This window comes from Gobius niger (assembly GCF_951799975.1).
Source record: "Gobius niger genome assembly, chromosome: 6".
Classification (NCBI taxonomy): domain Eukaryota; kingdom Metazoa; phylum Chordata; class Actinopteri; order Gobiiformes; family Gobiidae; genus Gobius; species Gobius niger.
In genome coordinates this window covers 11,272,451-11,408,282 of record NC_136857.1, presented here as the reverse complement: position 1 = coordinate 11,408,282, position 135,832 = coordinate 11,272,451, and the positions used below count along the sequence as shown (strand labels likewise).

At 43.0% G+C, this 135,832-nt stretch overlaps 5 protein-coding genes across 6 annotated transcripts in view; 3 read left to right on the top strand and 2 right to left on the bottom strand.

The window, feature by feature from the left end:
* Positions 1-18,827: 18,827 nt before the first annotated feature.
* On the top strand, positions 18,828-75,448 carry samd11 (sterile alpha motif domain containing 11). Its single transcript, XM_079558177.1, is given in 13 exon segments — positions 18,828-19,208; positions 19,210-19,670; positions 20,506-20,597; positions 32,200-32,375; positions 42,541-42,641; positions 48,863-48,955; positions 53,981-54,145; positions 62,230-62,377; positions 69,976-70,091; positions 70,534-70,612; positions 70,805-71,496; positions 72,580-72,713; positions 74,084-75,448. Coding segments are annotated over 13 exon segments (2,730 nt in total). The 5' UTR covers positions 18,828-19,008; the 3' UTR covers positions 74,357-75,448.
* A 523-nt stretch (positions 75,449-75,971) lies between these two features.
* Positions 75,972-98,237, bottom strand: noc2l (NOC2-like nucleolar associated transcriptional repressor). Its single transcript, XM_079558600.1, has 18 exons — positions 98,098-98,237; positions 97,633-97,773; positions 95,776-95,959; positions 95,457-95,694; positions 94,925-95,015; positions 94,766-94,844; positions 94,538-94,648; positions 94,196-94,309; positions 93,923-94,111; positions 93,678-93,817; positions 93,337-93,448; positions 91,704-91,817; positions 91,115-91,216; positions 88,753-88,896; positions 86,995-87,108; positions 86,747-86,882; positions 80,464-80,553; positions 75,972-76,705 (listed from the first exon to the last, which is right to left on the bottom strand). Exons 1-18 carry the CDS (start codon positions 98,115-98,117, stop codon positions 76,566-76,568), a joined length of 2,259 nt encoding a protein of 752 aa, XP_079414726.1. The 5' UTR covers positions 98,118-98,237; the 3' UTR covers positions 75,972-76,565.
* Positions 98,238-98,398: 161 nt separating this feature from the next.
* klhl17 (kelch-like family member 17) lies at positions 98,399-109,421 on the top strand. Of its 2 annotated transcripts, none has more exons than XM_079558603.1 (12): positions 98,399-98,602; positions 100,729-100,972; positions 102,729-102,850; positions 103,479-103,700; positions 105,020-105,136; positions 105,213-105,426; positions 105,746-105,890; positions 106,041-106,208; positions 106,389-106,477; positions 106,610-106,683; positions 106,778-106,959; positions 107,575-109,421. In XM_079558603.1, the coding sequence occupies exons 2-12, from the start codon at positions 100,759-100,761 to the stop codon at positions 107,801-107,803; spliced, it is 1,776 nt and encodes a 591-aa protein (XP_079414729.1). In that variant the 5' UTR covers positions 98,399-98,602; positions 100,729-100,758; the 3' UTR covers positions 107,804-109,421. The 2 variants fall into 2 exon arrangements, with proteins under 2 accessions (XP_079414729.1, XP_079414728.1); XM_079558602.1 differs by lacking the exon at positions 98,399-98,602 and adding an exon at positions 99,036-99,457 and having other exon boundaries at positions 107,575-109,420.
* Positions 109,422-118,761: 9,340 nt separating this feature from the next.
* plekhn1 (pleckstrin homology domain containing, family N member 1) lies at positions 118,762-131,535 on the top strand. Its single transcript, XM_079558738.1, has 16 exons — positions 118,762-118,936; positions 120,749-120,839; positions 120,969-121,130; positions 123,486-123,566; positions 124,070-124,160; positions 125,632-125,765; positions 126,233-126,373; positions 127,089-127,169; positions 127,279-127,354; positions 127,597-127,742; positions 127,837-127,983; positions 128,532-128,741; positions 128,916-129,071; positions 129,247-129,486; positions 129,690-129,750; positions 131,050-131,535. The coding sequence occupies exons 1-16, from the start codon at positions 118,863-118,865 to the stop codon at positions 131,232-131,234; spliced, it is 2,076 nt and encodes a 691-aa protein (XP_079414864.1). The 5' UTR covers positions 118,762-118,862; the 3' UTR covers positions 131,235-131,535.
* A 2,065-nt stretch (positions 131,536-133,600) lies between these two features.
* perm1a (PPARGC1 and ESRR induced regulator, muscle 1a) overlaps positions 133,601-135,832 on the bottom strand; it is a gene marked incomplete at its 5' end in the record, with an annotated part of 5,775 nt that continues 3,543 nt past the window's right edge. Inside the window, 3 exons of the mRNA XM_079558286.1 lie at positions 133,601-134,148; positions 134,242-134,358; positions 135,551-135,832. The exon at positions 135,551-135,832 is cut by the window's right edge and continues 254 nt beyond it. Coding sequence (XP_079414412.1) covers positions 134,033-134,148; positions 134,242-134,358; positions 135,551-135,832 — 515 coding nt within the window. The 3' untranslated portion in view covers positions 133,601-134,032. The remainder of the gene's footprint in view (positions 134,149-134,241; positions 134,359-135,550) is intronic.

Sequence of the window (135,832 nt, the reverse complement as noted above, 5' to 3'; positions counted from 1 at the left end):
CGTACATTTAGTATGTTTTGATCACACTTTACAGCACAGCCAGAACATGATAATAGTGTCGAAACTAGCGCTTGATAGGATAGTGTGTTTTCCAGGCATTTTGCCAAATATTTACCAAGGAATTACCAATTGGTCATTTAACCTCTTAACCCCCACCTTAAAGGAATAGTTCACCGTTTTTTCATACTGAGATATGCTCTTACCTGAGCTCAGATGAGTTGATGTGTACTTGTCATAGATGTTTTTAGCATTTGGCCTCTCCTAATGTATTCCCATAGCTCCAAACAGGGGTGACGTTGGAAGCGACCACGCTCCTCCACGGGCACGCACAAGACCAAACAGGTACGTATCAACTCGTCTAAGCTCAGGTAAGAACATATCTCAGTATGGAAGAACTGTGTGCCCTCAGTCACGCAAAAAGACCAAAAATGTTTTTAGCGTTGGCCTCTCCCTGTGTATTCCTATAGCTCCAAACGGGGCGAAGTTAGAAGCGACCACACTCTTCCACGGGGGGCCCGCACACAGACCACACAGGTACGCATCAACTCATCTAAGCTCAGGTAAGAACATATCTCAGTATGAAACTATTCCTCTAACTGGACATATTTTCTCCAGTGCGACTTCAGACCTGTAAAACTGATCTCGCGTTTTCATTGCTTTTTGTCATGTTTTTGTTTTGTGTTTTTATCTTTTTTTTGTCACTTTTTTGCTGCTCTTTTGTGGCTTTTTTTTCTCCACTTTTTCCGTCACTTTTTCATTGCGTTTTCGTCACATTTTTGTTGTGTTATTGGTGCTTTTCTGGCATGTTTTGTCGCTCTTTTGTTGTTGTTTTTTTGTGTCACTTTTGGGTTTTCATCATTGTTTTCGTCGCTGTGTTGATGCTTTTTTTTCAAGAAGCTTTTAGATTTGGACAAAGGCAAACTGGAGAAAATGTGCTCAGATCAGGTGGGGGTTAAGAGGTTAAAGCTGTGGTTCTCAGCTGGTATGGCATCAGGACCCACCATCATTCTATTATATGTTATTATTATTACTACATAATAGTATTTTCCAACAGGTTGTTGTTGATTCTGGCATGAACTGAACCTCTAGCCTCAGATACTTCCAGAAAAATACTAATACTAATGAAATGTCACCCACTCAAAATGGATCTAGACCCACGAGTGTTGGGTTAGATGTGGAGGTTTTAAAGTTTAAAGAGGGGGTATTCTGCTTTTTTCAATCACATAGCACCAGTCTATAGCACACTACAATGATGACGAAACCTTCTGTTGGTCTGTAACTGCAGTAAATTAGAATAACTGCCTTGTATAAAATTGCTCTCTCAAAATGGCTGTAGTGAATGTCTTGAAATAGGCCTCTGTCTCTTTAAGAACCTTTGACCCTTTCCGACACGCCCCCTCCACACTCTGTCTGTGGCATCAGTGGGGAGGGGGTTCTGCTGAGGAGCAGTGGTTGGTTACTCGGCTGGTGACAAAAGCTCGGAGGCGTCTCCAGGAGGTGGGGGCGTTCCTAGGAGGACTCAGGCAAACCTATCCCTAAAATGGCTGCCATCAGAGTTTTTACAGATTACAGATTACTCAAAAATACGTGAATGTGTCAAGTCAACACTTCAGGCATGTTTTTAATGAGGGAATGACATAATAATATGATGTAAAGCTTGAAAGAGTCCATTTTACATAATACCCCCCCTTTAACCTCTTAATACACTTTAATCAAGCACATTTTCCCCAGTTTGGCATTACCCAAATCTAAAAGCTTCTTGAAAGCTTCAAAATAGAAGAATACAAAACAACAACAACACTGACAAAAAGGCCACAAAAGAGCAACAAAAATGTGACGAAAATGCAACACAAAAGTGTCAAAAATGTATTCAAAAAAGCCACATAAGAGCAAGTGACAAAAGAGCAGCAAACAAGTGACAACAATCTGATGAAAAAGAAATCTTAGCTTTCAAATGAGGCATTACACTGGCCTACAGGCTGCAAGCTCCACTTAAGAAGCTTTAAGATTTGGGTAGAGCTGGGCAATTAATCAAAATTTAATCGAAATAGCAATCTCTACTTTGGTCAATGTCAATAATCGTCATGGGACTTTATAATTGAGGCATTTCTTTGGCACAAACAGTACCGTTTGGACGAGACAATGGAAGACTTTGAGATCAATCAATATGGGGAGAATAACCGTGATTTTTCTTTTTTTTTCATAATTGCCCACCCCTATATTTGGGTAAAGGCGAACTGGAGAAACTGCGATCGGTTAAGGCGGGTGCCAACAGGTTAAGATTAATCATATGAAAGAAATGAGGTGTGTCCATGTAATTATCATCATTACCATGTCATCACACTTTTAGGAACCATGCCATTTCCATCCTGTTACCGTGCTCTTTCTGTGCTGTACGTTTGTGTAGGCTCTCAGTCGTCCAGTAATGATTGTCACGAGCAGCCGGAGAATAATGCTATAGCTTGTGTGTTTACAAGTTATAAATTCTGACTTAGATAGAAGTGGAATGTCCTCAACTCGATCAACCTAGTCCAGTTGACGATATTTGAGAATCTTCGACTGTGTGCTCTTAAGTAAATAGCGTTATATTATACAGACTGTTGACCCTCTTCTCCTTAGTTCATCCGGTACTTTGTCATGAAGCAGTTTTGTCTATGCTTTAAAAATAGTGTATTCTCACTCTCCATTTTCCGCCCCGTGCAGGTCCCGGGCCGACGTGGTTTGGCCCGACCTCCGCGTGACCCGTGCAGCTGCCTGGCTCCACACCTGGACGCCTGGCCGGGACTGTGCTCCGCTCAGGAACCGCGGCCCTCTGTCTACAAACAGCACTCAGATCTGAGGCGTATACGCTGCACCAGAGACTCAGGGGCTCCCAAAAGCTGGAACAACACAGGAAGGAGCTGAGCAGCGATTGTAGCCCGTCCCGCGTTTGAAGTATTTATGGGGTTTTTGCTGGGAGTGTGAACCGTCCTCGTCTCTGGCACTGGGGTCAGCTCAGGTAGAAGTTATTGTACAGGCAAACCTCGGAGGAGGCATAGTATGGAGCGCTTCTATAAACCGCCTATTGTTAGCACAGAGAGGCCAAGGTTAGCAGGGACTCTCGAGGAAGTCAATTTTGTTTTTTTTATTAAGCAAGAACAGTAACCAGCGCTCCCGTAAACGCCGGTATAGTCCCTCATGCAACTTTACTTTCATTTCATTCAACTTTGAGGAACAGGGCCTTCAGTAGCTTCTAATTTGACTAAAAGCAGTGTGTTGCTTATGTGGGAGACCTTTACCATTTTACATGCTCTTCATTAATAATTAGCTTTATCTCCCTCCTTTGGGCCCAAGACTAAAAAGTCCTGAAAATCTGTGGGTTTTTATTCTAGTAATTATAGTGAAAATGAGAATTTTTTAATTGAAAAAAGACATATTAGTGCGTCCTGATTCCTTATCAAACCCTCCTTCACTGTGACTTTCCAACACTTGTATTGTTGATTTGATTTTTCTTTCTATCTTTACAGTTTTTGACCGAGCCATAACAGAAAATACAGTAAAATAGATGCAAGTCGAAGTGGACGAAGTTGTGTATCAAACCCAGGTAAGCCACTTCAATTTCAACAAGAAAAAAGGTGAAGATGATTCTCTCTGATTCCTTATTTGTCGTAAATTCTGTATTTTCTGTGCGAAAACACACAAACATGCAGACACAGTCACGCGCAGCGAGCCTCCCAGAGTCCCTGCGCTGTGCTGCGTTTTTGTCGGGAAGTGTGGCTCCTCCGAAACTCCGGTCAGATGAAAGGAGGAGAGCTATTGATCATCCCGGCGCTGGGAGCTGTGTGTGTGTGTGTGCACGGCGGGGCAGGGGGGGCTATATTGTCGTGGTCTCCTGATGCAGCGCAGGGGCCAGAGGGGCGTGCGAGGGTTAGAGAGGGGGTTGTGAGCCGTCCCAGCGCCCCGTGGCTCTGCCCTAACCTGCATGGCCCCTCTTTACAGAAATGTAGTATGTGCGTCATCAAATCCAAACACTGCAGCAGCCGTGACTCCATAAACATTCACGGCATAGTGTAGAATTTTCTCATAGGCAACTTCTAACTACGTGTTTAGCGATGAATATAAATTGTCGCGCTGCAGTATTTCCCCCATGAACTTCCTCCGTCCGTCGCTCTTTCTGAATAAGAGCCAAGTTTCTATGCATTCTTGGCAGCCAACATTTGACCGTTCGTGAGCCTTGGAGACAACAACCAATGGGAGGGAGCGTAATCCTATTATACCAAAACGTCTGGTGTGTGCAAAGTAATAACCATAACCAATTATTTATGCCGGTGGGGCCTCAAAAACCAAGAACAAATTAAAGGAGACATATGCAAAATTCACTTTTTTGAGCTTGTTCTAATGCTCCTTCAGCAATAGTATTTTGCTTCATTCACACAGCTTTGAGTCATCCTTTTTACTTTGGTTGTTTATTTTCTTACTGCGCGTGTGCTCTGATTTATATTTCCTGAATTTTGCTGTGTAATTGATGGAAACTGGACATCACCAGCCCCGTTCTGAGCAATTTGGTGCTCAAACTGTTTATTACTCCTTATTGATAAGCTAGCGTGACGTTAGCTGAAAATGAAAGCTTATGTTTTCTATTTAAAGGTCCTATATCATGTACAATCGACTTTTTGGAGCTTTTAGCCATGTTGTTATGCTATTTCCTTATCAAAAACACCCCAGAGTGGTTTGTGGCTTCATTCACGCAGCTCTCAGTAATCCTCCTGAATCCTGCTCTCTGAGCAGCTGCTCCGCCCTCTCCTGGAAAACCACTGAGTTGTGACACTCTGACGTTTTTTACGTCATAGTGTCAAACAGGAAGAGCTCGACGTCTGTAATGTAATGCCTTACGCCTGAATTTAATTTACAGCTTTAACAGCTTTTTCCATAACTTCTGTTGTAGCAAATAAATGAAATGAAAAAATAAATAATAAAGGGAAGTGCACTACGCGTCCGCGCTGTCCCTGCAGAGAAAACAAACACACCCTCTGAACGTCTGAACAGATGTCATGTTTGCACTGAAAGCTGTGAAGAAGGAGCTCTTTCTAACCTACTCTGGACACGCCTGTTCTTTTTTCTTACCTAACGATAAAGTCACGGAGAAAAGCGCCTTTGGCTATGAGAGGAGAGACTTTATTCAACCTTCCTAAAGAAGAGGCCACTCGCCAGAAGTGGGAATTTCTTTCCGGGATTCAGGGACTATCAGCCAAAATAGTGTTTTTCTGTGACTGTCTCTTATGGATGCTCGGTGAACCTTTGCAAGAATCAAAGTGGATTAACTTTTATAACCAATGCGAGTCCCCAATGTAGAAAAGGACAGAGCGGTGAGTCAATCAAAGCACATGCTAGCTTGTGTGTTAGCCATTTATGAAGCTGTGTTGCAGATGTCAACTCCTTATAACGGCATTGTGAAGCAAGTTCACTTATTGCTGTGATATTTATATTTCTTTTACTGCTAATAATGCATGGACAGATCAGCTCGGAGAGAGGGGGCGGAGTTAACTGAATCGAAGCGTCGCGTCTTCCGGGTTTGCAAAATACCCCCAGAAAATACTTTTCTCACAAAAAATATCCTCCATAGTGGTAGAGGTACAATATATCATATAAATGCCTATAGTTTACTTTGGGATGGCTTGATACAGATCCTTTAAGACAGACAATTCCCACTGCTGTGTGCAGAGGGATGCAGTTATACATTCATGCAATTCCACTTTGATTAAGACATTTTCCCTTAAAGAAGAACTAAGTAACTTGTTTACCTTAATAAATCCTTTTCGTAGTCCCTCTGGGGGTAAAACAAGTGTATTGGGGCATCTTTCACCTCACCCTGGTGTCTCTGTCCAGAAAACCACCTTTGCAACTTTCCCTGCTCTGACACGGAGACGCAATACACACTAATAGAATCACGATGAATAAGCTAACAGGCTAACGGACAAAGCTAACTGCGAGCTCGCGCCACTTTAGCAGTGTTTACAGCTGAGTTTGAGTGACAAAAATTATCAGCATTGTGTTATTGTACAATATCCCTCTCTCCCTTTGTCTGTTCTGTCAGCGTAGTATTTACTCTCACGGACAATTAATGAGTAAAAAAAACGCAACATGCTACGACACCTGCAGTGCTGCTTATGGCCTCTAGGGGCATGAGTTACTTAGTACTTAGAATTATTGACTCCTGGATACAGCAAGTGGAAATACGGGCTAGTGTGGACAATGGCAATGTCCAAATGTTTATAGTCTTTCTACTAAATCAAACCCTGTGCCCTCTCAGACCTCTGGTTACTTTCGTCCCAGGTTGGAGCGCTGGTGCTTGAGTTAAGCTCGGACATTAGCGCTGTTGAAAGGCGGGCGTTAACACAAATACCCACGAGTCAGATTGGGTTTCTGTGCCCACTGGGTCCACTTTCCCTTCTAAGTGTTTGAATAGAAGACAATCGCAGTCTCTTTTTTTTTTTATCCACGCAGTTTGGTGACTGCATATGATCTAACTGTTGGAGTTTTTAACCCAAATAGAACATGCCTGACATTTTAATCAATCATAGGGGTGGACAATATGACGCTAAATCGAATCACGATCTTTCAATTTGGAGAGATTGTTGCATTGAGATTGAATACTTTTTTGGCTTTTACACATGGCGTCTACTTTTCCCACTTCACTCCCATTATTGAGTGAGTGATGGGCGGATGTAACCAACCACAATGAAATGTGAACTTGTGATAAACCCTGCCTTATTGCCCCTAATCTGTCTTTGATTTTTGCAAACGATGGAGTTTTACTTAATTTTGAACGAGACTGGGTTAAAAAAAAAAGGGCTGTATTTCTTTTATTTCTGTGCTATACATGCTTTTAGGTTTGTATTTATTTGTAGAACCAAATTGCATGCTAATCTCTACCCAATGTAAGGGGGACTACATAAAGGGTGGATGAAATGCATTAACTTGATCATCCACATAAAGTTACCATTTCTTTAGCACAAAGTCTAACAATGATACAGTCCAAAAGTTGTGTTTAAAAGACTGTAGAAGCACAAAAAAACTCGCTGACACTGACATTTGGCGGAAAAGTCTAAACTGAGTTGATCTCCTCCTTTAGGCATTAGATAGTATTGCCATGGGCTCTCTGTAAATGAAATGCAGCTCCTCGACGGCCTGTTCGCATTTGTAAAAGTGAAAGCATTGACAGATCATTATTTTATATCTCAAAAACATGTGAACTCTCCCACCACCGCTGCACCTCCGCAAATGTACAAGTTTACGCCGCGCTCGACTAAAAATAGCCGAATGATTTGGTTGCGGCGTGCGTTATCGGAGCGCTGTGAGCTGACCCCGGATCAGTTGTGGAAGGGTGGGTGGGTGGGTGTGCCCGTGCCCCGGGGGAGAGATCGGCCCGGGCGGCTCGCTAATTGAAATGTGTTGGCGACTCATCGACGTCTCGGCTCCGGTTTCAGGGCTATTTCAAACCGCACTGCTGATTGCTGGTTTCACATCACACAGGGAAAAAAAAAAATCAATAGTAGCCGGGAGGAACCAGGGGCCTGTCTCTACCAGCAGACATTAATGCTCAGCAGCGAACGCTTGGATATTTAGTGTTTGTCGTTTGGTCTCTGAAGATTGGGCGCAGTGTTCGGAGATGTTGGAGTGCAAAAGTGTGAGAACCCAACACTAAAAATAATGTTTAAATCGTACGGCTGCACTAAGAATCAAAATCAAATCGAAATCGCAAAGACTGCAGTTGTTTAGGCAGTACAATGTTGTTTGAAAACACGTCGATATCCTGCCTCAGTGGAGTCTTATTAGGCATAACCCTGTAGTCAAATCTCCAAAATTTCATGAAACTGTTTTCTCTCAAAGGCTCTCAAATGGTTTAAAATATAAACAATGTCAGAAAAAAATGCAATTCAATATGTTTACAAAATCATGTATGCCTGTTTAATCATATGCGCTTTGAGTGCCTAATGTAGGTGGAAAAGCGCTATATAAGTTGAGACCATTTACCATTTACCATGGACAAAGAAAGTGATCATTCTTTTTCCTCAAAACACTGTTGTTGGTTTTGTGAACTACAGATGGACTGTGAGCCCTTTTGAAAGCGCTAGAGTTTCAGAAAAGCAACACAATACTCTGTGTTCAGTCTTGACCTTTTTTGGTTACCCTTTATGGTAAACACTTAATTTTACACTACCTTCATACATTGTACCCAACTAAATTTAGTACAATGTAATGGGATTTGTAACAATGTGTTATATCTTGTACCTACAGATTACATACACAATGGAATAATAGGTATTAGTACTGTGGAGGTACATAATGTAATAAGGGTTAGGGTTAGAGTTTGGGTCTTATGTCTTATTGCATTTTGTACCACCTAAATAATAATACACAGTACAAGTTATTACACAGTGTTACGTTACATTGTACTTAAAGCAGTACTAAGTAACTCATGCCCCTAGAGCCCATAAGCGCCACTGTAGGTGTCGTAGCATTTTGTTTTTTACTCATTAATTGTCCGTGAAAGTAAATACTATGCTCACAGAATAGACAAGGGGGCAGAGGGATCCAATTACACAATGGAGATAATTTTTTTCACTCAAACTTGGCTGTAAATACTGTTTAAGTGGTGCTAGCCCGCAGTTAGCCTTGCCCGTTAGCCTGTTAGCTTCTGCTTCGTGATTCCATTAGTGTGTAGTGGTGGCTCCAACCCGGAGGCAGGGAAGTTGCAATTGTGGTTTTCTGGCCAGAGACACCAGGGGAGATGAAAGACCCTCCAATCATCCCATTAACACTTGTATTACCCCCAGAGAAACTACGAAAAGGATTTATTAAAGAGGGGGTATTCTGCTTTTTTCAATCACATAGCACCAGTCTATATCACACTACAATGATGACGAAACCTTCTGTTGGTCTGTAACTGCAGTAAATTAGAATAACTGCCTTGTATAAAATTGCTCTCTCAAAATGGCTGTAGCGAATGTCTTGAAATAGGCCTCTGTCTCTTTAAGAACCTCTGAGCCTTTCCGACACGCCCCCTCCACACGCTGTCTGTGGCATCAGTGGGGAGGGGGTTCTGCTGAGGAGCAGTGGTTGGTTACTCGGCTGGTGGCGAAAGCTCGGAGGCGTCTCCAGGAGGTGGGGGCGTTCCTAGGAGGACTCAGGCAAACCTATCCCTAAAATGGCCGCCATCAGAGTTTTTACAGATTACTCAAAAATACGTGAATGTGCCAAGGCAACACTTCACTATTTTGCATAATACCCCCCCCTTTAAGGTAAACAAGTGTTTGAGTGTGTAAGTATTACCCACTTTATTTTACACTACCTTCTTACATTGTACCTAACTAAATTTAATACAGTGCAATCTGCTTTGTTACAATCTGTAATAACTTTCGGCATATTTGCGTAAGGTCTCAATCGTACAAGAGTTTCTTGAAAGTAAACAAAACTCTGGCTGTCATCTGCACAAGGTTGTTTTAGTGTTTTTCTATTTGGAAATATATATCACCATAGTACTTTATAGAACAAACAGTAGACAGTGTCTTTGAAGCAGTGCAGGCGGAGTATAAATGGTAGATCATAGGTAGTTGAGTGACTCGATTGGTTTGACTTGAGTAAAATGTCGCTGTAACCTCGCAGTGTTTTCTTCAAACTGCTTTAGAGCTGCTCGATGTAGATTTCCCAATTAAGGAATAAACCACTTCCATATAACAGCAGGTATATCTATGCTTGATATAGTAAAATTCAAGTTAAAAAAGTGTGTCATTCTCAACATTAGTGAAGTTTCTACTGTAACATTTTAACACTAATATGAGAAGTGTGCAAAACAGTTACCAAATATGCCTTTTTTTATATACTCTTTATCATGTGGCCCTAATAGTGTAAATGCATCTCTCTTCTTCCATTAATTTTCATCACAAACATGTCTAAATCTTTGAGCTCCTGTCTGTGTCCATTGTTCAAAATCAGTGGGATCTCCTGAAGCCTAATGTGGCTCGCTATCTGGGCTCAGGCTGTTGGCGCTGTAGCCTTCAGACACAGAGTGAGGCCTTTGAAAAATGGATAGCGGAAGAGATAAGAAATAATTTATGCTCCTATCACTGCCTCGCACAAATATGGAGGGGAATACCGTGCCAATAAACTCCCACAAACTTTGAGCGCTGCACTATCTTTTACGGCACGAATTATTAACACGGCAGAGAGAGAGGGAAGGTGGAGAGACAGGGCTGTAGAGTGTTCAAACTTTGCTTCTTTACTATCACATCGTATACAAATGTGGTAGTATAGATAAGTCAGTTTATCACAACCTGTTTAAGGTTTACTGACGAAGTAAAAGAGCCGGTTTAAAGGCAGCAGTATTGTGCACAATCACATATAGATCGTGTCTCCATGGGGTTAATATGGATAAAACATTTTAATCCTGTAGTTTAGACCTCTATAAACATCTTCAGCTGCTCATTTTCAGTCTTCTCTTTTGCAGATATTTGATAATATTGTCAATTAGAGTCACGTGATCAGTGGAGCTCCAGATCTCCACAGGAAATGACGTTACTTCCGCTTTTGAGACATTTTCTTAATTGAATCTCAATAAAACACCTTGTAATCCTCCACTATCCTTAAGGTTAGGATTACGGTTAGGTTTATTTTGGTGGATAGTGTTGTCCTGCGGAGGTGACGGAAGTGGAGCTCTACTAGAGCTGGGTACTGATTTTTTTCTATACCACTACTTTAACGATACCTACTTTTTGATACCGATGTCTTAGCATTTTGTTCGACACCTGTGTCATTTGAAGGGAATTAAAATAACAAGGGTATAGAAAAGTATTGTTCAGGAAACAGAAAGCAACACAGGCCACAGCGGCGTCACATGCAGCTTCGTGTTTTGATTTCCACTTCAGCAGCGATAAAAAGAGAGAAGGACATTATTACCTCCTGAGCTGCAGGGACAGGCCAGATCCACATCATCACACGGTTTTCTTTCACTTTTCTAAACACGAGCTGCACTGTCTGATGACATAGTGAAAGTTCTCAGACTTGCCACAGACCGGCTCTGCCATCTCTGATAATTACAAAAGTTTTAGTAAGTTATAGCCTTGCTTCGCTTGAAGAAAACAGCTGCATTTGCGCACGCGTTCCGGTTGCTCTTTTAGACCCGCTGTGGGTCATTTATTGGCGTCTGTAGAGAAAAATTACAGAAACAAGACACTGAAAGAACTTTTGTTTATCGATACCACCCCCTACTTTTCGGGCTTTTCAGTCAGTACCAAGTAGGCACCATTTAACAGTACCCAGCCCTAAGCTCCACCGATCACCCACCCCCCCCCCATCGGCTGCATTCAGACCTTTCTCACACGAGCTACCATTAGTCCCCCTAACCACCCACCCACCCTTCTCACTCCCCTTCACTGCGCAGCTGTTTTAGTAAAGAGCAAAAAGAAAAGAAAACAACCGCTCAGCCCGTGTGCCTGTTGTGTAGCGATGTTTTTACTTTGCAATGAGAGGATTAAGCTTAACAAGACTGAAAGAGGAAAGAATTTCCTGGATACGTAGAATCTCAGTGGAGCTTTATGGGAACAGAAGGAGCTTTTTGGGAGCTGTCGCCGCAATGCTAAGAACAGCCTCTGGGGAAGATTCAAAGATTACTCGAAGATGTGCGAGTGGCTCAAACATAGAGACTGTGTAAAACATGGATGTAGTATTGCTATTAGCTTTAGGAAGCCTAATAAGAACTGGAGGCAGGCTCTGGAAGTTCCCTGCTGTAATGGGCTCTCCATTAACTTTTTCCTCTTGAAGTCATTCACAGACTTATCATTCTCACCTCCATGTGTTTGTTTTAACATGTGCTACTTTGTCCTATTTTTTTTCCTTTTGCTATTATTAAAGGGGGGGTATTATGCAAAATCGACTTTTTCAAGCTTTACATCATGTTATTATGTCATTCCCTCATTAAAAACATGCCTGAAGTGTTGCCTTGGCACATTCACATATTTTTGAGTAATCTGTAAAAACTCTGATGGCAGCCATTTTAGGGATAGGTTTGCCTGAGTCCTCCTAGGAACGCCCCCACCTCTTGGAGACGCCTCCGAGCTTTCGTCACCAGCCGAGTAACCAACCACTGCTCCCCCTCCCCACTGATGCCACAGACAGCGTGTGGAGGGGGCGTGTCGGAAAGGGTCAGAGGTTCTTAAAGAGACAGAGGCCTATTTCAAGACATTCACTACAGCCATTTTGAGAGAGCAATTTTATACAAGGCAGTTATTCTAATTTACTTGTATGTTTGCGATGTGATTTGAATTATGAGATTATTTCAGAACATTTCTAAATGAAATGAAAAGAGTAGACAATGAAAGACATGAACCTCAGTTTTGTACGTACTAGGTCGTACTAAGAATATTTGTCTATACATGTACATGTACAACTGAGAGCCGACATAAACGCAGCGTTTAACATGTTTTTGGTCTGAAGGGAATAAGACGTTTGCCTAATGCGACTGTGATTCTGAATTACTGCTGTCTTTGAACCTTAAGCTGTATACTTGTACAGAAATTGCATCATTTTAAAAAAAAAGATTTATGAATTTTGCCTGTTTATCTGAAATAACCCCGAGTACTATTTAAATCTCCCTTTATCTTTTGGAGACGTGTTTTGACGAAATGAAAAGGACTCGATCAAATAGTTTAACCACTTTTTAGTGTTTTGTATTTCATGAGCTTTGCGGTTCAATGACTTTTTAGATCATAGCAGCAAAAACTGCACTTGTGTGTGTGCTGGCGGTCCGCTGGTGTGTTTGGGAGTTGCAAGAGGAGGGAGTGAGGGAGAGTGCGAGGGCGAGAGGGGCGGAGGTCCAAAGGGGAGCGTCCGGGGAGGATACCGGGGTCGGGTGTCCGCTGCCTCTGTCGGCCGGCGTTGACAGCTACAGACGCTGGTCTAAAATGAGAATCCTCCTGGGCCGCCTGCCTGCCCATCCAGCAAGAAAATAAATCCCATGTGGAAGAGGCGCTGTGTGCGATCACAGACAGCCGCCTGACCCCCCAGCTCCGTCGGGGGAGGCCAAGGGCGCCGGCACGACAGCAGCCCCCCCTCCCTCACCCCTCCCAGGGTCTAATGTTACCGCGCTGCTGCCAAGTCTCAGATTGTGGAGCAGCGGCGCTTTACTGGACCCGCTCGAACGCACTGAGAGGAGAGATTTCAGGGAATTTCTGGATGAAATTTTAGGGAACGTTTAGCTTAAGGCCCAGGTTAAACCACAGAAATAGCACCAAGGTCCTCCTGTGGTTTTAGAGCAATAAACTGTTTAAACAGCTTTGAAACGTTACACAAATAGGAAATGGCTATACCGAATTGTCGAAGGGGATTCTTGTGTCAAGAGTCAAAAGAGTGAGGCCAAAACACAGTGAGAGGCACATACAGCTGAGGAGGATGCTTGTTGCTGCTACCGGATAGACGGGAACACTCTGTCAACAAAATGTATTAGTCAGATTTTAATTAAATTATCAGAAAAGGTCGGGCCAAGAAAAAAGGTTAGCCTACGTGTGATGGATACACTCACTCAGTCCAATCAGACTATCATCAAAGCAATTAACAATTACTGATGACTCAAAGTGATTAAAAGGCTCCTGAAATAAACATCACCGCTGAGTTGTAAATACTTTCCTATTGTTGGTTTTAATTAATTTTCGAAAGTACTATGTCCTTTCATAATGATAAGATTTGACAAAGCAATTGCGCACCTTTTATTATACTTTAAGATTGGCTCAACCTCAGCCACTGCTTTAGGAGGGAGCGTTTGAGCATAAAAGTATTAGCTCAAGAGTTGTTCTGTTCTGACCTGATCTAGTTCAGGATTACACAAAGTTAATGTTTGAATTAAGGCACTCGCTGATCATTGTACCACTCCATACAATACTGTATAGAACTGTGTGGAAGGACTGTATTTGCTAAAACAAAATTACTTTTGACTTTGTAGAACTTTGGGCAGAAGTTGCTGTATTGAACCCTTCCTTCCTGATAGTGTTGTTTTTGTGCGGAAATTGAACAAGATACTGAAGACTGAAGAAATGCATCCCAGCTTTAAATAGTTAATTACTCTGTCCGTGTCTCGGCGGCGTCTGGCTGCGGCGGAGGACGCTGTCTGTCTTCTGCTCTTCTCCTCTTCCCGCAGCAGCCGCCTGCAGCCTGTGTGTGCGCTCCTGTCTGAGGCAGGCTCCAGGCGCTGGGGGTGGGCTCCGCTCTCTGATGGTTTTCCACTGAGTATTTGTCAGGTCAGACTGTGCACCGCCCGGCGGTCTCCGCTCCTCTCCCCGGGTTATTTATTACCTCTCCCCCGCCAGCAGCCGGCAGCGCTGCGGCTCCGGGGCCCCGGCCAACAGCGGCAGAGAGGGAGGCTCTGGGGGACTCCCGACAGACGGCTGCTTCTACCAACGACCTTGAATGACTGAAGTGGAGTGAACCAAAGTGACTTAATAAAATCTCTAAACATTGGCCATGATAAACTCTGGCTAATGTATGTGGCTCATTAGGCTTACAGTTGTGAGCACCATGTGTTTTTGTATAATCAACATTATCAGAGCTTGAAATGTGTGCTGTAAATGTGTCATTACAGAGAAGATTCTTTCAGCAGAAATAGGTTTTGCTGTGGGATTCTCTTTTTGATGTTGTAAACGTCAAATCGAGGCTTCATTGTCACTTAGTTCTGAGAAAGTCGTGTTGATGGAAAACTGTCTTTAGACTGACATCAAACTGCTCTTTGAACATGTGAAAGAGTGTGTGTTGTTTCGGGGAATCCCTCCACGGGACATGAGTCACTGGTGAGGGGCGTGCGGGGGGCTGGTGTCCCCTTTAGGAGTGGTTTCATCAGGGCTGTCCTGATGGGGCATCCTGCTCCTACACACTTCAAGTTTCCGTTGAGACGAGAATACAGAAAATGTTATATGAAGCATGGGGTTGCACTTCCTCAAAAGAACTTTATAAACACACACACCACAAATGATTCATGTCACTGGTGTTTCACCAGTGAGTGGGAGGGACATTAGATGCACCATTTTAGTTTCACTTTTCTGCACTATAGTAAATAGTGTTTTCTTTAGTCTTTGGCTTGTCCTTGTTTTGTCTTGATTGATACTATTGGTATGGAATATGGATGGGTTTTGGTAACTTTTTTTCATCACTTAGAGCCCACAGATGGACTTCTTCTACCTTGACATCAGTTAGTCCATTTCAAAGCCTTGTTTTTCTTGGTGTGAAAATCAATATCAGCAGTGCTTCATGTCTTTAACCAGGTAATCCTTGTGATGGTCTCTTGTATAAAGTCATGTGTTTTGGTCCTTTAAGTTTGGCGAGTTAGCCTTTGTGGTTTTGGCCCTCCTGCTCTCTCCATCCGCCCGTGCGGCGGCCTGCCTCCTTCCTGTGTGAGTGCACAGCAGTTTGGCCTGATTTATGGCTTTGACGGGCCGGACCCCTCCTTGACGCTGGATGGCTATTCCATGTGTCGGAGCTGCGAGGTCCACCTGGGTGTTCCACTGATCGGGGTCAGATGTGGTCCACGAGCCTCACTCTCCAGGCATGTAAACTCAGTAATGTATTATACAGTATGACCACCTTTTATCAGCGGAACATAACCCGTGAAGAGAAGATAAACACGTAACACATCAGAGAAATTTAGGTTTCTTAAGACTTAGTTAAAACCACACTGTGGAACATTCCAGGCCAGGCTATATCCTGCAATGTCACAATAAATAACCACTAAACTGCTCAAAACATAAACAAACATGCCAGCGACACCAAACCTGCTCCTAATACCCAGCTGACACCCAATGATACTGAAGGCTATAAAGCATTGGGAAGAGGATTTATTTAAAGGGACTATACAGAGTTTAAAAATGTTAAAATTATGCATTTTCCTCCCCCTACGTGTTCCAGCCATGTCCTAATGTAGAATAGAATGAAGCTCAGACCTGTTTATCACAACTGCCTCTAAAATCCTGCGCTGACACTCAAAAAGTTGTTACTGTTGTTGCACGAGCTTAATATAGAAGGTGCAGTTATACGTATGACTTGAGGTGGCAGCAGTGAGTATAAAATGGCCAACTTGCATCTAGTCCAGGGGTGTCAAACTCAAATACACAGTGGGCCAAAATGTAAAACTTGAACAAAGCCACCATTGAACAAATGAACCTTTTAATATGGACCCAAACAAGATTTGCTTTAACATTGAATATGGAAAGAGCAACACTTATTACTATACAATATATAACTTAATAGTCCAGATATGCAAAATCTGAAAAAAAAAAGTATAATACCAGTACTTATATTCAAAGCAATGGCACCTCACTCAGATGATCAGGAAGTGAAACTTCTAAATATTTTGTTTCTGTTGTTTTACATCAACACTGCATTTTCTAACCAACAAAGTGCAGATATGGATAAAGATGTGTTTGATATCATTGGCAAATACCTGCAAAAGGCATACATGCATACATGTACATACATATACATAAATTTAATTCTGAATAGTTGCGAGTGTCAAATCAGATAATAGTAATGCAGACTTGTCCCTCATTTGGCTTTTGTTGCCATGCAGTTGCTATGCAGTCATGTCACTCCCTCTTAATTGAGCAAACTCTATGAATTAACTTATAGTCGATGGAAGTCGGTCTGGATGTTTCTGTGTCCATTGATTAATGCCTGAAGGCTCATAGTTCTGGTCCAATAATGCAACTTCCTGTTTATCAGTCAATAATACTGTCTTGATTTCCTAGAAGTTTAGCTACGACCTCACTTTCGTACATGATGCATATTAAGAACAAGAAGGGCTGCTCAATGTATCGCCAAATCATCATCTCAATATTTGACACAATATCCACATCGCAAGAAGCCACAAAATATCACTGAGATCCTCCAGAAATGTTTCGCATACAAAGCTTGAAACAAAGACTTAAAATGTGCAAAATAATTTTTTTGTTCCAAGTTAATGGAAATAACACCTACATAAGTACATATAGGGCTGAACAATATTGTAAATCATTATGGTATACATTATTGGAAACTGTTTGCGGTATGATAAAAGTAACTTGTTACTGGACAATGATTTAGAAACTTAAGACTATTTTAACCACATAATCTCCAAAGCTCTCAGAACCAGCGTTAACTTTCAGTCTATGACCAACCAGAGCTCAGCCACTCACACACAACACCGCCAACACAGATGGCAAAAGCTACAAGAACGCACAGCAGTAAAACAACTGATCAGACGTCTTTCAGCAGCAGACAATGGCCAAACAACACATTTACTAAACTCAAAGATCTCAGAACATGTCCATGTCACTGCATGCAAACAATGATACATTAAATTCATATATCTCTGCACTGACTTACCCACATCGCTGCTTATGTGTTAAAAAAATCACTTGTGTGAACACTTGTTCCAGTTTTAGAGAAGACAAGGCGGTGTGAGGCTTAAACTTGGACGTATCAGGACACACTTAGCACCCGCCCAGCACCTCCTCTGATTGGTCCCTTGCACAGTCAATCTTTGCCACTTCAGGAGTGGCCAATTTTATTGTTATTATAGGTGATTTAGTCATAGTTTCTGTCCCAGCTTTAATTAGCTGCCGTTAGCATTAGCATGCTGTAGCTGCGGCATTTTGCGGAGGTCAAAACTAACGCAGCGATTGAATTCAGGTTCTGTGTTTCAAATGACATTCACTGAGGTTTAGTGAAACTTTAATCATATTTGTAGCTTACAATGTTTCTTTGTTCCGCTGAGGCCTATAGGGTGTTGTGGGATGACTCGTTTGAGTCTCTATCACTTTCGGTCCTGGAGATATAGGCTTTTATCGGCGCTAGATCGGCCAGTAGCCGATATTGTAAAATCCCAAAATATCGATATATCGGCCGACCTCTACCTGAAACAATGACACTGCACTGCCGCTCTGGAGATGAGATCTGATTGGACGCAGCTTTTCTGACAGTAACGGAAACAGCGTTCGTACGGAGGCAATTGTAAATAATTAGATCACACATTACTTAAAACCTAATACAGTTACTAACGCCGTTCTTTGTCAATGCCGTGATTCCCAACACTGGTAAGAAGGCGCAATATAGTTTAGCGTATTATAGAATAATTGATGTCTTTCATTTGAGATTCTATTTTAGTCTTTTGTTGTTTCTAATTGTCTTTTGACACAAACAAACTACTTACAGTTTTTGTTGAACTTAAAGAGAATGTATTGTGTCAAACTGCTTTAGTATCATAACATCATTCTCATTCTCAGTTAATGTATTATTTTCCTCACATCGTGCAGACCTCGCAATATCAATAACAATGTCAAGTAATGGCGCCCCCATTTGTCGCTGTAAACCATAAGGAGACAACCAACCCATGAGACAACCAGCCCCGATCTCCGCTACATATTTCGTTTATTCTATTGCCTTGTTTTCGTCCTACTTTGCCTCATTACGGTCGCTGCTCAGTTTAGGCGCCGCCCGTCGCTGTCCCCCCATGGCTCTCTCAGCCGCTCAGTCTCCGCTGTTAAAATGGGCCAAGTTGAGGAGCGGTGGAGAGTGCAAATCTTGTTTGGTCTGGGGCTGTGAACTTCTGCGTGACTTGAACGACGTGAACGGGGGTTAGAAAGAACTCCAAACAAACTTATGACCGTATATGCTGCGTGACCGTGGGCAGCCTGGGAGTAAATAAAATGATTAACCTAAATAGGCAATAGGTGATTTTCGAAATTCCGTTTGTTTGAGAAATTGCAACTTAATTCGCTATTATTCAGTAGGCTACATGTTATGTTTTGATTAGCTAAAAAGTGATATGAGCTATGTGGCGAGCATTTGTCTTTAGATCATTTAAAACTCGCGCATAACTGCTTCATAAAGGCATAAAATTCTCCAGCCAGTGACGTGTGTGAGCGAGTGTCAAGCCTTTGATGACTGGCCAACACGAGGTCCACGCTCAATCTTCCCCTCACGCGCGGGCATTAACAGCGCGACTGAGATTAGATGTGGGAGGTAGGAGCGGCGAGGAGGAAACTACTGAATGGGAATCTATCCGGCAACTTGAGCACAAAGCTGTCACACGGCGACACGCGGGCTCTGCGTAAAACCAAGCGGCGCGTCTCCAAGTCTGGCTCTGCCCCTGCGCTCACACACACAGAGGACGCTCAAGTTGGATCAGGGAAGCCGCGGCTCAGTCACTCCTCTCTCGATCATGCCTGCGATCAAGAAGGAGCGGCTGGATGGAGACGACATGGCTCTGACCGCGTTTAACCAGTCCGAATACCTGGCCCCTTTAAATGCCACCGCGATCCCCGTGGTGACCCCGCATCCGCCGCCGTACGACCACATTTTCGCCCATCACCGCGCGTATTTGGGGCTTCACGACTCGGCGCTGCATCACCAGCACCTCCACCACCACACGGACGACTTAATGCTGGAGCGGTTCTCCTCCATCCCGGACTTTCAACCCTTTTTTGACAACGGAGAGCCCTGTATCGAGGTGGAGTGTGGCGAAAACAAGGCTTTACTTTATATTAATAAGCTTTGTCAAGGAAGTAAGGGACCGTCTATTAAATACAGGGGCGAGTGGCTCACCCCGAATGAATTTCAGTTTGTCAGTGGACGGGAAACGGCCAAGGATTGGAAACGCAGTATTAGGCACAAAGGTAAGAGAAACCAGTTCTTTCCAAGCGTTTTATGGTGACAAAGAGCGCGCATATTGTTTAATGGCCACTTTTGTTGTTGGGACGAACTTGCCCTCGTGGTACAGCAGGCTGTGCGTGCGCGTCCTCCACGGACCTTTCAGGGCTGTGATAGAGTTTGGTTGTTGGTCATTTGCTTTGCACTCGGGCTATAAAGTTATCGACCAAGGAGTATATAGGTCTATATTTACTTCAGTGTGGCGGTCTATATCTGTAGGTTCATCCATGTTTTTGTTAAACCGCCTGATGCGTAAAGCGAAGGCGCACCTGTGCTCATCGCATCGCACGTTCAGCCCTGACGTCGTTATAGCAGCCCTTTATATAAATATTTGGCGAATGTTTTGTGGCCACTTCTGAACTCTCCTTTCCGAGAATTTCAAGCATTTCTGAGGGCGAAACGGTTTGTGTTTTCCTGTTGAAACTTTCAGTGCAACATTAACGCGTAATTGCGTATCTCGGGGCCCCTTTCGCCACACACATTAGTTAAGTGAGGCAGAACTGTCACGCGTTTGAATGTGAGGGGGAGGGAATCACCCCCGGGTCAAAATTAGAGCCTAATAGTTTGATAAAGCATGCCCACAGACAGATGACAGTTGGCTGCTGTCTCCATGCCTCCCCTCCCCACTCTTTAGGCACGCTTACAACTTAACGTCTTGCATTATCCACTCTTTTTTTTGACCAACTCGCCACAATATTCGTGTTTTAAAAAAAAGTGATGTTGTTAATTGCACATTTACACAAAGAACATGAGCTGCTCACAACAATGACTTATTCTTAAGATTGCTTCTGTTTGTTTTAGGGAAAAGTCTCAAGACACTCATGTCCAAAGGGATTTTACAAGTGCACCCTCCGATCTGTGACTGTCCAGGCTGCAGGATCTCCTCTCCAGTGGTAAGATCAACTTTTCAGATTCTTCATGATCATGTCTTAATGTGTGGCTGAACACAAGTTATTGTTGGTTGGCTGACTTGCTCTACGGTGTTAGTAGTATATTTTATACTGCTTCACATTTCTGATGTTTGTACGTGTTAACATTTGGCTGTAGATGAGCCCCATTCGAGAGAGTTGTGTTTACTTGGACATGCGGCATAAAGAAGAGTCAAAGTGGCGCATTATTTAACGCCTGCGCCAAAATAGCCACTCAGATGTGTTGACTATTTCCTTCTCAGCTTCCTCAGCATTAAGTTCAACGTTGTGCTGCATAGTTTCATGTTGTTTGGATGCAGTTGATGATGAAAGCCACTGCTGTTTCTGGGCATATCCATGGCGTGGCTTTTCTGTCCCATTGCCTCCATTTGTCACCTGGCTCTTGAACTTTTGTTTGCCCTGCGTTTCCCTCGGGGCAGGACCGGGGCGCCATGCCAGAGCTGTGGGCTGCGCAGGTGTGTCACGCTCACACGCTCACACATCACACGCCGCTGTCTGTGTGTGTGTGTTTGCGGGCTTTGAGCTCGCACGCCGCCGGCTCAGCGTCGCCAAATCTGTTCACACAGGTGCAGCGGGGCGTGTTTTTATCACCACGGAGCGCATCTGTCGACGCTCCCAAGCCCTAATCTTGAGGGAAGGGTGTAAGAGGCTTAGCGAGCTACTGAGCGTGGCTACTGCTGATTATTGTGGGCGAGACACGCAAAGGCAGAGGCGGTTTAGATAAGCCAGAGGTGTTTGAGCCGGCGCAGGTAAACTGGTGACATTTCTCAGGCTCCAGACACTCTGTAACCACGACGAATGCAGGAGCAAATCACCAAGAGGTGGGACAGTAGAGGTGGTAGGCTATGTGAGATGGGCTACACCTAACTCTCATGTGCCATTTTATTTGACAGTAGTTTGCATATATGCATGTGGGCCAGAGCAGCAACACTGTGGGCCTTGTGGAGCATTTTTGGAAGTTCTATCAGCTTGCGAGTATAACAAAGTGCGGTCCAACTTCCTTTATTTATGGGGCAGAGGTTCCTTCATATCTGTTCTGTATCTGTTCTATGATAGTGCTGCCGGTCACTACCCCTGCTTCCTTCAAAGATAGAGGTTAAGTGAAATAGAGAATCCTAATTAGCCTTAGCGATTACATGTGGCAGGTAATGGTCTGTGCCAGGCTCACAATTAAAATGCTGTTCAGGTTGTACCCACACAACGAGACGCAGTTGTTGACATAAACCCCAACCACTCCTTTTCCCAAGGTTTAATGAGTCAGCGAATACATTAATACTGATTGCACTTCGTGAAAAGTGCTTTTTTCTTTTGGAACTAACTTTTGTCAACTTTTTATAATGAAGTAATTGATAAATCTGAAAAAACAACAGCATAAACCTATGACCTCAGTTTGTCTGAACCCTGACTTCCAGTCCCCTATTCACTTGAATGTCCCCACTTAAGATATCAAAGTGATCAGCTCATGACTTGTTGGGGCTTGTGCGTCTCCTCCACGGTTATTGCTGTGACGAGGCGAACTTTGGATTGACGTAAGCAGGAATATGAAAGGCCTTAAGGTTGTTGTTTTAGCCTCCTACCCCCCCACCCCCACCCCCCTCTCTCTCTCCACGTCTCGTACTTCCCTTGTCTGATGAAGCTTGAAGTCTCAGAGCGAATACCGCTCTCTCTCTCCCCCTCTCACGCTCGCTTGTTGTGCTGGCAGCTCCGTGGCGAGGCGGGAGCTCAGGCGGAGGCGGGAGTGGGACTTGTATGGCCTGTGCTGACTTCCCTCGGGGCACGGCAGCCAGCACCGCTCCGCTGATGAGCACCTCGCGCGCACACACACACACACACACACACACGCTCACACACGCTCACACACGCTCACACACACGCTCACACACACACACACACGCACACACACACACACGCTCACACACGCTCACACACGCGCTCACACACTCACACACACACACACACACACACACACACACACACGCTCACACACGCTCACACACGCGCTCACACACTCACACACACACACACACACGCTCACACACTCACGCCTACTGACACAAATTACCTCATGCAGACATTTATTTTGAAAGTTTTGACGGCTGAACTTTGAGTGATCTTGTTTGGCTATAGGCGCGAGGCGAGCGTTCATGAAAAGTGCAGCAGCTGGTAGGGAGACGTCTCACCTGCTCGTCCGGGACGCACGGAAGTTAATTCGCTGTGTCTGCACAAGCACAAAGTGGTTGTAATGACATGAGGCAAAACTCCAATGTGCGCTAGGATTTTGTCAATGTAGCTTTGGCATTTGTAAGGATATGTTCATTTCCAGGCAGGTGTATTGAGTAAAGATTGTATAGGAATTTTCCCACTCACTGCTTTTACTCAAGAAAACTTTGTATTCAATCATTTGACAGTAATATAGAAGTTACAAATGAATAACATCATTTTTTCTTTGAAAATATTCACTTTACTGTACTTAACTGTACTTCGGCGCAGTATACATGTATTTGGGCAGTTTTACAGAGTTTTAACTTGTTGGTTGTGGAAAACTTTCGCACATATTGTCAGATCATTGCTAAATGTTTAAAATATGATACTGGACTGGTTTTACTGACTACTAGCATACGCTCTCTTTACATTAAACCTATTTTTATGTGATCATAAGGTCCTTAACTTTTCACACACTTTAAGCCTCGTCCCATGTTTTTGTATGGACATGACACGTGCATACATTTGATACACATTGTGGTCGGTCTAATAGTGGTTGTTCATGGCCTTTGCGTGTCAGTGGCTGTTTGCCTGACGCGTGTGTGCGACTGTGTGTAGACTTTGTGTGTGTATGTGTGGGGTGATGTTGGTGTGTCTCCTCTGGGGAGAGAGCGCCTTCCTCTGCTCTGTTATTTCAGCGGAACTCGTGGAGGCCGGGAGGAAATTACACTCCCCTCCTCCGGCTCGTAAAGACCTCCTCCAACCGAGGGCTCCTCTGCTCAGAAACTACACGGGCACTCACAAAGTCTATGAACAAAGTTTAAATCATTGTCCTAATTCCTACTGTACAAATGGACAGTCTGACACTGGCCTTCAACACATTCAGATAAGTCTATCTTCATGGGGGCTGAAAACTCTTAATAATGAATAATCAATCATATTTTGTAGAAGAACTCACTTAGACACACACACACCAAGGCCTTGATGCCTCCATGGATTCACAGAGATACAGCAAAATGTATTTTTACTTCCCCTGAATAAACTTGACCGTATTGATCATATCAACAGGAATTCTGAAACATTTTGAAACTTTTCTGACTTAATGGAGATTTTAGTGCATGTTTTTGACCAAGTCATATTGTCATGAGCTCAAGAAATGGCATCTGACATAGCACGTTGATCAAAAAGTGTTTAGAAAGTGTTAATGTTTGCCCTGCAGGATCTGGGGAATGTATTTTAAGCATGTGTCATTGATACACCCTTGTCTTGTGTAGGCACATTAATGATTTGTTCAGAAAACATTGGGAAACATGTTTTCATGAATCATTCATAAACACAAACACTTTGAAAGTGTTTAATACTTTAGTGTTTTGTGTTTGTACCTACATTGTTACAGAGGCTTGTTTAGAGACATCTATGGTCATAACTGTAAGTGCCCTGAGTTATCTTTGTTTGGCTGTTATTTAAAGCTAATCCTATGTAAAACACACATATCAAATATGTACAAACCAAAGCCCATAAAGTGGAATTAGTTGTGCCCAAACTCTTACGTGGTTGTTTAGCTGCCTCTCTTTTCTATTTGCTGAAGTGTTTAGTGAGGTGATGTCTGTACAGCACTGCCCTGTGACCTGTCCTTAAGCCCTCTCTCTTGGCGGCAGCAGCGGCGGCGGTCCTATACAAACACTCTGAGCGGGATGTGTGTGAGGGGTGAAAGGGGGGGGGGGTCTGTTCGCCTGACTGCACCGCCACTGACCTCCCTGCACCCCCGTCCCTTTCCCCGCCTCCCCCCCGCCCTGTGCCGCTCCACTGGGCTGCGACTGCCGGCTGGGCTCCGCGCGTGTGTGTATGGTGTGTTTGTGTGGAGTTGGTCGCCTGCCTGTCCTCCCCACGGTGGTTTCTCACTTTTTTTCCTCTTTTCCTCTCACACGGCCTCGAACACCCAAGTGTTGCCTGAAGTCTGCACACCACCTCACGCACATTCATCCTGACAAATGACGCCCGGATAGAAAGTTTGTCAATAGCTTTGAATAGCTATAACATCTCAATCGGAAAGATATAGTTTTGTCAGTAGTTAATCGTCAGTTCACAATTGTATATAGATAAAGTACATGGATATTTTGGAGAACTTCGAGAAGAGCAAAGTACCTTTCTGTCCTGTTTGTGCTCATACATAAACTGTAACCAAGTATTTCTATTCCACAATGTGTTGATATTGGTGTATTTAGACATGATTAGGTGACCGCTCCCTCTCTCCAGCAAACCATAAAGGCATGTTCTGAAGAGAAACCTGTTGAGGCTACATCCTCTGTGGTCTTTTTCATAGATGTTTGTTTATGCACGTAGTTCTGGATATTAATGACTGTGGACATATGCGCTGTTTTTTCCCTCAGTCCTATCTTCGCCTTTAAGAGCAGCGGGCTGTTGTTTTGATTGTGTTTACTACTATCTGAGGATCTAAAGAGCACAGAGAATGTAAGACCGTGTTTTCTGCAAATAGCATCCGGGTGGAAACTGAGGAAAAAAATCACGTAAAACTGCTTTTGGTGACACAACACAGATACTTAGTCGCATTATCAAGGGAAATCTGGAAAAATAATCAATGTTAAGGATGAACTCAGTGTGTGTTTCATTCAATTCTGACAGCGATCTCAATTGTGATTCAGGACTTGTGCGCGGAAGACATATTACTATTACTATGGACGGCGGTTTGGGGTGTTCTTCATGGTCACGCGCTCATCAGCTTTGAAAAACATAAAAAAGTCCAAGGAGGAGACGCATGTAAAACTGTTTTCTGATGCGAGTTTTGTATTCTGCATCTGATTCCGGCAAATAGTCAGCTCCGTCCCCGCTTCTGAGCTTGTATTTGAACGCTGTAATGACCGCATCCCTCGTAACGCGCCTAGTTTTTTCTTTTTTTTTCTTTCCTGCCTCTGCTAGGGCCCCCCCCAACCCCCCTCGCTCCTTCCTCCCCCTCCTCTCTCTCTTTCCCCAAGCACTCGCGCCAAGTCGGGCCGCCATCCCGCCTCCACACACACACACACACACACACACAGACACACAGGCGCGCACACACAAACAGGCTGCGAGGTAACGGCAGACAGGCGCGTGACTCATTAGGCATTCGTCCCGCGGGGAGATCGCTGGGGGGGCGCGTGCGAGGGAGAGAGAGCGCCGCAGCTGCAGGAATGTCACGGCCGGCTACCGCTGTGTGCCTCCGTGTGTGTGCGTGCGCGTGTGTTGGTGCGTAAGCGGTGCGTGTGCGTGTGTGCGTGTGGTAGTCGCCTATTCGTGTGTGCGCTCGCTAATGCTGTTGGAGCCAGCGGCAGGGCACTGCACCTTTCAGGAAATAACGCGGGGAGGAGGGGGAAAAAAACAGTCCTATTAGTCCTGTTTTCCACCCAGAGCTCATTTAAAAGTCTGAAATAAATTTAGCGAGAGAAATAGCTTTGTAATCTTTCCTTTATTTTAAACAACTTTCTTGGCCACGGAGAGCGGCGATATAAGGCTTTGTTTTCACTTAGGATTTGCGGATAATTTGGTGGTTTTCCATTGTATAGTTTGGGCTTGTACAAAGAAATACAAAAACAACTAAACAGCTCAATTATGTTTATAGTACTGTTGCATTTTCACGGTTACAGAACACCACAGGTTTATAAATTGTTCGTAGAGAAGTCGCAGAGAAGAGGTTACTGAAATGCCTTTGTAGTTCTACTTTTTTTTATATCAAATAGATGCCATACAGACCCAAATATTCATTTTTGTCCAACTACAGATTATTCTTGCTTCTTATTCTTAGCTGAGACTGTTTTGTGCAAGACCTGCTGTATCTCTTGATGGTGACGTGAGCTTCCACAACAAATTCTGACCCTGTTGTTGTTGTGACAGGGCATGTGTGGAGGGAAAGTCAGCTTTGGACTGAAACTGTAATTCTTAGATTTCTGATTTGCTTTTGCTTTTGCTTGCCGGGATTGGCCTCTGAATTTCTTTGCGTTCTTCGAATAAAAGTTATCAGCGCGACTGTGGATGATTTTGAAACTGGCGTCAATGGTGAATGTTTAGGTGATCTACATATGTTACATTTGGAAAGGGAGTTTAAAGGGACTATACGGAGTTTAAACATGTTAAAATGAAGTATTTTCCTCCCCCTACATGTTTCAACAATGTCCTGAGGTGTAGAATGAGCCCAGACATATTCACCACAACTGCCTCTAAAATCCTGCACTGTCACTCAAAAAGGTGTTAATTTGGGTCCGAAATGCCGTCATGCACAAGCTTAAAGAGGGGGTATTATGCTTTTTTCAATCACATAGCACCGGTCTATAGCACACTACAATGATGACGAAACCTTCTGTTGGTCTGTAACTGCAGTAAATTAGAATAACTGCCTTGTATAAAATTTCTTTCTCAAAATGGCTGTAGTGAATGTCTTGAAATAGGCCTCTGTCTCTTTAAGAACCTCTGAGCCTTTCGGACACGCCCCCTCCACACGCTGTCTGTGGCATCAGTGGGGAGGGGGTTCTGCTGAGGAGCAGTTGTTGGTTACTCGGCTGGTGACGAAAGCTCGGAGGCGTCTCCAGGAGGTGGGGGCGTTCCTAGGAGGACTCAGGCAAACCTATCCCTAAAATGGCCGCCATCAGAGTTTTTACAGATTACTCAAAAATACGTGAATGTGCCAAGGCAACACTTCAGGCATGTTTTTAATGAGGGAATGACATAATAACATGATGTAAAGCTTGAAAAAGTCGATTTTGCATAATACCCCCCCTTTAATATAGAAGGTGCAGTTACACATATGACCTGAGGTGGCAGTAGTGAGTATAAAATGGCCAACTTGCGTCTAGCCCCTTTAATTTGATTTTTATTCCTCATCGTGTCAGATACCTGTGTACTTAATCTGGACCAATTTGACTGTAGAAATGAGAAAAAGTAAGCTGAATATGCAATCAATGGTGCCTGTATAAGTTACCCAAGCTTCTTTTGCAAATGGATCCTTGTAATTCCTTTTGAGGCGACACTCTCACACTAAAACAGAATCTTTGCACGTTTTGAAGTTACTGCGCGTTTGTGTTTTAGGCAAGAAATGTGTAAATCTCAGTCAAATTAAAGACTTTCTGAGCACATACAACAACTGCTTGGCTTTGTTTTTGGTCATTCATAAAGTGGAGGTCCATTCATTGCTGTGAAACAAGTGTTTTTAAGAATAAAATAATGACAATTTTCCAATTTTCAGTATCGGATTTTGACGATGTAGGAATAAGTGGAGGGATATGAATGTAACTGCACTTTTTCACCTCTTTTTTTTTGGATCAATGTGGAGCTTTCTATTGATTCGTACTGACGCCTTGTCTATTAAATTGCAATGAATCTTTCTTCACGCTCGCTGCGCAGATGTAAAACACAGGTCTATTTTTTCACTTCCTGACTGTCAGAAAGCGTGGGCAGCGATATTCATAGAGGCGCTTTTAGTGGGACTTTTATGAGCGACTTTTTCCATTGCCGTGACCACACACAGTAACCCAGGTGACCTTCCGCTCAGCGCCCCTCCACGGGCTGCCAGGGGTGCGCTTGGTTTTGTGTTTTTGTTTGGTGCGGTCCTCCTTCGTGCTGCGGAAGTGTTGCCGGAAACAGTGGGAGCTCACCCCCCCTCCGGTTCTGCGTCAGTGCCACGAGAGAAAAGGACGGGGGCTTTCCGGGAGGAGAGACTTATTGGGGGGAGTGGAGGGGAGAGGGGGGGGTGTCAGAGCCATGTGGGTGGTTGTCCAAAAGCCTACACCGTCACAACCATCGCTGTTTCTGCTACAAGTGCTGTTATAATGTAGTATGGTTGGAGAGTGAGGTGCCAGCTCTGAAGGGAATTTCTAAAGAAGAGACTATTTTTATGAATGAAGCAGCAGTTGGATATGTAGAAATGTGCATTTTATTCAGTTCGTGCAAAGCTTCGCTGATATGTTCATATTTGTTATAGTATAGCAGATACATTTTCCTCTCAGGGGGTCATTTATCAAGTGTTTGCTCATGTGCAAAACGAGTAGCATGTGTGAAAGTGGACGTCAGCACAGAGATTTATTTTCTTAGTCATGCCCTCATTTACATATCAGATTTGGCCTAAAACTGTTACGGGTCATTTCAAAAGGTGCATTTGGTGCAGCATGCCCAAAATAGCTATATGTTATTTTCCAGCTTGCGCTCGCTATTTAGCACCCTCTTTGTGTTCGTCTCACGCATGGGTGAATTCAGCTGTATTAAGGGGAGACACTACAGGCAAAACAAAATTTTTTCAGTTTTCAGGTTTTGGGCCAAATTGGTCTCTGAACATATAAGCTTTCACCCGGAAACAGAAAATATGACTAATCTTCACAATAACTTGTTTATATATTGCGCTGATTCAGTGTTCCCCCATAGACTTACATGGGAGAATGCAATTTCAAGGGCCTTTTTCTCAAAACACATTTTTCTGTCATTGTGGCGACACTATGTCCACGTCAGTAGGACCTAAAGACTTCAAAGTTTCCAGCCTTGGACTGAACAATATTTGGAAGATTTTTTCTGAGGGATTTTTTATTATTTAATCCCCAGCCCCATTTATTGAGTTTTGAATGTCAAAAAATAAGGCGAAAATTAAATTTTTACAAATGTTTTCACTAAAAAACTGCTTATTTTAAAACTAAACAAGACATCCAAAATCCCCTCTGAAAAAGTCTAGGTAACTCATTTATCAATAAAATGAAACCATAAATTTGAATGTAGCTCTGTCCATTATTCAGATTTTGTTGCCGAAAAGATGGGAAATTTGGGGCATTTTTAGGCATAAAACACCTTGTTCTTATATGAAAAGATAAAATGACAGAAAACTTGCAATGTATTTTTTTCTCACATTTATGCCAGTGATCGACAGCGACAGTTTCAAATTGATATCTGTACATATACATTTTTTCCCTATTCACCTGCAGTGTCTCGCCTTATGTTCAACTAATGTCTTTATTTGAGCAGTTTACATTCATTTGCCATTTCAGCATTCATAACTATACAGTTAAGGAAGTTCAAAAGGAGTAGTGACGCAAGAACGCTTACGTGTGCCTATACATGTGCGTACCCCATATTCAGTGCAATATGCTTTTACATAATAATCATCCGGTATATATTATTACATTGATTTTAGACGTAAACATTCCTTCCTGAGATTATCAACAGTTACACATAAATTAGCAAGCCCATAATCATCCATCTCAACCTTAGCCTCATTGACAAAGGAGAGTGTAAAGCAAAGGGACTTACAGGACATTGTACGAGATACTATTTCCAAACCAGTAATCGGGTCAATGTCAATTATCGAAGTTACCATGCAGTTATTTTTTCATTAGAAAAAGAAATGCTGTCTTCTTGAGTCTCTGGGATGTTATTGTTGTTGTTGAGGCGGTGGAGTTATTGTCGTTGCTGAATGTAACTAACTAAAGTAACTTATAATCTAACTTAGTTACTTTTAAAATCAAGTCTTCAGTAAAGTAACTTATAAGTAACTACGTTTTAACCGTGGCAGAAATAGCATTAAACTGTAGCTAAGTGACTTTATAAAGGAGTAATAAGACAGCAGTAATCTGATTTTTTTTAAAGGTAACTGTGGCAACACTGGTTTTGCCTTACACAGGTCTGCATTCTGTTGTTGCAATGGGAAGGAATGAATTGTATAAAAACGATGCTGACGCAGCCATAGCACTTGAAGCCCGATCTGATCTGATCTTGGAAGCTTGCACCAGGATCGGAGATTGTGTGGGAATACCAAGAGCTGTTACATTTGGTTACACTTTCTCTGTGGTTTGGGCATTTGTCAACAGATCCAAAAGTTTGTTGGTTCGAATCCAGCTCCAACTGGTGCTTGAGCAAGACACTTTAACCGTCTTGCTCTATGGTCTGTGCACACTGGGGTATGAATAACTGTGTTTATGAGGGCGAATGCAGGGCAGCTCATGACATGCGTGTTTACAGGAATGTGTCGCATGTATAGTATTATCCCGACTAAATAGCAAACAATTGTCATAATAAAATAAAATGATCAAATGTAATTCGCATCGGTAAATACATTTTGGCTTCAAAGTCATAAATTGTATTGTTTTATCGTGGCCTTAATATAACTGCGGCAGAAGTAACAGTAAACTGATGTGCGGCCGTCTAGTGCTGGAGCTGTACACAACTTCTTAGAGAAAGAAAGAATGAAAAAGTGTTTTTTTTCCTGGTGAGGTTTTAAAAGAGAAATGTGCAGGACTGTGGCCTGTTCGTCCTGAGGGATGTTTTCATCTTCCTCTGTCTCCCCCCAAACTCTTTTTAATGTCTGCCATTTGAGAGACTCCAGAGGGGCTGCACCTGTTTGCCTCTTGGCTAAGAGCCCCCAAATCCCTCCTCCTGCCCCCGCCTGCCACTCAGGCTGCTGCGCCTCGCGGGATAGAGGGAGGAGAGGGGGAAGGAGAGGGGTGAGGCGGCTGTGTGTGGTGGAAGGATAGCTGCAGGGCTCAGAGGCGTCCGGGAATAAGAACCAGGATGTAGGCAGGAGAGAGTGCCTTTAAACCCAGGTCCAGTGTCCCACTCCGGGCTGAGCTACCTCTCATGTCTGGACTCTGCACAGTCTCTTTCATTTTTACATTTCTCTCACCTTCTGCAAACACTGTCCGCTCTGCTCACTTCCCTCTGTACTTCAGCCCAGAGTTTCACTGCCTTCTCTTTCCGGACTCTTTCCTATACGCCTCTCATCTCCTGCGCTCCTGTAGCCGGTTCAGTGCTGGCCTTTCTCTGATTGGGTTTTTCCAAATCGTAGCCCATTAGGTCACATTAAAGGTCATCCAGCGTGACTTCCCGAACTCGTCTGGCGCACATTTAAGGCCACACACACCCTTCAGAGTTTTCCAGGAAATAACTGCAACATCGTCCCACTCCCTCGTCTTTCCCACATGTATTCATTCACAAATATTGACACGTTTGGTATCCACGTGTAGCACAAAGGTGTCCTAGGTGATGCTGTATTCCAAATACTGCATGGTCATTTCCCTTCTGGGTGATGGGATGAATATACAGGCACATGTGCAGATGTTACAAAACTTAAGGACCCGTTTTCTTTACACTCTTGCAACACCATCTCCTCTTTAGTTTCTCCTATAGTTTCCAAGCTTTATAATCTTGTACTTCTTTCAGAGGAATTTTTTAATCTGTTGGATATTTTGGTTGCAACAGAAAGGGCATTAGGTATGACAGAAACCCCATGAATCTTCACAGTACTGCGATTGACACAGTACAAGTCTCAAAAAGCGACATGTTACTTTTTGAAGTGAAGTGTAAAGACCTGCATTGCATTTGACATGGCTAGTTTTGTGTGCAGAACCGTGGGCGCCTGGCGGAGAAGCGGACCATCCCTCTCCCCCCAAACCGGGTGCCAAAGAAGGAGCTGGCCTCGATCTTCAGTAGTGACGACAGCGAGGGCAGCGAGCGAGCCAGCGGGGACCATGCCCACATCAAACAGGAAGACGAGCTGCATTTCAGTGTCATGAGGAAAAGGTGAGAGCGATGCTGCTTTTGTGCTGTTTAGAGTCTTTCATGATAACGTGGGGTGTGTAATTCACATGTATGTCGTGAAATGTCACTGTAGCCTTCGACTTGTCGCTTCTGCAAAGGACTTCTCTCTTGGAGGTCCTGTTTTGTTTGCTTTTATTCACATCTTATATTTAGTGTAATTTTAAGGTGTTAAGGCTTTTTTGAGATGCCTGTTTTAGAAAAACACTTACAGCTTTTCTTTGCACTGTCTAATAGAAGATGTGCTCACAAAGTGTTAATTGGTTTGTTGTTTGTGTCTGTTGTGGCAGCTGTCAAGAATTGCTATATCTACTGTATGTTGACTTTGCACTGGAGGACTGCTTAGCCAAACTCTATGCAAAGTTGGGCCGGGCTCTGAGCGATTTCTCTGGAACCAAGAATGTTTACCTCAAAAAATACAAATCAGTTGTTGAATAAGATTTATTTAAGAAACCAAGCAGGATTTTCCAGTACAAATGTGTAAATGATGAACTAATTGTCAGAATTGGATTGTTAGAGTTCGGTGTGGCTCATTAGGAACATAATTCAAAAGAATATTTTAATGTGACTGGGTTAGTGTTTACAAAAACAGATGCTACATTTGGACTTGCTCATTAGGACAGGATGATGGTAGTGAGGGTTTCTTCTTATAATTACGACATTTGTATTGGGCAATAATCAGGACAGTGTTTGTTTGTGAGATTCAGCCTCAGATTCATATAATGCTGTTCATTGATTAAGCCTGGTGTCTCCGTCTGCATCATAAGCCTGCAGCCTCATTACTGAAGATATTTTTTATTTCTGAGACGTGCGTGTGACACAGCGGACAGCGTGGCAACTGTGAGGCTTTAAATGGATCCACTAACCTCATTTAAGAGGGCTTCCCCTCCCCCTGACACTTGTGCCGCCGGCGTGTTAAGATGATAATGAATTTAAAGAACACTTATGACTAATATGTCAGGCTTTTACCCTTTGAGAGGCGACGGACTCGCTGGAGCCGCAGCCCCAGTCTGTCCCGGGCATCCGTCTCAGCCCGCTTTAGCCCGCTATGTGAGTCTGGATGAGCCGGATAATGGGATGTCCAATCACGGAAATGTGATTTCCATTGACCGCAGCTTCGTAAGTGAGTCGTAGAAGGGTCTTAACAAATTGGATTTGGCCAATGGATGTGAAAAATACAGGGGCTGTGTATACATGTGTGTATGTGTAGTCGCCCTCACATCATCAGCCGCTGGTCCTGATTACTGTCATCTGTCACTCAGAGCTGATGTTACAGCGGCTCATGAGGGCTGTGTCCGCACATGTACAGCCTTTGTTTTAATACATTCATGGACAATATCCTTCAAGAGGTCACTAAGCAGAATTTGGAAAGGTGGTTTAGTTAAAAGTTTTATCATGGTTTTGAGGGTTGTCAGGAAAACATCCTGAAGTATTACATCTCTGGAGAAGCCATTTTATTTGGCCTTGGTGCAGTTAGTTGTTTTTACGTGACTGAGCTGTTAACACAGATTTATGGATTTCATCTCAGGGACTAAATATTTGATAGCGCTAATTCAGGATTTAGCATCGCGCTCCCGGGAAAAGCCCTCTTTGGTTTCAGATAACAAGTGTTTTATTGAGAGGTGCTGCTGTGTCAGAGCCGGGGTAATTGTTACTCTGCAACTCTGTGGATGTTGAAAACCCTGGTGAAACAAAGAAACTTTACTGCTTAGCCATGTCCCATTTTCCAATTTCATAACCAGATCGTGGCGACGGTGTTAATATAGTCACGGCGTACAGAAACAGGCGCTCTGACATGGTTTGACTTTGGGTCCCGAGGTTTTATTGAACGCCGTGTCATTGGCTGATGGCTGTAAAGGTCATGGACAGTGTGACATTACTGGAAAAACCTCACCCTCAAGCACTAATTAGTCAGGCTGAGGAAGTTTTATAGTTTACTGGAGGAGATTTCCACTTCAAGAAAATTTACTCTTGTTTACGCTGTTTCCCATGACAACGGAGTCACAGCAATTTACGTCCTTAAAAGGCGTTGGCGTGCGGCTAGAACGATACGCTTTTACAATAAGCAAAACGCATGATCCGCCCAAGGTGGACGGTCATGTAATACTGGTTTAGACATGTCTAGTTGCCTAAAGTGGGTCTAATCAAATCATATTTATCAATTTTAAGGCCCTCCACCGTAGTGCTCGGGATTGTGTCGTCGAAACTGCAAAGATTTCTGGGATTCCATAACAACAAACCAAGGGACATTTTAGCCGCTTAACCTCCACCTGAACCGAGGACATTTTCTCCAGTTTGGCTTTACCCAAATCTAAAAGCTTCTTGAAAATAGCAACAAAAGCTAGAAGAAAACGCAAAAAGCCACAAAAGAGCAAGTGACTAAAGAGTAACAAATAGTGACAATATTATGACAAAAAAAAGCAATGAAAGTGTGTTTTTGTCACATTTTTGCCACTTTTTGGTTGGGTTTTTGGTCACTTTTTTCACATTAAAGCAGTACTAAGTAACTCTTGCCCCTAGAGGCCTTAAGCGCAACTGCAAGTGTCGTAGCAAGTTATGATTTTTTTACTTTTTAATTGTCTTGGAGAGTAAATACTACGCTGACAGGAAAGGCGAAGGTAGAGAGGGATATTGTGCATCCAATTTTACAATGGAAAAAAAAAATCACTCAAACTTAGCTGTAAATACTGTTTAAAGTGACGTTAGCCCGCAGTTAGCTTTGCCTGTTAGCATGTTAGCTTCTTCTTTGTGATTCCATTAGTGTGTATTGCTTGCTCCGGTCCGGTGGCGGTCAAGTTGCAAACATGGTTTTCTGGCTAGAGACACCAGGGGAGATGAAAGACCCTCCAATCATCCCATAAACACTTGTATTACCCCCACAGGGACTACGAAAAGGATTTATTAAGGTAAACACGTTACTTAGTACTGCTTTAAAGCATTAGAACACTATTTTACAATTCTTTTCTGTATTATTCCATAGTTTTGTTTGGTTCGATTTCTCTTCTGTAACATAAGATAAAGTTAACCTGGCTTGCCATCAATATATACAACTTCATTGTGTTATTACTGCACTTTTTATGGCTTTGCATCAGAGAATGTGGCCGGCACTCTACTGTGGGCCGCCTGATGTCTAAGTTGCTGTCTATTGCCCACAATCTGCTCGTGTGTCTTAGTACCGCTGTGGGCACATGTGCTCAGGCTGGAGAGGGCATCAATGGTCCTGGCTGGAGGTGGGAACAGCATAAGCCCTTTAAGCACCAGATGTTGCAGCTCGTGTGGTAGTTTTCAGTCTGTCTCTCTCCCCCCTGTCTGTGTGTCAGTGTGGGAGATTGTGCAGACTGGGAGATGCCAGTTTGTGCCAGCTCCTACAGTGACCTCCAGCGCAGACGACTTAGCTTCTGGTGCCAGTGTTTTCAGCGGGGCAGCCAGGGGATGTTTACACGCAGGCACTGCACCTCTCAGGGAAAGACTGTGTATTATATGTGGGGGATTCTTTAAATAGGAAATCGCGACAGTATCATCACTGTCAAATATTGACCAAATATAAAATGCTCAATTTTGAATATATAGTTAAATCAGCCAATCTAAAATTACTATTCAAGATTGTTAATAATGTGGCACCTCCACCACTAAAAAAGTTTGTCCAATTAACATCTGATCAGATGGTCAGAACAACAAGGTCAACAGTCAATGGCCAATGTACCAAACCAAAATGAAAAACAGCATTAGGACAATTGGCATTTTCTTTTAAAACTATCTCTGAATGCAACAGACTTCCAACTGCACTAAAATTATGCAAAGACTTGAAACGATTTTGCCTGGGTGTGAAACAACATTTTCTGGGAAATCAAACATGTCAGCATTAAAGAAAACAACAACAGCAACAACTAAATTTGACATCTGAGAAGGGTAGGGGTGGGTATAGACTATAGAGGAACAAGTTTTCCCTTTAATAAAATGTACTTTTTAAAAATTGTATATAAAATGTAAATACTGTCTGTAAATATTATGAACTGTATTTTTTTTATGCTTTTTGTAGTGTTTTGTAATTGTCTGTCTCGGGGACTGCTGATGGAAATTCGCTCCAAGAGCTAAAGTCTGGTACAAAGCATCTTTTCATATGCTGATTAATGCTCCTGTACATGTCCCTGTCAAATAAATAAAATAAACTAATAGGAAGTGTACATTAATTCTCTTATCTTAAATACTGGCCGGGGCTTTTTGAATTGACACAGTCTACAGCCTCCTGTGGCATTAATGGCATTTGGGGAGTTCAGATTTTGGAAGAAGACACTTTTTTATGAATTTTGTACTATTTTGTATTATACCTTTCAATTGTGTGATGAGGTTTATATATTCAGGATAGGGCTGCAACTAATGATTATTTTAATCGTTTAATCTACCGATTATTTTTACGATTAATCGATTAATCGCTTGGCTGTGAAAGGTGCATGGAAATTGTATTTTTAGATGTTTTTATCACATAAAGCTAAAGTGGCGCCGCTTGAGGACATGTTGATGGAATAAACTTAAAGTAAACGTTTGTAGGAGGCTGTTGTGCTAGTTCTGCTTTCTGATTGGACAAGACAAAGACAGATATTATGAAATTTACAATGTACAAAACAACACAAAGTAATTTTCATGTCTTTTTTGCTTTATTTTAGTCCGTGTTTACTAGAAAACGATAAACGGATTACTGAAATAGTTGACAACTATTTTAGTAATCGATTAGTTGTTTCAGCCCTAATTCAGGAGTAGTTGATTTATCAGTAGAACGGTTATTCCGCCCTAACAGCAAGCACGCTTCAGTAGATTGTTATGCCATGCCAAACTCAGAAAACACATTGCCAATTGCCAAAAGGATTTTGTGTGTTGTTAAAGCAATACTAAGTAACTCATGCCCCTAGAGGCCAAAAGCGCCACTGCAGGTGTCATAGCGTGTTACGTTTTTATTTACTCATTAATCGTCCGTGAGAGTAAATACTACGCTGACAGAAAAGACAAAGGGAGAGAGGGATATTTTACATCCAATTACACAATGGAGATTTTTTTTTAGTTAAAGTGGCGCTAGCCCGCAGTTAGCTTTGCCCATTAGCTTGTTAGCTTCTTCTTCGTGATTCCACTAGTGTGTATTGGTGGCTCTGACCCGGTGCAGGAAAGTTGCAATTGTGGTTTTCTGGCCAGAGACACCAGAGGGACTGGATTTATTAAGATAAACAAGTCACTTAGTACTGCTTTAATGTTGGGTTTCTCAAAGTAAAATAGTAAAACACAATTGACTTTATGATTTCATAGACAGATACTAGTCAAAAACCTGCTTACTTCTATTTTATTTTGACATCAGTTGCCAAAAGTTGATCGATATTTTCACGTGAAAGACCTCATGATAATAGTAAAAGTGTTCTTGAAAATTGCTTAGGCGATACATAAACAATTAAAATACTGTACTATGACGATGGTTTGAGACAGCTGTGCACCCTTTAGGACTGCATCAGTGTACCAGGTGTTCATTGTAAAAGTGGAATAAGGCACCAAAATCAGTCTCGTGTTTTGTCACAATTGAACTTGGAGTTGGGAGCTTTTAGTGTCACGACACCAGCATGTGTGCATCTTTATTTCAGTTATTATCGCAGTAGCTGTCCTGGCTGTACCTCGGTGTTGTTTCCTTAATCGTGCAGCCCTAGTATCCATGACCTGCTGCGTATCTTATATCACGTATTAGCCTGTCCCGGGTCAGTGTCTGCGCGTCCACGCTGCACTGGGGGCTGTATTGACCGCTGAGGGCCGAGCGGAGGATGAGATGATGGTAGCGGGCGTGCACCTGGGCGATAAGACCGGCTCATGTCCTTCTTAGCGCTCAAAGCCTCCCAGACATTTTCCCCCACGGCGCCGTCCTTCCCGCGCTAACCCCCCGCCTTAGGATCTCCTTAGGGAGCGCTGACTCAGGTGACTGGGTTTTAGACACCCGCCCTCTCCCCGCTCCGTCGTCAGGCCTTTAATATGACCTTGCCGTCGCCTCCTAAAGATAGCGCAGTGGTGGCGAGGGAGAGGGCGGGTGCAGAGGTGGGCGTCAGGGGGACAGAGCCCTCGTTAGCAGGAGTCCAGGCGGGACGGCTCAGGAAAAAGTGCGTCTAATTACCCCACTAACCACGTCCTTGCAGTTTGTGGCTTAAAGCGGCTTCTTCTCCAGCGGATAATAACCCCATCACCTCTGAGAGAGTTCAGGATAGCATTATGATGAGTGACGGACATGTTCGCTGATAGAGGGATTGGCGGATGGATCTTATGGCCTGCTGTGTCTGTGGTTCATAAAGCCATTTGCAAAACAGTCATTGGCAATTAATTAACTTCCAAGACTTTAGTAAGATGGTGGAGTATAAAAAGATCATTTTACAAGAAGTTATATATTAACTGAATATTGAATTCTTTCTCGTTTTACTGTACTTTGGACCCCAAGTAGCGCTTTGGAACTATCGCGCCGAGACCAGGAAAACTTGTCAGAAGATTTTACACACAACCATGAGGTAGAAACACAGCTGCTCTACACTATAGTCAGATTAATCCAACTTTCAGCCATTATTGCTTCTGTAGAAATAGATTTTGATTACTTAAAGGGACTATACAGAGTTTAAAAATGTTAAATTATGCATTGTCCTCCCCCTACATGTTCGAGCCATGTTCTAATCTGTGTAGAATGATTTCAGGCCTATTCACCACAACTGCCTCTAAAATCCTGCACTGTCACTCAAAAAGGTGTTAATTCGGGTCCAAACGAGCTTAATATAGAACCTGCAGTTACGCATATGACCAGAGGTGGCAGTAGTGAGTATAAAAATGACCAACTTGCATCTAGTCTCTTTAAATAAATGCAATCTTTGTAACTCTGCAAGTTGTGACCAATCAAATCTGTTGTTTGGATTGAGTTGCGATTAATTGTGCAGCGCTACAGTGTTTTTTCTTGTTACTGGTAAATGAACACTTGAAAAACAACAACTCATTTACATTTTTCTGTGCTTTTATACCCAATAGCCACTAATTTGACCATGTAAGTACCATGTTTTAATATAGAAATAGTCACTAGTCTAAAAATGTTACTGTCCTTACCTTTCGTTTTGCAGCAGCTGACGATTGGAAAGCGTTACTGAACAGCCACAAATTCACTTCTCTAATGGCTTTGTCACACAGATACACATAAGTATTGTTGTTTTTGTATATATCTTTAGTATGTTATGTGCTGAATGTTCTCCTCCCTCTTTGTGATCTGCGGATTATTGACTGTATTGATGACCGCCTTGAATATTGTAGTAACAGTGTTATTGTGACATTTTACTACATTTCAACGCAGATTTCAACACATTTAACGCACCATGAAATCCAAACAAAATCAGAACCAAAACAAGGCTAAAACTGATTGAAAAAGATTCTTAAAGGGGCTAGATGCAAGTTTGCCATTTTATACTCACTACTGTCACCTCAGGTCATAAGTGTAACTGCAGCTTCTATATTAAGCTCGTGCACGACGGCACTTCGGACCCGAATTAACACCTTTTTGAGTGACAGTGCAGGATTTTAGAGGCAGTTGTGTTGAACAGGTCATTCTACACATTAGGACATGGCTGGAACATGTAGGGGGAGGAAAATACTCATTTCAACATTTTTAAACTCTGTATAGTCCCTTTAAAATCAAGATTAACGTTTTAACCTCCACCTGAACCCGAGCACATTTCCTCCAGTTTGGATTTACCCAAAACCTAAAAGCTTAAAACAAAAAGAATAGTGTCAAAAAGGATGAAAACGCAGCAAAAAAGTGCCAAAAAGCAACAAAAACACTTAAAAAATCAGACCAAAATGAGGCGACAACAAAGTTACAATCACTTTTGGAGGTTTTTGCTTTCAAATGAGGCATTACACTGTTGCTCTCCAGTTGAGAAGCTTTTAGAATTGGGTAAAGCCGAAGTGAAGGAAATGCACTCAGGGGTAAGAGGTTATAAACATACTTCATGGGATGGTAGCAAAACATCTTACACTTGTAGTTGACGCAGATTTAATACGCATAATAAACAAATTCACACAATTGTAGCATACATTTTTACACAATAGAAGAAATAATTAAAGTGATCCGACGCGCATCTGACGCCGTTCGCTCCTCGGGTTCTTTTTTTTCTCTGACTGAGCGATGACTGGACGCCGCATTAAGCCGCCGCTCAAACCTCCATCTCCTCGGTGGCGTGTGGAAAACAGCCTGGCGACCGGCAGCCTGACATTACTGCAGCAGCCTGTAATCATGGGGCTGTAAAAACCCAAATCCAGCAGCCACAAACCGAGCGTCCCGTCACAGCGGTGCAGCTCAAGAACCGCCCCGCGCCCCCGTCCCGTAAACTCCGCGGGCCCAGTCATAACCAGACCCCCTGCATGGATCACGCCACCTCCGTAAAGAAGACAGACTAACGCCGCGCGACAACGGAAAGACGGTGATGTCAACCTTTAGCGTCATGGGTTACGTAAAGAGAACCCTGTGTAAAAGGGGAAGGGTCTGGGATCTTCCTGATATCATGTACTTTATATTACATTATTATACGGCTCTTCACAATGCAAGCAGAACGCTCCATTGATATGAATGGTATTTTCCAACGTTCTACTGGTCATTATTTTTTGATAGAGGACCTCTGACAAAAATAATGACCGCTGCCAATAGCAACGGAGTTCGTGCTTGTAATACAGGTTCATATCAGTCCACACGTACGTAGTAGCGGACATTATCTCTGTCCCCGTCACTGCAAGAGTCCGTGAGTCCGACCTTCAACTAAGCTAGCTACTAGCCTTGCTGCTACTAACCTAGCCAAACATTGCCAAGCAACGCGCAAACTTTTGGGAACTATTTGCCTTGGCACATTCACGTATTTTTGAGTAATCTGTAAAAACGCTGATGGCAGCCATTTTAGGGATAAGTTTGCCTAAGTCCTCCTAGGAACGCCCCCACCTCCTGGAGACGCCTCCGAGCTTTTGTCACCAGCCGAGTAACCAACCACTGCTCCTCAGCAGAACCCCCTCCCCACTGATGCCACAGACAGCGTGTGGAGGGGGCGTGTCGGAAAGGGTCGGAGGTTCTTAAAGAGACAGAGGCCCATTTCAAGACATTCGCTACAGCCATTTTGAGAGAGCAATTTTATACAAGGCAGTTATTCTAATTTACTGCATTTACAGACCAACAGAAGGTTTCATCATCATTGTAGTGTGCTATAGCCTGGTGCTATGTGATTGAAAAGTGTACGAAGTTTATGTTGTGTGTGTTCAGTTGGCAAATGGCCGTATAATAAGCGGGAAAATAAGTACCGACAGGGCGAACCGGTCTTGTTTCGCCTTGAATAATGACCAGAATTCTATACATTATTCTTTACTTAAAATGCTCCACTCATCAGAAACACATCTACAGTTGTACTTTGAGCCATTCACGCATGTCCGGGTAACCTGTGTGCTCCTACTCTGCTCCTCTTGTGGCCCAATGTAACCAGAAGGCGCTCTCCTTGCCTCCCATCTCGCAGAACAGCTTACCCCTCCTTTACAGAGCAGCAAGAGACAAAAATACCAACAACGCTTGGTTACTGCTAAACAACGCGAACGGGGGAGGGTCCTAATGGAACAGAGGCGATTTACAGCTCATGTTGACCGGAAACCAAAAGCCATTTTAGATAAATATAGCATTTTCTTACCAACACAATGTCAGCTATTGCTCGAGATGTGTTTAAACATTTGCGTGAGCTGCCATGTTCGATATGGAAGGGCTTCTCGTTTAATCGGAACTGTCCATCACACCCATCATAACTCGAGGAGGTTAAAGGCTACGCACATCTTTTCATGGACCGGCGCAGCAGTCACAGACACAATAAGCCGCTGAAGTTCTTAGGAGTGTGATTACATGAATATGTTGGTTAATACATCTTAATATGGATGATGAGACTGGAGGAGACCCAAAAGTGCTGGATGCAGGAGTCTGTCAAAGTGCATTACCAAACCCCAGCGGTGAGCAGAGGCCGACTGCGCGGGCTCACCTCATACATGGCGTGATTATCGATAACCAGTGTAAACTATTATGTGTTATCGATATAATTGTGGTTGGTTTATGGTTGATCACGTTTTCTGTGTCTTGCAGTCGGGACAGTGACCTCTCCACAATCATCTCTAACCTGCACCACACGAGACAACACGGCGTGCCCGAGAGCCAGTCTGAGAGCAGCAGCACCGGACAAGCAGGTGGGACGTGTATTCGGACTGTTTTTGTTAGTTGCTGTACCCAAGTATATGCTAATCTTCTTTGGGGGTCCAGGAAGTTTGGATTTTGGTTTGCATTTGATCTGGTCTGTATTTTTTTCCCCCCTCACCCCTTCACCTTTTCTCTCCCTATAACTCACGTAATTATTCCATTACCCATTTAGTGCACTCTAATTTGTGTGATTGGGACGATTCAACATAAGCTTATTAGCCATTCCTGATGGTGGCTCTCAACTTGATTACTTAATGTTCTTCCCACACTTCCTGCTGCACTTCAGGATTTTTTTGCTAAAGCCCCTGTTTTAAATTACCTCTGAATAAATAGCTTTGTTTGCCATTAATCCATTTGGTTGGAAGCCGAGGGAACCGGCGTGTGCGCGCGAAGCTAAGAGCCTTTCCCCCGGCTCACAGACACAACACAGACAGCGTTTAATCACTGCTATTTGTCAAGTCGCTTGTATGAGGATATTGCGCGGCGACCGAGGATATGTATAGCACTGGGTAAGGCGCTGTAGTGTGCGTACTAATGTGTCATTGGCGCCAGAGGATGAAAGGAAAACCCGTCCGAGCTGCTTTGGGCCATAGGTGGCTGAACATTGATCAGTTGCTCAGGCGCGCTGGAGGACGGTTAATAAATATCACGTTTATCCAATGGGAATTTCAGGAAGTTGTGTGGAAAAATGCACACCGCTACCCGACTTTCCAACTCAATTCTCATCTTTTTGGTGTTACTTTGCCCTGCTGTTGCCCGGACTTGCCCCCCTCCTTTTACCCCATTATCTGGTGGCACAGCAAGTGGCATCAAGAGGCCAGACCCAACACCTCAGCAGCCCCCCACTGTGTGATCATCTCTGGACGGGAGATTAATGTCCATACGGTCAGCCTGGGCAGGGCTGTGGGATAGTGCTCACAGTGCAGACCAGCTCCTGTCTGGAAGAGACTAGAAATAAGAAATAGAATAAAGAAATGTAACTAATAATCCTCAAGAAATCAAGAAATGATACTTATAAGGAAAAGGAAAGGGTCACTCACATGTATTGTTAAGGTTTTTGTAAAGAATTGGTAATGGTTTATAGTTATTAAGCCTTTTTCAATGATTTCCTTTGCATTTATTAGCACCAAAATAGATGATGTATGGCTGTAGTACAATACGTGTGTCTATGCGAGGCTAGGCACAAAAGGAAAAGGGTTTGCGCCATTTAATTTATGTGGTCTACACATGGACTACTCATGGTCTCAGCAATAAGGGGAATAACTATTCTCAATTGACTGCTCTAAACAAATGTCATAACTGTATTTTTTTGGAAGGAGGACACGGTGCGAAGGTGCCCGAGCCCCTAAAAGCTGTTGGTTTGGGGCATTAGAGGCAGATTTAAAAGGCTGTATTAGCAGCTCGCCTGGTGTCTGTAAACAAGTCCAATCCGATCAGCTCTAAGTCTGTCTGCCAGTGAAACGCATTCGCCGCCCTGTCATTGTACAGACACATCCCTATTCCAAATGAACACATCAAAAACATGGTGTCAGAGGGCTGGACTTTGGACTAGAGGTTTTACAGCACATACATTGCGTTTATGATATTGTAGTCATTTATTATATTGTTGTCATCGTTATAGATGGAGGGCAGGGGCCTTTAACGGAGTGGGCGATCACTGTTTTTGAGACAGTTTTTTACACTGTGAGCTACTTTGGCACTACAAAAATGGCAGGGAGCTACTTGTGCTTCAAAGATACTTGTAACTCTGTGCCAAGTTAATAAACCATGTGTAGTTTACCTTTTAGAGTTTGTGGCCAAGATGATATTAGGAAGAAAATGACAGGTAAATGAGTCTCCTCTTCCACCCCCCCCCCCCCCTATATTTACTTCTTTTTTTTGCATGTTGAGAGCAAAAAGGGAATGCATCCTTTTTTTTTTTTTTTACTCATCAAGCTTAAAGTATGTAAAATAAATATATGGGGAGCTTCTGGTTCCCCTATAAACCTTTCCTATAGATAAAGGATTTTTTCTTAGCTCTGGAAAGATTAAAACAGGGCACAGTGATGGGGGAAACGTTGGAGACACACAGGCAGAATACGAGAGATGAATGAGGGGAGCCCTGCCGTCGCTGTGGCTGCGGCTCCTGCTCATCTGTGTGCGTAGTTTTGTGTGTTATTTGTGTGTGTGTGTGTGTGTGTGTGTGTGTGTGTGTGTGTGTGTGTGTGTGTGTGTGTGTGTGTGTGTGTGTGCGTGTGCGTTCACGTGTGAGTGCATGTTGCTCACGAGGAAAGGCAAGCGGCGCTGGGTCCTCTCTGCGCCGAGCGGGCCGTTAATTAAATCTGAGGGACAGACGGGAGGGCTCTCTCTCCCGCTTCCGCACTTTGCCTCTCTCTCTCTCTCCCCCCCCTTCAGTCGCCAGTGAGGTGTGTGTATGTGTGTGTGTGTGTGTGTGTGTGCGGAGGGGGGTGAGGGGAGCGGGCGCCGGGCTGCCTGTGGAGACTGTAAACCGTGGCTCTGCGGTCAGACCGGAGACTCTAACAGGCAGATAAGGTGTTTTTGGACCGCCGCTCTCCCCCGCTCCCGCTCAGACTCCCACAGGCAGTTACGGTTATAGTGCGCGTGTGTGTGTATGTGTGTGGTGTGCGCATGTGTGCGGTGGGGGTTGTAGTTTTGTGTGTGTGTGTGTGTGCACCTTTAAATGGCTGCTCGCGTGAGTCTGCAGCCCAGAGTATTTGTGCAAGGCCCACATGATGATTAGTTTTCACCAGGCGCTTATTACACCATTAGCATAAAAAGCAAAAAGTTATATCGGTAAGAATCATGAGTACATTTATGTTTGGTAAAAGCACTGGAAAATGCCTTAAATGAAAGGAAATTCTCATCTCACAAAACTACTACGATATCATATGTATATAAATGTACCTAAAATTAGCAAAAAATTTATATTCAAGTCTGGGCCGATTGTTTCTTGGCAGCTGAAGGTCGATTAGCTGAGAGAAAACTGACTAAAAATAGTCTTCAGTTTTCACTGTTGCTCTTTTTGATCCTGTGCTTTTGCCAACTGTGGTTTTAATTGGAGCGGTATCGTTTCTTGGTAAGAATATGGATTCATCTGGATGGGTCTCATATTCACATTTTGGTAAGTTTATTATCTTGGGGACACGAGTATTATCGTCACTTGGAAGTACTGATTACATGCAGTCGACTAATGACGAAGCTGGCAGTGTTGAGATTGAAGTTTGAGGTTTAAGATGCACAGTTAATGAAGGGTATAAAGGGTATAATGAAGTTGATTAGAAGGAAAAGTGATTTCACATTTGGATGGGATAGACGTTACAGAGTTTGAATTAGCTGTTAATTATGTCCTAGCTTTGCTCCATGTGTGACACTGATTGGTTAGCTTCTGTAAATTGTGTCTTTATTTTGACCTTTTCTGCTAAAACATCAGTGACCCGCAGGAACTCACTGTTTGTGGATTTGCGTGTGTTGACAGCAGCGTCCCCTCAGTGGGGGCCTCCGATACCCCCCAACCCCCTGTCCTGCCGACGGCCGTAGGCCAATCAATGGCAGGGCTTTCAGGGCCGGCGGAGGCCCCGTCGCACGAGGGGGATCAATAAGTTATTAGCACCATTCTGTCAGCTGTAATGTGGAGATTGATCGGGGGCTGCGGCTGGAGGCCCACCCCTCCTCCCCCCCGCCCGCCCCGCGACCAGCCTGATAAAGATGACAGATTAACGGAGTAAGAGAGGAATTAAGGAGTCTGGCTGTCTGAGCTGTCACCACGCTCCGCAGGACGCAGCGCCGACAGGACGACAGCTAAAGTTTGAGGGAGGAGCGGAAATCACAGGCTGAAAGGAAAAATGATGGTCGGCTCCACTCTGTCAGATCAGCCCAAGTGGTTTAAGTCCCTCTGGTTTCTCTGTGGACGGGCCTGATCCCTGAGGAAAGAACAACATGTAACAGGCCAGACTCAAGCAAATCACACAGAGGCTCTAATGTCCGATTTCCCTCCAATCCAAACTTTGGAAACAATAAGAGTCTTTCAGCAAACAATTTTAACTTTCAAAATCTTTTGTCAACGACCAAATTTATTATGTCTTGTACTGGTATGAACTTTTAAAGGGGATTCATCTGCTTGATATACCATAAACATAAACTTGACCAAGTCACAAAGTTGTGCACTTAATTACATCTCTGGCATTCAGACCCTTCAAAGTTCAGCTCCACGTTATCGCTCCTCTAATGCCGTGGCACTAATAACAAGAAGCCACCAGGGGAGAGCCGAGGTATCCGACCTGACTGTAAGCGGAGTTAGTGGGAGTAACAGGGTTAGAGGATAGAGCGCAGAGTCGGGCATTAAAAGGGAGCGCTGGTGCTCTAAGAAGCCCCATTTAATTGGCTTTAAAAGCTTTCCGCCCTCAAATCTCTGGCCCCGAGGCTCCGGCGCAGGAGACGCCGCGTCTTGAGCGAGGTCGGCCTGAGAGAGACTCGAGTGTGTGCGTTTGATCATGAGAGGGCTGTGGGTGCGCGAGGAGATAGAGTTTAACTAATGGGGCTGTCTTTGTTGTTGAGACTTTGAGTATTTTGTGAAAGAATCAGTGAAAGAAACTGGCATTATTTGGAAATGGAGGAAGAGGATGGTAAAGGATGTGCAAAAGGTGTGCGTCCATTAACCTCATCCTGCGCAGATCGCTGCCCCCCTTCCCCCCCCCATGTCTTTGGGGCAGTGGATCTCCTCGGGACCTAAGAGGCAACTTCAAACGGCGGATCATTAGTGAACCTCCTCCCTCCATCCTCTGTTCCTTCGTCTCGTCTCTCGTGCGCAGCTTTCATCAACACCACGGTTTCTACAGCGGTTCCAACAAAGTCCTCCCGGGTCCTCTTTAAGTGTTCCCCCCACTGTCCAACTGTCTTGTTACGGAGAAGAAAGGGCACAAGTATGGCTGCCATTGATATAGGGAAGGTTAGGGGTCAAGGCGGCTATATGTTTAAAGGGTTGTAGGCAAAGTCTATTGGATCAAAGGCTGGTGTGTTTTTAATACATACAAAATATATACGGTTTCTCTTCCTTTCTCAGATCATTGAGAAAGCAGGTGTCCTATTGAAACACCTGTCTGCGCTTTATGAATGAAGTTGGGCAACTATCAACTGCCAGTCACACAGTGCACCATTTTTATTATTGGAGTGGACAATCTAACACTCCATGAACACTCCATAACTATTAGATGTGGTGTTTACACTGGTGTTTTTGTTGCGTTAAAAAAATATCGAAAACAACACAATTTATTCCAAATGGGAGAGTAGTCAATCAGAAGGCGCAAGAAAGGCATAGCGGCAGAATCAAACATGGTGGTGCAGTAGTTCAGGCTCAGGAGATGGGTTTGTGGGCGATTTTTCCACAAAATGGATCAAATAAACACATGTGAGTGTTCTTTTGTTTCTTTGGACCGGCTCCTTACAGGTTCCCCCAGCGGCATCGACCAAGGATGGTGCAAATGCAGTGGACAAAATTCCCTACAGGACAATAGAGTGCGTCTTTACACAGAAACTGAGTCCAATTCTAAAAGACTCCACTGAATTTGATGTAAAACCAAAAGGACCTCAAGAACATGTTTGTCGAAACACATCAGCTGCTCAGTGAGCCCCTCTGATTGGTTCGGTTGACTTTCTACAGATATACGTCACTTCCTGCCGGTCCCACCCCTCTTGGCTCGTCAGGCTGGAGTGTAGCATGTAGTATAATAGTTATAATTCAGATGTTAAAAGGTCACAGAGCTTATAATGGGCTCTTGCTTGCTGTACTTTTGTGTGCTTCGGAAAGACAATAGGTTAGATTAGATACAGAAGTTATCTCTAAAGTAAGAAAGTTACTGCTTGAAAATGTGCATAAAGTAGACACTATTAACAGAGATAGAACAATGACAAACAGCCTCTTCCTTCCTGTGTGCTGTGCATCCTCTCCCTCTGATTAGGGCTCTATTGATTGGAGGTATGTTTGGAGGGGGGGGGGGGGGGGGGGGAGAGGAGTGGTGAATGTACATAATGGAGAGAGATGGCGACCAGGGTGTTGTTACAAGAAGGTTCTGATGAAGATGCTACTGCACACCTCATTGTGGGTGTGACTCCAATTCATTTCTTCCCTATATCTTCACAGCTTCTTTCTACAGTTTAACCCATGTGAATGCATTGCCCCTTCTGCTTGTACTAAGGCACTGTTTCGTTTTCACAGACGACCTTCTGGGCAAGCGACGGAGTTACTCTCCTAACAGCAGCAGCGACTGTCCCTCAGAAAGCAAGAAGTCACGTAGCGTTTCTCCAAAAGGTAAGAAAGCACGGCGCAGCGAGTTTGTGGTGATTATGCAATGTAAATGTAAAGATCCATGTTGTCATCGTAAAGAAGCAATAAATGTTTCAGATTAAATTAGATACTCGTCCAAAGACTTCAACCGCTCACTTCCTGCAGTCGTCCTCAGAGTGGTCACGGGATGTTGCTGTGACGTGTCTGGCCGGCTGATCTAAACAGGTTTGGTCTTGTTTTCAGAGGAGTTAGGAAAACAGGGAGATGAAAAGTCATGGAGAAGAAGGAGAAAACCAAAACCCAAACCAAGAGACAGCAAGAAAGAGAAAGAGGAGGACATTAGATGGTGACGTTACCGTACATCAGACGCATCGCAGAAAAGGTGCAGAGGGCGATGAAAAAACACAATACCAGTGAAACCAAAGAAAACTGAGGCCGAGACATTTATAAAATCCAAAAGGGAAAAACATACTATGGACTGGAATGGAACTACAATGATTGGAAAGAGAAGAGCAAACATTATCGTAGTATAAAGGAGGCAACTGAAATTCTGAAACGTGCTCACGGGACAGTTAACCGGGATGAAGGGGCTTTTTTGCTTCATACACCTGGGATGCTGTAATGAAGATGTCGTCCTACCTCCACTGGAAGGAAAACAGGGACAAAGCCTAATCAGATCAGCCACGTGACCTTTCTGATGAAGACTGAGGGAGTGAGCAGTCGAAACTGTCAGGCACGAAAAAAAACTGGTCTGATAGAAAAGAAGCATTAGAGAGCTTTAGTTGTGAATGGACAATGTATCTAGACTGTTCTGACATTTCCACTCATTTCAAAGTTATATTTTAAGAGTTTGAGAAACAAAGTCGCTCTAACTTTGGTAATGTTAAGGTCTTATACCTAAACTGAGGTTGATTCACAAATATGGAGAACTTTCTCAAGGCCTGAAAATGTTAGGCCTTGAGAAGTGTTTATTCCAATGAAATGCTTTTACCTTGAGAATAACTTTTACAAACTAGTATTTGACACTCACAAAAAAAAAAATCTTAGTTTGGCACAATGAAGCAAACAAGGAAAAGTTATTCTTTTTGGCATGACACAAAAGTCATTAGTTATTTTTCATTATCTTTACGGCATTACCTCTTCAGTACCCCTCTGTGCTACTGCAATCTGGTCCGACTTGTCTATTATTCATATGTTTCTTGTGTGGCATGAAACCGGGCGCCAGCCGCCGTTAGCTCGGCCACTGTCCATCCCTGTGGTCTGCAGAGTACACTTCCTGATGCATTATAAAACAGGCAAAACCGAGTGCAGCTCATCACATATCCATTCCATTCCATACAAAACTATGTGCACACAAGATCATCTAACCTATGCCGGAATATCATGATTATGACATACCGGTGACTACGCAATGCTTGATTTGAAGAAAAGGGGATTGAAGTAGATTTGTTTGCATGACTTTTGACCTTTAGTGGCCCTGCCTGGAGCCACACGGATCTGTGCCTGAAGACTCATAGCCTTTTTAGTCAATGCACGACTCGGCCATCTCCTGAAAGATGTATGGCTCTAAGGAGAATTTTTGTGAGGCTGAGAGTAGTGGCTTTTTAGACTGAGTTGTCTGACTGGTTGGTTGAAACTTTACAGAAGTGTTGGTATCTTGTGAGTTAGTACCATCACCTGGGTTTTTTTCTGGCACAATTCTGCAGCAAAGTCAGCGAGGATCTTGAGATATGGTGCTGCACTGCGGTAGCCCCCTGAGATTTTGCCTCAATTTGGTATTTATCAACCCCATAGAGATATTTGTCCTCTTAAGCTGACCCATCCACTAACCTTCAACACTCCGTGGGCGAAATCTCTAGATCCTGAGGCAGCATATTGGTAGAGGATTAGCCTTTTGTGCATGTTTTAGGTTGATGGGTGGGGGTCTGGAGGAAGCCCACTGAAACAAAGAGAAAATTCCACACAGACAAGTCTTGTATGGAAGTGTGGGATTTGCGCACACATTGGCTAAGGACTTGTGTTTAAAAAGTCCTATACTTTCATTATATCTAAATATCGCAGTGTTTTGTCCGGCTTTGTGCTCTGTTTATCTTTTGGAGCTTAATTTTGTGCGTCAGAGCTAGTTGTGGAGTAAGCGCCGTCGTCCAGAGGAGTGCCTTTAAGCCTTTAGAAAACACTGTTGATCCAATGTCTTTAACCCTGATCTGTCTCCACTCCCTTCACACTGCACCTGTGTCTGCACGCCACATCCCCACATCCTCTTTTTCCGCTCCGTTTTGGCAACACGCTCTATCCCTTAATGACCAACGCAGGCGCAGGAATAAATTGCGAGTATAGTGGATGGCCCGAGCCTCAGAGACCGGCCTCCGCTGCGTAAATGATGTCTGTTTTTCTTTTCGGCTGTGAAGACGGCGCCCCCGCTGTGACTAAACGCTCTGCAAACTTTGGACAGGCGCACACAAGTAACGCACACACACACACACGCGCGCGCAAAGAGAGATGAACACGCGAACAGAGATCCCAAATTTTGGTGGATTAGCTGCAGACAAGGGCAGTTAAAAGTTATTAACATATGGTATGATTTTAGTATCTGTTGAAGTAGTATTATTAAAAACATGATGTGAATTTCAAAAAGGCACATCTTCCTGAGCTTGTTTTGTTGTTCTGTTGTTCTCACCTGTGATTAGTGGAAAGGTTAAGGAGCAGAGGAGGATATCGTCAGTATCCCAAACTTTCACTTCCCCATCTGCACTCGCTCGCCCGGGGCCAAGCTCAGTTTCAATAAGAGAAAGACAGAGAAAGAGAGAGAAAGAGAGAGAGAGAAAGCGGTAAAAATAACCCCAGCTTCCCAAAGCCCCTGCCTCCCCCGTCTTTCCCCGCTCCCAAACCGCCTCAGTGTGTCTCCCGCCACCCGCACCTAAGATCAGGTTACTGTTGACAGAACGGGGCAGTGGAGACGAAGGGAGGGGGGGGGCATAGGGATTAACTCTGGGGCTGACACAAAGTAGATATCATTCAAACATCCTTTTTTCCAAAGTTGCACTTTTCAAAAAGTGATCAAAACAGATTCCCTTTTTCCCTATAATGTTACTGTAATATTATTGTAAACAATCATTCTTAAAGCAGTACTAAGTAACTCTTCCCCCTAGAGGCCATAAGCGCAACTGCAGGTGTAGTAGCAAGTTACGATTTTTTAATGTATTAATTGTCTTGGAGAGTAAATACTACGCTGACAGGAAAGGCGAAGGGAGAGAGGGTTACTGTGCATCCAATTATACAACGGAAATATTTTTTTTCACTCAAACTTGGCTGTAAATACTGTTTAAAGTGACGTTAGCCCGCAGTTAGCTTTGCCCGTTAGCATGTTAGCTTCTTCTTCGTGATTACATTAGTGTGTATTGCTTTCTCCGCACCGGGGGCAGTCAAGTTGCAAACATGGTTTTCTGGCCAGAGACACCAGGTGGAGATGAAAGACCCTCCAATCCCATAAACACTTGTATTACCCCCACAGGGACTACGGAAAGGATTTATTAAGGTAAATAAGTTACTTAGTACTGCTTTAAACCGTCAAAAATGAATGAGAGGCGAAACGTCCTGCATATAACTGTACTTGAATGCCCTCTTTAAGAGCTTACTCTCAAGTCTGTTTTAAAAGGCAATTCGGCAGTCGTTTTCTTGTATTGTTTTTTTTTTTTTCGTTCTGTTTTTTGCTGGTAGAGTTTTAGACAGGAAAGTTCATTGTCAGGGTCGATCTCATGACATTAGCTAGTTTACTTGACAGAAGTCTAACAACCTAGGCAGGGGTAAACAACGCCAGGCCGGGGGCAAAATCCAGCGTGAGAAGGCCCGGCCCTTCATCTTTTGACTAGGGAAAAATAGGCCAAACACCAACTTACCTACCCCTGCCCTAGGCTGTCGTGCTACACATGCCTAATATTGTATTTGTCAGTGCGAATCACACACATGCTGATGATTGAGTGAAGTGAAAGACATGCACTGCTCTGAGTTTTGTTCCTCTCGCCACATATTTTTATCAATATTTTTTCTGTAGTACCGGATGAACTGCTAAAATCCGTGGAAACCCCCCTCTCACTGACCCCTCAGCTGGGATGAGTTCAGGCCGGGGTCAGTCCCAGGACATTAACTATGTATGGACACGTGTAGGGCTTCATCAGGGAGGCCTCCTCCATCTGCAAATGTGGGCTCTTCCCATATGCACGGAAATGTGTCTTGTGGTTCAGTTGTGAGAGCCAACGCCGCCGTGATAGGAAATCTACTCGAGGAGTGGTTTCCAAGTTGTGGGACAGGTTATGTAAACCTGCGTCTTTCTTTCTTCCACACCCCCGAAAATTCTTTGATTCAAGAAGGAAAAAGGAGAAAACGTTCTCACGACTGGAGAGCTCAGTCCCCCTGATCTCACAATGTTATGTCCCAAAATCCAATGGGGAAGAGTTTAATCTAATGAAAATAAAATCACTTACCTCTTGTAGCTCTTCACTCTTAGAACTGCACCTTTATATTGCAAACCTTAAAGCAGTACTAAGTAAAATGTTAACCTTAATAAATCCTTTCCGTAGTCCCTGTGGGGGTAATACAAGTGTTTATGGGATGATTGGAGGGTCTTTCATCTCCCCCTGGTGTCTCTGGCCAGAAAACCATGTTTGCAACTTGACTGCCACCGGACCGGAGCAAGCAATATCCACTAATGGAATCACGAAGAAGAAGCTAGCATGCTAACGGGCAAAGCTAACTGCGGGCTAACGTCACTTTAAACAGTATTTACAGCTAAGTTTGAGTGAAAACAATTATTTCCATTGTATAATTGGATGTACAATATCCCTCTCTCCCTTCGCCTTTCCTGTCAGCGTAGTATTTACTCTCCAAGACAATTGATAAGTTAAAAAATCGTAACTTGCTACGACACCTGCAGTTGCGCTTATGGCCTCTAGGGGCAAGAGTTACTTTGTACTGCAACTTAACATTGGGTTAAATGGCCATGCTTTTTGTACACAAATATCATTAATCATTTTTGTACCTCTCTATCCACAGAAAACCCGCAGAGTCCGGGGGTGGAGGCAGGGGCCAGCGTGGGTCACATGAGCCCTGAAGACCACTACAGAAGGATGATGTCGGCCCTGAGTGAAGCGGGCAGCTACGAGGAGCAGCAGCAGAGACTGTACCAGTTAGCCAGCAGCATGGGCCTGCCAGGACACGGTCAGTGCACGAGCTCATATACTATGTCCCCTGTCCCAATGGCTCCTAAAGTCGTAACGTACCTGACAAAAAGGATAGGGTTAGGTACAGGAACTTAAACATCAAGAAGGATACAGTTTTTGTCTGGAATCTGTTCTTTCACAGTTCACATGAAATTTTCTCTCAAAAATAGTCACTAATATCTTAATGAGTAGTAAAATGCAGATAACAATCCACTGATGCACAAATCAATGAACGTAATTATGAGTGTTGGCTGTTCATCAGCGAACGCCCTTTTTAAAGTCTATTTCCCTCACATCCCTCCCCTGCCTCTAAAGTGTGGCACTCTGCTGCCTGCTCTGCCCCAGCCACTGCCACCGCTGACATTTCTATTTGTGGAGCTTGCCCACCCAGCGTCACTGTGTCACTCAGGGTGATTTCTGACCACGCGCCTCTGTGTTAACACCCACAATCCTTTGCATGCATCAACGCCAACCATTGATCGGGCTCTCGCTGGCCCAGTGCCAATCCTCGGAATCTACTTGTCCTACTTTAAACTGGGCTTCAGTCGACACACACACAAGCAGGTTTTTTTTTTCAGAGAATAGCAGCTCCAAAGGCAAAGGGGAATCTTGCCCTGTTTCAGTTTTATAAGTTAGTTTTATGAACGTTCACTGCGTTTTCCATTAAATTGTAACCTTTTCACATTTTTCTACAGAACATACATTAAGCCATTGCGGTGTTTACGAGCTCTTTTTGCCGAAGCATAAATCCTTGCAGCGCCCGCCTGAATTGTACTTGGAGCTACTTTTATTTTTATTTGATTAGTAATGATTTTTAATTGCCGGCTGCAAATCTTGGGGGCGAAGCTTATAAACACTTTAATAGGCTTTTCCTTGTGTCTTAGAGGAGACGTGGTCGGGCATGGGGGATTTTATGACGCAGGGTAAAGTCTGATGGCTGCTTCCTTTTCCCAGAAGCCTCGGCGCTCGGAGGCAGACGATGTGGCGCAACTCAGACACGCTGCTCACTTCCACATTCCTCACAGTTTGACAGTTTCCACACTGTCTCCTGTTCTTTTCAAGTTGTTTTTCTAAAGAAAAAGAATTTTAGGGTTATAGATCATGCAAAATATATATTTTTCAGAGCTTTAATCATGTTATAATGCTATATCCTCATCAAAAAATAGTTTTTGCGTGGTGTTTTGATGTATTTTTATATGTTTCTGTAATCCAGCATATTTCTTCCATTTCCCTTCCCTTTCCGCACTCGAAATGCCAGCCCACACACTGCTATACATCATACGCAGTGATCTGTCCTTTGTGCTGTAAGGTCAATAAACCTTCACCATGTTGATTATTAGCATGTTTGCCGATACATCTCGTTGTAAGTTTAGTTTTTGCGCTATCCTAGATGCTGATGTACAAAGGGAGGTGTGCCTTCTGCGGAAACTTTACGATAACTGCCTTTTATAATATCATCAAACCTATGTCGATATGTTATTTTAAGTTTTACGACAGCTAAGGGCTATAAAGTAGTTTTAAAAAGCTAAATAAACCATAATAAAGGACATTTTACCATAATGTTTACAGAAGGAATCAGATTTCAAACTAGATATTGATTGATACTGATATTGACATCTACATTGACATTGACTTTAGATTGAATTTGATGTTCGAAGGAATGGCCATTTTCATCCAGGGTTTGTTATACTAAAACAGAGACAATGTCTTACTAAAATCACAGATTTAAACAAGTTAGGTTCTCATCCATATCCATTCTTTGATTACCCACTGCAAACATATAATTTCAGTGTTGAGCTAATCTTTAAGAGCATGTTTTATACTGATGGCAACAGTATAGTCCAAAATGTTATGCAGGGTGCCTTTAAGCTTGACCATAGGATCATCACTAATCAAAACACCGCCTTTATAGTCCCCGTCTACTCTATTGCAACTCCCTGCAACTTTTTGAATGCATGGAGAGCTGGCAAAGCCAAGTTTGCCCCTTTAAAAAAAATAAAAAACAGTAACTAAGATTTAATTAGGACAATTCAGCCCTGAAGAGGTTGGTGAGAGGAAGAGACGTTGCCTTTGCCATTGTAGGCATTGCAATTTAGGCCCAGGGGCAGAATCTAGCCCCAATATATCCTCTCCTCCTCAAGATGATTTCGCGAATCAAAACTTGTTGAAATAACATTGTATTTCCTGTAAAATGCCACAAGTTTGCTAAAGTTTGCTATTATCAACAAGCAACAAACAACAAGATACGTTTCCCAGTGCCTTATATTTACCATCTGCCAAAAAGACGCGTAAATGAGTCAAAGCAAAGTGTGAATAACTGCATTGAAGATACAAGTTTACGCTTCATTATCGAAGTGCCTGCGTCTCTCTCGGTTTTCTCCATTGGATCTTCTAAGTGGATGGGCCTCACAGCTTTTGCCAGGAGTGCACACAGCCAAGTTTTTGTGTTGTTAACGTTTAGATCCACACCTGGCTACTTCCTCTGTCTCTCCCCTCACTATATTTACAAAGAGAAAATTTCTTCTAACACTACCCCCACATCGAGCCCTTCTCTAATTAACAGTTTGGAGCTTGTTAAGAAACCGAAACTCGCAACATACAAAACTGTCTGACATGGAGAGGCTGCTTGGGCGCTTTGGGATATTGAGATCACTTTGTTAAGAGGGTCTTTTGGAGTTGACCTTGCGTGCCCCGGGTCCCTGTGACCCCTTGTGCCCTCCGTCCCGTATACATCTCAAGTGCCGCTTTTAAAACTCCCTTCCTACTTTTTTTTCCGCATACCTCTCCACACACCTCCAGCGCTCCCTTTAGCCCTGGTCCCTGCAGAGCATCCTTTCATGTGTTTGAAGTGTGGGGCACTGAAAATGAAAGTGCGGAGGGGGGTGTAAGAGCGTGCAAGGTGTTTTTGGAGAGGCCCTCGCCGGACCTGATGGGCAGCGGAGGAGAGCTGATGGGGACGCGGGGGGAGGGGGTGCTGTTGAAATGGCTAGAAGGGCTTCCCCGAGTTTTTTCACCTCGTGATGATGAAAGGAGAGCCCATCCTCCGGGGGCGGGGGAATCCAGATGAAAGTGGAAGGGAGGGGTGGTGTTTTTTTTGCTTTGTCTAACGGTTTAGTCTGGTTTGAAAGCTGCGCACAATTAGCCTGGCCTGCTCCCCCGGAACACTTAAAAGGTGAATTTGGTGCTGCACCTGTTACATTGACAACTGTATTCCGACTTCCTAGGTTGAAAATTTGATGCACTCATTCATCTAAAATAGGGGTTTAATAGAAGTTGTTGACTTAGGTACAAACCATACTGAGATATGTTCTTACCTTAGCTTTGACGAGTTCTTTAGGACCTGTCTGGTCTTCACCCGTGCCTTCAGTCACGTAAACACAGCACAGACGGCGTTAGCATTTAGCCTCTCCCTCTCTCCACTATAGCTCCAAAACAGGTCAAGATGGAAGCTACCAAGCTCTTCCACGTTTTCCCTATTTAAATATGGTTACGTGAAGTGTTACACTACAAAGTATAATTACACAAAATTAAACAATGTGGATTTTTTAAGCGGATAAAAGGGGGAACTATATTGTAAGGCGTAATAATACCAGTTCGAAATCCGCGCAGTAATCTTCACTTTACTGCGCAGTAATCTTTACTTTACTGTGTGGATGCCAAATTACTCCTGGTATTATTGCGCCTTACATTATAGTCCCCCCTTTTATCCGGTTAGAAAATCCACATTGTTTAATTTTGTGTAATTATACTTTGTAGTGGAACACTTCACGTAACCATATTTAAATAGGGAAAATGTGGAAGAGCTTGGTAGCTTCTATCTTGACCTGTTTTGGAGCTATAATGGAGAGAGGGAGAGGCTAAATGCTAACGCCGTCTGCGCTGTGTTTACGTGATTGAAGGCACGGGGGAAGATCAGACAGGTCCTAAAGAACTCGTCAAAGCTAAGGTAAGAACATATCTCAGTATGTAAAAACGGTGGCCTATTCCTTTAAGCACCAGTTTCCAGATGAGCCATAAGCAGAAATGGTACAATAACTGTTGGGTTTGCGCCATTTCTAAATCTAGATTCTGACGCTGGATCAATTTTGTTCAGTCCAATAAAAATACTTGGGAAGGCTGTATTATGTAGATCATAAAATGAGAGACAAAAGCTATGTGCATCCAAGCTTCCTCTTTCCAATGTCCAAAGATTGCTCACCTACACTGTACAATGCACAGTGTCGTCATTACCTTTATCAGTGTTTCTCAAATGCCCTGGGAACTCAAAGGGCCAGATCTTGTGCACGGCTTACATTCATTTCCTCATTTACATCGTGTTCTTCTTTAAGCAGTACAGGCTCTCACAGGTCAAACCAAAAACTTTATTTACCCCATCGTGAGCTAAACAATGTTTCCTGTCTTGAGAGAAAGAGCCGGATCGGCACTCGCTTGGCCGTAAACGTGAAACAAAACAAATGCACATGTTCATCCCCCAACTCCCCCCACAACCCCTCACCCTGGGCCCTTTCCCGGCCACAGAGTCTGGTTCTCAACCCCGCGTACTTCCCACTTAAATGCACTAAGTCTTAGGAGCTGCAAGATCACAAAGTGCGCTCCGACTCAGCACAAAATGTTACGCTATAGTCTGCGTTTTGAAACACAAGATCGGGCCCAGAGTTTGTTAACACAAAAAGTGTGTTGTTAAAAATAGTTATTGAATTCAGAAGTTGATCCTTCACTTTATTAAAAGGACAAAACAAAGAAAGCATCTGTAAAAACACTGCATTTAATGTTTGTGTAGGCGCTCAGTCATCCAGTTTTTCATAGAGGAACTCTCTTTTCAAGCTCTTGGTCATTTCTAGAGCCTCCTGTTGAGGGGAGGAAGTAGATCTTCTCCAGACCCACAATGCCTCTGAACCATTGTTGACCTGTTGAGTGAAACCAGCATGTTTAGGAAGAACAACTGAGCCTTTGAGAAGAAGAGAGAAGAACATCCTCAACTCGAACATTCTTCTATTCTTGAAGAGTAGGTTGAAGATAGAAACAGCAAGATATTTTGGGGATTATTAATTCAATTCATTACATTTTTAAGTATATTACTAAAAATACACACATAGCCCTTCCAACCCTATGTTATTGGCAGTACAGTACAGTGAGTCTTCTTGATAACATATTTACTGCTGTATGGTATAACAGTTGGAGGCTGTCTTTTGTGTACCTGCCAGTGCTCCAAATCCTCCGTACGTCTGGCCGGTCTGCATGCGCTCTCCGCTTTTCCATATTCTCACGCAGAGGAAAACCCGGCTTAACCACGGGGATTTAGGCCTAACTCCAGGAACGATGGCAGGGAGGAAAATGGGATGGCACAATAGAGGGATAAGCGGGATTGGTCTAAGTGGCAAACTGGGACCTCCCGAAATAACTCGTGCAGACGGAAAGACAGGGAGTGAGTTATTGTGCTCAATTAGGACTCACATTTCTACGAGAGCTTGATACAGCAGCTGCAGCATGACGAGTTTTTGAGAAGGGGAACACCAAGCAGACATTACAGACATCTAGAGGGAGGTTCGGGTTTGTCTTAGGGGCAACCCGGTAGGAGCAACGGGCGAGCGCAGTGTAACACCCGGAGACCCCTGTCTAGATCTTAAGCCAGTAGGGCCGAGCTTGAGGATTATTTCATGTGCACGTTTTCTGGGTCGATGGGGGAAACCGTAGTGCTTGACGGGAATCCATGGAGAGAATGTGTCAACTCATGCAAGCTACTGAAAGGCCCCATCTGGTCCAGGAGTCAAACTTGAGACCTTCTTGTCGTGAGGCGAGCAATTCTGCCACTGTTTAAAAGAAATGAATGACGGTAACCTTGAATGGCAAATAAACTGTACTGTATGTCATTACATCTGATTGGAATGATTAAAGTTGGAGCTGTTGCGCCTCCAGCCAGTGTGGGGCGCTAGAGCCTGTTGTAAGGGGTTGCAGTAAGAGCCAGATTTATATAACATAATCATTGACATCAGTGTGAGATTCCTCTGGTCTAAATCCTTTGAGGAGAGAACAAACTTTTGCTGCTGATTGGATCAAGCGCTTCTTGTCTCTAAAGTCTCTAAACCACACATTTAAAAATAGTTTTGAAAAATCTTAAGTGTGTTTGTAGGCATGTTGCAGCATACCTCATGTTTTTCCATCATCGCCATGTTGTGATAAAATATCTTTTTGACGGCAAATGTTAAACCTGCCCACTCATGGCATACTGCCATGTGATTGGTTAGCACCACTAATGGGTCAGAATTCAAACTCATCAACGACAGAGGCACAATATGGATTCATGTGCGTTAGAATACAATACTAAGACTACCCAATATCAGAAAAATGTGTCATATTTGATAGCTTTTGAATTCATAATATATTTAGCGAAACCATTTTAACATGGTTTGTTCCATTAAATTTAAACAAATTGTAAATAATTCATTTTTTCATGAAGTTTTGTCAAAACAAGAGTTGATGAGATCAAATTAGGACCAAAAACAAGGATAAAATCATGACTACAACTTATCTTTTGCTTATACTGAAGTTGCCATACATTTTAGTTTTAGGATTTCTTGTGTGCATCGTGGTCAGATTGAACACCTCTGTGATGTTGTGGTATATTTTGTGATAGGGATGTCGTAATTTTATAATATGATAAGGATCATTTGGCAATATATGGTGCAGCCATAAAGAGTAGGCTACTATTACTTGGGCCAAATACCGTTACTAGTTACTTCCAGCATGTACTTAACTGTATCAATTTTGCTTTTGGTGTTAATGGAAGTGCCATGGCAAATTGCCGTCGTGCACCTTTAACCGCGCCAGTCGTACAAAATAATTGGCGAGGTGGGATCGTGACCACAGGAAACTCGCAGAGGTCAACCTGCCACCCCAGCGCCGCGCCGGCCCGTGTGTGTGCGCGCCTCCAATTGCCTCTGATCTCGGCCTTATCTCTCTCTCCACCCCCCACTAACTCACACACCCTCGTCTGCCGCCAGCCCAGTCCCCCGCGGCCCGGCGCAGCAAACAGATCGATACACCGGAGCTAGGCCGCATTAATATCTGTCGCCTCTGCACCTCCCCTCCCATCCCGACCTTCCCCTCCTATCTCCCTCTCTCGCAACCGCTCAAACACGCGCTCCTAAATCACACACACAGGCGCGCATCACACCCCGTACCGGCAGCGGAAATGGCCCCTAGCTCCCGAGGGATCTGTCTAATTAAAAAAGTGGGGGCGGCGGAGTGGAGCACGGAGATAGATTGAGGTAGTGAGAGAGTGAGGGGGAGAGAGAGATAGATTTTTCTCTCATTAGAAGCCGTGTCTCCTGGTGTGGCCGGGCCGGCGCTGATAATGATGAGGCCTCTTCTCCGGAGAGGGCAGGAGGGAGCAGGGCATGCTGGGAGGAAAGGAGGGAGAGGTGGGGTGGGGAGGGGAAGTTGGAGAGAGAGTGGCGGCAGTTCAAGGTGAGAGGGCTACGAAACGTCCCGGACCAGGAGAAAGCCACCAGCACTGGCTGTTGTCGGGTTAAAACAGCGGTGGTCATGATAAGTTCAAAACTGTCTCTGTACAATATCCCGCTGTGCATTATTTTACAGATTTTAAGTCCATATCTATGATCCGCCACATTTTGAATATGCATTTAAAGGATTACAAAGAAAGTGTTCAATGGTAAGCGGCTTTGTGGCTGTGGATTGTAAAATACTTTTTTTTGTGGCTATCTTTCTTTTTCCCCACCCAAAATAGCGAGTGCAGTGATTCCAAAACTTTGGAACACAAAGTTCACAAATCAGGGTCTCCAAAGTTTCCACTGGGGTCTGTAAGAGATTTGAGTTTTGCTGATGATGAAGGAACAACATTTGAATGCCTTTTATATTGACTATTCTTCTGGGGAACCTTTATGAACCCTTAAAAATAATCGAAGTGACCATAATTTTCCCTAAAATGCAGTCAGGTTTGGGTGTTGCCGATGAACCCACGAGTAAAGCAGGAGTCAGTGAGACTTAAACCACAAAGCTATATCATTTTTACATACAAGGTGTGAGCTAAATCTAGTTTCTCTCTCCCCCTGTACTGTCCAGATCTGTTGCGAGCCCGTCAGGAGGCATTGGTGGCTGCAGCAAGGAGTCCAGCTCTCGAGGCTCATCTGCCCTCAGGAAGTTCATCCTCATCCAGCCAGAGACGCAAACAGGGTCTGCCTCAGCACCGGGACGCACACTTCACAGACAGGTACCAGTCAACACAGACAAAAAGAGCTAAAATGTGTTCCTTGTTTTTCCTATGTTATCTTGCTATCTCCATCCTATTACCGTGTTATTGCTGTGCTGTAAAGTAAAGTGCCGCCCCTTCCTTTAAACGTCTCTGTATTGACCGGAATCGTGTTACGTAACTATCCAAGCTAAATATCTCTGGGTGTTTGGCCAGATACTATGACTAGTTAACATTACAGACAATTAAGTGCAAATGATGTGCTACTTTGGAAGAAGGAAAGTAAACTGAAGACTTTCGTTGGTCTCCCAGACTACCAGGATCACATTTACGGGTTAGTCCACTTCACTGACAGAGTTTGTTTACGTTGAACAGGTAGTAGCCCAAATGTGGGATCTGTAAAATTCCTACTATTTGGGAAATGTTCAGTATCCCCACAGCACCTCTGACCTCGGATTTGAGCAAGTTTCTTCTCCTCTTTTCCGGGAGAGTTTCACTTACGCTTCATAACGTTCAAACTCATTCACAACAACGTATTTCTAACATCCCAACATTTTACAAGGATGAGTTTGTAAGTGCATTTTGCAACTTTCAGGGTTGTTTTTCAGGGTCACTGTCACAGTAATACTAATGAAAACTAGCCTCCAAGCTCAATGAAAATGCTTTTTTTCTTTTTCTTTTTTTTTACAAACCACTGCATTTTCTATTTACTGAGGGAGGACGAAAAACATTTCATTTCACGACTGGTAAAACAAAATCAGGTACAGGGTGTTTGGTTACCAGTAGACAAACATACTCGCATTGGCACTGGTAAAGAGTCACTTTCCTCATTTGACAAACTTAGATGCGGGTGAATGAATCCTCTCGATCAGGAACATACTGCGCAACATGGCCCCCGTGTAGGTGCTGGTTTAAGGACAAAAGCAGCACACTTCTTAAATATAGAAGCTTGTATCGCCCACTTTTAAAAAAAAAAATCTATTTATTTCTTGTCTGTTTCTATCAGTACTTTCTTACTACTTCCTCAGCTTGATCCAATTTCATTTCTAGCTCATTGTGCTTCAGTGCACGTCTGTGTAAGACCGCGTGTACGAACATGGCTAAACTAAGGATCCAATAACCTCTCGGCTACTGCTGTGGAGCCGCACGCCTGAATCCCCGGCTCTTCCTTCCCGCTCTCCCCCCAGCCACGGCCCCCACGCCTCCCAAACAAAGCCGGGGGCAGCGGGAGTGGGCGGGTAATTGCTTGTCGATTATTTATGTGGCGCGGGGAGAGGCGGGGGATCGATAATAGGCCGGCGGTGCAGCAGCGGGAGGGAGGATGTGTGTGCGGTGTGTGTGTGCGTGTGTGTGCAGGCAGAGGCGGAGGGAGGTGGTGGGGGGCAGGAAGCGGAGTGGCCAGGCGCTGTGGTGATGGGGGGCTGTGAGCTGAAGCGAGAAGCGCGGAGATTTGCCTGTTTGTTTGCTCCATTTCTCGAGCCGTGCGTGCTCGCCTGTGCGCTCGAGCTCATGTGTGTTTGTGCGAATATGTCGGCTAATTCGTGTGTGCGTGTCCGATGCGAGGGTGCAGTCAGCGAGCCGCGCCTGTTCTCCGACAGCAGAGTAATTAGCCACACCGGAGCGGGAGGGGGGAGGGGGGGGGGGGGGGGGGCGGAGGGGGAGTTAACTAGGCCTCAGCCCCTCCCTCACCAACTCACTGCACATGGTCTTTAACCCTCGCAGATTTGCTTTTTCTGGAAAATGGAATGGTTAATGTGAACGTGGCACAGTGGTTAGAGCTCGTGCTTCGCAGTTCTAAAGTCCCGGTTTCGATCCCCAGCCGGACGGGGCCTTTCTGTTTGCATGTTCTTCCCATCAGTGTTGGGGTAACGTATTGTATATATACTTTTTCAGTAACTAAGGAATATAACATATTACTGACACAAAACATGACAAACTCCCCCCAAATAAAATGTCAAGTTAGACCAATGGGCGCTGGCTGCTCTGCTTTATGACCACGACCGCCATTGCTCCGCCATTGCTGTAGTACCTCCATATCGCCACTAGGCCCCCATTGAAAAGCATTGGAGTTTAGACACCTTAAAAACAACTTTGACGCCTGGTTTCAATTTTTTCAACACTAGACTAGGCTAGATATTCCTCCTGAGATAACGCTGGGTTAATCACAATATATGAAACCAGGCTGGTTTAATGTAATATGAATTTTTGAAATCTCGTACTTAATGAGGGTTGGACTGCTAGCATTGGAGCAGCGCGAGCTACACATCACGCAAGGGCCGAGTCTACGGTGAAAATCCCGCCCGTTTGACCTTTGTAGGAACATGCTTCGTCAGAGCTGGGGAGGGGGAGTCTGTAAACCATGAATTCCCCCACGGCCGTGGTCATTATGGTAAACGGGGAGGAGTGAGCATTTACAGTCTATGAGTTAGACACTGGTGTATAAGATCTGCAGTTCAGTGTAGTTAACGTCGTCAAAACAAAACACAAGAGAACGGGGAAAGCGTTGTTTATCTTCTGCCAAACGTTTGTAATTCAAAAGTAACTCAAAGTAGCTCAGTTCAGTTCAGCTTTATTATCCCCCATGGGCAATTTAGTTTGTATCCAGCAGTTACACACAATGGACCATCAACACAGTAAAAAAAGACACAATAATATCTACATGAAACACACTCAATCATTTAAAGAGGGGGTATTATGCTTTTTTCAATCACATAGCACCGGTCTATATCACACTACAATGATGACGAAACCTTCTGTTGGTCTGTAACTGCAGTAAATTAGAATAACTGCCTTGTATAAAATTGCTCTCTCAAAATGGCTGTAGCGAATGTCTTGAAATAGGCCTCTGTCTCTTTAAGAACCTCTGACCCTTTACGACACGCCCCCTCCACACGCTGTCTGTGGCATCAGTGGGGAGGGGGTTCTGCTGAGGAGCAGTGGTTGGTTACTCGGCTGGTGACGAAAGCTCGGAGGCGTCTCCAGGAGGTGGGGGCGTTCCTAGGAGGACTCAGGCAAACCTATCCCTAAAATGGCTGCCATCAGAGTTTTTACAGATTACTCAAAAATACGTGAATGTGCCAAGGCAACACTTCAGGCATGTTTTTAATGAGGGAATGACATAATAACATGATGTAATGCTTGAAAAAGTCGATTTTGCATAATACCCCCCCTTTAAAAGACCAATCGCTCTTGGGATCATGGACTTCTTAAACTTGTTGATGTTACACAGTGGAACATTATAAGGACTCTTGGCACAAGGGGTGAGACAGGTCAGAAATGAGCCGTAGCCTTCTTCACGCATCTGACCTTGTACCATCTCGCTAAGATCATTTAAAGGGGCTAGATGCAAGTTTGCCATTTTATACTCACTACTGCCACCTCAGGTCATACGTGTAGCTGCACCTTCTATATTAAGCTCGTGCTCGTGCATGATGGCAGTTCAGACCGAAGTAACACTGCTTTGAGTGACATATTACAAGCTGTAATCACTAATCTAGAATATATAAATGTTTTTAACTAACAGGTTTCCTCTGGGTGCTCCGGTTTCCCCACCACTAAAAACATGTACAATAGGCCAAGTTGAGAGTTTGTAAGTGCGAGTGTGGGACTACAGGTGGCTACAATCCGGCGTGATGCGTTTACGTGCATGAGTCCCATTCATTAAAGCAGTACTAAGTAACTCTTCCCCCTAGAGGCCATAAGCGCAACTGCAGGTGTCGTTGCAAGTTACGATTTTTTAACTTATTAAATGTCTTGGAGAGTAAATACTACACTGACAGAGAAGGCGAAGGGAGAGAGGGTTACTGTACATCCAATTATACAATGGAAATATTTTTTTTCACACAAACTTGGCTGTAAATACTGTTTAAAGTTAGCCCGCAGTTAGCTTTGCCCGTTAGCATGTTAGCCTCTTCTTCGTGATTCCATTAGTGTGTATTGCTTTCTCCGGACCGGTGGCAGTCAAGTTGCAAACATGGTTTTCTGGCCAGAGACACCAGGGGGAGATGAAAGACCCTCCAGAAAAACAACAAAAGTGACGAAGACGCAACACAAAAGCCACAAAAATGCCACTAAAGAGACAAAAACAACACATAAACCGAAACACATGAAAGCAATTTTAAAAAACGTAAAAAAAAGTGACGACAACACGGCAACAACGCAAGGAAAAAGATCCGTTTATATCAGATTTGTTGGTCTTAGCTTTCAAATGAGGCGTTACTCTGACCTCTAGGCTGTAATCTTTCCAGTCAAGAAGCTTTTAGATTTGGGTAAAGCTGAACTGGAGAAAAAGGGTTTAGAGTTTAAAATCACAAGAATGAGTAAACAGTGTCTGCTTAAACTAATACCACCCAAACAGTTACATGTTAGCATATTTTTACTGGCCATAACGTGTAAACATTCACAGAAGAAACTCCAAAGGGTTCACAAACTTTTTCCTCCCACTGTGCATGTTCCAACGGGAGTGTCGTGGGTTTGAGTCCAGACTCCTACACGGCGCTAAATGTCTCTCCTCGCTCTTCATCCCCTTTCCTGTCTAATGAAACCAAATGAGCCAAAAACCCTTTTATAAAACAAAGAAAAACAAAGATTCTGTCAATGTGACCATGCGGCGTAGTCAATAACTGCACCGTGTTAGCACTGCTCAGGAAAACTGGAATTATATATATTACTCTTGTTGCTTGATGAAGTCACATCAACTTTCCTATTATTAGATATGATATTGCAAAGCAGTGATGTGACTAAACTTACAGATAGTCAGCCCTGCAAAAACCAAGAGAAATAATCACTAAAGTGTATTCAAAACTGGATTATAAATGGCCAAAAGTTGAATAATTTGAAAATACTCCGGGATATCAGGGTGAGGAAGAGAGTTAGAGACGCTGCTCCCTCGCTCTAACTGTGGCTCACCTTTCCATCGACCCTCATCATTGATTATCTGGGGCCCATTAGGACCCATTGTTAAAAACAAATCATTAGGGCCGCTCGATGGGCTCAGAGCCTGGCGCTCCATTTGTCTGGCCTTAAATGGCACTAAGCTCATGAGCATCTGCAAGGCAAATAGAAGGAAGACCGAGGCTCTGGCAAACAGGATAAAATAAAGAAAAGGAAGAGATACAGAGGAAAGGAAGGAACAAGTGAGAGATGAAGCGAGTATCCAGGAGGAGAGTGTGCGATAGGAGGCGGCGGGCGCTGTGCGAGATACGGGGCGGGAGAGCACGAGGGAGCCTCATCCATTTTAATGAGCTTCCTGTGTAAATGTGTTCCTGCGGAGAAGGAGCCGAGGGCGGCCGCGCGGCGCTCCTAATCCCCCCACGCTCCGTCATTAAGGGCAGCCCTGTCACACAACGCACACGCCGCGCCCCGGCTGCGGCGGGACGGGCCTGTCGCACTCTGACAGGTCGTCACACACCACTGAATTCCCCTGGAGCCCCTGGTCTCACTGCAGGCAGGAGACACGGCATCCAGCCAAATAGTTTGATTATGAGCCCACCTCTATCTGCGTCTTCAGTCCTCATGCAGAAAGTAGGCTATGTGAGGTGTTTGCTGGTCTTTTTATAGCCTGTTAGTGGTTTGTGAACAAAACGCACAGATAGGCCGCTCTGACACACGAAGACACTGAGACATATACAGACAGACAGACAGGCAGGCGTACACACAAACACACAGCCCAGAGCAAAACGACTAATGTCTGACACTCCTCCCTCAAAATTGCCTCCTATAAAAGAAGAAAGACAGGAGAGATAGCGGAAGGGACTGTCTCTCTGCCTGCGTCTCTCTCGCTCCCCGTGATTAGGCCTAATTATGGTGGCGCAGACGCCTGGCAGCCCCAGTCATGCAGCTTTAATTGACCGTTATTCATCTGCGGGCTAACGCTCGCCGAGGGTAGGCGGTGCAGAGTGGAGGAAGAAAGCAAGAAGGGAATCAGAATGGAAGCGGTGGGGGCTGCTGGGAAATTGGCATGCAGGATCATGGAGGGTGGGGGCACTGTGTATGTTTTTTATTTTTTTGTATTTTGCGGGTGCCTTAGCGTAGCCTAGTGGAACTGTGCGTTGCACGGCTAATTGCTAGCCTCCAGGGATTAGGCCAGGTGATTACACACTGGGCGGTGTAATTACATAAGCAGCGGCTAGCGAGGCCCCAGCTCACGGCTTTGGGGTCACGCGCTGCAGCCCTCACCCAAGATTAATTGGAGCTGCCACTGGAGTGCGAGGCACCGCCGGAGAGAGCGGTTATACGATTAGCATTAACATTTCAGCGGCGGAGGCGATCGATGAATGGCCCCCACCACTTCCTCCTCCACCCCCCTCTAAATCTCATCTCCTCACACTGCCTTCCTCTGCTCCCTCACCATTTAGTGAGGCGGGAGACATGCAGGCGCTAGGTAATTTGAACACGGTTGCAAAACAATATTTGCGGTTGCATGCGTCCCCATGATTCTGATTTTGTTGTTTTCCTCATGTAAGCTATGTGTGGCGGCCGTCACACACAGCTGAGCCCTGATTGGTGTGATAGCAGCAGCCTGAGAGCCCAGACTCTGGAGAAACAGCCTTAGTTCCTAAAGAACAGCTGTAATCAAACCATGTGCAGCGCCAGAGTAAAGTATCCTTTCAATACCTTGGTCTTGTTCAGGCTACATCCTTTACAACGCACTCTAAATGTTTGAGCTTCACCTGGTCACTTTCACCGCGCTGGTGCAGGGCTTAGTTTTTATCCACTCGATGAAAAAAATCTTTAAAATGTAACTAAAATGAGAACATCATCCACTGTATTGAATGAGGATAGCATTTGCAGGAAGGATCAAATCTATAAAGGACAAAGTCTAAGAGCCTGGAAGAAGACCGGTGAAGAGCACATGAAAACCTAAAGTGAGAAATAATACAGTAAAGAAAAAAAGGATTCCAAAAAAGGAGAACAGTTTCAGAGGTCGTGGAGAAGTGTAGCAGCCGCCGAGACAAACAGCGAAAAGATGTTTTAGACAGAGCAGAGACAGAGAGAGGCTCGGAGAGGTGAGAGGCGCCGTTCCCCCTGAAGGAGGACAAAAGATGAAGCCAATAATGGAGAGGCCTTTTCAGAAGCGGAGGTTGCAGGACGCTCCATCCTTTTCAGCAGCCCGGGGAGCGCCAGGCAGCGAGGGAGGGAAGAAGGGCGTAAAAAGGGAGCGAAGCGGAGGGATGAGTGTTAATTAGAAGGTCCTTCAGTCCGTGGCCCCGGTCAAGACGCAGGGGCCGCTCCAGCTGTCAGAGCATGACACACTGGCATTGTGCATTCAGCCTCATTATGTGTGCGGCTCCGGTGTGTGGGTGTGGGTGTGTGCGTATGTGTGGGGGGTGGCAGGGGAGGGAGGCCGCGTCCAGGGTACAGCTATGGCCAGCGGCGCTTGCTGCGGCGTGACAAGACTGATGAGGCGCTGGGGCGACACAGAGGCCTCTGAGCCGCTCTGATAAAAATACACCACGCTCATGGAGGCTGCAGCGAGTGCAGCAGAGAGGAAGAGCACAGGAGCTTCTTACTTTTACAGCAACAGTTACACCTCTGCTACTACTCTGCATGTTTATTAATGAATCATTAATGTGTTTGGTACAGCACAGACTCAAACCTGCCATATTTTGTGTCTGCAGGGATCTCTCTCACCCTCCCCCTCTGCTGTCTCCATCGACCGCCACCCACATCACGTTAGGACCTCACCTGCGGCCGCCTTTTCTGGGCATGCCCACTACTCTGTGCCAGGTGCCAGGTGAGTTCATGTTCAGAGTGCACAAGGAAAAGCAAATGTTATATTACTGTATTACAGTAACAATTCTTAAAATATAAAGTACAGTAAAGTAAATTGAGTGGATGAAATTCACCCAATTGAGTAGAAACAGAACTCAGAGACGTGCAGTTGGGTCACAGTGGCAGTGGTTTGACAGAGACGTCACCTACTGATTAGCTCTGTTCAAGTTGAGGTAAAGGCCTCATCAGTGAAGTTACCCACTGAGGCGACTGATTGGATGAAAAACTGCAGCCTCTCAGTGACCCATGAGTGGCCGCCTCTGTCGATATTCTGTATGTTCACCACTTAATGAGGCCATATGAGTTATGATGAAAGAGACCGCTGATTTCCCTTTATATAGATTAGCACTTGAACTTAAGGTCCTGCATTAAACTAAAAGTGTGACTTTTTCTGTCTATTCCAGGTTATGGGTTCCTACCACCTGCTCAAGGGGAGATGTTTGCCCGTCAGCAGGAGATGCTGAGGAAACAGAACCTGGCCAGGTGAATGCGATGTTTCAAAACTGTACAATATATAGTAAACAGGTTTGCCTGAGACCATACTGAAGTTACAAAACTTAACAAATCAAAAACACATCTTAGTTCAACACTGAGTGTCATTCATGAGAATTTATTGAAACCATGTGTTTCTTTGTGTCCTAAAGGTTTCTGTCTTATTTCCTTTTGTGTAAACAGACTGGAGATGTCTGCAGAGTTGCTAAGGCAGAAGGAGCTGGAGAACCTCCAGCGGCAGCAGCGTCTCTTAGGCTCTGAGGCTGTAGGAGCTCTGTCTGGGGGGTTGCCTGCTGATCATCCTGCTCTACGCAACATCCAGGACCTCCCCGATGGCCACCCGCTTAGAGAGGAACTTGCCCGCCGCACAAACGCCATGCTGTTGCTGCGCCATGGCACCGCACCCATTCTCTCTCTAAACCAGCAGCCACAGTCAGGGGCCTCCACGCCCAGAAACTCCCCAGGACACGGCTCGGCCACTGGCTCAAACACTCGGAAATGTCCCAGTCCGAGGGTCCGGGACCACAGAGACGAGGACATGAGGGACTCTGACTCTGACTCTGAGACATATGAAGACAAAGAGGGAGCAGGGTCCACGTCCAGCACTAAGCCCCAGGACAGGGTGCGGGAGGAGGATAAAGATGGCAATAGAAGGCGGTGTGACAGAACTAAGGACAACACAGAGAGCTCGGGTCGCAACAGCGTTCCCTGCAGTTCAACAGAGACAGACTCACCAAGCCGCGCCTTCACTGCGGGACATGCCAAGGCTGAAGTCAAGTACCACCTGCCACCAGGCTTCATGCCCCCACTGCCAGCACTTCATGGACAGAGCTTTCCATTCGGCTTCCCCTACGCCAACCCCTATTTTCACACGGGTGAGCCCTATACTCTGACCCACCTAAACAAACACAACACCACAGCCCCATGTGAAACCCATTAGCGTCACTGTGTGTCTCCTGAATGGAGCCCTCACATGTGACCAATGTGTGACCCCTGTGTAACCCTGGGCCACATGAGCTCCGCTTAAAGGAATAGGCCACCGTTTTTACATACTGAGATATGTTCTTACCTTAGCTTTGACGAGTTCTTTAGGACCTGTCTGGTCTTCACCCGTGCCTTCTATCACGTAAACACAGCGCAGACGGCGTTAGCATTTAGCCTCTCCCGCTCTCCTCTATAGCTCCAAAACAGGTCAAGATAGAAGCTACCAAGCTCTTCCACGTTTTCCCTATTTAAATATGGTTACGTCAAGTGTTACACTACAAAGTATAATTACACAAAATTAAACAATGTGGATTTTCTAAGCGGATAAAAGGGGGAACTACATTGTAAGGCGTAATAATACCAGGAGTAGTTCGAAATCCGCGCAATAATCTTCACTTTACTGCGCAGTAATCTTCACTTTACTGTGCGAATGCCAAACTACTCCTGGTATTACTACGCCTTACAATATAGTCCCCCCTTTTATCCGCTTAGAAAATCCACATTGTTTAATTTTGTGTAATTATACTTTGTAGTGGAACACTTCACGTAACCATATTTAAATAGTTTGTTTTGGAGCTATAGAGGAGAGGGGGAGAGGCTAAATGCTAACGCCGTCTGCGCTGTGTTTACATGATAGAAGGCATGGGTGAACACCAGACAGGTCCTATAGAACTCGTCAAAGCTAAGGTAAGAACATATCTCAGTATGTAAAAACGGTGGCCTATTCCTTTAAATACACCCCCACTGGAACAGGAAAAATAAAAGATAAGAGTTTGGTTGGTCTGTCTGTTACTTGGTAATAAATGACAAATATCTGACTTTGGTGCTAAACAAAATGCTATGAAACTTATATTGTTTCTATTGTAACAGTTACAGTACTAACCCTGTTAAACCAATATTTTTGCTTCTGGAAAAAAAAACCCAATATTGAACCTTATATATTGACATGTTTTGACCCTGTGCTGCTCCTATAGGCGTGATGGGAGGTCTTTTCGCGGATGGGGAGGAGTCTGCCACAGCAAACCCAGCGGAGGACATCAGCAAGTGGAGTGTGGAAGACGTGTGTGGCTTTATAAGCAGTTTGGCCGGATGTGCAGAATACACACAGGTGAGAGGGAGGCCCCGAGCAGAGAGAGAGAGAGAGAGGGACCCAGGGGCAGGCTAAACCAACCAAAATACATGCAGGATTCAGCAGCAAATTCATGACTTCAACTGCGCCATGTCGCTGTATGTTCTGTATGTGTGTGTCTGAGTGACGTTTCAGCAGTTATTTTTTTTTAATCCGTTCCTGTAATCTGAATTCTTGCAGAACTTGTGAGTTCACAAACACATGAGAATCCATCTTGTACAGCGCGTGTGGGTTTGTTTGAATCCGCACCACCAGTGGTTTGAGCCAATCACGTGGCAGTATTGCCGTGAATAGACACTTGCTGACAGCGACTGGCATGTTTATCAATTCATTCTACTGTACTCTAAAAGTTCATCCTTTTTCCAAATGATTTAAATGGAAGCTATAGTAATATCACAGTAAGATCAATCTTTGGCTGAATAGTTCTTTTTGGTTTATTTCATCAATTGAGTTTGACTTAATCTGAAGTTTAGAGTTTGCCTGAATGTTGTGGAAAATGAATCTAGGACTTGAGTGTTGACAAGGAAGGTCGTCTAACCAGTGGCAGTCGACAAGAATCGTCCTGAAATACAGAGTTTTTTTGTATTTATTTATTTTAACTGAGGAGGGTTAGGAATATAACTTTTAGTTAAGAGCTTCAGAAGAACCTTATCATATCAAACAAATCCAGCAGGAGAGAAGCAACTATCCAAACATGTCAAGAAAACCTACAAAAACAGAAATCTCAGAGCGACAGGCTGATGCGATTACGCTCAGATTAAGATGATCCCTCAACATGGCCACACAGGTGGATAACTATCCGAACACCAAACTCGATAGAACTGGTGATTTCCAGTTTTACTTGTGTAGTCTTGAAATAAACAAAACCTCGAGTCTCCAAAGTCCCCTGTTGCACTCCTCTGAACACAGTGGAGATGTATTTGAACCATCCTGAGCGGGGCAGTGCAGAGTGTGAGGCAGATGTATGGATGTGGAGCCTGTAGCTGGGGCTGCTGTGGGCTGTGGCTGAAGCAGCTGTGTCTCTGCCAGGTGTTTCGGGAGCAGGCCATTGATGGAGAGACTTTACCGCTGCTCACCGAGGAGCACCTGCTCAACAACATGGGACTAAAGCTGGGCCCGGCACTCAAGATCCGCTCACAGGTACAGCCCTCTGCCTGGCTCTGCTGCTGAGTGAGAGCTGTGAGGGACTGCGTGCGACTGAGTGAGGCAGTAGGACAGTGTAGCGGCTCAGATTTTGTAAAAGTAGCCTGCCCCATAGAAAACCCTTTTCTCTGCTCTCTGTGACACCGGTAGAGTTTTTGTGTTTTTTCTTCATGTTTGTGACATGTATTGTTTTGTTTGTTCCACAGGTCGCTCGACGTTTTGGCAGACTATTTTATATGAGTGGCTTCCCCTTCACGTTTCCTTTCCCACCTGCCCTCCTACGGCCTCCAGAGCGGGACCGCGACACCCTGACCACTTCCTCTGACGCCACTCTGCCCCTCACAGCGTCCCACACGAACAGACCCCCTTCAACAAGCAGCTCTTACAGTGGCCCCACCCCGGGGTGCTCCTCTCCAAAACCAGAAAATGGTACAAGTTCAAGGATGGCGGGACGATTTGAGGCTAAAACGCCTTCGTAGGACACATTGGGGCAAAGGCATTTGCTCATGTTTTCTCCTTTGACTTTGTCCTGATCTCTCCCATTACCTTGGGACCTTAAAATCTGAGAAGTTTTGGACTGTATTAAAAGACAAGAGGACATGGTGTTTTTCAGTTTGTCTGCATTGTGGCAGAATCCAAAGAAGCAGAATTTGGAGCGGAGACGAGTGAAGCGACAGAGGAATAAAGAGAAAGGAAAGGGAGACAGCTGGTCACACACAGCCTGCCAAAAAACCCGGAGCGAACGCCACACATGCGACATTCTTGCGAGTCAGACATGCAGACACAGGCGGAAGCTCGCTCTTCCTTCCTGGGCTGGAGGAAGCTCTGCGTTCCCTTCTGCTGTCTCTGTGACTGCTCCCACCACAAGCCCTGCCTGAGGGCCGCTCACTCCCTCTGCCTGTCTCCTGGAGCCAAACTGCTGCGTGGGCTCGCTGCTTCAAAGGCTGCAGTGCCCCACAGCACAGGATCTGACCAGCTCTGTCTTATCACTGCTAACTATGCATTCCACTGTCCCGATACCAAAGATGACCGGATGTGTGGACTTTAACATGTTTCACATTGTGTCTGCCTCATTTTGCATTAAAAAGACTATTTGAACCCTTTGAACACAATGCACTCGATATGGAGGTGGCACAAATGTCCAGGCTATAAAGCCTTGACCGTGTCTGTACGGCCTACATGTGCTGACTACTGTTGGTGGTAGGACTAAGATGCAAATTGTACAGAATCATGATGAAAAAAAGGCTACAAATGTGGTACTTTGACTTTTGTTACTTGTAGTTGCACGAAAAAGGTTTTCTTTACTGAAAAAATGTGACTTACTGAATTTTTGTGGTACTTTTGTTGATATGCTTTTGCCACTTTTTAAAAGGTAATATTAAGAGATGCTCCAATCTTGAATGCTCCTTCGGCATATAAATATGAGGACAGATATTTATAGGACTTCTGATGTAGTAGATAAAGCAGATTATGATATGTATTATAATTAGCCCTTCAGATGGATCCCAAAGATAATTTTACTTTGTTTTCTCTTGGTTACAGGGAAAAGAAAGGCACAAAGCTCTTAATGCAAATGGTTTGAATTTGTTATAATTTTCTAAACCAAGCAATGAATTAAAAAAAGATCTAGATTTCCTTTCAAAATGTTTGTCTTCATCCTATTTTTCAATTTACCACACAGGTGAAATAAATCCTGAACAAACACTGCTGCCACTCTTTGTGTTTCTCGTGCGCCAGGCGGTTTCTAAAGGCTCTTTTCTCCAGGTGACTTCAGTGTGTGTGGGTCTAAGCAGAGGTGACCCAGAGAGGCACAGTTTAGGTCAACAGCAGCTGTCGCTGAGCAACGTGCAGCCGCAGGGCAGGGCCTGGGGGGTTACCTGACCCCTCCACACCACTCACTTTTCTCCTTCAGAAAAACACTCTAAATATGCACTCTCCAGTGGGACCGGGACTGAATTTCTAAAGTGATGGCGTTAAAGATTTGCAAACTAAATACACACTTCATCACCACTGCAATCAAAAATCTAAATTATTGAGCTAACACACCGGGTGGAGAGGTACATCAGAGTTTCGGAAGCCTTTATTTTTTGCTGCATTTATTAAAAGGTTTAGTTCAACATATTTATTTTATATTGAAATGACTGAGGCAGCCCTGATCGGAGCCATGCCTACAGACAGACAGAGGCCCAGGGGGTGGCGGCGGGGCTGGCACACACACAGAGCAGCCTGTGTGTAGCTCCGCCACCTGGGCACTGTGGGCAGAGAGACTTGGCACGCCATCAGACGGGACCCTGGCAGCCTGGCACCGCACTGCCGCCTCAGGCCTCAACACCACCCCTCTGCACCCCTCCTCTTGGCCCGTCCAGTCTGACTTGGCCCATTGCAGTCATCCCGCTCCAAATAGCCCCAGCTCTGAAAGGCCTGGGGGCTCCTACAGGTGTGCACATCTACAAAAATGGCTTGTTATTGCGGGAAAGACATGCTCCGGTAAATTAAGTAATTAGCAGATGAAAAAAAAAGGCAACTCTGATGTAGTTTTTTAGTCTTTTATGTACTTTCATTCTTAATAAAAAATTACATCACATATAAGTTTTCACTGTACAGGTGAGGCAATGTACAGACAAACAGGGAGGCAGAAAGTCCAAAAATAGCGTGTAGTATGGATTGGGGGAAGTGTCTCAGGTGAGCTCAGTCATCATCAGACAGCTCCAGGTCTTCTACAACGTCCTCTCCTCCCTCGGCCAGCTTTATCAGAGCTTCTGAAGACAGCGGCTGAGGAGCGCCCGAGGCCTGATCTTCCTCATCCCCCTCTTCATCATTTTCAGCACCTGCAGAACGAGGGAAGGAAAAGAACACTGTCAAGCTTCTGGAACCATCAATGTAGAAACGGACCAATGGTATCGCCCCTGTAGAGCTTCAGATAAACAACAGTAATCTTCGAGTCGGGGCCTGATACCACATCAGATATTAATGGGGATGTAAATGCCATAAATCCAGAAAGTAAATATCAGCTTCTGAACAGGTCTTCGTTCAAAACTGTTTTCCTTCGCTAATGATGAGTTTATGTCAACATGATCTTGCTATTCACATGTATATGCAATAGTTTTAAGATTTTACAATATTACTGCACTCGGCCATAAGGCAACAGGTGAAATCTTAGCTGATATTTCTGCCTTTAATCCGCCAACCAGCATATCAGTCTTTGAGGCAGTGGTGCAAAATAATAATAATTAAAAAATAATGCAGGTCTTTTGTCAATTTAAGAGTCTAGCAAAACTGGTTCGGTTACAAATCAGCACATAAAGTTCTAATCTGTTGGATGTCTCTATTCACCTTATTCCGCCCCGCCCACTTTTGCCACTGTTTGCTTTGTCTCGGCACTTCCATTGCACAGACACTTCCGGCCGAGCGCGAAGCCCGTTCATTTAAACAGAGAACGTGGGAAAATATTCTCCGCTCAAATCTGATGTTTAGTCGATTGATTTGTGTAAAATGTCCAATGTTCATTTGCACCAACATGTCGACACTGCACCGTTTCTCAGAGCGGCCGAAAAACGGCTTTGTTTTCGTGTAGTGACTGATTTTATGTGGGCTTCTCCAGTCCCATGTCAACAGATAGGAGAAAAGGGGCGGGCACAATTAATGGCGGCGCCCACGCGAGCCTCCGGAATAAGGTGAATGAACAGATTCACGGGGAATAGCAAGACTTTTTTTTTTTCCATCAGAGGTCCCTATGCTGGCCCCTTCTGAAACGAGCAGACTGGTAAGAGGTCTAACGCCAAACCGGATGTGCGTCAGCGTCCGCCATGATAAGAAGCGTCCGAATTGGGCTGTCAGTTAGGAAGGAGTTAGGAAAAGGAGCCTCAATGCTAACTTTTATAGCTACTTTAGCATAGGGACCTCTGATGCTAACTAACCAGTGATTAGGAGCTATGTGCCATCCCATAAGCCACAAAGCCAAACCCCCCCCATCCCCCTTGACCCCACACTTGATTGATTCATGCACAACCATTGTCGATAGGTGCACATTTAGTAATAAAAAATAAGATTTTGCACAAGGCAAACTTTATAAGTGACAAAATACATGTTGTCGTCATCACAGCTTGGTCACATGTCAGTTTGTTAAAGAGCCGCCTCAGTAAACGGCTTAAATGAAGGCAGTTTGTGCTTTTACTTTCATTTAGTAGAAACTTAAGCCACATGGCTAATTTGCTACTGTAGCTTTTTGAAACAGCTGTTGAGAGAAAATAAGGCTAAAGGGAAATGTGAAGGTTTTTGCCTTAAATGCCTTTGTTTGGCACTATGTTGGCAGCATGCGCTTTTGTTTGGCCTGCACTCCACCAATAACTTTAAAGAGGAAGGAAAAACAGCTGTTGGTGATGTCACTTCCCCTTCCCCTGGGTAAGGACGGTCGAATTGGGCAAATAGCTCTGAAGCTCTAGTTCACTAACTGCATAGAGATCTAACAGTCGACCCCATGAAAGGTTAAGGATTAGTTGCTAGTGTTAGTGCTTAGTTAGTGCTATAATTTGATGGTTTCAGACGCAGCCAGAGTTAGCTTGGTTTACTGTTAAAGTCCTATATAATGCCGTATTTAGAATTACAGAATGGGCATTCTCTGAGTGAGCTAAAATAAGCCCCTCCCACTCCCTTTTCCTCTTGCTCCCCTTTTATGGGCAGCTTTTTCAATATAGAGAAAAAGAAAAGCGTGTTTGGCTGTCGTGAAGCTATAACGAGTGCTTTTACTTTGCGATGAGAGGACTGAGCTTAGCAAGAGTTTGTGAGGTGAGAAAAGCGTTCCCAGGATACGAAGGAGCTCAGGTGGAGCTTTTTGGGGAGAATAGCCGCTGATTCAAAGATTACTCAAAGATGGGCTAACAGCTCTAAACACAGGCGGTCAATAAAACGTGCTCTATTAAATTTGTAAAACATTTAAACTTACAGGCTTTCACTTTCAAACAATATGCTCATAATAACTATCTACTGCTAATCTGTGCAGGGAAGAGAGTCTGACCAAAATAAACACATATCAGAGGAAAGAAAACACCACTTCAGGCATGTTTTGATGAGGATATAACATAAAAGGGTTAAACAATCAATAAAGTTACTTAAAGGGACTAGATCAGGGGTCTCCAAGTAAATGTTGCTGTGGACAAAAATATATTGGGAGTGTGTTGCCGGGGTCCATTAACAAAAGCTCCAATAAACATTTTTTGATTGGGAAAATACTATTGAGGAAACCTTTTTCAAAACAGGAATAATAATGAGCCTGACAGGACTGTAGTCTCGGCTTACGCTTGTATTGCACTTAACAAGCCTGTGTCACAAGTCTCTGCAACACTGTAGTCATAATTCATTCACTCAGCACTTGGTGGTGGTAAGCTACAGTTGTAGCCACAGCCGCCCTGGGGCAGCCTGTCCATTTACCATGTGATTACAATGTGCTGTTTATATCCTGATCTCTTATTATGTCAGTTCCCTCTGGAATTATTTCCTTTCTTTATTTAAGCTGCCCCCTAGTGGCTGGAGGGATCATTCTAGTTATTTCTTTCAAAAATCCTAACTCCGTACAGGAATGAGCTGGAGACTAACTTTTTGTTTTTGTTTTGACATACTCAAGAATTTGTGCTCTACAAGTCGGGGGCCAGATTGAATCATCCCCCGGGCCAAATCCGCCTGTTGAGACCCCTGGACTAGATGGAAAGTTGTCTTTTTTTTTTTTTTTCACTCCTGCTACCGCAGGTCTTATGCGTAACTGCAGTCTCCTTATTACAGAGATATTTCAGGTTTTTTGACATAGGGCCTCATTTCGTAGTTATCCAGAGTGTTGTTGATTTCTGGAGGGGTTTTTTCTAATTCATGCAGTCCTTAAATTTGAAGAGTTTAGTGCTAGGCTAGCACATGTCTATGGTAACTAGTAGCCTGCATTAAAAACCTCTTCAAAGTCATGGGGTAGTCCTCCAAACGTTGCCATATCTGATTTGTAGAAAGCTCCTTTGTGAATTCCACGTGTAGTATTGCTGCCACAAGTAAACAAACTACTGTAGATCCAGTAACCTAGCAGATCACTCTGCCGCTGCGTAGCTTACAACCAGGAAGCTGATGCTGCTCAAATATAAATTCTTTTAAAGCCAAAATGATTATATTTCAAGAATAATTCAGCCAACACAGACATTTATATAAGTAGTCTGGTGTTATGAGTGATTTCCCTCAGGTGCACTGTGCTTGGGTCAGACTGTTTTTAATGCAGGCTACTAGTTACCATAGACATGCACTAGCCTAGCACTAGCACTAGCACTACTAAACTCTTCAAATATAAAAATCCTGAAATATCCCTTTAAGCTTGTGCATGACGGCACTTCGGCCCAAAATAACAACTTTTTGAGTGACAGGGCAGGATTTTAGCGGCAGTTGTGGTGAACTGGTCTGAGCTCATTCTACACATTCTGACGTTACTGGAAGTAACGGTAGGGGAACAAAAATACATACTTTAAACATTTCTAAATTCCGGCGAGTCCCTTTAAACAGACCCTTTAAATAGGAAATGCCCTAATTTTAATGGTAATCTACTGTACATTATACAAACCTGAGTCATCATCCAGGCCCTCGTCGCTCATGTCTGACAAGTCTTCAAGCTCTTCATCATCATCATCAGATCCGCCGCTGCTCTTCTTACCTGGAGGGAAAAGGAAACATCAAGACTTGTGCTTTCAGATAGCGTGTTACTTTATTGGGATATCCTCCGCTCGGTGCACGGCTGACGTCTAAAGGACTTTGGAGACACCTGTATGTGGGCCAAACATCACAGGCAGCTGGAGGTGTCTATTTCCTCCTGAGATGGAACGGGGAGTCGATTACCAACCAAAAACACCCGTGACAGTTTACCGCCGGCGCTTTTAGACATCTTGTGCTCGTGGCCTAAATATAGCAAATGAGATGGTGGGCAGGTTTCGTAGCGGCAGTGATGAGGGGAGAGCAATGGGTGTCTGTGTACGTTCGCTGCAGGGAAGATCGTCTAAAAATGTGTTGGGGGACCGGTGTGCTGTAGCCAAGGGGACAACTGGATCCGATGGCTTTGAAGTGGAGGTGTGATGAGGCGCAGTGGCTGTGGATGGGACAAGTAAAATGCCCCAACTAACCGATAAAGAAAACCAGTCGGCACGAGTAATTAAAAGCTTGCTAATATGTGTATTTCAAGGGAATGCCACGTTTTTAGGTAATACGCATGCTAAAAACCATTCATTAACAATGCAGTACAGCTGACAGTGTACAATTTCACATGGAAAAGCAATCCAAGGTCATTTAGACTTATCCAGCGATTCTAAAAAACTTTTCACACCAAATACCACCCAAGAAAACATTGAGCTTTTTTAATGCTCCTAGAACTAAACCAGGTTCATACAGGGCTTGAATGGGACCCAAAATAGCCTGACTGACCAGCCACTCCTACTTCTGTTCAGAAGCGTATGGGACCCTCACAGTCAGGTTTTCATCAATTCAAAGACGGATGTACTTTTGTAAGGCGTCACTAAAATATGTTACTCGGTCAAATCCTGTGTCATTCGGAGCAAACTTTAGAACGTCTTTTAACCATAATTAAGTTTTGAGGTTGGTCTGAAAAATTTGCGGAAGATGGCCCAGTTCCTCAGTCTTGTCTTGGTCCGAAATGAGCTGCTAATGGAACACACTTCAGAGGGAAAGGAAGCGACATCACAAAATAAAAAAGGAAGTTATGTTTCATCCAGAGGAGAGGGGAGGGTCTGCTGAGGAGGGGGGATTCTGAAGCGCTGGCGGTAAAAGCATAGTTATGTTTTGACTGATCCCCTCCTGGAACCGTCACCTTAACGTGGTGGAGGGTTTTGAGGACCCGAATGATCCTCGGAGCTCTGTTGTCGGGGGCTTCGTGTCCCTGGTAGGGTCTCCCATGGCAAACAGGTCCTAGGTGACGGGTCAGACAAAGAGCGGGTCAGAAGCCCCTTATGAGAGACCAACAGGCCCGGTTTAAATCTGAGGCCGTCCTTCTGTGGACCCACCACCTTCAGGAGGAGCCATAAGGGGCTGGTGCAATGTGATTTGGTCAGCTCCAACAGCAACAACAACCTACGACCCGGCAACGGACAAGTGGAAGAAAATGGATGGATGGATATTTTTACTGATTAAAAATAAATAAATAAAAGCAGTCTGAGACGATGCAACTCTTCAGAAAATACAAAATGAAACTCGTGGACTAAAAACTTTAGAAAAATTTGTTTGTAAGTGCCAATCAATGCCAATGAAACAAATAAGTCCTTTGCTGATCCATGAAGCAGTGAAAAAATCTTGAATGTTTGAATCAAATTATATAAATTTCAAGTTAACAAAACAAATCGTAGGTTCAGTTTAAAAGACAAAAACCTAAAAAAAAATAACACTGAAGTACACTGATGTATCCTTGGTATATTAGCCACATGCTAACCTCCGGATGACTTGAACATTAGAACAGCACTTGGGCGGTGTGTGATGATGTGGCTGCCTGACTAAGCCCACATCAGACCAAGGCAAGGTAAGGCTTTGGGAAACAACCTACACGTCTTTGTAAAGAGGAAGAAAAGCGGAGTCTGCCTGGGCAAAGACTGAATGGACTTATATTATTATATACAGCGCTTTTCTGCCTTCATCAGGCCCAAAGCGCTTTACAGCAAGGAACCAGTCACCAATTCACTCTCTCATTCATACAGCATTTTACACAGACACGGGAGGCAAGGTGGGTGAAGTGTCTTGCCCAAGGACACAACAACAGTGGACACCTTCAGGAGCCGGGATTCGAACTCCCGACCTTCCAGACTAGAACTGCAGAGGATCTTGCGTACCACTTAAACTCTTAATCCCCGCTTTAACCAATCACATTTTCTCCAGTTTGGCTTTACCTAAATCTAAAAGCTTCTCGACTAGAGCTTACAGCCTATAGGCCAATGTAACGCCTCATTTGAAAGCAAAAGCCTACAAAACTCTAATCTAATCTAAGCTTCTTCCTTGTTATCACGCTTTAGTCGCTTTGTTACGTTTTTAATCACGCCTTCATTGCTTTTTTGTGATGTTTTAATTGCTTTTTGCAAAATTTTTCTCACATCTATGTCATGTTTTTGGTCACATTTTTGGCATATTTTCATTGTTTTGTTGCGTTTTGGCCATTTTTGTAACGTAGTGTAATGTGACTGTGATCAAACCACAACAATGTGACCAAAACATGTCAACTAAGCAACAAAAACATGATAAAAACACAACCCAAAACGTCAATCACAACAAGGAAAAAGCTTAGATCAGATTTGCAGGTCTTAGCTTTCAAATGAGGCGTTACACTGGCCTACGCTTCAGCTTTTAGATTTGGGTAAAACCGAGTGGTTAAAGCGGGGATTGAGACGTTCAAGCCAACTGTGTAGCTATAGCGCAGTTAGAGAACCAATGGTCAATAACTATAAACCCCAAACAGCCTGAAATGTTTTGCAAGTATGAATGAATAACCTTGTTCAAAACGGAAATGTTAAAAAGCACATACAAATAGATTAACCTTGTATTCTCCTTTTGCTTCTCACTACAGCCCTTGCATGAGAAAATCTGTGTCACTTTCTCCCGCTCCGGTGTCCCAGACTTGTTGCCTCTGCTGTTGCCCTCAGATGACCTGCAGATTTAGCCCCATTCCCTCACTCCACTCACACACACACACAGGCACACACTCACTCTACGCTGACAGCCTCTCACATCATTCTAAATCAGCACTGGCCCCCTCCTCTCTCACTCCTCCTCTTTCCGGGGCCGAGAGCGCGACCACAAAGGGCTTTGGTGAGCTGCCTGAGAAGATTCTGGCTCGTCGAGACTGGACGTCGGGGAAGTGGGCGTTTGCCGGCGCTGCTCTGTGAAAGCACGTGTTTTTAAGGACATGCGGGGGCAGCTGCTCGAGCCCAAAGTGACTGATGGAAAGAAGAGACTAAATGGGAAATAAGAGTGAAACACATGCTAAGCTAAATTATACGATTCATAATCATCCCATGCGTGAGTGTGAGGAGGATATTACCAGAGTAAAATAATCTATATTTATCAGTTAGACGGATTTAGATGATCTAATTGTGATATTGCAGAGGAGAGATCCCTTGTATTATGTTTTCTACAGGTATTTGGTAATAATTTCACACATTTATTCATCAGTATATTACATTGTGTTGGTTAGAAAATGCTAAATTTAATATAAAATTGTTTTTAAGTGATGAGGGGCGGGGCTTGGGGTAAAATGGGAGGAGCAATGGATGAACTGGCCCCACAGTGCGTTGGGGAAAGAACGAACGGCTCAAAACACTATTAAAAGTAGGTTTTTGATGAGGGAACAACAATGTATATTTTTAGTTTGCAGTTTGAAACGTTTTGGCTTTAATTATTGCTCCTAAGCTGTGATTAGGGAAGTCTAGGAAATAAAACCTTGCTCTAGACAGCAGCAGAAAGGAATTCAACACCAAACAGCTAGTGAGGTCCATAACCTTGGCTTTCCATCTATATGCATAACATCAAATATACGGTATCTCATCTCTTCTTTCACTGCGTTTTTGTCGAGTCCAACAGCTCTATCTCTTAGTGACTAGCAGAGCTCAGACTGAATGAAAAGATAGAAATGACATCACATTTCTCAATGGCATAAAAGGAAAAAACAAAATCATACAAAAGGCTGAAAGGAGGGAGAGAGCAGAGTGGGAGCGGCCACCTCTGGCTGTTCCACGGGGCTGGTTTGAATTAGGCTCTCCCGCTGGGATCCAAAGCCTGTACTTCCTGTGAGGGGTGTGTGCGTGCGCCGCTCTCCGCAGCTGCCCATCCGCTCATGGGGACTCTCCCTTCAGTACAGCCAGATGGATTAAAATCCCCCGGCTGCCTGCACGTGTCTATGTGCAGCACTTTTGGTGTAAAGCTGTCAGAGCTAAACAGCAGCTGAGCGTGACCTGCGGGTGACCTCTGAGGAGATCACATTGTAGGGCTCCAGAAAATATCAACAAATGATCTGCGTCGCAAAATTAGATGCGATATCACAAGGAGCTCCAGTACATCACAGAATCACTCAGGTGTTCCTTCTGAAGACTTACAGTTTTTTAGAAATCAGACGAAAATAAAAATGCGTGGTAACTTAATTGACAAAAATTCAGTTTAAATTGTGATTTTCTACACACAATTTAACACACGATTTAGTCATTTGTCGTTTTGTTCTGACACAATTTGATGAAAACACTATTTGCTTACAATTTTAGATTCAATCTTCAACGCAGTTATCAAACATCGCTATTTGGTCTCATATCATGTAACCCTATTTGAGAGTCAACCAGAAACACTGATTAGTAAAACCGACCAATCTACTGGCCGGCCAATATATCGCGCCGATATTTGGGTATTTTCAAAATTGGGCTGATATCTGCGGAATCGAAAGTGATAGACATCCCTTTTCTGGAACTCTAAAAAACAAGTTTTTACACCTATATCATATATCATAGTATATTACGTTGTAGACTTTTGGGAATCATTTCAGAACCATAAGACACAGAGACTTCCCTTTTTAGTTTTGGAATCTACTGATTTTTAACAAGCTCCTTCTGAAGTACCTACCAAACTATACAGCGCCCCCTGCTGTCCCAGTTCAACACTGACATGTTTAGAAGGATACACAGGATTATAAACGATCCATTTTTAACAATATTGGCCAAATATCAGCTGTGCAAATCGGCATCAGCCAATCAAAAGAGAAAAACAGACGTCGACCTCTATAAGATATATTTCTATGTGTGATTGAAACCTTTCCTATAATAATCAATGTTTAACCTCTGACCCCCCGCGCCTTTTCTCCAGTTCAGCTTTACTGGAGCTTACAGCCTCTAGGCCAGAGTAACGCCTCATTTGAAAGCTAAGACCAACAGAACTGATTAACACATTTTTGTTGTGCCGTTTATGTCATGTTTTTGTCTGGTTTTCATCTTTTTTGTGTGTCTTTTTTCATTGCTTTCTTCATCGCTTTTTCCCCTTGTTTTCTTGACGCTTTTTTGTCGTGTTTTGGTCACATTGTTAGTCGTGTTTTTGTTGCTTTTTCATTGTGTTATTGCTGTTATTCAGGCACGTTTTGTTGCTTCTTTGTTGCATTTATGTCACTTTTTGTGTGTGTTTTTGTGGTGGATTTCCATCCTCGTTTTTTATGCTGTTTTGTCACTTTTTAGTCATGTTTTTGTCACTTTTATATTGTTTTATTGTTGCTTTTCCGGCACATCTTTGTTGCGCTTTTCCTCCTCGTTTTCATCGCTGTTTTTTGGTTTTTTTTGGTAAAGCCAAATTGGAGAAGAAGTGCTCGGTTCAGGTGGGGGTTAAGAAGTTAACTATAGGCCAATTGAAAGACAAAAACCAAACATCAAAATTAAATTACACAAAATATCGGCCTATACTGTGGATCGGCTATCGGCCACCCCCTTTCTATCAGTATCGGACCACAAAAATCCATATCAGTCGGATTAGAATAGTGTCGTTCATCCCCAATAGGTTGTATTCATCAAAACATTTTAAAGAGCCCACAGTCAAAACTCTTGCCTTTTAGCCGTCATAGTGCAAATAGTTGTAGTAACAAACTCTAGAGTGCGAAACCAAACTCTGAATGTCACGCATGACTTTTACACCTGCCATAGCATGTGAACTGACTGACACATGCAAAACGACTAATGTTTGGAGGGGACTATAAAACAGGACCACATCATCTTGAGCTTGAAAAGAAGCTGCAACAAGACACAGCCCTCTAGAGGTCACAGTGGGCATTGCTGAATCTTTGCTGACTTTTAAAAGAAGTGACTGAAGACGCTCAAGATAAAGCGGAGACTCACCTTTGACTTTAAAGCCAGCGTCGTCTTCCTCAGAGTCACTGTCGGACTCAAAGAGGTCTTTAAACTCCTTCTTGTCCTCGTCTTTCTTCTCCTGAATCTTCCTGCGCTTGATTTCAGGAAGGTTCAGATCCTCCATCTACAAACAAGGTTAAGTAAAAAAAAAACAAAAAAAAACTGAAATGATTGCAAAAGACATTTAACGAGGGATCATTAACTTTATGGAGAACTTTTAGGAGATGAAAACGTACTCTTTCTTTGCCAGAGATCTCCATTTGGATCTCCTTGTCCCGGAGTTTCTTCCACTGCCCATAGTATCGGCTCAGGGGGGTCCCTTCCTCGTGAACCTGCTTCTCCCATTCAGCCTGTGACAGAGACAACAATTACAACCTGAACATCATTTGGGCGACACGGTTTGCTCAAAGTTTGTTCACGTATTCGCTTTCAAATGAAAACTTTGGAAACTGAGGAGAAAATAAAGAGAGAAGACGTAAAGTGATTGAGAGGGAGGAGTAAACAGATTGAAGGAGGCTGAAAACGGAGACAGGCGGATCTTCTGCAGCCTTCCCCTAAAGGTCTTTGTGGATGATATTGATTAGGCCCAATCACATTATCCAGCCAACAAATCCAATAGAGCGCACCGGCCGCAGCCTCCCGCGCCCGCCTGCCCGACACATTTACTACAATTTACTGTGCTGCTATTAAGATGGGTGACATTGTATGAGGAGAAAAAAAAAACAAGGAAATAAAAAAAAATAAAAAAAAGGCTATAACTTCAGACAGAACAAATGCAGCAGTTGAGCAGCACAGCGAAGTGACCCGACCAGGCAGAGCAGACATTAGGTGAGCTCTGGTTTGGGGACATGTCAGTGAGGGGCGGGGGGGCCAGAGGGGGGTCGTGGCCTTTTGCACAACAACAGCAGAGGACGTTCCTATTCGCCCGCAGTGACAACTTCTGCTGCCACTGTGCTACAGCAGGATGCCATGGTGCCGAGCTGTCTGCTGTGCGCGAGGACACACAAACCTCCGAGTACACACTACACATCCCCTTTAAACAAATGCTTTCATATTTAAATATTAACAGAGCCTCACACCACCTCTCTACTGCAAACACAAATGAGAGGATAAATGCGTTAGGTCAGGTGAACTGCTCATACAGAATAACCTCAGAAGCTCCAGAAGCGGTTCATAACTAAATTGGACCATAACCACAAGAATACGTACTACATATTTATAATACATCCTTTTATATTATATATATATTTACATATATTTCATTTAATGATAAGTCCCATCAGTCTGTTTGGACTTTAGTGGCTTCCATAATAGAGCAGGAGTGGGGTGATGGAAAAGTATTTTACAATAATACTTCTTTCCTCAACTATGACCTTTATAATAGTCTTTTTGGGCAGTCCCTCCAGGATTTTGCGAAGTTGTGATCGTAACGCAAAATCAGTGTCGCATTGAAACGTTTTCCAAAAGTTCGCAACCATTCCTTAACTCCACAACTTCTGTGCAACTAAGGTGAGTTTCTGTTCAATTAAATCAATTTAACTTATAACTAATAATTGCATGTGGGAAGTGGTGTCCAGTGCCTCCACAGTTCAGACCGAATTGGAGCTCAGCGAGGACTCTGCATCCTTCCCTGTCCTCTCACTCGCCCTGGTCTGACTTTACAGCGAGCGCCGCTGTGTGCTCCTTCCGCCCTGTCCAAGTTTCGTTTCTGTGCTACTACTAAATACACAGTGTGTGTATTTAGATTGCTTCTTTTGCAAAGAGAAGTTTGATTTTGATGCAAAACTATATTCTTTTAAGCGGGAAGAGAAATCGCAACTTTTGGCCCACGAAATTAGGCATTTTTTACCCTCAACAATCACAAAAAATGCCTGCAAAATCTTGTAGGGACTGTTTAGGGTTTCCAGCATGTGTAGACCACATGAGGTGCACTGAGAATTGGGCAATGACAGCCGGTGAAATTGGGACAAGCCTGAGCCCTGAGCGACACTCACCACAGCCACGGCATCGGCGACTCCGAATGCCACCTTCTGTCGCCGCGATGTGATGTAGCTGCTGTTCTCCTGCACCTTCTCCAGCAGCTGCCGCACTGGCTTTGAGTAATTGGCCACTTTGCATTCCTTCAGGAACGTTTTCAGCTGCACAGACCAGGAAGGGAGGGGACAACAATTTAAACCATGTAATGTTCAGAGCAGTAACTAAACCTTACCTTAAAGTTTTTTATACCAGTGTGGGGTAGTAGTAATACATTAAGGTAGTTATAATTAAATACAGTTGTGCTCAAAAGTTGACATACCCTGGCAGATTTTTTAAAAGCTATTTTTCAGACAATATAAATGATAAAACAAAATGCTTTTATTTTCAATCATAGTTAGGGGTTGTGTTAAGCCATTTGGGGTCAAAGTTTGCTCTTTTTAAATCATAATTTCAAAAGAAACTACCAAAATGACCCTGATCAAAATGTACACACCTCAGTTCTTAATACTGTGTATTGCCCCCTTAAACATCAACAGATTTTGTGGTAGCTATGAATGGGCCTCTTTATTTCCTCCAGTTCCTGTATTCCTGTAAATTCCTGGACTGTCTTGCATGAACTGCAGGTTTGAGATCTCCCCAAAGTGGCTCAATGATATTGAGACTGAGACAGTCACTCAAAAACCTTCACTTTATTCTGCTGTAGTTAATGAGAGGTCGACATGGCCTTGTGCTTTGGACCATTGTCATGTTGGAACGTACAAGTGTGTCCCATGCGCAGCTTCAGGCTGATGACACTTCTCCTCCAGTATTCTTTAATAACATTCATTCATCCTGAAATCAGTTTTGACCATGTTCCCTGAAGCTCACACATCCCCAAACATCAGTGATCCACCTTCAAGTTTCAGTGTAGGAGTGGTGCACCGTTTATCACAGGTCTTGTTGACTCCTCCAAATGTAACGTTTATGGTTATGTCCAAAAAGTTCCATTTGGATTTCTTGTTTCAGAAATGTTGAGGCTTGTCTCTGTGCTGTTTGGCTTATTGTAAGCGGATAATTTGTGGCATTTGCGAAGAAATGGCTTTCTTCAGGCGACTTGGCCATGCTGCCCATTCTTCATCAAGTGCCTCCTTATTGTGCATCTTGAAGCAACTACACCACTTTTTTTATTTTATAGTCCTGTATTTCAGATGAAGTTATTTCTTGGGCCTGGTTTCAACAGAATCCTGTATTTTCCACTCATTTGAACACTGCTGATTGACACTCTGAGTCCCTTGGATATCTTTTTTATAACCCATTCCCATTTTAGACAGTTCAACTACCTTTTCTTGCAGATCCTTTGACAATTATTTGCTTTCCTCATGACTCAGAAAGCAGAAACGGCAGTGCAATTCTGGATTAAAGATGCAAAGGTCTGTCAGGAGCCCAAAAACTCACTGACCTTTTATACACACACAATTAGGGCTGGGCGATATGGGCGAAAACAGTCGCTTTGGAGCGTCTGACACGCTGCTAAACCAGCAGCACAGCGCACGTGAGAGGGACATGGAGCAGCGGAAACGATTTTGCGATTTAGACATTTTTCCCATCTGTTTTTAAAAGCATGAATTAATCGAATTAATTCTATTTATCGCCTGGCCCTACACACAATAATTACAAACACAGGTCACAGGTGAGGATGCTTATACCTTAAGAAGCCATTCAAACCTATTTGTGTAAACTTGTGTGCATATTATCAGGCCAAGATCACCAGGGCGTGTGAACTTATGATCAGCGTCATTTTGGAAGTTTCAGTTGTCATTATGATTTTAAAAAAGCAAACTTTCTGTTGTTTGGCCACAAATTGCTTTACACAAGCTATGAGTGAAAAAAATACTTTTTGTGTTATCATTCATGTTTTCTGAAAAAAAGTCAAACAATAAAATATTCTGCCAGGGTATGTTAAATTTTGAGCAGAAACTGTACTTATGGCACTGGCAGATTGTATAGCGCCTTTCACAGATAAGTCACAAAGCACTTTATATGACACAATTTTACATTCACCCCATGCTTGGTGGTGTTCAGTTTCACCAGGGCAGCTGTGGCAACAAACGTCACTTACCACTGTCAAGCATGAGTAATGAGGGAATTAATAATGCACAAAATTGTAAATCAACTTTGAGCATCTGTTTAAGACCTATGCATTTTTATAATAATTATTCAACTCACTTAAACACAGAACAGAACAACATATATTTTATGATCAACAAATGAAAACTAAGCATATAAATGTTATTTATTGTTGCAGATATTTGTGGGAGAAACTGCTCTACTCCACAAGTGGCATAAAATCCATTAGGCCAACCAGGAATGGATGCATTTCCATGAAAAACAAAACTGTACCTGGATAATTGTTGGAAGAGCAATCTCTGGGAATCCAATAGAGCTGTGCTGAGTGTGAAAGTACTCCAACATTATGTCATACAGCTGGTCAATCAAACCATCCTGGAAAGAAAACAAAAGCTAGATATCAAGAGGCCAATGAGAAACAAGAATTATAAAAAAATGTGTTCAATATACAGTAAAGATGAGGCAGCCCACTGCAACCTGTCGCATTACGTTTTAAATATTCCAGTGACTGACACAGCATACATTTTGTAATGCAGACATTACTCATGTTTTATAGCCCGCTCAATATATCCATTATTAACTATCAAGTGCTTTCAGCAAGCTAACCCAGACATTATAGGTGATTTAGTGCTGTATTAGGCAGCTCTGTGAAGTTTATGAGGCAGGGCGTCTTGGCAGGTGCCCAGGTAACAGCAACCAATGTGGATATGCTTTAATTTTCGGTCCTAAACATCTGACAGAAGGGGATGGACCTCAGTCCACTTGTGAACACTTGTTTCTGAAGTATGGATCTGTCATCCACAGTACACTTCCTGCAGTCACAACAGCTACTAGCTTTAATGATCTGGTTACAAACACTTACTTTGTATGCTTTCTCCATCAGGTTGACCTTACTAAGTTTCAGAATGACTGCAAAGTTGATAGGTTTCTTGCTCATTCGGGCTGGCTTCTTGTTGAAATCCACTTGTTGGAAGATCTGAAATAAAAGGAGAAAACATCGGTCATGGGGTTTCACTGTAACTTCAAAATAGAACTGGGATTATACAAAACAAGCCAAATAATCTTATAAGGAAAACATATACATTTTATAAGTTTCAACAGATGACGTTTAATCATATACATTATGTAAAAGGTTGTATCATACAACCTTTATTAAACATATAACCTAAATAAATTTTGCACTGAAATGACTTTAAACTGCAGAGTATACATTGCATTTGAACGGTTGCATGTCATTGTCTTTGTGAAAGTACACCAACGTGTGGGCTATTTGTCTACAAGCTTCAGCTTTCACATCTGCCCACATAGTGCAAGTGAAATTTCAGTTTTTGTGTATGAGGCTATTTCTGCCTGCCGTATCTGAGCGTACTTCTGTGTGTGGTCGTTAATGCGCTCGGCGTGTGAAGCAGAGCGGCGCTGCTGGCCGCTGCTGTCTGTACAAACATGGGATGTGGTGGCGGTCTGCGGGGGAGCCAGGGGGAAGTGGGAAGGCCTGGGCCAGTCCTGAAGCATGCACCCACATAAACACACATGCACATACGGAGGCAGGAAGCTCCATATACCCCCCTCGGAGAAGAACACACACAGGCGCAGACAGGGCCGGGGAAGGGGCTGCTCTAATTAAAACAGTAGCTGCGTACCTCAGTCAGCTTTAACAAGGCGAACAGCAGAGAAACAACACAGGAAATACAGCGTCATAAATAAACGCTACACGCTGTCGGAGGGTGGGGGTCAGAAGGGGCTCAGAGGATGTGGGCCGCGCAGCGTGTTTGGACTTGAGAGTAAACCACAACCTGCCTTTGTCACTTTGGTCAAACTGCTGAACAAAAACAGAGGGAGGTTGGACCGGTCCCGTCGCCAGCAAAGCCCCCTCCGACAAAACCACAACAGTGCCACAGCACGCACAAACACACAGGAGGTAGTCACGTGGGGAACACCTGACCCGAGTCCCAGGCTGACAGTTAGGGGCTGCGGGTGCTCTGATAACAAGCCTGAGTCTCTTCTGAGCACCTAACCCCCGAGGTGTTTCCCTTCAGTTGTGGTCGTTGGGACGAGCCTTTCATACGCCATTGAGATATTTCCACAGCAAACCACTATGGAACATTTCATCACGTTTACTTTTTTCTTTGTTTCCATTTGTGACAATAACAAGTGGCCTTTTATCCTACACCAGGGATTCCCAACACTGGAGTCAAGACCCAAATGGGGTTCCCCAGAGCTTCAGAGAACAGAGGTCCAAGCCAGGCTTGAAAAATTATATTTATGCCATTTTTTTATTTTCTAAATATATTTATTAATGTAAATAAGAAATTATCATTAGAATACGGCAGTTTGCCAGCTTGGAGAAAAGGGTTGCCAATGTATTCAATGGTAAATAGGGGTCACTGTGAGAAAAAGTTTGGGAACCACTTCCTTACACTATATTAATTAATATATCAGTGGATTAACCACAGTGATGACTCAGTAAAACAAAAACACACTACAGGTTGTCTTACCTCCAACAAAAAGGGCACAACTGGGACAAACGTGTTGGTGCTGCTGGACAACAAGGTAAGCGCTTTGCAACAGTGCATCCTCAGAGGGAAGTACTTTGCTGTGGGCACGAGTCTGTTGACATATAACAAAGAGTGGTCAACAGCTCCATCTGCTGGTTGCACTGAAAACTGTAAAACCCTACATTCTCAAATAAGACACACTAAACGACTAAAAGCTCTGCTACTAACTACCACTAAATTTTCATATGCCACTAGTGTGACTACATCTTACTTTGGGAGTAATATTTTAAGTTTTAAGTAAGTATATAATTAAGTGCATATAAAAACGTAAATGCACTTACTTGATAGTGCCTAATATGACCTGGCAGAGTGGATAGATGAGAGGTTGAAGAACATCACTGGGAAACAACGTGCTCAGGACACGACACCACAGGTACAAACAGTGAATATACTGCCAGTTATACACTGACTGGTAAGTTTCCTAAGAAAATACATGAACAAAGCGTTAAGCGGCAGTCGCATCAGCTAAAATTTCAGAAATAGAAATGAATATTTTTGCATTGAGACAAGGATAGATTTTGTGGACCTTTTTCTTCATGGTCATGGCGTTCCTCAGGTGAATGGCCAGCTGCCTGATGTAAATGAAAGCGTGCTGGTAAGAGGCCTGTGTGTCCAGGGCGTACATCTCTGTGAGCGTCCTCTGCATGAAGTTGATCATTGGCAGCACATTGGGCGACGTGAACTTGCAGTTTTGTACGTAGGCAATGTACATTTGCTAAAAAATATATAAAGATTTTAAAGTTAAAGCTAAAGTTACATTTTCACTACACAACAAATGTATTCGATGCAATGAACTCACCTTAAGAATATTGTTTAAATAGACATCTTGTTTGTGTCTGCAAATTTTGTTGAGGGCTAGAAAAGCAAGAACTCGACTCGTCTCCTCTCCAGTACTCCATTGCTTTAGCAGTTGCTGTAAAATAAAGAAGAAAAAAAAAGACATATATAAACATACATATTCATAGAGATTTTTTTTATTTCAGTATTGTTAAAAGTTGTAGTTTATTTATTTAAAAAGAGACCATGTACAATAATAAATGAGGCAAGGAAAACAAGTAAATTAAGGAAAACAAATCAAAGTCAAAGACTGCTTTGTGTTTGCAAAAAAAAAACCTTTCACAAAATGTTGAGAATAATTTACCTTGATAAGGTGCCGGCACTGTTTGGGCAAGCACAGGTAATAAAGAATGAGCTGGTTGGCATGTTTGAGAACAGCGCTGATGACTGTGGCTTCTGTGAGACAAGACAAGATCTAAAAACAAAACAAAAAAACAAATGAGTCAGTGCAATTTTGCTCAAGTGTCGAAGTTAAGCCATTATCAAAAGGCAGAGATTTGAGTGAGAAAATGTGTTTATGAGGCGGACACACCTGAACAACTCCACTAATGTACATCTTGATGTCAATTTGGATCTTCTGCCATTTTTGACTGGATGATGGCAAGACCAGCCTGAAGCCAAAAGAACATTTACCTTGTTTAATAATAATCATACTACAAAATCACAGGAAAGTATGCAATAAGCCTCATACTTTTTCTGGTCTTGATTGGGTTTCAGGTTAAGCATTTTCTGAAGTGCTGGATGAATGTCTTTGATGCAAAACAAGACCAAAGCATTGAAAACTGAAAGCAGAGACAAAGAAAAAAAACACAAAATGTTATTGGTGGTTAATATTGTTTAATACTACTCCAAAGTTATGTGTTATAGACCATTTAACTGCTTACATCATCGGTGACATCAGCTGGAGGCAGGAAGTGATGAAGAGAAATTAGATTAAACTAAAACTAGTGATTTTAAGTGTAAAACTACAACTAAAAAATGTGGTCTTGTTGTGGCTTAAGGTGCAAGAACAAGAGGAATGACATTTGAATCGATAAAATAAGGCCTAGCTGTTGTTGGAAATATAAAAAAAAAACATTAGTGCATCGTTACTATGACAATAGCTAAGATGGAAATAGATAGGAATCGAGCTTCCCGCCTCCAGCTAAGCCCGGCATATTTACAAACAATTAAAGGGTCTATAGTATTTATAAGAAGGTAAGCGGATTGATATTTAGCCTTACCTGAACTGTCAGCTACTTTGTACCGACATTGTCCGGCTCCCTCCCCTTTAGTCGTGGCCACAGCAGCTTTAAAGGCCTGAGTGACTTCTCTAAAGAGTCGCTGACTGGGTTCCTTTTTAATAGCAGCTTTCCATTCATTCACCATTTTGTCTGTAACTTTAATCGTCTCATCTTCTTTTTTGGATTTCTTTGAACCTTTTTGATCATCGTCATCATTCTCATCTCCTGAACTTGCCTCCTTCGAAGACATGACAACATACCAAGCTTTGAATATAGAGTTCAACTGCAGTGGTTTTCACATTGAGCAGCACAAACATACCTCCAGTTGGGACGGCAGTTTGTGGTATTTCTTCTCATCTTCATCCTCAGAGCTGTCCGAGTCCTCAAAGTTTAGCAGGGTTTGGTCGTTGTCTTGTAAGAACTTGTAGAACTCAGGATCTTTGCTCTGTAACCTTGTCAGCTGATCTTTGTGCTCTGATGCTTTTCCCTTTTTCTTTTCAGCTCTGTAAAACAAAGAAATATACAAAAATAAATGAGGACCCAGTATGGCAAGCGAAACACCTGCAAAACATAAGCAAAACAAGTATACTCTATTTCATTGCAATGGTACGCATTTGTTTTATTTCTTTTATAACTAGTAACTCAATGAGGAAGCTCTAGCTGTAGATCAGTTGGGGACCCCTTTCCCAACCCTATACATCAGGGGTTGTTTGTGTCATGGAGGGACGATTTTCTTCAATGCCAAAACACCAAGGGCCGAAACTCACTATTGTGGCCCAAAGTAAAGCACCTTTTTTTCAAGTTTTGCACATAGTATATGACCCAATTGGGTGTTTTGCTGGGAAATGTGAAAATATATTATATATAAATATTTCTTCAAAATTCTCTTGGGGCCAAAGGTTTTATGCTGGAGGGCTGAAAGCTATACATAGTGTAGGAGTCGCCACAGATCCATCTCCATTTGAGATGAAGAATGATTTGCTCCAGGCTTTCACCACCAGAGCATACTATAAGCCAAATGCCCATCTCGACTGCGCATGCGTGAGTCAATCAGGCTCCAAATTTCGGCGACCAAACAAACCACTCCGCCATTGAAATGTGTGAGCGAGTTCAGGTAGCGGAGCGAGAACACTTGTGTGTATTGAGCCATAACCCTGAACTATAAAGCTTTCGGACATTGGTTTAAAGACTTTAAGTCTCAAGTGACATTTGTTGCAAATATTTATGTTGTCAATATCTTGAAAGCGAGGGAAGAGTCAGGATGGCGGCTCCGTAGGCAAGAGCACATGGGAATGAAAGGACCTGGGATCAGCCCGGCAGAGACACCGCCACTTTTTAAATCATTTAAATTCATCTTGGAATCACAGGGAAAAGCTCCAAAACTATCTGTCAAAATAAGCGATTGGTTAGTGTTGTACATCAGATCACTTGTAAAATAATGCAAATAAAGTGTGTGTAAAATTTGTGTGTATGTGGATCTCTCTGGTCACAATAAAAAAAAAAAAAATACTGCCCACCTCCTTATTGACAAAAAGGACTCTACGTGTTTATTTCTCATTCCAGTTTAAATGTAATGAATATCGGCGACTTGAGGCCAGTTTCAGACCCTGCACTTTGTCCAACAGTCGCCTTCAAGGGTCAGAAATGCTTTTCTCACATAGTTATTCCAACTTTGTGAACAAGGATTGGTCGTCACTTTTGAAGCATCTCTACGTATGAACGGCCGATCAGTTCTTTCAGTTTTTGTATTTCTCCGTAGTAGCCCTGGTAGACGCCAAAAACGCTTTAAATCATCAACTTTCCAGTGGTTAAAACGGTCCAAATCAGGACTTTCTTCGTTGTTTTATGCTAACGATCAATATTGTTTGGTAGCCAAAATATATTCCATTACCCATAATGCAACGGACGACCCAAGATGGGCATTTGGCTTATTGTTATTGTGTCCTTGGGCAAACCTCCAGTGTCAATGTTCACTGGTTTATGAATGGGAGAGTGGCTCCATTGGAGATGGAAAAGTGCTCTACAAATTGAGACCATTACAAGACAATATTATATAGTAAAAGTATTTGCTACTAATGACTGTAAATGCAAAAGATGAGATGTGGCTTTATTAACCACTATATAACCTTTGTTTATATAGCGTTGTCATTCAAAGAACATCATATAAAATTCTCACTTCTTCTGTGATTCTTTGTTTTTGCTGGCCTTCTCCTTCAAACCAGTCTTTTGGGGCGACTCTTCTTCAGACCCATCTTGATCTCCGTCTGAATCAAAGCCTGACACCAGAAACTCGTCCACACTGAGCTCCTCTAGCTTCCTACAGGAGAACATTAACACAGTAATAAGCAAACACACTCTTGTTTAGTACATCTGAGTTCGGGATACTGTAGCACACATATATAACATGTCAATTTGTGTAAGAAAAAGTCGACAAGTGTGACAACATTACAAACTGTATTAACAACGACTAGCTCTGGTTTACATTTAGCTAGGTGCGACCAACTAAACAACACGAACTTATGCCAAGTGAACCGCATGTCAAGTGAAAATTTCCCAAACAAATAGAGAAAACGTGTGCGTTAACTTTCAGTAAGTAATAAACTCGTAATAAACATATGAAAACACATAAAACGCCTCGTACCGCTTCTGTTTGCTCGCCATGCTGGTTTACAACGTGACTCCAAGCTTCATTACCCACAATCCTCCGCGGCGGAAGCAGTCGATTGGTTTTACGATTCACGAACATCAGCGACAGGGACTGACATGACACAAATATCGGATAGGGACACGATTTGCAAATTAGTGTTAGCCAGCCATTGTTGTTGTTTTACTGAAGACGTATACCCGCTCCTATTCAACCTTAAAAAGTAGCATTATCCATAATCACTCAGTAAATAACGACCCGGAGGTGACGCCAACCTCACAATTAAAGCGACCGATGTAGCGAACACAAGAGAGAGCAGTGTTTTGACGCTACACGTGAGCTTTAAATCAAATTATTGGCTCTATTCACGAGACACCGACCCCGAACTTAGTAGCCACATGTTTTGTTTTTCAGTCAGTGAAGTTACTCAGCCACAAAGCTGGGCAAGCTCACCAACGGAAGAACACCACTGCTGTCAGATCGACAACGGCGACGGCTGGCGGTGAGTTACAATACATATTACAGTAGGCTGCTGGCTTATCCGTATTCATGTTACTCTTTTTTTTGTGTGCAAAATATGTGGTCAGGAAATCATTCAGGCATACATAATAAACAACACAAATTATTACGTTGAGCTGCGCTGAATCTGTCCTCCAGTCCAGTGTATATTAATCCCCATCTGCTGTCTTTGTTTTTATTTTGTGCGTTTTCTTTCCTCCCTTTATTGGTTCATGTGCTGGCTTCCCCTTAACGCTGTAACCTACACATGTACAGCATGTTTAGTATGTAACTTTCTTGATTTATAAATATTTGCGTAAATTAAATTATAGTTAGTTTTAATGTGGATCAGCCGCTGTGAGAGGGCGGGAGGATGAGGCGCATTTTGACCAATCAACGACGTCTCTCCGCCAAACCCCGCCCATCGTGTTGCCATAGCACAATTTATTGAACACACTTCCGGAGTTAAAGCAGACAAAAGACGCCGTTTAAGGTCGCTGCCGACACATTCATTGATGGACCCTCACCCGGTCTTAACCCACATTAGCAGTCGTATATTAGGTGTTCAAAAGACCTGCTGACTCTTTGCTCGGACTGGATTTGTTATTCCTGCTTTGCTGAGTGCACCGCCTCTTCATCATACGGCAGCATCCGCTCCACCTTAACATCCCCATGTCAGCCTTCATACAATGTTTTTTTGCATTGACGTCAATCGCAAAGAGCACAAACCAGGCTATGGACGGATAGTCTGACACTGGTACCGATTTTGAAACGATCTGACAACGACAACTGCAGATTCATAAGCCATCACTTCGAGGGAGGCAGGCTGGGTCCGACCACCACCGCAACACAGGCACCGGTAACGTCATGACATCTCCATCCAGTGGTGTATTACTGCAGCTGCTAGTCACAATATACGGTGTGGGGGCTGGGGGGTCCATTGGGCCATATAAGAGGACTAAATATATGAATAGATCCGTAATGTGGTGTTGAAGACATTACCCACGGCAGCTGTGTCCTCCTGCATCACTCTGCATGTGCTGTCTGTCTGAAATAGAGCCACACAGCCTCTGGGTGGAATAGAAGAGATTTTCTGACGCTTGGCTCTGAAAAACAGGACAATGCCAGTGTCTATTAAATTTACCTGTGGTTTCTGCTGTCTCGTCCTTCTGTCTATTCTCGTCTCAGTGTGCAGTATTGTCCCGTGTAATTCCCCTGAGCTTTAACCTAGACAGGAACATGCTTGGTGTGTTTTGTGGTCTATTGTGCTGTGGAAAGTGGAAGCCCCTTTGGCCAGCGCTGAGCAGCTGTGCTGACATTTGAGAAGGTTGTTAATTGAACACTTCAGACAGTTTTTTCAAAGCTTAATTTAAACTAGGGGGCATCCATGGTGAACTTTACAACCCACTATTATTAACTGCTGACTCTTTATCAAAGTGCTTAACTTAAAATTAAGAAATGTTCAAACTAGTACTAATACTGTTTGAATGTCTTCCAAAGTGGAGGCGCACTGTTGGGACTTTCCGTGGTTGTTTGTCCATAAGTTTTGTATTTATTGGACAAAATGATAAGACTTGTACATATTTTAATGGGTATAAAGAGTCACACTGGATAGGGTCATTGTTTGTTTTATATGGAAATTGCCTTTGAGGATGCAGCGTGATGATGGTTATGCAACAATCTAAGAGTGAGGGGCGGATGAGAGTACTGAGGCAAAGGCAAACTCAGGCAACAGCCGCCTCTCACGCCCACCCTCCTGCAGCTGGGGCGAGGTGGATGGAACAGCTTTTTCATGCAAGTTTATTCTACTGTCAGGAAAAGCTATGCAAAGGCTATTGCTTTGACTCCCAATTGAAGACTTCATGTAAATCTGCCCTGACACTGCTATACATTCTGGCCACCCCAGTAGACTTTGTAATCGTACCAGCCAGGATTTTCTCATGCTCGTCATCCATCAGGGCTGTCAAACCAACAAGACTGACAAAATGCAATGTGATTTTTCGGACACCTGACTGGACACATACCCACCTCACTATGATGCACTTTTTGATGACTAAGTCCATCCCCCACTAGCGGCCTTTGACAGACGAGTATTTTAACATTACATGACATGTTCTCTAATTGTTTCAGTTGCCCAGAGTGCGGCCCAGGCAGGAGCTCATGATGGAGGGGGGTATGCAGCTTCTGAACCGCGATGGCCACAGCATCTCGCACAACTCCAAACGCCACTACCATGATTCCTTTGTGTCCATGAACCGCATGAGACAGCGAGGCCTGCTCTGTGACATCGTGCTCCATGTTTCCAACAAAGAGATTAAGGCTCACAAAGTGGTGCTGGCCTCATGCAGCCCTTACTTCCACGCCATGTTCACAAGTAAGTCCAGGAGCCTCGTATAATAACTACTTTTAACTTGGAGGTAGCAATTCTTCATTACTTAAACTCAAGAAAATGTGAATGTTGTTTGTTGTGCCAGTGAACACAAGCATCTTGCGTAACTGGGAAGTTGAAAAAGCAAATTAATTGGGGAAGTAAACGCAACTTCCTTTATAGACCTGTTTGAACAGTGGTTTATATAGTGGTCTATACATTTTTTTAGAAGTGAGCACCATTTATTTATTTTATTGGATGGGACAGTTCAGAGGGAATGGAGATGAAGAGCAAGGAGTGACATGATCCAACATATGGTCCGAGTTGGGACTTGAACCCACAACACTGGGAGCAGAAGTTTTGTGCGCATACAGCAGCAGCCGTATCCACTGGACTGTCTGCTGCACCAACCAACTTTAATTAGTTTGCAAATGGTGATGTAAAGTTGCCCCTTTCAACAGAGCCAAGACAATTTTGAGAAACAGGCTGGGAAATGTGCACATTTTAAGCCATATACTGAAGCATCTTCTTACATCCCTCATACTTACCTGACATCACCGCTTCTTTCCTAGTCGTCTTGTCTTGAGAAGGTGGTGAGGAAAAGTCTAATTTCAACCTAAGATGGCAGACCTGTACTGTTAATGTGACTGCAATAACAGCTCTGCCGTCACCGTTTCTCCTTCACCTATTGGACTTGTCAATTTTGGAAAAATAGGTACATTTGTGATTAGAAAGAAAAAGAAGAGTTCACACTGCACATTTGAAACGCACTGAGGAGCATGAACATTTTGGTGAATTTATTAGAAAAGTGCATATTAAAGGTCATGTCTGTAAAATGGCTGTAGTAGGTTTTTAGATACATGTGAGCGTGCCATTGCTCATTTGAAAGCTAAGAACCTCCAGAGTTCAGTTGTTGAACTTAAAGTATTGCATTAATTGGGACTTGATTGGGCACAGGTTCTGGGATTGTGGAAGTAGGAGAGACTGCCTTTATACTACGTTTCCAAGATGGTTTTTACCATGAATATGGTAACTCTGCATCTGGCTTTCTGATTGGAAATTGTCTTGAGAACCACAACCACAATTAAAAACAAACCACTTATACATCATGGATGTAAGTGTAAGTGTGGAAAAAAAAACATTACAATTCAGTATAACCAATATTTAACTTTTTGAGCCTCATGTCTGGCAAAACAGATAGGTCTTGTTTATGAGTTGATAAAATATACTAACAATCTTACATACTCTACCTGCTACCTACTCCAACTGCAAATTATGCCAGTTAGCCAAAAGGTTAGGGTATAAAGGTTAGTTAACGCTGGCAAATTTTAGAGAAGACTGAAATGTGACTTGCTAAACTACTACAGAGGTCACATGCATTTCAGAACATGTCTTTTGAGTTGGCAGGTTTTATACAGTACATGGAAACCGGATATTTTGTTTTTTAAGCAAAGGGTAACGTTTAATCTGTAAATGGCAATTGTTTCGATTGGAATTAATTTTGTTTCTCTCTCTGGACACTAACTAATGTAGTGTTATGTTTGGCCTTGTCAAACTTGGGGAGTGTTTTATTTTGCTCTCATTCGAAGGGTGTGAATGCACTTCAGGAATTTAAAAACCATAAACTGCAGATTGAAGTTGCAACAAAACTTGGCTTATACTATCAGCCATTTGTTGGCAGATCTAAGGGGCCTGCATTGTTGTTTAATGTTTACAGTAATTATAATGGGAAACATAATGTGTGTTTTTTGTGATCATATAGATGAGATGTCAGAGAGCCGGCAGACCCATGTGACCCTTCACGACATCGACCCTCAGGCGTTGGAGCAGCTGGTGCAGTATGCCTACACAGCGGAAATCGTGGTCGGGGAGGGCAATGTGCAGGTTTGTTAGAGCAAAGCAAGGGTAAACAAAGGAAAAATTGATGTTATGGTTCATCATTGTTTAATGTAACAGGTCGTGTTCTTTTGGTTTCTTTGATATACATATATCTTGGTAGAGTTTGTGGTTGATTTATTTCATAGTTGTGCCAATCCACTTGAAACAATAATGGCACAAAGTTCAGTATCTATGCCAGGGGTCACCAACCTTACGCCTGCTGGCACCCAGCTGCCCTTGAGACTTTTCTAAAAAAAATGTATAACAATTCAATTTCTTACATCTTAATGTTGAAAGTATAGTTATTTATGTTCTTGAGACTTGGTATTTCTTTAAAAGCATGAATGTGTTGTATAATATGGTTAACAGCCTATAATTAAACTGTTTAACGTGAAGGATGTTATTTTTTTTAACTAGTAGCCCTTGAACAATTGAATGCTCTTGAAGTCGCCCTCTGCTCTAAAAAGGTTGGTGACCCCTGGTCTATGCAAATGGCATGAGTACATTTTCATATATTCTTTCTTTATGGATAGATTAAAAACAGTGCTTCACCCTTAGTGCCCCATGTCCTCCATGTGAGATCTTGACATCAAATTATTATACAACATAAACCTAAACTGTTGCCTTGTTTTAGACGTTACTTCCAGCGGCCAGTCTTCTCCAGCTAAATGGGGTACGGGACGCTTGCTGTAAGTTCCTCCTGAGCCAGCTGGACCCCTCCAACTGTCTAGGCATCCGGGGCTTTGCCGACACTCACTCATGTAGTGACCTCCTCAAGTCGGCACACAAGTATGTCCTGCAGCACTTTGTGGAAGTGTCCAAGACAGAGGAGTTCATGCTGCTGCCACTCAAACAGGTCTGTTTATTTCCTCATTAGTTTTAGTTACAGATCTCTAAATGCTGTGATGATACAAGCCGCTGTGGATTTCTCCATCTGATTTGCAAGTGTAAGCCATTACTTATTTATCAGCTGGGCTTGGCAGCAGAAGCACTGTGGTTTGTTTTGTTAGGGATAGGATAATTAGGTTAGAGGAAGCAACATCTACTGTACTGCTTTAACCAAGTTTAAAAAGGTTACATATTTGTGTTGTTTGTTCCCTATAATCAAAGGAACTCAAAGGAAATGTAGGATCAATGAAAGCACATTTGCCAAAGCTGCCAGCATCACCAATTACCTTCTCACTGTCTAAGAGAAGAATTCCAAAGCAATAAAAAGACATCACCCCCGGAATGTCGGGGTGTAAATACAAGGCTTTACTCTCTGCTGAAACGAGCTGCCACCGAAGTGTGTGGGCTCAGTCCTAACACACCAAGTATTAGCCCCACAAAGATGGATTATAAATAAAAGGGTTTTTTTTCTGTTCCTCTATTTTTCTTTGCATTGTGCCTCATGTCTGTTTCTCGAATCTCCTTCTAAATGATGCATTTTGTGAAATATATTATTTCCATATTAATAATTGCTTTGCGTAAAAAGGCAAATTGCATTGGTTAGTGGAGCATCACATGAAGCATTATAAACATGCAGTTTCATGGTGATCAGTCTTTAAACTGCATGAAAATGTATTAGACAAAAACACATTTTAATTTACTTCAGCTATTTCTGTTTTGAGATTACAAACCAGTTTATCGTCACAGGCTGCTCTCAGAGCTGGAGGAGATCTGTAGGGTGGGGCAGTAGCCCACAGTGGTTGTGGATTAGTGAGCTGTTCCTGAGGGTGATAACCGTTGCCTTGATCCGGCTGCAAATACAGCAGCTGCAGCTGGCTCCTGTGGCCCCGCCCCTCTCTGTCCACTCTGGGCAGCACTGGGAACACAGCCAGCCACTAACACTGCACCACTCACTGAGATACACACTAGGATATTAACTTTAATATCCTAGCAACATGCAATTTGCTCTCCAAACATGAACACATGATTGTAATGGCTAATTTGAGGTTGGAATTTACATGTTGATCGATATGTCGGCTGGCCGATACATTGGTCAACCTCTAGGTAGGATAGCAACCTTTTAAATGTGCCAGATAGACGTTAATTTCTGTTTGCACAAAGCTGAGACTATTCACGAGAAGCATTGCTTTCCATAATCAACTGTCCATCTGGCCAGGACAATATTTTTTTTATCAAAGAAGTTCAAATTGTGAGCACCATTAATCATTGCCTTGCTCTTCTTTTCAGGTCCTTGATCTGATCTCCAGTGATAATCTCAATGTGCCATCTGAAGAGGAGGTCTACCGAGCCGTACTCAGTTGGGTAAAGCATGACATTGATGGTCGTCGGCAACACGTTCCCTGGGTAACGGCTAATTTCAGTACCTCTATTATAAATAATATTGGAAAATGACCTGAAACAACACACATTTCCCCCACAGCTGATGAAATGTGTTCGCCTGCCACTTCTACGACGCGACTTCCTCATGAGTAACGTGGACACTGAACTGCTGGTGCGCCACCACTCTGAGTGTAAGGACCTGCTCATCGAGGCTCTCAAGTACCACCTGATGCCCGAGCAGAGGGGCGTCCTGAGCAACAGTCGCACCCGTCCCAGGCGCTGTGAGGGGGCCAGCCCAGTGCTGTTCGCTGTTGGTCAGTGGGCTCTTTTGGAAACAAATATTCACAATAAGGCCTATAATGTATAATATTATATTGCAGTTGCAGCATGTGAATGTTATGAGTTTTTTATTTTGTAAAGTCTATCTTTACACCTGTATTGTTTTAGTAAGTCCACACATGGATTTATGTATTTGTACCATTTGTGAATCAACATTTTGATATTAAATTCTGCTCTTTCTGCTTGTTAATTTGACGTGAGCTGAACCAGCAGAGCAAGCATAGCATTAAGGCAATTGTATCCAGTATTAATCAGTCACCAAGAGCTCCTCTAATATTTCTTATTGTGTGTCAGGTGGAGGCAGCCTGTTTGCCATCCATGGAGACTGTGAGGCCTATGACACCAGGACGGACCGATGGCACATGGTGGCATCTATGTCCACTCGGCGGGCACGAGTGGGAGTCGCAGCCATTGGAAACAGACTGTATGCTGTGGGAGGGTGAGTCCAGAAGGCTTCTGTTTTTGTGGAATGTGAATAAATCTGTATCATGTCTGTGTAAGTCCTGAGCTTTTTAATAAGAAAAGGTACGCGCTCATCGCCGTCATTGTTTATCGTCAAGTTTGTAATGAGTCAAATATCATCACCCAGATATGACGGGACCTCTGACCTTGCGACTGTGGAGTCCTATGACCCCATCACTAATGCCTGGCAACCGGAGGTTTCTATGGGAACGAGACGGAGCTGTCTGGGTGTAGCTGTCCTGCACGGCCTGCTGTACGCAGCAGGAGGATATGATGGAGCCTCGTGCCTTAACAGGTACAAGCTCAATGCTTGTGGGAAACAATTGGCTTTCACTGGATTCTTGAACTTTCAGAAATTTAAATGTAGTGAGGGTCCAATACCTCAATTTTCAATATATTACTGTAGGTGCTGCATGTATCTATTGATAATTATCTTTATGAATGCGTTACTAAGAAGTTTTTATGTGTCTAATAGTGCCGAGCGCTATGACCCCCTGACCAGCACATGGACCTCCATCGCTGCCATGAGCACCCGCCGGAGATATGTGCGAGTAGCTACTCTGGGTAAGATTTCTATAAACTTGTCCTTTTACAGTAAACATGTTCTCTTAAAAAATGTTGTTTAATGTCAGGAATGAGGGGGAGCTGTAATCTTGAGCTAACCTTTCTGCCTCTTCCCTCCCTGCTTACCTCCAGACAGCAGCTTGTACGCAGTGGGAGGTTATGACAGCTCTTCACATCTGGCAACAGTGGAGAAGTATGACCCACAGGTATGCACCATTCTTGATAACTAATTTATAACATACCTGGTCAGTATTAAAGTGGAAAAGAAGGATGTTGATGTTATTTTGGATATTTGAACAGAGCAACGCATGGACAGCCATTGCTAACATGTTGAGTCGGCGCAGCAGTGCAGGAGTGGCTGTGCTGGACGGGATGCTGTACGTGGCAGGAGGCAATGACGGCACCAGCTGCCTGAACTCCGTCGAGCGCTTCAACCCGAAAACCAACACGTGGGAGGGAGTGGCCCCTATGAACATCCGCAGGTTAAACACTGCTCATGCAGCCACCGCACTATCTGAGATCCATTTATTTAGTCATATACCTTCTCATCATCATTTGTGTGTGCGTACGTGTGTGAATATTTCTTGTCAGTATTAAAAAGATGCACAAATTTAATTTACCAAAAGATGTTTTTGCTCTGCAGAATTTGTCCACCTGGATCCCATCCATGCGTTGGATTTGCATAAATGACCCATTTCCTCAGCAGAGGGGGTTCCTCTGGCCTAGATCATGAAACTAGTCATGATTCAAACTGGCAGGCACACACACAGTCAGCAACAAATCTTCTAAGAGGATGTTTTTTTCCCTGCTCAGATAAGCAAATTCATAAGGCTCTTTGAATCTTAGCATCGTCACTGTGAGAATAGGTCACTGTAGCGATGAGGAAACCTGAGAACAGCTGACAGTCCACACCATGAATAAACCATGGTGGAATCAGCTCTGGGTCGTTTCTTATCCAGTTGCCATGAGGCTCTGTTTACGTCCACCAAAACAAAACAAAAATACAACTAAAATCTTGTCTGACGTATCTATTTCTAATGCTTAAACATAAACCCGTAAAGCTAATTTCAGATCTATGTTTTGCTTCTCTGCAACAGGAGCACGCATGACCTCGTAGCTATGGATGGATGGTTGTACGCAGTGGGTGGCAATGACGGCAGCTCCAGTCTCAACTCCATAGAGAAGTACAACCCACGTAGCAACAAATGGGTGGCAGCCTCCTGCATGTTCACGCGGCGCAGCAGTGTTGGTGTGGCTGTGCTAGAGCTACTCAACTTCCCTCCGCCATCTTCACCCACGCTCTCGGTGTCCTCCACCAGTCTTTGACACGGGGTCACTGCCTGGCTGATCTCGGCCTCTGCTGCTACAGCCCAGACTGGCTCTGGGAAGAAACGCAACTGCTCGGTCTAGGAATGAGGCGAGGGTTATTGGAGACAGGAGGATGGTCAGAACACAGCAAAGTGCATTTAGTACAAAGTGGCACATTTAGTGAAGATATGCAAACCAAACTATATGAATTTTAAGTCAAGATGAATCATTGAAGTGCAGGTAGTTTATTTCACACCCAGAAAGTGTGACAAATTTGGCACTTTTCCAGATGTTTTGCCACTAATGCACTGACCGTATTGGCAGAAGCCCTGCTGTACAGTCCTAAATAAGCAGGAAGCATGTTGTAAAGTTCACCCATGAGTGTTAGACACACTTTACTTGAAAGAGGCGGTCACTTACTTCTTCTATTCTGTGTAATGTTAAAAAAAAAAAAGATTGACGTTGTCATGTGCATTATTTCCTTTGCCTTTTTGCAATAATGTAAAAAAGAGAAACTGAATGCTTTTAAGGAATGTAGCTTTGCCTGACTTCGCTGCATGTTTACATATCGGCATCAACGCCCAACGGGACAAATGCTGTAGTGCTGCTGGTCCACGCTAGGTGGCAGTAACAGGCAACGTTGGTACAGCCGTGAAGCACTGCAAGGCAAGAGCACTAACAGAAAAGAAAAGCTATGAGAAAAGTAATATTTTTGTTTTGTACTCAGAGATTATTGTGTGGGATGACATGTATTTATAAAATGTAAAAGTCTAATATATTCTGTTCTAAAGAGGTTTAGAGAACAATGTAGAACTATTTAAGAGTGTTGATGTATTTATTTAGGCGTGGATATGACAGTGAATGTTTAGTGTGAGAGAAGTAGTTTAAATGCATTTAAAGATGCATTTCACATGTAGAAGAGTCCATGCTGCAGAAACATGCAGTTTTTAGTTTGAGACTCTTTCTTTCTTCACTGCCTCATGCATGATCTCACCAGCTAATGGTTCAGTCACGTCTTCTTCTGACCTTAATGTAAAAGTGAAAGATGATGAGGCTAATGCACAGCAGTGTCCACCCAGTGTTATATTACACTGTATAAATGCTATGGTCATCCACAGTGTACCCACACTTGACTCAAATATGTAACACTGTTGACAGATACTGTCATATTCCCATCTACACTGCACTGACCGAGTGTGGTTCTATTACCTCATCACTGGAACATATCCAGACTATTGCTACTCTGAGTTACCCATATTAAAATACTGCATTCAAAACAACAGTTTTATCGGCTAAAAAGAGGAAATGGATAAATGGTTTAGTTCATGTGTATGGCAGTGATATCATTCACTTCTGAGAAGTTGCCTTTTTTCCTGTTTTAAAGGATGTTAGTTATTTTGTATGTGTTAGAGAGATCCCAGTGAAGGAGTGTTGTCTAATGGAGAAGAAGCACTAAGAAATGGGCACCAAACCATGTAGACATTGGCTTCCTATTACAATGTTTTGTTCTGTAAAAATAGGTTATTTGTGCTATTTATGTGTGGCTAGCTTTTTATGTTTACTGTGGTGATATTTATTATCAAATGTTTGTTATTTATGAAAAAAATGCACTATTGCGAAATGGAGCAATATATTATAAAACAAACAAATAAATCTGTTTCCAAACAGGATTCTGTCTTGTGTAGTTACACAGGCACAGCAAATGAATGTGTTCACAATCCAAATGCAACTCGACCTGCGCCTCACCTTGTGTGCATCTCACAGCTCGCCAAATGCATAACTGCTGCGAATAAATGAGCAAAACGTCTCGTAAAATCTCCCACAAACATGCATTAACGCTTGTGTTGGCCAGTGTTGCTAGGAGCTACATACACCACACTTAAGCTGGGTTACCTTCCCTTCTCACAGTGACCTGAGAGGACAGCTGAGCACTCTCACTTACCCTTCCTGACCTCAGTCACATGGAATTCACACCTGTGCCGCTCTGCACACAGCGGACGGACCTCTGAACCCCAGCCCCAAACGCACACAAACAGGACATGTGTAGAAATTAGAAAACAGGCTGAACACAAACGTCTATTTGAGTTTAAGATGAGGGGGTGCAGTCTTTTTCATTCATGTGTTTTATCATGTCTTTTCATTAACAACAGCACTGTCCTACTGGAACATTTACGTTGCACAAAAGTTCTATTTTATTTTGTATATGTAGATTTTGGCAAATTTTACGTTTTCTTTTTTTCTTTTGACTTTTCTACTCAGCTGAATACTTCATGTTTCATGTTGCACGATGCACTGGGGAGAGAAAACAATCCTAGTTTGTGAATGTACCTTCACTGAGTTTAATCCATGCTTCATAGGAGTTTTAGACATAACCTGATTTGATCTACTATACATCTTGGTCCAGTGAAAGGTCAAATATTTTATGAGATGGTACTTGATATGAAAAGTTAGAGAGCATTCCAATAAACGGGGGAAAACATGGTTTGTAAAAGAAGCTTTATATTAAAAAAAATCTACAAATGTTGAACCAGTTTTTTTTATTTTTAAGATTACACCAGATGTGCCAGATTTAGTTTTTTGTGGATAGGTCCAGTAATTAAAGAGATATTATTGATAAACCAGGAAACTATGGAGTTATTGTGACTAAACCTACTTTTTTCATTAAAATGCAAATCTTCACCTAGTGAAGATTTCCCCCATTATTGTATGATCGTTGGGAATCCCACTTGTGAGGGTTATTTTTTCATTCTAGGTTACATACTTTATGCCAATAAACTGAAAATAAAATCCTCACACAATACGTAGAATCCACTTGCTTAAATGCAGTGCTTAATTTGATCGCATTCCCCCAATTCTCAGTTTTTCAGGGTAAAGGATCCGGGAAATATTTTGGAGGATCTGGCAAAAAATGTATCTGATATAATGGTGTTTAATAAGAGTGCTCCGGCAAATGTTTTGGCCTGTTCCCCGAATTCATCACATCACACCAAAAGTGTTCCTGAAACTACTAATTTACAAATTAAGCACTGCTTAAATGGATTTAAGAACAGTGGAGAACAACCGTCAAATAGAAAACGAAAGAAAAAGAGTTTGGCAATTAACGTTTTTACAGCTTCCTTTTCAATTATGTTTTTCTGATACAGGTTACAACACAACAGATTAAAGCCAATCCATTCCCTGCAGCTCAGAGCACAAGACAGGACACACGCACTGACGACCACATTCATTTACAGTCAGGGCTAAGTGAGTTGTATCATTTGACCTAAACTGACTTCACTTAAGTCGCTGGATACTGAAGCTATAAGCTGAGGCGTCAAGAGAAAACCCAACCCTTCACCTCTTAAGGTTCAGGACATGACCAAAGATAAAGTGGCGTTACAATAGAGTAGTTATCCTTCATGCACGCTCTCCCCCGCTTCAGAATAGCTCTTCTTTTCACTGTTTTCCAAATGTGTTCTCAGTTATCAGTCGCCTCCTGTGGCGCACGCAGTGAGTGACCTGGGCTGCTGTGATGACACTAATGACTTTCCAGCCTGGTGTAAATGAACGCTCTGTGTGGAAGCAGCAGCTGATCCAGAGACGAGTCACCTCATGCCTCTCCCCGTCCGCTCAAGGAGCTTATCAGGTCAGAGCTGCTGGTCCAGGGGCCTCCTCCTCGTGATACGACCGAACTGCGCTTAAAGCGATCAACGTCATCACCTACAAGAGAGGACCGATTGCTCAGTGTTTGCTTAAAGTCATGTTTCAGGAAATACTTATTTAGAGTCATTTTCTAAACATTACACAACACTTGTTTTTGAACCTCATCCGATTCTTGTGAAATGTGGTCTAGTAAAGTCCTGGTTCCTCATTGGGACCTAATTTTAATTGTGGCTCCTTGGATCAAAAAAATGGCAGACCCCTGATATTGGCCATATAATGTTCAAACATGCAAAGTACAGCAGTTTTATCGGGTTGAACTAAAAATAATACTCAGTGTACTAAAGGTAACCAGGTCAGGTTTATGTATAATCTGTCAGATAACAAAAAACTTTTGCATCGAAGGATAACAAGGAGCAAGAAGGAAAACGCGGCTTGTTTGTGGAGCTTGGGTATTCAGAAACAAGCAATGTAATGTCCCAGAAATGTAGACAATGAAATCGTCAATGGACTTTGACCGCAACGGTTATAGCCACAGACCTTTATGACTAACGTTTAAAGATTTCAGACAGTGACACAAATCAGGGTTCATGACTTTGATGACATTTTCTATCAAGTTAATAAAAGTTAAAGTACGTACTTCCGCTTTAACGATCCAAACTGCTGATAACACATAATAGGGTCATATCAAATCAGATCATCTTGAGTAACGCACACACCCACAAAGCAACTATTCCACCTGACTTAATCTTATCTACCAAAACATAAATGCTGTACTCATGAAGAGGTACCGCACATGACCAACCAACCACCAACCAAGACGTACTGCATAAAAAATTATGAATAGCCTCGATGTTACCATGGCCCTTTTGTGTGTCATCTTGGGCTCTAGTTCATAACTAAGTGAAACTGAGTAGTTTCAATATTGATTGAGATGGAAAGTTAGTTTTAATTAGGTTTTTTAGTAAATGGTTTGATTTTGAAAGCTTCATTTTGAACACAACACAAGTATACTGAAAATACTGAATAATCTTAGTTTAGTTGGTCACTTTGTAATAATATTAGAGAGATCCTCGAGGTAGTGGAGTATAAATGAATGACTCAAGGGGTATACAAGACAAAAATACGTTGGGAACCACTGCTCTAACACACTAACTTCATGTGCTTCATTACAACTGTATAGACATTTATATCTCAAGACATTAAAGGCAGAAATTGAATAGTTCGACTTTGACTGATCTTCCTTCAAAGGAGCCCGAGGGTCCAATTAGGATTCCTTTATGGCGGTGCTGTGTGAGAACTTTGGCGCGTGGACTCCTCCGTCCGACACCTGATGTTGGGGGCCCGGACCCCAGGCTCCGCTTTACTGTCCTGAGGTGTGACTTTCGCACCGTGGGCCTCATCAGCAGAGTCTGGATAAACACCAGAGTGATGCTCCTCAGGCCCCACACGAGGAGGGCACTGTGTGAACGCAGACTTTGGGGTTTGTATGGGCTGATATCACAAACCGCACAGCAGGAGATCATTGAAGCCATCTTTAAAACGTGTTAGCAATTTATCGATATACATTTTAACATCCATTTACCTTCACCTATATTGCATTCATTAGTGTGACTAATCTGTGTTTGTGAAGGCTCTCATTCATCCAGGCAGTATCCATACCCAGTCCAGTTGATGATTTAACCTTTTCTATTGTGACTAATCTACAAATGTCTCCGAGGTTCATACATTTACACACTCCAAGCTAAAACAAAACTCAAAGCCAAAATGTGATTTTGTCGAATCCTAAGAATAAGAATTAGTGATGTAACGTTCATGACTAACCGGCTCTTTTGAACGGCTCTTTCCGGTGAACGGTTTGAGCCAAATCCTTGTTAAATCAATTCTACCCAGAACTCCAATAGGGGAGGCGACACAAGTCAAATCAATCAATCAAATGTTATCTATAGCGCCCTTTACAACACTCAAGGGGACCAAAGTGCTTTACAATAAAACCACATAAAATCCATTAAAAACATTCATACAACCAAACAATAAAACAGATCAAATGTACTAAAGTGTCTGAATAAATGCGTCTTCAGGGGGCAGCTTATTCCAGAGTCTGGGTCCAGCGACTGAAAAGGACCGATCACCCCAACGCTTGGACTTGGTCCTGGGTACTTCCAGCAAGAGCTGATTTGACGACCTCAAGGATCTGCCCGAGTCACTGGGGCATCACTGGGCTGATGTGCTGACGTCTGGGTGTGTTTGCTAAAAAACGAGCTGCAGCATTTTGCACCAATTGCAGACGATTAAAACAGGATTGGGAAACTCCAAAATAAAGGGCCAGTGAATGCTTTGTGCACTAAAAATTGATTTGTCTGACAGTTACAGCCTCTTTTTATTAGATATGGCACAAGATTTCATTCACAAACACGTATTTCAAAGCGTAAATATCAGTCCCATTATTATTTAAATAAAAACATTTGCCTTTTACTGCTCGTGTCTTAGATATGTTGCTTTAAAAAGAGCCAGTCTTTTGAACAGCTCTTTAAAAATGAACCGATCCCAAAGACACAGCTCCTAGTAAAGAGTCGTAAATCCCATCACTGATCGGAATCTAAGGGGGAAAAGTTAAAAGTTGCTTATGGGAGTCACAAACAAGATAATGTTACAATGGGTTTAATCATTACTCATGCAATCTTTTGTTATACATTGGTACTGGCTTTCTATTCTAATTGTATTACTATTCTACTATCTACTATTCTTTATTTGTTTTTTAAGATTGTTTCAAACATTATGCAATTTCCCATGTGGTTTGTCTAAGAAGTTTGTATCCAAGACTATAACAAATCACATTCTCTGGTATGTAGTGTGGTGTTTAATGTGTTTTATCTTCATCAAGGTTCATAAACGTTCTTTGAAATCACTTTTTTTATTTGGTTACCCTCTTATGAACAGTTTATTCTTACCTTCTTTTCAAGTGTTATTTTCTCCTTTTTTGATGATCCACCTATATTTCACTTACCTATTTTTGTGATATAAAAATTATAATATCTAAAAGACAACCTTTAAACGTCGGTGTGAGTCAAAGTAGCAGCAGCTCACGCTTTAGTCCAGCTTTATAGAGCCGCTATTGGGAAACTATGTGGAGTATTCAGTGTCCAGCTCATTCAGGAATTATGTGGCCTATCTTATAAAGTGGTCCAGTAAAAATGAATGAGCTGTTATCCTTGCTCTGTGTGGTGTTTCTTTTGGCAAAGCGCTTGGTATTTCCCCTTCCTGTTCCTGTTGTGGCAATGAGACACGAAACCACCGCAACAATCCCTACTGTACAGGGTTTTCTGTATGTGTGTGACAAATGGTGCGGTGGGATAAAGATGTCGTAACCGATAATGACAGAGAATGCGTGTTGATTTTATGCACCTGTAATTTGGAGCAAAACAATCGAAAGAGTTACAACCTACACTGGACTTGTTGAAACACGAACAGAAACTAAACAGATACTGGATTGTCCACACAGTAAAAATTCCCTGGACGTACCTTGGCAGCTTTTCTTGTAGGAAATACTGTAATGTGGCTGAGTCACACTCACTTCTCAGGATCAGTTTTATCAGGATCATTGTATTTTTTCCATTTTTCCATTCCATCAAAGTCAACCTGCTCGACCGACTACTTGATACGGATCTCAACTTCCCAGAATTTGCGTAAGTTTACTCAGGATGGCAGTATGAATAACACCTACTGGGAACTAGTTTCATTATATTTATTTAGTCGGGATCGGTTGTGACATGAAAGTTAAAAAAAATACACCATTTTCCATCGCTTTTTTATAATTGTTTTGACACCTTTTTATTCATGTTTTTGTCATTTTACTATAGAACTAACTTGTTGCTGTTCCGGTGAGGGTTAAGAGGTTAAAGGGACAATACTTGATTTTTTATGTCGTAGTGGAACAAATTTTGTTTTGTCTTCCTTTAGTGTATTGTAAATTCAGACATTTGTGGGGAAAAAAACACTAATTCCAAAGCATTTGTATCAATTTCATGAACGTTCAGGCTGGTTTTCTAGCATTTATGTGACAGTGACCCTGAAAAGTGACCCTGCCAGTTAAACTCGTCCCTGTCAAGAATCGGGATATTATTATTATGTTAGAAAAGTTAGGAGTGAGTTTGGATCACAATTAACATTTTCATTTAGTGGCTTCCTCTATTGTATATAGCAGTGGTTCCCAAAGTGGGGGTCGGGACCCCTTCGGAGGTTCCGTGGCCTTGGGTGGGGGTCTCCAAATGAGTTCAAGATGAAACAAAAATAAAAATGCTACTGTTTTTAGTACCTTTTTTAGTGTAAACCAGCCGATAATTAGAGAAGTCCAGTCACTTATTCAAAACAAACTGTTTAGATAAATATTAACTTGATTATAACATGTTTTTCTTCCCTAAAGCAGCGTAAAAGGCAATAACTTTATACCATGGTTGTCCCGAGTTGTTTACGTGTCAATTTTGGGGTCCCAGCCAACATTTTTTGGGAACCCCTGATATATAGTATATAATATATATGTGACTGTAAACGTTGCACAGCCAATGTTGACTTTTTGATATTTCAAGTTTTTATATTTATTGTATATAAACTTATTTACCAGGCGAGCTACTTAACTACTGAACAAAAATATCACTATGCTGCAAAGACACTTGTGTAAAATGTGACTTAGGTGGAGTTTACCTGAAGAATTAGAAGCCAAGATGATATTTCAAAGAAAAGGACTTGACTTTTGTCCTTATTCTTTATCATATTGACCCAGATGTTTGCAGATTGTGTTCAGCCTGGAAAGGAATGATATGAGCGATATGAGAGGTCAACAATTATATATCAATACTGTGGGGAAAAGTTCCCCATAAACTTTCTATTGGATATAATGTTTTTACATCACATGCAATGTTTTATGCTATTTTATATTTGTAAAAAAGTCTAACCAAAAAGCAATAAACTTCATTTTATTAGGATGTACTTCTGTAGTTTTGTTTCTCATTTAAAGGACTTCAATGAATGAAATACCAGTGTCTTGCTCTTTGGTCTGGGGATATTAGCGTACAGTGAGCAGGTTCATTTGACACACTTCACACTTTGTCGACTGCATTAGTATAACAAATACCTGGTCTAACTCTGCATCTATCACATGTGATGAAGGATTATTACGTTAAAGGCGGATCATCGGGCCTCTTTATCATATAATGTGTCTGTCACTTTGATTAGGCCGTCTCTCACATGTGTTTTCACTCATCTGCACCATCACAGCCTTATCTGAGCAGTGATTACATTACACAATATCAGGAGACGACGGAAGAGGTGGCTAGAGTAGAGAAACAATACACTAAATAAATGCCTTGAAGTAAAAGTAGATGAGTATTCGATGAAAAATACTTACACTATTTACTCACTTACGTTTTAGTGTTAATGTGAAACAGTGCAATAATTTGAAAATTCTGATATTTCTTTCATGATTTCCTCAAAGTGGAAAGACGAGTAGCAACCACACATGTTAGTATGTCAGTATTAAGAAATGTTTATACTTCAGCATAGTATTGCTTGGTTGACGTATAAGTACTGAACTTTCTCAAGAAACTTAATGTAACCATTACTCTGGACATACGATCAATAAAACAGTCAGACGTCGGTTTAAACGTGCAGAGCAGATGACTGTTGGAGCCTCGGGTGCAAACGTTTATGAGACCAATCCGGTCTGACGAGTTCGCAGCATCACAGAGCTCTTCCTTTAATTCTTCAGACAGTGATCTAATTTTCTGAGCAAAGGAAGACTGATCAGGAAAATGACTTCACACTGAGGAAAACTGTGTCACTCTCTGCATACTGTGATTCAACATTTACTAATATGAATCATACGGAATAACAATAATACATGTTTACATAAGACATACTGTGGTTATGTTTTGTTCAAAAGAGATACAGCAGTTCAATTAAGGTTGGCCAGGGTGAACTGTAATTCTGTGCAAAACGAATGCATAGGCCAAATACAAAGGTGAAAAAAAAATGGCTATTATAGAATTGTTACTATCATCAAAATAAGATTGTGTAACGGTGTTATAGTAGAAAGGAAAATGACTTATATTTTTGACAATCTAAAATACAAATTCTATTTGTTTTATTTCATTTCTTGTTCATTTGACTGTAAAAGAGGCTAGTTACACATGATCTAAAAGACACAGTTGGCCTTAATAAAGGTTATGCCCTGGAGCTGCATCACTTACACATTGTGTTGAGGCTTATTCTCAGTAATATTTGCACACGCATTATTTGCATACGTCTCTTGCCTTATGAAAATGAGTCCACAGAATACAAACACCAGCTATTGACACCATTCCCTCATTTTACTAACAGAAAATAAAATGCTGAGGATACTTAGGAACATGACACACAACACATCATCTAAATTATTAATAATATAATCACATACTATGATGAAGAAAATTACACATGCACTCTCATTTTACCAATATAAGCAAGTCAAATATTATACATTATTTTTTACAAACTGTGCCTTAATAATCAAAATGATAACAAATAAAGGCTACACATATCTCACTTTGCATGTAATGAGTCTATCATATATTACTTTCACAGTTTAAGTTGAATAACAGAAGTGAATACACAATATTCTAATTTTCCGAGTTTCACCTGTACTTTATATGTCAAATTAAAAAAGTGATTTGGGAAATGCATGATATTATAATATTTCCATTTGCTATAAGTTTTCCTCTGATTCAGAACTTGTATATGTATTTATACTCACCTCTACAAAGCAATTGTGTGTTAAGTTCTCCTTTTTTGTTGGAACAAGTTTTGGTCATGTTCTCTTACAGTACAGACATCGGCTTATGTTTCCAATTGTATAAAAACTACACATAATCAATAAGTAATGTCCTACTGTATCAAATTTTCCACTTTCTCAGGTCTCAAATCCATGTTCCTTGTTTATAATAACAAATATATTTCTTCAGGCTGAAGGAATGCCACGTGTCTAGACATGTCGTTTTGGTTCTCTATTCCTGATTGACACACAGCAGCCATCAGTGCAACGTTTGGTTCACAATCATCCCAGGGTTAGGCATAATGGGCCCCATTTGGCCTCTGAAAGGTGTGAAAAGGCACACTTCGACCCTTGCCTCCCCCTGCCCTGCTCTTTGTGGGACTGACTTACCAGACAGTAGGTGTGTGAGCCCTGTGCTGATTATTCACTCCTCTGTGACACAAGCCCCACAGACTCCACCCCTTTTACGCAGATAGCTGTGTCTAAACAGCCCTCACCGCCTGCAGCAGTCTCATTACAACTCTGACTGGAGCCGTGAGCACTCCTCTGTACACTGCACTCTAGGATTACACGCATCCATCACAGCGGGACTGCAAAGTTTGTCCAGGACTCGAGCCATCTCCAAAGGGCAGCATGGGGAGTAGCATGTCATGTGTCCCCCAGCACAACTTCAGATTCTCCAGCAAGAGCTTCATCCGCAGAAACAGGTAAGAAACTTCTTCTAAAACTATTGTCCCTCCTGCCAATGTGTCTGTGGCCTTGACTGTCACTGTTATTTTAGAAGTGGAAGGAATCTCTGGTATTTCTCAGTGTTTGAGGAGTGAGGTGAAGCAGGGGCCGTGAATTCTTCTGAATGAGCATCATGAATCAAGCTGAGGATCATATTGTAGTGTAACAGGAAAGTCCCCAGTGTCCAGTTTGTGTCTGGCCGCAAAGGTGCCAATGATACAGTCACCATTTGCCTCCTGTTCGCATCCCTGTGAAGATGATCCGGCAGCTGTCAGTGAATCTGGTTTCCCTCCGAATTCAGAGCCGACTCCATTCTTTTCCTTTGAAAACATGTGGGCTCTAAAGTTACACTGATAAGACACTTCAGAGCTGAGGAGATATGACTTTTGCTTTGGGTGTAAAGAGGTGTGTCAGAGTCTGTGCTTGGACCTGGCTTCACTTTCTCGTTAAATCTTTCATAAAACATAGGGAAACATCCACCTTCAACATTCATTTGGAGCAAAAATATATATATATTTTTTTTCTATAAATTGTGACTCAATATTTATTATTCTTTATTACCTTCCTGCTGAATATTTTCTGTTTAGTAAGAGATTTCCCTTATGTAGCTACCAGCGAAAACAACTAAAACAAATGAGATCCAGTAACAAGCCACTGCTTACAATATAGTGAGCTATATTTTTTCTGATTCAATATAACCGCTAGACAGAGCCCCAAAACAATGTATATTCTAAAGAAGTTTTGCCCTTGCCATCCTCCTGGCTCAGGGCAGTTGCCGGGACATGTTCCCGGTGGTTCGGCCCCTCAGCCGGACCACACACCTGACTGTGATTAGCCCCAGCCCTGCAGTGAGTGGCTGGACTCGGCATGTGGTCCGAGATTTCAAATCAAACACAACCGTTTCAGGAGCCTGAATGCCGATACGTTAACATTTGAGATTGAACAATGCTCCCAGTGTCCCTGTTTCCTGAGGTCCTCACCCCCCCTTTTTAGTCCAGGGAATCAGGCCCGGCTCAGGTATTCCCCACTGAGGGTTCGGCCTGAATACCACATCATCGCGATGTCAAAGCAAAGCCTACCTGTCTATTATCCACATTCCTCTTTCACTCTGCAACTGTGCATTGCATCAGCAGCACAGGAACTCCGTATTCTTAAAATGAGTATAACTTTAAAGGGCACGACTGGGTGAACTCTAACACTGAAAATCATTAATAGTGGCTTCCTGATGAGATGGACCGTGATTCCCACAGTTTGAACAAAGGCGGGTCTTGTTGCCTTAAGGACGCTGGCACACACATGCACAGATAAGCGGATGAACGCCACGCTGGGATTGCAAAAGCAGCCGTCGCCGCCTTATCGCTGCAGTGTGGGAGCTTCCTCATCCAGATGTGACACTAATGGTTGCAGATGGGGGTCAGGAAAAAAAACAATGGGAGACATTGAAGCATCATTTTCCTATGCATATCCCCCCTATGTTATCAGAAACACAAGCCCCGATTGTTCTTGTGGTTTAAACGGCTGGAACAGAAGGCATTAGCAGGAAGTTATACTACAACAGGAAGCACAAACTAAGTCATCAACTTCAAATGACTGAAATAATTTGGAAAAACAGCAAATTTACAATGCAAATCAGCAAAGTCTGTCCTAAAGTCATATCACTATTTGACACCACTGAACTTCCCTGCTCAATATTGATTGCATCTCGGAAGTCACTCGAATAGTCATTAGTCGTAAGCGGTAAACATGGTTGCGTAAATATGTGCTAATAAATATTTATCTTTTTGGAGCAGCAGCCGGCTGTTTCGCAGGAAGAACCCTCAAGAGGGACAGGAGAAGTCCAACAGTATCATCAACATACTGTGTACTGTCACACCCAGAAAGGTATGTACATCCTTGTTAACAAGAAAAAGAAGAAACTCATTGACATACCAGAGTAAATAGTTTGTCACATGTTGCCTTAGCAGCTGGTCTGACTGGTTGTGACAGTAACCGCATAATGGCTGTTTTCAGGAAATGTCACCTAAAGATCTGCAAACAATAGACAACATCAAATGGGATCCTCCTTTCCCCTACGACCCGGTCAACGGCTGGAAGAAGAGCAGCATCAACGTCAAAAACTACGGCCGCATGATCCACAGCTCCAAAGTTCGATTTCGCTTCCAGCACTGCCAGGTTAGTAAGACCACTCAGTAAAGAGAAAGGTATATTTCCCGCAGTGGTTGAGACAGTGCCCAGACCTGCGCTCCGACAGGGGGGCATCATGTGGTTCAGAGATAACCTGTATCTGACAAGAGCCTCAAACTTATCACTTGCTCCTTTACTGACCTCGTGTGCATGTGCTTAGTATCTATGACATGCAATGGCACAGGATTCTTTTAAGCATACCTCAGTCTAGTGTTTAATGTGTTCTCAATTCATGGATTTCAACAATTTAGGATTCAAGTTGAAATGTTGCAAAACATTAAAATGGCATTCATAACGCAGGTGACTGAAACCCTATCTATACTTCCTCATTTTAGTGTAAAATGTGGTCAATATTAAAGCAACACTGCGGAGCATTGAGGGTTTAATGTTGTTGCGCCACAAGAGCAACTAAACAATGTCTGCAATATTCAAAACGTCCTCTTAATGCTCAGCTAGACAATACTATTCTTTCAATGAGCCAAGATGATTTAATCCGGCCCCCACTTGTAGAGCACAAAAAAAAAAAAAAAAAAAGTGAGCAAGTCTCTGGCCCATTCCTGTGCGGAGTTATGAATTTTTAAAGAAATAACCAGAATGCTCACTCCAGCCACTAGGGGGCAACTTAAATAAAGAAAGGATAGAATTCCACACGTGTCCAGCAAAGAGCACTGACATAATTAGAGATCACGATACAAACAACACATTATAGCCACGTGGTAAATGGACAGTCTGCCCTAGGGCGGCTGTGGCGACAATAGTAGCTTACCACCACAGAGTGTGGAGTGAATAAATAATTACTACGGAGACTTGTAAAGTGCAATACAAGTGCAAGATGTTTTTATGAGGCTACAGTCCGGCTATATAGTCACGATATATTTTGGCCCCCAGGAAAATTTACTGACCTAATGTATTCAAATGTAAACCTTAAATGTTTGGCTGCCTGTAATCAAAGCAAAGCAGCAACAGCTCTGTGGAGACGACCTGGTGATGCCTCGCTTCCAGCAAAGCTACTTATGTTGTATTGTATTGTGTGACGCAGTGTAACAGGCACGCAAACCAACTCTAAACGAAGAGCTGGTCATGTTCCTCCTTAACGGAAGTCATGACACACATTTAACACCACAAGAACGCAATTTAGAAGAAAAAACAAGGCAAATACTAGAAAACCCACGATGAAAATAAAGCTCTTAAAACAATGACCAAGCCTTTAAATGCCAGAGCATGCCAGTCACCCGCGGCCGCACAATAAAGCAACTATAAGGTGTAACAGGATGTATTGTGCGTGGCCCACATGTATTGTAGCTGTTTTGCGGCTGATGTGGGGGCTGTTTGCGAGTGAGCCAAAACACTCCACCGCAGCCTGTGTTGGGGCACGCTCCTCTCAGCTACAGTTGTGAAATATCACAGAGAGAAACCTCAGGGCAGAGTGTGTTCCTCTGATCCCAAAGCTTGATAAAGGACGCGCCGGCTCCTCCAACGTGGGAACTGCAATTTGTCAGAGGGACTGACACAACAGTTCTGTCAAAAACATGAAAGGGAAGATTGATACGAAGAATGTTATGTTCAATGAGAAAGTGACGACAGGAGGACGCAATGTATTAAGCAGGAGAATAATGTCTCAAAGGAAGTGGAAGATTTATGGACGTGGGATGAATCACTTTGATGAACAATTAATGTGGTTCCCTAATTTACACATCGGTCCATAAGGACAATGCTGACGTAAAACAGTAACGTTGGGACATTTAAGAACAAGATGTACATTAGTGTTTTTTCTCTGCTTCAACTCACACCTGTACAATAACTCGGGCTCCGCAATAATGGGGAAAACAATAATGATTATTTGTCAACTTAAAAAAAACTTCCTTGACACCATCCTTTACAGAGTTATGTTGATCATAAAGCTTACTTTCAAAAACAATTAACAAAAAAAAGATATTTTGACCCACTGACCATGGTCCCATGAGAAGCAGTGCTTTACATAAATGGTCTCAACTTATATTACGCTTTTACATCAGTGTCTGGAATCAATCTTCACATTTGTACATTGATTATAAAATTACAACTCAATCATTTTGTCGAAATGATCCCTCAGAATAAAACATCTACGATGCCTCGATTAAAACCTAATGTAGTCTTGTGTAGTAATGTAGTACTTTGACAGTCTTTACACGTTATTGTTCAGATTGAATAAACTGGAAACAAATATCAACCTAAAGTGCATGCATTAAATTGCAGCAGGTTTTATTAAAGGAGCAACATGAGTTTATATCGCCCAACTAACACGAGATTGTCCCGTATAAAGTGTACAGAAGTTGCTCTAACCTGCCTCTCCTGTCCCCCCAGGATATACACGACTGCTACCTGGACCTCTTCCAGACGCACCTCCACTTCGTGTCCAACAACACCACCGGGCTGACCTACCAGGTGACTTTTCAGCAAACCAGTTTTGCACTTTTTTAAATTTTTCCCTTTGGGCCAGTTTTCATGTTATGTAATCATAGCTGCTGACATGCGTTCCCTGTCAACCACCTGCGTGTTAGTAAACAGAGGGTATGATCCCATATCTTCACCTGTCTCATAAAGTCAGAGCAGAGATTAATCATCGCTGCTTTGTCTGTGAAGTCAAATATCACCGAGCAGCTGTATGTTAGTCAGGACATAATGACGATGGAAGATGGAAATGCGTTATCCAATAATAAGGCTGACTACTTGAGTTTTCTGACATGCATCGCAATTAATGTGACTGTTTTAAAGTTGAGATGCAGATTACATGTGCACATTACAAACACATCCAGCATTAACATGTGAGAGAACTAAACGAATACAAGAATCTCATGCATTTCAGGACCGGGGAAGTAGTACTGCCTATAAATAATCGCAGTCTTTGTCTTTTTTTTTCTTACATTTGTGGTTTTGGTTTATTGCAGGGAACTCTTCCATTGAAGGAGCTCACCATATGCAAACTGCAACAGAACTGCAACCACAGCCAAGCCCAGGAATTCGCTTTTCAAATAAACGGTAAGTTATGCTCCAAGGACAGCGGGTTTTGGCACAGCGCACAGAAGCATGCAACTAATCATCAGCTCTGACATTAACAGGTTGCATTCAAAATAGTCGAAACAGGTTAATCCACCTTTCATGGCATTATATTTTCCCATGCAAAAGTGGTTAATACATTGTTTTTTGCAAGCCAGTCCATTTCCGCTGTAGTCGCATTCCTGCCATCCTGCCTCCTTAACCTCCTCACAACCTAAAGACTAACTAGAGTAGGGCCCCCCCACCCCTGGTCACGGGGCCAGGGAAGCTTCATAGTGCCTCGCTTGTTAGACGACAGGTGCACTTCAGTGGGCCCAGCTGTCTCATACAAAAGCGCAGATACCGCTCTCAGCCGTGTCACTGCCTATAATCTATGGCACATTCCCATATCTACTCAGGTTAATGCCTCGGAGTAACGCCACTCATCTTTTCAACTCCACCGAGGCTAAAATAATCCCAAAACTGATTTATGGACACTGGAGATGAAAAGGTTATGGGTGTGGGTGCGGCGACCCGGAGCTTTGATTCTCCTTTGGGTAACATTTAAAACCAGTGAAGTCAGGGGTTAAGGTAAACCACTAAATCAACTAACACTGAGGTTCCCCTTTTCCTTTGTGCTATCTCGAAATCTGAGCCGATTTCAATATTGATGCACTTTAATGATTGCTTTTTTTGTAATACTCCCCCAATCTATTGCTTGTTATTGTGTGGCATTGTGTTTCAGTATGAACTTTGATTTGGTCGCTGATAGAAAATGTGTACAGGAAGTATGACGGATCAGTGAGTCAAGGCTCGAGTTAAGGAATCATTTCTCCTGTGAGGCCTGTGTTTCCTCTCACAGGGGTGAAAATGAATCAGCTCAGGTCTGAAGTTGAGAGTTGGAGGTGACGTAGCAAATGGGAACCAAATGTCTGGCAAAAAAATACTCGGAAGTCCTCACATGGTTTTAATTCCTACAGCTGACAGAGTTACATAATGAACGTGTTAGTTTAAATGCCTTGTCCCGCTCAGTCTGGGAGCTGGAGCCGGAATTGATCTAAAGTCAACACAAAAGTGAGCAGTGGATGTTTATTAAGGACCCACCGTTGGACTATGATACTAACAAGCACAACACAAAGCTACTGGCTATCTGCGTTTGCTATCTGAGGAATGTTAGCTTCTGACAAAAGGGAGATTCCAGCTCTTTTCATGCAGCTCTGTGTTCTGGGTCGGCAAACTGTGGGAGGACATGGATACGCCAAAAGCAACGGGTCATTGACAATAAACGCTCCAAAACCCAAGCTCGCAAAGTAAAAAATCACCCTGCTGGATTTATTTGCTTGCTGAACACATTATAAACATTAAAGGGAGTGGGCCAGTCAGAGGTTGGAAAGTTAATCATTGACCACTGAGGCTCACTCTGGTCTCAGGGACACCTTTCCCTTTTTGAACTTGTGCCCTTTGACCCATGCAGGTGTAAGTCTCAATCCCATCATCGTCTACTGTGCAAACCAACAAGACATGGACCTGTGGTTTGGACTTCTAAAAGAAAACATCGAAGCCAACGGAGGCACTGCCACTGCACCGGAAACATTCACAAGAGTCAAAGTAAGTGAGATATTTCTGATTCAATGTATCTGCTATGGCTGCTGAGTTCAACATGGCTCCATTTTGAAACTTGCATTGCGTGTGGTCAGGCTAAAGCCACAGTGGCTTAGCTGAAAAAGCTTTGGCCTTTCCAGCTGAGATAAAACAGGATGTGTATGAGCATGTGCATTTATGAGTCAAGTGGGTCAGTGCTGGCTCTCCCTAAGGGGGAGCTCAGGGAGTGGCCTCTGTCCGTGTCTCGTCACATCTGGGCCAAAGCGCTGACTACACACCTTTAGGCGGGAGCCGTGTCCAAACGATGAAACACAGAGACCTGCGTGTGTCACAACAAGAGGCATGACAATAGCTGATGATGCGGTTATTTTAGCATAAACAAATCCATGCCTGTTCTGGAAAACACAGTGATGTCATGAAGATGTAAATAGTCTGATGGGGTAATAATGTACTTTCATGTGTCTCTACACCAGGATGGGACAAAAGCTGGCAAAGAGGAGCTGAGGAACTCCATCAACAGGGAGCCCATCCACGAGTGGGAAGGCTCTCAGCGGGACAGCCTGGGCCCAATCTCTTATGTGACCAAAGTGCGTCTCCAGCACCTCCCCTGTCAGGTACGGCCTTGTCATAATATGGCAATTATGTAAAGTACACTATTGGCTAAAATTGACAGTAATGTCCAGTGAAACCTGTGATGCATTCCTTAAGTCTGGGAACTTTTTAGTGAATAAAGCCTACATAATCTGGTTTAATCTCTGACTCATGAAATTACCTAAACATAAATGAAGACATCTCTAAAAGGGTGTGTCAGGTCAACCTCATGCTGCTCATGCAAGCTGCAATTATTTGCTATTGCTGTGTTTCTTTTCCTCGCTCCTGTTTTCACTGTATCTGGCAAAATACAAAAACATAATAATGCTTCCAAAAGTCTCCACAGCAGCCAACTCAAACACAGTCATGACAGAGCCTGCAGGAGCCTGTGGTTAATATTGTGTGGGAAATAGCGGCAGCTCTATTGAAGTGAGTGAGATTTAGAGGCTGGGTGTGTGAGAGGCACTCGACTCACCTCACAGCTGGAATGTCAGCTGTCCATTTGACACTCCCTCTAAGCGGGACACAGAGCACCGTACCTTTAAATGTCTCACAGACTGCTACTGCAGCATTGACTGTAGAAATCAGCTGAGTCAAATTTATAAAGCTTTAGCGGAGCTTGGTTTCAGTAACACCCATGATTTCATGAGTCAGTTTGGTTAAGCGCCTAAGGCTGTGTTGAATTTCGCATTTCAAATAAAAGAAGTCGCATACAACTAATTACTAATCTGTCTATAGGATCAAAGTGACAGGCTTCTGGTGATGTACCCGTCCACACTAATCATCCTCTCCGAAGAGAACGATGGACTCTTCTACAAGGTACCACTGACACCATTTCTATTTTCCTTCAAATACAGTCATTTTCTTTTGATGTATTGCATTTTCCCCAGTATCAAAAGGTCATGTTCCAGCCTATTTGTGATTACAGGGAAAGCTTCCACTCAACATGATTACTGTGACCACTCCCTGCCAGGACGTCAAGCCCAACACGTTTATGATTGAAGGTAAATACAGTGAGCTGCGTTTCAGGCTGTGACGCACTGTTAGTCGATGAGTTGATAAATAATTAGTAGATTTCTTATGCGTGGCTGACTCAAAGTGGCCTTTTCTGTGCGTCTCCAGCGTCACATAGATGAACCCCACATGAATGAGCTGGTTTTATCTCCAGTCAATGACATTCTGACTTTAGCACATTCCAGCGAGTGAATGGACGGAATGACAGTCTTTGTCTCTCTCTCTCTTTCAGGCAAACTGATCAACCCCATAGTGGTGTCCTGTCTGGACAGGGCCGAGTTTTGCGACTGGATACAGCATTTTAAAGCTGCTGACGTCCCAGTTCTCAGCCCCCCTCCCCCTGTATATGACATAATCTACACACCAACCCAGAAAGAGGTGAGAACCATCCTGTCATAAAAGATGACTCACTGCTCCACTATTATTCATAGCATTTGTTCATTAATGTTGATCAAATGTATTTTGTCCTCAGGGTCCACAGGTTGACAGATGGAGTGGAAACAGCCAAGAGAAGAGGGACTCTTTAAGGTTTAGTCACAGTGGACGTGCATCCCAAAACATCCCATTCCCAATACATGAAGACAACCCTCTTTCTCCAGGATACACTGAACCTCTTTGTGTGAGTAAACAGAAAGACTAGATTTAAGGTTTTCGAAAAACAAGCCAACACCAAGTCTAGTTTGTTTTGGTATCTGGACAGCAATACTTTTCCCTGCCAAGTTAAAAATTGAAGAAGGTCGACCTGCTCTTGTATCGGCACAGAAGCGGAGTTTGTTTGTTGTTTTTCTCTTGGTGAATCTTTCAGTGAAAATCAGATTAAATACTTTAAATAATGGAAGATGAAAGCCTTTGATGCTGATTCAGCAGTAAAGTTTGCTTGTTAGCTCCAGACTGCGCTATCAGGACTTTGCTACTCCCCTGGGAGAGTCTTTAGCGGGCCAACTGCCCATCTAATTACTGTAAAGTGGGAAAGCCTTTGTGCCCAAAAGACATGTTATTTGGGGCATCTGACCTGAACCAAAACTTTCCCAATTAGAATGATGGAAATGTTTTTCTCTCTGTGGGCTTTAGGCAACAGGAAAAAATTGAGAAAATTAATTATGTAAAAAAAACACTCTAAATCAATCATTTTCAACCGGTCTGACTCCTATGCCCATTGTTTTACAGTACTCCAGTCGGCCCTCGTCCACTGAAACAGCCCGCTACGGCAGCCGAACAAACAGTGTCTCATCCCACACCAGGCCTCCGTCCCTGAGATACTCCCCTCAGCGTGGTTCTTACCACCAGCCCTCCGAGACATCTGCCCTCTACAGCACACCATACTCTGTCAAAATGCACTCACACCAACAGCGGCTGGAGAAAGCCCCGCTTGTAAAGGTAATTCAGGCTGGCCCTTAACTCGATAACCATAAATTCTCCGAGACTAAGCCCATATCATGTGCACAGTGACTAAAATAGAGGCTGCATGTAGTGACATGTGCTGAATTTAAACAACACTGATAACAAATGGAAAATCAACTAACTAAATGCTTTTTCTGTTTTTGTTATTAGTCCAACAGTTGGAGCACCCCTCAGTCGTCCCTCAATGGTTCAATCAAGGCAGGTCAACGTCACTCGGACCTATGTGCCCCCCGCCAGCCCCTGTCGCCCCTGTACGATGAGCCCTGCACCCCTGAAGTCTACTCTCTGGAAGACGCTCTCCCAATGGTAAGTGGGTCAATGATACCAGATCCACAGCTTCACTTTACACTTGCCTGTCTGATATCCTGTACTATGAGCACGTGCGCACTTCCAACCAAACTCGGATATCTAACGCTGACACTGAAATGTGTGAACTAGAATTACAGTCAACAGTGTGATAGACTGAGTCTTTTCTCCACAGCACAAAGCTTGGCAGGAGCCCGTGCCCCACTATCAGCAGCCCCCACAGCTCGTCCCGTCCTCTTTCCAGCTCAGGACACCCCCATTGGGCCGCCGCTGCAGAAGAAGCCTTGTCCTGGCCAACCCCCAGGGTCACAATCTTGGCCTGGAGATGGAGACCCCACAGAGCCAAGCCGAGAGGAGAGCGGAGGCGGTGGCGAGGCTAAAGCTGCTTCCAATGCCCGGCCAAGTCCAAGAGCAGGTGAGAAGCACAGAGATACTCATGTCCCAGGACACTCCGGTTTCTGGAATGCCGTAGTGCAGCTACACTATGTGTAAATACTAGTTCTGCAGGTAGTATTTAAACAGGTGCCAGAAATGAAAGAGATATTTGAGGAAAGAGCAGGTTATTTATTATGTTGTTCACAGGCACTAACTTTGTTTTGTTGTGATATCTTTTGACAGACTCTTCCTCTTTCAAACGCAATCATGAACTCTTCTCAGATGTCCTGTGGTTACTCACCAGGTAAGAACTGAAAGAATGTAGTAATAAAACAACCCTGTTTGTACATGTGTATGCACTATAAATACTCAGATACAATAGACCAAGAGTAAGGCAAGTTTACTTCAAAATGTTTTGCTGAGAGCAGAAATCACAGCTGTGGAATAGGATTATTGCATCTAAATGTAGCACCAGCTCTCTATCTTTGACAGTATGTTTCCATGCCGTACAATGGTCAAGTTGTTTTATTTCTATCGACAACACAAGATAGCCGCAACACTGCGCGATCATATTTCCAAACAAGTGTGAATTCGAAAGGTCTGTCAGGCTCGGGACTAAATACAACTAAGGACGCAACATTGCCGTCAGCCGTACACCTAGAATAAACTTAGTCTGCGTGTTGGAATCATTGACCTCAGTAACTGGTACGAAGCACAAAGTGCAGGAAATGTGCAAACGTGCAGATGAAACGGAGCTTAGTGTAGCTCGAAATACCATTTGTGTCCCTTGAGGAGCTTAATGTAAAGGAACACTCCACCATAAACAGGATGTTTCCTGAATGGTGATGGACAAGACACAACTGGAAAGGGGTTACTTAATGTAGAGTATTAGGAATTGTATGTTTTTTGTATAAATGCATGCTCACTGAAAAAAACAAAAAAAAACAAACAAACAAACAAACACGTAGTGAAAACAGAAATAAAAATAGTTTTAACTTAAAATTGTAATGTGACTTCTCACTTTATAACTATGCCATAATAAACCAATGCATCTGCAGGATCACTTTCAAAGGAAGCCACTCGTGTTATTTTAGGAGTGGAGGTGCAGCAATAAGGATTTCTGGGGCCAATCACTGATCACTAGAATTTTGATCGACTGATACTGATCATGGCCGATACAGATGTTAGTTGTGGTCCAAAGTCATTCCTAACTCACAGAAATGCTAGATAACCAGCCTGATACAGTATTATTTACTTAAATGTCTGAGTTTACAAAATACTACAGAAAGACAAAATACATTTTGTTCCACCACAGGAAAGAATTTAGGTATAGGGCCTTTAAGTGACAAAAATAGTTTTGCATACAGTGATGTCTTTTTATAGTTTGAAAGTGGAGACATGCGGAAGGTATGTGACTTTACTGGTTTTGCAGACAGATTATATGTTGGGACAAGGTCATTTAGAACAAAAGTACAGCGTGACTCCTCAGTAATAATGCATCGGTTTTGCATAGCACTTTTCTAAGCAAAAGTAGGGTGAAGTTCAAGTGCATTTTGCAAATAACCACTAAAATAATCACAAATTATTGTTTTCTTTCCTCCAGATCGGCATTCGTACCTTGAGCCAACAGACCCTGATGATCAGGAACTGGACTATGACAACATTTGGGAGTTCGACTGTGATCCAGGGATGATTCAGCCTCCGTCTGGTATTTCAACACACTGGACGGGATTAGAGTATGGGGCCAGGGGCCTCGGTGCCATGGGGACCCAGCAGAGATGGTCATAAAGCTGAACAATGGGCCAACACTCGTCTGGACGTGTAACAACAGATCCCTATCATCAGAGAGACACGGACCTATCACTGTGTGCATACAGTATAATATGAACCACTGCAATACAATTACATGAGTGCAGTTTCAGAACGGGTCTGAGGAATGTGGATAGAGATGAACATTAAAATATGAAATGGGCATGAATGTTTTATATGTAGCAAAATGGTACGTTTAAATGTTTTGTAGCAACAACACTGTCTTGGAGAGTGTGAAACTTGTGTTATTAATATTTATTCTATTTTCTAACATGTTGGCAGTTTTGTTATTGGTTTTGGACTTTGTTCTGAAAATGCATTCCGAAATGACATGGAAATGGATGTATATTTTGTACATAATGTAAATGCATTATTTTATTATACTTTGAGTTTGCGCTAAAATGACTACAGCAGACTTTGGAGACGGTGTGCTTTATTTTGTAATGTTTGTACTGTTTGAAGTTTGCTTATTTATGAAAAAAATAAAAAATGGTCAAGTGAATACTTGGTTTTCATTCAAGACAGATTAGGCCCCCTGTAATCATGTGGTAATAAGTAAGTATAGTATTGCAAAATATAAGTATCGTCAAATTTTTAAGATTTAGTTTTTTTCACAAGACTCAAACTGAAAAAAAAAAAGAAAAAAAAAGAAAAAAAAATCATAATTATTTCTTACCATGTCTCTGAGTCAGTGTAAAATATTGGTGAAAAATATCTGCAGGTGTTTGTAAAGACACTAACTGGGTCTAGTTGAAATGTTTCTGCACAGGTGCCACTGTTGTAAAGAACTGCTGTGTATTACTGTACTTCAACAGCGCCATCTGCTGATATTTCTTTAAAACACAAGTGAAACCAGTAAAAGTTCAGTCAATCCAAATAAATAAAATACTGAAAATTAGTCAATTACTATCAATTATTATCAACAACTGCCATTATTTCAGTGAGAGCATCTTTCGTATGATGCCGGGTGGGCTAATGAAATGCTCGAAAAATTAGGTGCAATAAAGATACTGAATGATAGAGGACATTAATAAGGATCAATACGTTATTATGCAGCGCTATTGATGAACTGATGTTTCTTGTTTGGAAAGTACAGGCTTATTGTAACACAGAGTAGCGCCCTGCTGCCCTCTTGTGTTGATCTTTAGGCGACAGGAATCGGGAGCAGCAATATACTGTATTAAAGATGAATTATGCAAAAAGTTGAGATTTGTGCGTATTTGACCTCGTAGTGACCCAGCAGCTATATGAGTGATCAGCATGACACCTTTACTTTCCATCACACTCGTCTCTAGGAAGCTCCAGGATCAAGTGTTTGGAAGGTTTTCACTGCTGACTGCTCTCACCAGAAAACCTACAAAACAAGTGATCCTGGAGCATTGTAGAGACCACTGTAATCAAAAGTAAAGGTGCCATGTTAACCATCCATACAGCTACTGGGTCACTGCAAGGTCAAATTAAGCACTGAGTACAACAAGCTAATCATTATTATATTATCAGAAGACATTAACATGGGTCAACCAGAAATTATGTCGAGCATGTTCCTGACTCGTTTCAATCCATCAATACATTATTTGAGATGAATTTCTTTGCCAATGGGGAAATAAAATTGCTCTTGTCACATTGGCTGTTTTATTTTCCTACTTCAAGCAATATTACCTTAGAACCTGTCTTAAATTTCATCAAACAAGCAAAATATTCTTGCTTCAATCAGGAAAAAGGTTTAACTGAGTGAAAACAACTCAAAACAAAATAAACATTCTCAATTAAAGTCATTTAAACCAGTGCTTGACCTTTACTTTTTGTAGAGTAACCAGTTGTGACGCACCGTAGCGCCCTCTTGTGTTAATTAGGTGACAGAAATCAAGAGCAGTAAAAGAGACAATTTAGAGTCCATCTATTATTTATCAGTTTGATCCGCTACTGTTACACAAATGTACAAATAATACATGTAGAGAAAAAAATAAACATGGATTCATAAGTACTGGCATTTTAGACGTCCCATCATGAGTGACTTTCAGGTTTTAATTTATTTCAATCAGTCAAATGTCGTTATGCTGCGTCATCGTCTTCATATGACTTAATGAAACGAAACTTGTTCCAACAACATAGTACTACAGTCGAAACTAAATCTGTTGCCACTTGTCAAATTTAACAAGGCAACTCAATACTTCTCAGACTCGCGCTGCAGCAGACACACACCCACACACACACCCACACCCACACACACACACCCACACACCCACGCACACACACACACACACACACACACACACACACACACCCACACACACACACACACACCCACGCACCCACGCACGCACGCACGCACGCACACACACACACACACACACCCACACACACACACACACACCCACACACACACACCCACACACACACACCCACACACACACACCCACACACACACACGCACACACACACCCACACACACACACACACACACACACACACACACACACACACACACCCACACACACACACACACACCCACACACACACACACACCCACACACACACACGCACACACACACCCACACACACACACACACACACACACACTCACACACACACTCTCTCTCCCTTGGTCATCTCGTACTCTCTCTAGTAACCACATCACAATCAGTAGTAGATACTCACTATAAACTGAAAGCAACAACATGACTCACTGCTTTGAATGACAAAACAAAGAGTACATTTCCTTTACAATCATGAAAATATGCGCTAAACATCCATGTATTTGTGCTTTTGTCTTTCGATTAGGAACAACTGAGAGTTTTGAGGTTGGGTTTCTTCTCACCAGCTGCGATCTCCCCCTTGACGTATCTACGCAGATATCGGATGGCTGACAGCGCACTTACATTTGCCAAAAGCACTACATGGTAGTGAGACAAGAGTGTTAACTGTATTACTAATTATAAACAAAGCATCAAGTCCAAATGGTTACTCCATCTGAGATAGTACATACCAGCCTTCCAGGTGTCTCCAGATTGCGGGTCAGCAGTCTTCAGCACCCAAGATGCAAAGGCGATACAAAGAAGACACATGTCTGACTGTTTGAGAGGCAGGAGAGGGGCATCCAAATCTGTAATAAAGACAATGTATGGAAAAAGCAAAATGTAAGTTAATTTTTTTACAGTAAAACAACTAATAATGTATTGCTATTGACCTCATTAAATCAGGTTATAAACATGATTCAGAAGTGAGGAAATTCAAGTCTAATGGTCTAGTTACTGAGGTCAAAATTATCTTTTTAAAGTTAAGGAAATAACACATGAAAACTGAGTTAAATATATTAGCTTTCTTCTTCACGGACAGATAATTTAAGAGGTCTGTTGGCAGCTTATGAGGGTCCCTCATTGAGTTATGTCAACTTATCACGTACACGTCCCTCTGGAGAGCATGTCCCACCAAGGAATGAACTGGATGACATTACCGACAACTTTAGAACCAGCACCTCATACTTTCTCTCTGAGCTCTAAACTACTTCAGCTGGAAATGACAATAATACAATTTCTTTGGCATTAGTAGTTCTCCCTTTATAAACAGACTGTGTTGATCTGTTTCTCTTGTCGCCGCACCCTCGAAAAGTGTTGATAAATAGAGCAATAGAGGTCACTGAACAATAAATGTAGTCTATAAAACAGAATATTTAACGTGTGACTAGGGTCCAACCAATATGGATTTTTGGGGTCCGATACCAATACTGATTTGATCTACAGGCAGGAATTTTCAGTCATTTAATTTGATGCCTTTTTATAAATCTCTCACACAGCTTATAGTTCATTCATTATTATAGCAAAGGTTTAAATCATAGAAATATACAGAATATGTAATAGAGGTCGACCGATGTGGGTTATTCTCAGGCCGATGCTGATATGCACCGCTAATATTTTTAAAAATGTCTCGTCTATAATCCGTGTATGATGCTTCTAACATTTATTTATTTATTTATTTAGTATGACGGTCACAGGGCCGAATTATTAAAGGCATTCATGTTTAGTAGGTACTTTAGAGGGAGCTTGTCAAAAATCAGCAGCTTTCAAAACAAATAAAACTATAAGCAAGTCAACAACATAAAACATAAAATAGGTGTACAGACTTTTGACCGTTTTTCACCACGATGTTTCTCCACCCCCTCTGAGGCCTAGGGGTAAAAAACCAAACAAATATTAGCCCAATATATTGGCCGGCCGATATATCGGGCTAATATTTGTTTTGGTCTGACTGGCCCTACTTGTGACTCTATTGTGTGGAATATTGTGCAGTTTTCTTACTTGGATTGGCCACAGCAGTCTGCAGATTCTGGTATATTAGCGGCTGCTGTAGTTTTGTGATAATCTGGTCGTCAAAGTCACACAGAAAGGAATCTGGAAACAGTGCGTTTCGATTTCCCAGGACAGTGATGGGCATTGCCTTGATGTGAAACGATCGTGATTCGAGTTTTAGGGGCTCAACGATCAAAGCATCTGCTGGCTCCTGTTTAAGGACATCATCATCATTTAATTTCATTGTCCTGAAGGAGAAAGTCATCTTGAAGAGGTCTTCTTGGAGGTCAC

Bases quoted from the DNA above. Each gene is read 5' to 3' on its own strand.
- noc2l (XM_079558600.1), bottom strand. From the start codon at position 98,117: ATGGCGAGCAAACAGAAGCG. The intron at 94,310-94,537 runs GTAAATTATTCT...TTTATTTTACAG, and splicing joins AGTGCCGGCACCTTATCAAG to CAACTGCTAAAGCAATGGAG. The intron at 91,818-93,336 runs GTAAGACAACCT...CTTTTATTTCAG, and splicing joins TTGTGCCCTTTTTGTTGGAG to ATCTTCCAACAAGTGGATTT.
- klhl17 (XM_079558603.1), top strand. From the start codon at position 100,759: ATGATGGAGGGGGGTATGCAGCTTCTGAACCGCGATGGCCACAGCATC. The intron at 103,701-105,019 runs GTCTGTTTATTT...TCTTCTTTTCAG, and splicing joins TGCTGCTGCCACTCAAACAG to GTCCTTGATCTGATCTCCAG. The intron at 106,960-107,574 runs GTTAAACACTGC...TCTCTGCAACAG, and splicing joins GCCCCTATGAACATCCGCAG to GAGCACGCATGACCTCGTAG.
- plekhn1 (XM_079558738.1), top strand. From the start codon at position 118,863: ATGGGGAGTAGCATGTCATGTGTCCCCCAGCACAACTTCAGATTCTCC. The intron at 127,743-127,836 runs GTGAGAACCATC...TTTTGTCCTCAG, and splicing joins ACACACCAACCCAGAAAGAG to GGTCCACAGGTTGACAGATG. The intron at 129,072-129,246 runs GTAAGTGGGTCA...TTTTCTCCACAG, and splicing joins TGGAAGACGCTCTCCCAATG to CACAAAGCTTGGCAGGAGCC.